The sequence below is a fragment of the Chaetodon auriga genome, chromosome 15, assembly GCF_051107435.1.
Source record: "Chaetodon auriga isolate fChaAug3 chromosome 15, fChaAug3.hap1, whole genome shotgun sequence".
Taxonomy (NCBI): domain Eukaryota; kingdom Metazoa; phylum Chordata; class Actinopteri; order Chaetodontiformes; family Chaetodontidae; genus Chaetodon; species Chaetodon auriga.
Window position 1 is genome coordinate 17,811,178 of NC_135088.1, and position 142,459 is coordinate 17,953,636.

General features: G+C 41.6%; 3 protein-coding genes across 5 annotated transcripts; 2 read left to right on the plus strand and 1 right to left on the minus strand.

The window, feature by feature from the left end:
- Nucleotides 1–4,722: 4,722 nt before the first annotated feature.
- gabra3 (gamma-aminobutyric acid type A receptor subunit alpha3) lies at nucleotides 4,723–94,539 on the plus strand. 3 transcript variants are annotated; one of them, XM_076750451.1, is made up of 11 exons: nucleotides 4,723–5,115; nucleotides 30,039–30,145; nucleotides 50,459–50,580; nucleotides 55,101–55,168; nucleotides 68,960–69,180; nucleotides 73,205–73,287; nucleotides 73,873–74,016; nucleotides 77,150–77,302; nucleotides 79,871–80,076; nucleotides 87,265–87,303; nucleotides 87,441–94,539. In XM_076750451.1, exons 2-11 carry the CDS (start codon nucleotides 30,060–30,062, stop codon nucleotides 87,759–87,761), a joined length of 1,443 nt encoding a protein of 480 aa, XP_076606566.1. In that variant the 5' UTR covers nucleotides 4,723–5,115; nucleotides 30,039–30,059; the 3' UTR covers nucleotides 87,762–94,539. The 3 variants fall into 3 exon arrangements, with proteins under 3 accessions (XP_076606566.1, XP_076606568.1, XP_076606567.1); XM_076750452.1 differs by lacking the exon at nucleotides 4,723–5,115 and adding an exon at nucleotides 24,632–24,744; XM_076750453.1 differs by lacking the exon at nucleotides 87,265–87,303.
- A 10,310-nt stretch (nucleotides 94,540–104,849) lies between these two features.
- On the plus strand, nucleotides 104,850–119,531 carry tmem164 (transmembrane protein 164). The gene is made up of 6 exons (XM_076750958.1): nucleotides 104,850–105,686; nucleotides 112,101–112,150; nucleotides 114,826–114,892; nucleotides 115,829–115,907; nucleotides 116,997–117,097; nucleotides 118,002–119,531. Exons 1-6 carry the CDS (start codon nucleotides 105,249–105,251, stop codon nucleotides 118,206–118,208), a joined length of 942 nt encoding a protein of 313 aa, XP_076607073.1. The 5' UTR covers nucleotides 104,850–105,248; the 3' UTR covers nucleotides 118,209–119,531.
- A 5,196-nt stretch (nucleotides 119,532–124,727) lies between these two features.
- On the minus strand, nucleotides 124,728–137,899 carry ammecr1 (AMMECR nuclear protein 1). The gene is made up of 6 exons (XM_076750356.1): nucleotides 136,256–137,899; nucleotides 132,537–132,647; nucleotides 131,174–131,288; nucleotides 130,867–130,957; nucleotides 130,660–130,756; nucleotides 124,728–129,284 (listed from the first exon to the last, which is right to left on the minus strand). The coding sequence occupies exons 1-6, from the start codon at nucleotides 136,729–136,731 to the stop codon at nucleotides 129,170–129,172; spliced, it is 1,005 nt and encodes a 334-aa protein (XP_076606471.1). The 5' UTR covers nucleotides 136,732–137,899; the 3' UTR covers nucleotides 124,728–129,169.
- Nucleotides 137,900–142,459: the final 4,560 nt, after the last annotated feature.

The window sequence follows — 142,459 nt, forward strand, 5'->3', positions numbered from 1 at the left end:
AGTCCCATCTGGGATTATTTTGTGCTAAATGGTCTGAATTCATATTGCTGCTGAGGTCTTTGAGGGATGGATGATAGTCGTGCTTCCATTGTACATTTAGGTATCATCTGTCCAAAGTTATTCACTACATGGAAATGAAACGAGAGAAAAAAAAAGAACTAAATAAATAAAAATACCCTGAAAAATAAATTTAAATGGCGACCGGACTCTGTTATCAGCTCCCAACAGGCTAGAGGCTGGAACTGTGGATGGATTTATCTTTACCAACAGGCAACTTTGGCTTCCTTTACCCATGATGGTGATCTATACATGACCATAACAAGCCCTTTCTGTCACTTTGTTTACTGCAGGAGTGAAGACTCTGGGTGACAGCAAAACAGTCACAGAAAGAGGACAGATTGATGGATGGAGGGAGGACTTGTTAACAAGCAACAATATTTTTCAAAAGCAATTAGCATCAAGCTTCTGTTTTGGACCATGACAGTGTTTATGAGCTGAATCCCAAAGCATTTGGTGATTAATTATATGGTTGACAGTGATTTGTGTTGCTTGATTTATACGAGACGATCGCACCACCTCCTTCTAAAGGAACATGCTGCATCTAAATGCAAAGTTTGGCTGCATGGTAAATGTGCACATTTCAATCAGAAACATCCTCGAACTCATGTAAAAATGTTTACGCAGCTGTATTTGTAACACAGACTCTGTGTGGTTCTCCCTGTCAGAATCCACACAGCTCGAGATGAAATCGCCCTGCAATCACATATCGCTGAGATGTGGAACGCACGTCATTATGAGGGACAGGCCCGCAGAAACATACCACTGCATGTGCATTTCATCACTAGGGAACCAGAACAGGAAGAGGCTGGGGTGCTACATCCACACAATGAGCAGTGTGGCAGAATCACTGAATGACAGAGGAGCTGATGCCTTAAATGAAGGGCTGACAGCTTCAATGAACTGCCTGGCATTAAGTAATTAGCACTAATTATGTTCAGCTGATGGCTAGCTGATGTGGCGCTGTGTTCCCTGCCTGAACTTGTCTGTAAATATATACATTTTCTCACATTTAACACATCCCATACGTGACATTGTTTTATGCATAGTGATGGGATTGGTTGGTCATTAATTTAAGGCGCTGCTTAGAGCTGCCACCAGGCGGCTCCTCTGTGGGTTGTTAATCATTGATTGATCTTGTGTGATGACACAACGCACCCATCTGCAGGGCTCGAACGCTCTTCTTCGTCTTCATGGGAGAAAAGGCATCGAGCCTTCAATCACGTTGCACTTGTTTATCATCCCTGACAACCGTGGCACCTGTGGCTCAGACCTGGGCACAAACACAAGCACCAGAGCGCGGGTCTCCTCGGTTTAATTTTCAATTTACGATAATGAATGTAGGAAAAACAGAAGCCTCATTTTCAAGACTGCAGAATGTCGAAAAGGTCACACTCATTAGGCGCAGAGAGAAGAAGAAAGCGGGAGAAAACAGGAAGCAAAAGGTTGGTACCTAACGACGAGATTGCTCGCCAACACGACATTCACATACATGTGTTCACACCTTGGAGCCGCCGAGAGCAACCTTTTGGCCAGCATCACCTCTTGAAGCTTACGCCTCTCACTCAAAATGACCCCCAAAAGTAGTTGTTATCAAGCCATAAGAATTCCTCATTCACGTCCAGACTGAACTGGATTGGCCACTGAGAACCTTTCAGTCTTAAGTCTGCTTCTCAAACAATTCAGGGATTACAGTGTTTGTACCTGGAATGTGCTGAAAATGGCAGATTCAGAGACGCAGCAATGGCGAGGTTTATGAGCCAATGCAGCTGAGAATACCTCTACTGCTAAACAGATCCTAAAGCTATGAAACGATCTGAAATGATTAAAAATGTAGATTTATACATATCTAAACCTTTCCCGTATTGTCTGTTATACAGTTTTTTTTTTTACATTACACAAATCGGTTTAAGTCTATTTCTAAATAAACTGGACCCATTTCTCCTGCAAACAGTTTTTTTTTTTTTTTTTTTTTTTTCAAAAGCCAACACATCTTTGTCCACAAGCTGGGACTAATTAACAAAAGCAGCCGAGACATACACATATCTCAGTGTCAGTTTTTCCAGAGTTTATAATTATTAGCCGGAGGACATGATTATGCCAGCTCAAGGATTTATTGAAAGGAAGCTAACTGTAAGGCGCTTGGTAGCTGTGGAAAGTGTGGAAACGGTCCACTGTGCTTGATTCATGCTTAGCCACATACATGAAAGAAGGTAAGACAACATGTGTAAAATGTGAAATGAGTGTAAAATGTCCCATTTTCACGAGTATATTCTTGCCTGCTTGCAGGTTACACATAGAAAGAAATAAAGGACATTCTTTCAAATGAACTGGCTTATTAACTTATTAACTTATTAACGAAATGAACTTGGTACAAGGATTGGCACCAGGCCTATATTACAGATAAACAATATATTTTTACTGTATTTAGTAGCAGCAACAGCATTTTACTTGTAAATGCTTTGGTTACATTTATAACAGCTGGAACCTTTCCCATCATGCAGTCACTCAGATGTTGGAAAGATTCATAAATATAAACTGCTCCTACTGGGGACAAAATGAACGCCATGTTTAAGCTCTTTTAGTGTGAAATACACATTTCTGGGATCAGAATTATTTTCATGTCTGCGTAACTGTTCCTCTTCTTCAGCTAATCGTTGTCTTCCCCTGCATAGCTCAGCGTCTGATCCCACTGCACTTTGCACAGGCTGAACGGCCATCACACAAAGCTCGGCCTTCTCTCCATAACTTACAAAACTGGAGCACCTGTCCCTCTGTACAGCCCTGATGAAAAAAAACTGCCAGTGTGAATCAGTTAATTTAACTGTGGATGGGAAAATGATCAGCAGGCACCCTATTTTGAGCCAGATTTGGCCTGCGTGCCCTACGTTGAGTATCCCTGGATTAAAGAAATAGGCCAGAAGGCATCTTACACAGCAGGTGGTTGATGATATAGGCAGGGAACCATTTAGCTTTGGGGTGTATGGATGATTTTCACCCTAAAATAAGCACGACCTACACCTAAGCTCTGTCTCTACTCGTGGCTCACAGGCTCCTTGGCAGAGCCGGTCGGCACCTCTCCCTCTCCTCGCCCACAGGAGCTCACAGCAAATCAAGTTTATTACAGCCTCTAATTACAATTATAGTCTCAATGGGCTTCACAATGAAAGAATAAATGAAAATGATAAATGCAAATGGCACCCCAACCTTGGACCCTCAGCAACACTGAGGGGAAACCCTTCAACGGAAACTTAATTAGGGATAAATACAAGAAACCTTAGGGTGGACCTCACAGAGAGGAAACCCTCGTCACCCTTTACCTTTCAGAAAAAGTCATGCGATGGGTGGTGAAAGAGCCAAAAGAGCGTGCTTTCAACAGGTTTGTTGACTTTATGTTGCACAACTCTATCATTTTGGGCACAGGTGTATCCAAGAGGAATAAAATGTGGCCAGAAACACAATTTGTCAGCCTCTTTTTATTGATATAAACACAGACATTTACAGTGCCGCACTGACTGAACTGAAAGGGAGCTCCACGGTGTGTTTAAAGGTCTAGACGGCTGCCCTCAATTTTTTCAAATGATAGGAAATGAAATGAAAATAAAACCTGGCGAGAAAAGCAGTGAAATCATCCTTTAATTAATCCACTGACTATCCTGCTAAATTAATTCAGCACTATTGGTTGTAGCGTCTGAGCTGATATGACTTAAACCTCAGAGGACTTTGTGCGTATGAGAACGATTGTGTTTATTCAGTGGACCGCTCGCTAGAGTACAGTCTGACCGCCTCAGCATCCACAGCACCAACATTATCACGACTACCACTGTCACAGAAAACACCTTCTGTGGCACAAATACTGGACATGTCTTTCTAAGTGCTTCCAAAGGCAACTGGACCTTGTTTGTTTCGCCTCTCATCCAAAAGGCTTCTTCAGTTCTAGCAGCAGTAAAGCTTAGATTAAAAGTATTTCATGAAAACATTCAAGAAACCAACATCTTGCATGGAAGTAAACCCATTTAGGAAAACGTGCACGGCAGGGGTCTTTGGTATGGCCAGAATTAAGCTTTACAATAAATCCAAAAGATATTCATGTTGTGAACTTACTGCAGCAATTATCCAATGCAGCGAGCTGTAACATTTCACTGACGGATCGTGTACATTAAACAGCAGTCAACAATCAGGTCGGGGACTGCTTGCACAAACACACCTGGGACTTGGCACCGTTCAAGTGCAGCCTTGTACTATTTGCTGCTGCATGAGCAGAGGTTAGAGGTGACAGTACGTAACTTGCACAAGGGCACCTTGAGCATAGTTGGAGAGGAAGGTGAGATGTCTCATTTGTCTCTCCCCCCCTGCGCCCAGATTGTTCCCAGTTCGTCTCACTGATGAGACCACAGCACCCCAAGGTCACAGAGTGGGACTGATCTGCTCCCATTTCCTACTACTGCAATGACTCAGATGAGGCAGCTATATCACTGTCAGCAGCAGCTCATAGGCTTGGCGTCTCTGTCAGTGGTGGTTGGACCTTGGGCACCTGCGTCAGTGCTCAAACCGTGGAGCCCGCTGAATAAGTGGGCCCACTCACTGCTTTTTCTCGCCTGGGAGGTTGTTGTGCAATAACGCACAAGGAGGGTGGGAGGTGGGGGGAGAGTCCCTTCCAGCTGTTCGAGCGCATCACTGACAAGCTGGTCGGTTAACAGTGAGCCCTTTCGCGTACGTCCACCGCATGTCCAAGTGGGCACTGATCCGCATGACAGATCACCGCCTCTGAAGCAGCCCTCGGGTTCAGGGTTTGCCCCTCCTGGCCAGCACCAATCTGAGATGGGTAGAAGGAGGGGGCGGGAAGGTTAGTTTGAAGAGGGCAGAGCTTTGCGAGAGGACGCCGATTTCCCTATTATTTCACCGCTGGAAGAGAAAAAAAAATAAAGATCCAAACCCAGTGGACAATAAGAGCTGAGGGAGAAATCAGTCGGACCAAACGTCAGAACCTCATTAACTCCGAGGAAAAGCAGCCGGGAGAGAGAAGAAACAGCAAGAAGACAACCTTTACGGCTGCTGGTGAGCTTCTTCTTCTTTTTTTCTTTCTTTAATGCTAGTCATAAGGTTACCTATGGTGTGTTTCATGGACCGTGATTTGTCAGGTGTCGCGCATGCCGCTGTCAGGAGACTGGCTGGACGGGGTTGCAAATGTGCTTAATGGCAATGTTTCATTCACATGCAACAACTGCTGTTTGTGTAGCCACCGCAGTATAATTGATGGTTTAACAGGTCTCCCTCTCATGCTGAATGATGCTGATGTGAGGATGCGGCGCTGCATGCTTCAGTGTCGCCTGCTGCCGTCAACACTCGGCCAGGCTGTCCAAAGTGCGGTTTGACCGGTGTAAGCAACAAATGTGTTTTTCTTTCGTTTGAACTGCAGTTCAGACAATGGCGGGGGCTTAAAAGCCTCTCTCCAGCTTGACTTATCCGGACAGTCAAACGGCAACACAATGCGACACCGCGGCTCGCGCGGTGATTGTTACTTTTCCGTTAATGAGCAATTAATCGATGGCGCGCGTGATGTCTCCGGTAATAAATCCGCACCTGCACCGTAACTCCAGCCTCGTGCTTTGACCCAGCGTGCTGGAAATCCCGTCACAAACACGCCGCCGCAACCAGTGACAACACTGTTGAGCAGAGGCTAACTTAACCTTGAATAAAACCCCCGATTCAGCGAAGGGTCTGGCAGCTTTCAGCCCCCCCCCCACGGGAGCCTTGTTTGTTACATCTCCCAGAACTGATCAATTCACCTGACGCCGAAAAGCATATCCATGCTGCCACATGCGTTTCATTGAAGGGATTTGCTCCCCTACATAATTCAAACTCAGTGTAGTTGTGGGTTTTGCTGTAGCAACCAGGAGCCATACGATTGCCTCATTTAACAAAGACCCCCCCCCCCCCCCCCTTTGAAAAATCTGTTTGTCACTCTCTCCCTCTTCATCCCCTCACCCCTCCTCACCGTGGTGACCATGCATGGTATGTAGTGTGTTGATGGTCACATATGCTGAGCGATGCACAGCTGGAATGACATTTCTATAAATCCGACCCAACAGCTTAAATAATTCAAATCTTCCCCAAACATCTCAGTCGTTGCAGAAGAACATGCCCCCCCCCCCCCCAGGAGAAATAAAAATCACGTTAAATTGGGTCAATGCAGACTCCACAAAGACACACACTCTCAGATTTACTGTTGCATTGTCGCTGTTTGTTGCCCAAGAAGAAACAGGGTCACACAAATAGGCAACAAATGGTTTCAACCTTGGAGAAGTGTTGGAGAGGGTCCCTAACTGAGCACCAACGCTATGAAAGATGATTATTCTTGATGTGCACAATGTGGTGATTGGCACTTTTCCAGGCAGGATGTTTATCAAATGAACCTGTTGGTCCTGCATATTTAAAGTGGAAAGGTAAAAAGGTGTGTGCATGGGTGAGTGAGCCGGCATCACATGCAGACACTTCACATCAGGATATCTCATTAGTCTTCACTTCGTCTTTTCTTGCTTCTCAACCCGCCGATGTCAGAGGCCGTGCTCTGGTCTTAATTACTGGACATCATCCAGATCGAGGTTAGAAGACATCCTTTACGCTGAGGACGATCTTCCACTTTCTGCTCTGCAGTTTGCCTCGCACGTATTAAGGAGTTCCTCCTCTGCACATCACAAATTCATGTTTTTACCACACCTCTCATTTGATGTAATGCACAGTCATCTGGAGCTCCTCACAGCCCTTTTCCCCTGCCATCTCGCAGTCTGCACGCTACACGGCTCATAATGCGATGGCTCCCTGGACTCATCAGTGTGACCACAAGTAAATGACTTTTCTCAGCCAGTTTCTTCATCTGTTGAGACACACAGAGCAGAGAGAGCCCCCCCTTTTTCACAGTAAATGGCTGCGTGGTGGAAGGGAAGCAAACTCAGATTTATTGTCCAGCAGGGAATGTGTCAGCGAGAGCAGATTTTGTTGAGGGAGAAGGTGTTATCTTTTCCGCGACTTACAGATGGATGTGTTGTGCTTCTGTGACTTAGTGAACCTGCTGCATCTGAAGTGGCGTGATTAGAGGATCTGTTTGTGATTGCCATTCTTTGGATTCTTGCATGCAGATGCAGTCAAATAAAACGTGTAGCAAAGATAGAGGCAGATTGTTGCAGGGATTAGCATTTCTATATTGTTCCTCGAGGCACAGTAAGGCATGATGCAGTAAAATGCAAAGTATCTAGAGTGATTACAAAATAAATGAGGGTAATGTCTCCCAGAGTGTTAAGGGAAAGCAGTCTTTTTTTTTCTACGGGAGGCAAATGTTTTGTCCACAAATGAATGTTAGTGTTAACAATATGTTTTGGAAATTATTCAAAATGCCAAATAATGGCGTCGCCTTCCACTGCCGTTCATGTTTGCAGTTCAAAAAGCAGCGAGCACACACACGTTGCCCTACAGAGAAGCTTGTTTTGGAGATGTCAATATGTACTGAGATCCACCACACAGCTCAAGTGGAGATAGGACTAAGGCATAAAGCTACTGTCTGATGATGATAATGATAACAGCTGACAGGAGGTAATCACGAGAGCCCTCTAAGTATATTGAAGCCTCGACCAAGATCATGTCAGTCATGGCCAAGAGGCTTTGAGGGAAATTTACAGCTTGGATCCACAGGGGCAAAGATGATGAGAAGTGGAACAAAGCAGGAGAATGAGAAGAGCATGCAGGGTGAATACAGACAGGGAGAGAAGGAGAAACATGTACTTCACTTATTCAGCACAACCAAACATAATTCACTGGACCAAGTGAGGGAAGTGAACATTTTAAGGGTGTGGAGTGCTTTTGCATTACTGAGAATTTCTCGATATATTCACGGCTTCCAATAATTTCACTGACCTCATTCGTTCGCTGCCTTGGTGAGATCCCATCATTTGCCCATTTATGTGCAGGAGAGGAGTGAGATTAATCACTGAAGCACCATTCAGATAAGAATAATGTTACCTCCAGACGGCCAGTGATTCATGATCATGATTCTGTGATTGTCACTATCTTAATCCTGCAGAAAATTTCAGCCACATCTGTAATTTGTTACGTAAAGACCCCACAAACAGATGAGTTGTATTACAGCGTTTTGGCAGGGACAGAGGGCTCCTGACAAGAACGATCTCATGTGAATACACATCCCAGTAATTTAGGGACTAAAACTGCTTGCCAAAACTGCATAAAATATTTTCCAACAAGTACATTATGTGCAGAGCAAATCATTGACTATTGTTTGAAACACTGGTGGAGGTTGTGCCACAGTTGCAAAGTTGAGCCGTTCAAATTGATCTTGTTAGATAATCATTGAGATTAGATTTGATATTTAAAAGTGTATTTGTATCTGGCTGCAGACTGCTGGTCTTAAGCGCTTTCTGTGGGAGTAGAATAAGCACAAAAATGAAGTAAGAAATCCTAATTTGTGCAACATTTTGCACAATTTAGTACATTTGCCTCTAAATGAATTAATTCATCCTCTAACAATACCTTCACTCTGGATCCATTGTCACCACAGATGTTCTAGTTTTGTCTCTGACACTCCATCTGTAGTACAGAGGAATGGAGGAAATCACTCTCACAGAATCGTGTTCTACAAACAAAAAAAGCAAGAAATCGAAGATCCAGCATGCATTTAATTGAAGATTGTCAGAGTGGAGCCAATCTGCATGTTTGTACTGTGGCGGCAGACTTTGAATAAAACTCTGTTTTCATTCCACAAGTTTGGTTTTTCCCCCAAGATGTTAAATCCATATGTTACTGAAGGTTGTAGAAATGATCATACCACCTTGCTCTTGCTTATTTTCACCTACTCTACTTAATCACATGCGTCTTTCTTGGTTCACTGAGACCTTTGAGGCTGACAGTCAAAATCTCTCCGATGTTAGAATCTTCCAGGAGCCTCAGGCTTCATATCAGGACCGGCTGCATTGGAGATGCAGAATGTCTGCAGGCCCTTTGAAATTCCTAAAATGTCTCAGATTGTATTAAAGACATTCAAGACCTGAAATGGTGTTGAAGAGAGATAAGCGCTGTATTTAAAACCGGAAAACCTTTTAAAACATCGTTTGTCCAGTGAAGAATTGGCCCAGTCATGCACTAATTTGGAAGCAAAGCGTTAAATGTTGGACTTTTTATTGAAGTTGGCAGAGGATTAAGAGGTATTTTAGGCCTTTCAAGTCAAAGACAATGACCGGTCAGATTTTGGTCCTGATCCAGATAAGTTGAGAAACAACGCTTGAAGGTTATTGGACAGCAGGTGCATATTTTGTGAATCAAGCAGCATGGCACAAATTGCAGTCAAGTGTGGCATGTGCAGAGGGAGTGGCGGCGCACTTCTGGTGTTTTCGCGGCTGCAGGCACACTGGAATAAACTATTAAACCCTTACATGGTTGCGTAACCTCCTCTACACGATCCAAAAAAAGTTTTTTTTTCTCTATAACAAATTTCAATCTCTCATTTCTCTACCTCAGTTGCAATAATGATGCTTCAGACACTACTTTCGTCACACAAGAGGATGTGCACAGCTGTTGTTGTCTCAGGATGTTTATAGGGGCTTGAGTAAATTCCATGTGTCACAAGAGTCCTGAGGACAGCCATCCCAGCTCACCTGGCAGAACGTGTGCCATTCCTGTCTGGGCTCTTTGCTGCATGTCATCCACGCTGTCTCTCTCCAGCTGTCACTATCAAATAAAGCAAATATCCCAAAAAAGGGTGTCACCTTCGTCAACACAGATTAAATCTAAGTGCAGCAGCTGGGGAGATGTTGGGGACATCAAGATATAACCCCAGTTTGTTTTGCAATATTTAGGTCCAACCTGATGTTGCCTTACAGACCAAAAGGTTATCCCAATCTCTTCCACAAAGAGAGGCATGCAGCTTATTTTAAACACTGGTGTCAGATTGGTGCATTCCTCATATATAATATATATAATCAAACATGCAAGCAAGAGCAGAATCTCACTCACCCTGCACTCTCATATAGATTGTGTCTCTTGAGTTTGTGCTGTTACCTGATTTGGTTCATATTATAGCTTCATATAATCAAAAAACATGCAGGTGCCAAAGGCCCAAAGCATTTTTATCTAACTTTTGTTTACTTCAAGGGATGGCACCGGCCTCAAGATAACATCAGATACGACGGGAGGAAATAGTGGTGACAGTGGAGCTTAATCACAAACATTCATTCCCAGGTCCCAGCTCTTCACCCGTGAGGATTCACTGCTGTTGTTTATCTTATGGCATAATGAATAGAATATGTTTGTGTTTGGTCAGACAAAACAAGCAGTTTGAAGATGTCACCTTGAGCTTCAGGTAATTGTAATAGGCATTTTGCAGAATTCTTACATCTTTTCGTTCAAATCAAGATCAAGATTAGCAGATTAATCAATGATCAATCTTGCCTGTGCAGTGGCAGGTTTGTAGTTTGAGGCATGTTTAGCAAGTCAAAGTGCATTTCTGCACAGAAATCAACAGCTCTCTTCTTCATATGTAAGCACTGAGACCATAGTATTGTTCTTTTTTAATCACAGGCTGCCAGATGATTGTGGGCATTTTAATGTGTGTGCTGTTTGGCCACTCTCATGCTGTCTCAGCCTACTCTGTATTGCAGCAGGTACAGCATAGAGACGTTTCCTCCACAGAGATTATTTTACATCACTATTGCATTGCCATGCTCAAACATGGTGTAGGTGTGATGATAGCTGCTGAAATCTATCTTTTAAATGCACAAGGGGATTTTACAGTTTAAATTACAGCATAAATTGTTCCTGTCAAGAACAAAAACTATCAGATTTTCTGCATTTGCCACAGGAAATCTGTTAGTCAAGGTTAAAATGACTGACTAACCTAAATGCCTCAATAAACAGAGGGAGTCATGGGGATAACAAATGCAAAATATTCAGATCAGACAAGGCAGCAGGGATGCAAGAAGAATAAACATCAAAGTTGAGCAAAAAAAAAAAAAAGCCTTAATTGCGAAGTCACAATGCTGGAAGCTTGTTCATGAGCTCGGCGCCCTGACAGCAACAGCATGGTCACCTTTAGTCTTTAACCTTGACACAGAAACTGTCAGGAGGCTCCTGTCTGAGGCTTTCAGGCTGCACACAAGGGTCACAAGGAATCTTAAGTTCAGAGACATGTTGGGGTCAAGTCATTCAAAGACAAAAACACATTAGCAGTTCTAAAAATCAATGAGAAAGAGGCACCCACCGACAAGATGCTTAAACAAGCCTCGCTGCAGCATTTCTGAGCATGCTGTAGCAGCTTCATGGCTAAGGCAGATAAAGAAGGCATTGCAGCACTGAAGCAGCCACTGCGAGCTCACAGAAAGCCAGTAGAATATCATTTAAAGATCATTTACTGATTCCTCTCAACTGTGAAATATTCACAACTAGTGGAGAGGTAATAATAAAACATGTTATTCTCACATTTTTCTGACCCCAGAAGCCCTTTTATGAGGAGATAGTGCTACTTTATTACATTTGATAGACCATGAAAGCGCATTGTAGACCCTAAACCTGCAGAAAATATCATTCATATAACTCTGGCTTTACCTGCCAGAGGAGCTTTTATTAGCATTACAGTGCCCCCTGCTTGAATGTGTACTGTCCAGTGTCACTGTTGTCAGTTTGTTCTTCTCTCTGCTCCAGAACGCATGCTAAAGAGGAGCATGGAAGCTGATCTTTATATTAAACAGGATGAGTGACTATCTTTAGTAATTTGATGTGCACGAATGTAAAGAACAAACCACAGACTAAAACTAAGGCTGAAAGGATGACATTTTTCTGCAATCAGCAGGGATGCCATCCTCCTGTGATATCGCTGAGCTGGACAGTCAGAGCTTGGCTTTTCCTTGATACATATCCATGAACATCACGAGTACGCGAGCGGACAACTCTGTCGGACTCTGACACCCACCTTGAATGAGTTTGACTGCATGCCAAGAATGTGAACACAGTTCTCTGTGAGGACAGGGTGACTTGCAGCAGTGACTCTGTCCTGCTGTAAAACCTGTCACAGGTTGCCTTGGAGAACAGGGACGTTTTTAAATCAAAACAGCTGCCGCTTCATTTACTTTCGAGCGACTAATCAATTCAGTAACTCGTTGCAGCTGTAATCTTGGCTACATGCAGCATCACCATATAGTTCAGTGTGAGTAACATTAGACTATGATAAATATTGCTTTCAAAAGTTTGGAATCACTCGTCATATTGACGTTTTTCTTCATTCCATCAGTAATGGCTCTTTCAGCATGGATTAAAAAAAGCATAATGGAGACACCAGATGTATGTTAATAGTTTGGGCCCAATAAGAAATTCAATTAAGTGATTCAAACTTCCATGAAGTTGATGTCTTCATGATATGAGAACACCGTTTCCCCATTTCCACCATTTTTCGCCCCCAAGTACCCTTCGATTTTGAATGCTTTCCAGTGGCACTAGATCATTATTGAACCATAACGGTGCCATTGGATTCCACATATTTTGGGAACTCGTTTGTCTTTGGCCCCTCTGCAGTCTACTGAGTGGTTAGATTGAACAGGTTTAAACTGTATCTGATATTCCCTGATCCAATTGCAATAGTGCCAACCTGAGACTAACCTTCTGCTAAGGTTTAAGAATAGCTTTGCTAAAGCATTGCGCCTGTTATTTCCAGCATTATTATGCACTTGGAACCTGTTCCTTGTTAAATGACCAATTACCAGTCTTTTCCCTCTGACTGGTGATTTCTAATGTTCTGAATGAACTGTTGCACAGAGGTATCTTTGTCTCTTTCTGCCCTTTCGGTTGTCTGGTTGAACCATTGTAAAGCATTTAGTTCTGCATGTACAAAACATCACTTTTCTTGCAAACCCCTCAGACAAAATAACATCTATTTGTCGAGGACTTTCTCTAATCTGAAAGCATGAAGGACCATTCATAAATGTACAGTCCTCCTCTCAGCCATCTGACCGCAGCGAATCAAGCTTTTGTGGCAGGCGATTCCAAACCTTTGAGTGGTAGTGTATACTGATGGTGGAAAAGTGTTATGAGGATGATTTTATCTCTTCAGTGTTGACACTCTCTGGTTGTTTATGATCGTCCACTTTTTTTCTGGTCGCTGGTTGACGAGTTCTATCCATGTGAGGATGTAGCCATCGCTGGTCAGTCACTTTCCAGGTGGTAGCTACATCTTTGCTTCCATTTCAAGTAATTTCAAGGCTTCCTAAACTCATATAGTTCAATTTGCCTTCAAGTTTCGGGCATTTTCAGCCTAATTGTATTAAAATTGGTGTACTATAGTTGTGTGGTTCCCATATTTCAAGGTGCCAGAAGTATTTGAAAGACATTAGTGGTTTGTTTACTCAGATCTCAACTCAAGTATTTCACATTTGGCGTAAGCATGTAAAAGCCTTTTAAAAATTCAGGAGCAAGTGGGATATAAAGCTTTGTTGCCATATAAAAGTGAATTTAAAGGTGGAGTTATTTTCTGTCTTAATATTGCCCGTGTCCGCTGGCTGTCCTTGTGATTTGAAGGCTTGAATGTTGCCTACCGGGCGCACGCAACACTAAACTGAAATGAGCCACTGCTCCGTGTTGAGTGTTGTTGTTTGTTGTGTGTTGTGTGCTGAGTAACGGTCAGGGTTTTCAAGAAGTGAGCTTGCCAGTTTTCAATAATGGATGAGGAAAAAGAAGCAGAACAGCCTGAATACAAACTCTATGGAAGCTATTGTTGGATTTTTACAGGCCTTGAAGTCTCATCAAAGAAAGTGCATGGAAATAAACTGTCCTCAAGCAACACAGCAATTCAGATCCAGTGTCTGTGCTCATAATGTCCAACAATTAAGAAAATGACAGCAATGAATCATTTATCAAAACTCTCACCATCTACTTTCTGCCAATTGGTGAACTGATGAATCATTGTTTCCTGCTGTAGTCGCATCTGACTTGGAGTTTTCTACTGATTGGTGATGATTAGATGAGCCATAATGTGTGTTTAACGTGTCATTTTTGGGGTATTTTTTTGGTGATGAGGTTTTTTTTTTTTTTTGTTAAAGATGAAAGCATTGTTCTTTAACATTACCAGTAGACTGCTGTAAGTTTCAGCTGCAACATGAGACACGCTGGTAGGCCATGAAAGACTTAATAAACTGCAGAGCCTCCTCAAAAAGCACACAAGGAAGACACTGTCACTAAGAATTCAGTACTCCAGTGCATACTGTCAACATGTTTTAGTAAGTGAATGTTATGGAGCGCTGTCAGAAACACTTGTGCTTTTTACTGCTATCACATTCCATACTATTTCAAATATTGTTGTTTTTATTGTGTAGATCCCAGCAGCCCTCCAAGTTTCCTTTTGAACCTGAGAACTTTGAAACATTCCCGTCTTTGAACTGGCAGGAGAGAATGATAAGAACATTATATTCACTGTGAGCTGTGCCTCAGGAATTGAAAGTACTCGCCACTTTGTTGGGAGCATCGGCTGCCGTTTATTTTCAGACCAGACTGTGATCTTACTAGTTTATTGTATATGAGTGGTACCAAAATAAATGAAAGCTACCTTGCCTTTCAGAGGCAGATGAAAAAAAGGGGAAAAAAATCTGTGCACTCACTGATGATTTCTGTAGAGTTATTACTGACACACCGTTTTCCTGATAAATGATTGCTCTGTGTATCTGTTGTGTGTATCGGGTATGAGTATGCTTTCTTTCCACCAAGTCTCCTTAGAGAGTGATGCTATTCAGATGAACCCTATGTGATGCTCACAAGAATAAATCATAAAATAACAAATCAAATAGCTCAAACGTATGATTTTTATCCTTGTGTATCATTTTGGCTCCTTAAGCTTTTTCAAAGCAGCGACGGCAGGCATCAGTTCAACCTGGTCCTAACTCTGAGTCAGTAAGAAAGTTGTCTCAAAGTTGTTAGTTACAGTCAATTCACAGTTCAGTGAGTCTTGACTTTGATGGAGTATTAAGCTCAGTGAAGGCGTCATAGTCATGCATCTCTCATAAAATCCAAGTGAGGTTTCTGCATATTTTAGCCGTCCACCTTAGCTTAAAGGCACGTTGCTTGTACAACCCTGATTTCAAAAAAGTCAGGACGCTGTGTAAAAGATAACTAAAAATAGAATGCAGTTATTTGCAAATGAACCGTTCATACCCAATCATGACACTATCACCTGTTACCAATGAACCTGTTTACCTGAGGAATGTTCCAAACAGGTGTTTTTGGAGCATTCCTTGTTGGTTGTATGTTGGCTTGTCATTCAAGTCAAGTTTGTCATCGTCATGTTTACCTCTGTTTGCACCACAGAAATTGTGTGTGTGGCTGGCCACATTTGTAACCTGAAGCACACTCACCAGTGTGTGTCCAGATTGCAGGAGTACTGGAGCTTATCAGCCTCACACTCCACTGCTGCTAGAAACAGAGTAGCATGAACAATGCTTAACTGAGTCTTTCTCACCCCACCGGCAGTCAGTCACACTTGTTGTAGTTGTGTTCATCACGGCCGCTGCCCAACCAGCAAACTCCACCAGAGTGATAACTTGCTGCACCAGCAGTCATAGCTGCTTTGATCACCAGAATCACTCTCACCACAGTCTGTCAGCCTCTGCAGCAGCAGCCCACACAGAGCATCCAGAATTATGCTCATCGCAGATACTCAGACACACTAGCCACAGGTGGGCTGCTGTAGCCACAGTCCAGCTAGCCAGCTGCAAAGAGCTGCTGCTTGCCGTGATCCGCCATGGTTGCAGCTAGAGTTGCACTCGCCCTTGCTGCATTCAGCATCGTTCTCGCCAGAGACGTGCTTTCCTCAGCCACAATCAGTCATGCTCACTGGAGTGCGACGTAGCTTGAGCAGCTGGCGCTATACGCTACACGAGACCAAGCAGCCATAGTTGGAGTCACACTTGCCAGAGGCGTCCTCACAGCTGCCATCATTCACACTAAGTGGGATCCTACCGGCCACACAAAAAGCCCCAGTAAACATCTCATCTACAGAGACTCACTGCAAGACCCAAAGCTGATCACAGCCCCCTTCAGACTCCCACTCACCTCATTCCACTGGAGGAAGAGCTGATTATTATCTAGACCGCGTAAAGGTAACTTACATGGTGAAGGATACTGCAAAAGCTATGAATTTATCTACGTGTGTTGCCGGATCAAATTTAAATATGTCTTCTAACCGTCTGTGTGGTGTAATAAGAAGGTAATGAAACTTGATGTGTGCGCTGAGATTTGTGGAATTCACATTTACGCTGCGTAAGGTCCTTTTTGATGGACTGTATCTGCTCTTCCGATAAGATTAAATATTTCTTGCAAGCCTAATGTATTTCAGGGAAGAACACCATCAGTAATATCCCTCCGTGTCACACGGGGAAATGGGTGGCCAACTCTTGCCTACGGCATACACGCCCACATATCTGGCTGAGTGACGATAAGTTCAAATATGAATGGCCTATTTAAAATTCAGTCAAATGAAGGAATTTGTTCAATATGTGGACATTTATAATAACAGACACGACACTGAGTCATTCGTTGAAGGTGTCAGATTGTGCTGATTCACTGTAATTCAGCGCAAATTTTGGAATTTTATTTCAAGCTTAAAATAGATTGCATATTTCTGCAAATGCATATGAAAGGTCCAAGGGTGCTTTAAAAACTAAAAACCACTTACTTCTGGCTTATTTCATATTTACTGAATACATCATTTCAGTCAAGCATTTGTCACATTTATTGAAGCTGTGCTGCCCTCCGACGCAGCTTTCACACATACAGAAGGAGAGATTTTTCGTAAAACTTACACTTTCCCTGTAATAAAAGTGACACCATTTTCAGGCAAATCTGAATTTGGGCTTTACTATAGTAACAGATCAGATCAAATTGATTTCCAGAAATGGGAGCTTGCTAGCTTGTTGCCTTTAAAACTGGCTCCATTCATCTTCAAGTTGCACCTTATAGCTCATGTTGTTATATTGTACATCCTTGAACCCTTACAGTATAGCCTTGTTTGGATAGGATAAGAAAACAAGAACGCTCATTCAACACAATTTCCTGCTAAGTGGCAAAGACAAGCCTATAGAGCTTCAAGGTGAACCACAGCATGGATGTTTGATTTATGGTTTAAATTATTCTGTTGGGCCAGTCTAGTGTGTGTGCTGAACTCCGGTGCTCTTTGTATGGCCATTACCTGAGAGTGAAACCTTGCATTCCAATTACAGTTAGGCTATATAGCTGTCATTCACGTTAGTAATGACTATAGCTTCTACTTACACTGAATCCCCACCATACCCATGAATACCTTGCCTGTTAGTGTGATCGATAGCTACTGATCAAGCCACTTCAGAGACACACTCTTACGTTGGAAGATTCAGCGGTGTTGTATAAAGACCAACAAGACTCTTACAAAAAATAGGCAGGATGTTATTTGCAAATTAATAGTGGTATGCATGTTCTAAATTGGTTTTCTAATGTGCATACCAAGGTGGATCACAGTAGTCGACATTTACCAGGATTCAGGACATCGTTAGCTCTTCTGTACTGTAGCTTTACTCGGAGTTTTGCGGTAGCAGGATCAAAATGGCACATTCTAAAATATTTCAAGGAATCATTTGGGCCAGTGTCATTGCTTGATAGATCATGGTTTTGTTGTCTAGGGACCGTGAATCAGTCCATTACATAGATCCTGAGATATTCCAGTGGATAAGTGGAGGCTCTGACCTTCTGGGGCGCCAGAGGAAAAGCACCCAAACTCAGGAACGAACATGACTTGGCTTTATCCTGTGGGAATCAGACATAAAATATCTTGTTAATCCAGATAAAAGTGAATGTGAGTCTGTACCAAAGAGGTGGACTGACTGACTGACTGACTGACTGACTGACTGACATTGACATGCCCGAGACTACGCCACTAGCCTGGCTGAAAAAGATGTACAAGGAGGACCAGTGAGTAAAGGTCCAGAGGGACACCTGACATGTTCATGCACAGACCATCTTTGTTAGCGTAGTGATTCGAAGTGATATGTTGATATGTCTTTGATTGATGGCAGTGACATGGAAGTCCCATCAGAGAATAAACAGCCCGTCTCATGTTCTTGCACTGGTGAATCTTAAATCTTAGTGAGCCACACGACTCAAAGGACAAGATGAAACTAGACAGATGTTCGCCATGTGTCCTCTTCTCATTTCTAACCCTGCTTCTCTGCTGACTTTGGAGGGCTGTCAGCCAGTTTTGTGAATGGACTGTTGCACTTAAGTATGAATGCTGTTACATTTCGTAGACTCACTTTGTGACCTGGAAAGCCATGATTTAAGTCAGGGTAGACCAAGTTAATGGACCAACTACCAAATGATGCCACTGATGTATTTGATCTTTCCTGTGAGGCACAATATAACTCAAGTTTGTTTCACTGGAAATGACCTTGTGAATTCCATTGATAAGTGCTCCTTTCATGTGTTCGGACCAATCAGGCAGTGGATGCTATTCAGTCCTTCGCCACTTAGCAATACCTACCTATTGGCTATAAAAGAAAACATACAGTACATTAAGTTAAAGGTTCATTAGAATAAGAAGTAGATTTCAGAGTATTTTGAAGGAGCAGTTGGAAAAAGTCTTTTTCATAGGGTTTAAAAGCCCCAATGTGGCATTGAGGGTTCATCTCATTAACAAATCTAGAAAGCGTGAAAGTTTAAATTGCAGCGCTGCTCTTGCTTTTGGGTTCATCTTGAAATGTCCTGTTAGCAATGTACTTTATGGGATACTAAATATAAAAAGTGAACAAGAAGGTAACCTATCTGTACAAAGTGATTCTTCCTTCATAATTTATTGCTTCCTGGCTTGAAGCCAGTGTTCCTTTGGGAGACAAATTTGATGGAGCGATGACTCAACGTCTCGCATAGTGGACAATGGTTTGTTCGTAGTTAAGTCATGGATATGTTTTCACTCCATAAATGACTTTACACATAATTAGTGTGAGCACATAATGTCATCATGAGTTTCAAATGATTTATTATGATAAGTCTGATGACTTGTTAACATATTCCTGCATTTAGGGGACTAAAGATGGATTTTAGTGTAAAATGCATCTATTTCATAGTGACATTCCCTCATAAATGATGTGTACACACAAAACCATGCATACGTCCTCTCCCACTCTCACATAAACTGGTGTTTATGGAGGAAGACATGCATACCTCATGCAAACTTCAGACTAGTTTTCAAGGGATAGCTGCAGGTGAAATGATAAGGTGGACATGAAATATAAGAGAGAGATGTTAGAGAGGTAACCTTAGAGTACAGCATTGTCTAGGTTGCTTACCAATAGACCTTTGATCATCCCTCTGATGTGTAAGAATGGTGACTGGGATGTCACCACGATGATGGTTTACAGGCACGTGATGAGTTCATGACATGGGTGCTGTAGTGGCCACAGTTGTGTGTAATAATTGGGAATGGAAATGAAGCTTGTGCACAATGACTGAGATTTATAAAATGGAATCAGACGTATCCGTACAGCTTTATAAATCGAATGAACAAAATGTGCATGCATGTCTGTCTTTGTGCGTACACACAGTTATACATCTTGCTGCAGGGGTGTTGGGTGTGTGTTGGTTGTGTGTCTAACACACACCCAATCCAACAAAATCCAACATTTTTAATTGCAGTCAGACTTGAGGTCAATGAGAGTCCCCGAGCAAACTGTTTTTGGTTCATACTTATTTCAAATAGCTTTTCTCCTGAATTTTACATCAAGAGACTCGTGCTTACGCTGGGGTGAACTCCCACTGTAAATTCCAACAACAAGGGGCTGTATGGAGCCAGCCAACCCTCCAGGCCTAGAGCAGTCCACAAAGCACCTCACAAGCTGAATTCTTCCAACAGACCAGTGACATGGCTAAAAATGGCTCAGAAAATGAATCCAGGGAGTGATCAGCAGGTTAATCATATAATAATTACTGCCATGCAAACAAGTGGAACATGCTGTTCTCCATGAATAATGCAGGCGGCCCCGGGGCCAAATAGTGGGGGTGCATCATTGCTTCAAATGTGATTTGTCAGGTGATAACTTAGACACCAGCGGCCTGATTTTGACAACACCTGAAGGGATAATCTGGGGTCCAGGTGCAGTATGGCCTCACTCACCTTGAGTCCTTTATCATTATTATTAGTAATAGTATTAGTAGTAGTGATAGCAGTAGTAGTAGTAGTAGTATTATCCCCCCTTTTTCAGTGTATCTAGAGCATCATATAGTCCACAGCAAATCCCTATGTTCTTTCTCCACAGTCTTGCACAGTATTGCATGCTGTATCCATTGCATGCTTTCCATGCCACACGCATTTGTATTCCCAAAGCATCCTCGCAGCAGTAGGCTCCTGTTCTGACCCGCAATATCATTCCTTGCACACAACTGAGCTGTGTCAACGTCACTGTGAACTGATTGGCTAAACATGCGTGTCCATGCAGGCAACTAGGAAGAAGTCTCACTATGTTGAGCCTTAGTCTGTGCTGCAGCTTCTTTGTAACTTGAAGTCATCATCATATGAAGTGTAATCTAACTCCAACACATTCTTATGTTCATCAGCAAGATGGCAATCTCATTTTGTTTCGGATTTACTGTCCTTTGCCGCACTGCATGATAATTGATTCTTAATGCACTCTTAATACTTTTGCTCTAAGTATGTTTTAATGGAATCAACTGCAGAAATGTTAACAATCACAGATGTGGCCTGATGAAACTGTTTTGACATTTTAGTGAGTGGATCGGTTAATATTTTGCAAAGAATGTGTGGAAGACATTCACCATATGTGAAGTGGTTGTTCAAATCTCAAATCTCTTTTTGTCATAATTTTTCTTGTTTTGTATCTTAAAACAAAAAAAACATGGGTCACTGCAAAACTAAGATTGAACCACTGATGCATTCCCCCACTACATAATGTCCTCTTCCAATGTTCACAGCTTGTTTATGAATGCCAAGAACACAAATCAGCACTTGCAGACACAGACCACATACAGTATAGTCCAAAACAAATACTTCTATTTGACTCTGACTCCTACCACCAGCACCACCACCTATTCTCCCAGCCCCATATCCCCACTACCCCCCCAGAAGGACCCCAGGTAGATGATTATTACACATAGCATCTGATCCTCACCAACATAGCCCCCCAGAATTCAGCCCCACAGAACCCTCAAGTGACACCATGTCCAATAATGATAATGTGTGCTGTGGTTTCCATCTGCAGCTCGTCATGCTTTCAGCTGCTGTAAGGCCAGCATCGCTTTGGCGATGGGGATATATCAAAATTGGTGCTAACATTTAATATGTGTGCTGGATACAGCCTCACAGGTTCTGATAAAAGCTGTGTGTTGTCACAACAGAGGTCTCCAGCTTAATGGAAATCCACCATTAATGCTGTAATATGTGACAGTTCTGTAAATTGTACCGTACACCTCCCATCTCAATCCCTTCCTTCTGGTGCCCACTTGCTCTTATTGTAAGCCACTTTGGTTACCCCTCCTAATGGGCAAAGACTTTGTTCCAGCTGTAATCATAATCCACTGAGCACATGCAGAACTTGTCACAGTCTGAACTGAGATATTAATTTCCCCTCCATGTGGGGCCCAGCTCTGCTGGCCATGTAATGCTATCAGCTTTGAAGGAATCTTGTCTGGTTAAGCCTTTTTCAAACGTTCTGTTTGACATCTATTTTCTCGCTTAGACTTTGTTTTTGCTGATGGTGCGGGAAGCATTGCAGGGGAGGGGATGTATCTTTTTTAGTCTAGGTGCCTCCTTCACTGTCAGCATGCTCAACTTATGGGCTGCTGCTGGTGTAAGATAATTATCTGCAAATTGGATATTTTAGTCCTGTTCTAACTATACAATGTATATATATATATATATATATATATGATCAGTCTAAAATTCTAATTAAAAACAAAAAAATTCCAATAATAAGCTGACAGCTTTTACGTATAAGGTGGTTATCATGTCACCTGGAAAAATAGTAATGTTCATGTTCATAAATTAACTCACAAACCAGCCAGAACATTATGAACACCTGTTATGTGTATTTCGCCGCTGACACTGAATGGAAGCAGGAGAATGTTTGTATCTAATTCAAGCTGACTTTGAACCCAGAGGATGTAAAAGCTGCTTTTTGAACATGAACCACTGGGCACTTACAGTAGGCAGCATTAATTGTATTGTGATTTGTTTTTTTTTTTCTTCTCATTCTCTTGTCTTGAGCAAACACCAACTTCCTTCTCTTGCTCTTGGTCCTATAGCTTACAGTGTATGTTAGTCCCAGAACCACTGCTAATAATATTGTTCTTTTTTCTGTTATTTAATGATGATGTTGAAACTGCATTAGCAGAGCATTACTTGAGCCTGCTGCCGTTTCTCCTCTAACCATGATTTTTGTCCCATTCCCACATATGGCATTTGCACTTGCATCCCTCAGGTCCTCATAAACAAGGACTTATATGTCTTATATTTTTCGTTCACACTGTATCGTGGCCTATTTAGGTCGCTCTCATTATGTGAAATGCTATTTTCTGAAATGTAAACGAAATACAAACCAATGTCAACTTCGTCACTGGGATGAATGTGAAGAGTCAACAGCATGCTATCTGAGTTGTGCAGGCATTAAGCTGCAAACAGTGTAACAAGGCCTGAGGTAATACATGAGCACAGGTGGTGAGTGCTAGAGAAGGTATTGCTCTTCACCAGGAATCCTTGATGAACCCTGACAGATTTCACCTACAAGGCAGACACCCTGTCCCTGGCCTAACAGCTGCTGTCCAGTTTTTGTTTTTTTGTTGTTTTTTTAATTACTATTGTCTTGACTTGTATGCAGATCTGCAGCAGTTTGATGTTCTGTCTCTAATTGCAAAAGTCACACTGATTTACATGATTATTCTATTTATCTGATCAGATCTCTTCCTCCCAGCAGCGTAATGAATAGCAGGGACAATTGCCTTATTACAGTAGATTTATAATAATAATATGTGATTTCAGCATGGAACCATATCCGAGGTATTTTCTCAGTTCCACTCTTCCGATTGGAATTAAATGAAAGAATAAGTGATTGTGACCTGTAATGGAAAATATACTGTGAATAATGGTATGCATCCTGCAAAATATGGGCTTTTTTAATCAGGAGGGTCATTGTGTCAATGGATTACAGATTTGATAAATGGATATCAGATAGTGTTGATGCAGCAATATCTATGGAGAATTCTGTGCTCTGTAACTAAGTAAGCATTGCAGATCTTACCTATTAGCAGCCTCACTTTTACATGTGAAAATGGGGAAGGAGTAATGGGTTGAAATAGATACTACAGGCCAGGGAGCGGTCATATATAAGACCATACCCTCTGCATGGTTTTATGGAAGCCAAGGTAGCATGTCGGTGGGTTTAAACATTACACCACCTGCAAGTACTTACAGGAATTTGCACTTCTCTGCTGTTCCTGTTATTGTTTTATCACTCGTCTCTGGTCGGCCGTCGCAGCCTTGATGGGAGCTTAAGCCCCTGAAAGCCTTGCCTTGTCAAGCATCACGTCATATTCACTGTCACATGCACTGTATTGTCACCACCCAGACCTCGCTCTTGTGCTTGCAGTTTACATTTTATTTTCGCAAAAGGTTTGAGCTCCTTCTGAACGTCAAATCACAAATGTTTAAGGGCTGTGACAGTGTTTTACTTTTAACCACTTTGGCCTCATTTCGGGGAACCAGATTTCTGTTTTTCCCTCTCGACTGTCATGTAAATTTACTCGCGCAGCATGAAAAGTCCAAGTCTATCTCTGTAAAAATAACTCCATCTGGTATGTATTTTTTATTCATTTCTTTATGCTAATAAAGGACTCCTGTGTATTTTAATGTGTCACTCAGTTTTACACCTCTGTAAATGTGCAAAGGCAAGTAAGCTTTTTTGAAGTAGATCCTGGCGAAACAAGCTAGTAAGAGACCTTATTTCTTCCAGATTCCTGCCAAGTTTAGCACTAATAGATACATTTATCAAGTCACTTCACCTTAAATTCAGACAAGATTAAATATATTTAGCTTTGATCAAACTGGACTATCCGAGCCACTCGAGCTGTTTCATTCTACAGTTTTATATAGTTCCTCTCAGCACCTGTGAACAGTGTACTTCCACTGAACATTAGTCAGCCAAAGCTTGGCACAGCAAAATGAAAATGACAGCCTGGAATTTATCTTTCTTCTGCCCTAAAAACAGCGGCAGAGCCTCATTGTCATGTGATGCTGTGTTCATAATGGATCCACGGTATCTCATTACATGTCTGTGAGGAGCAAACCCAAATCTAGACAAATTATCACTGGTGTAACATGATAGTGATGAGCCCCAGTGGAGAGAGTTTTGCCTGGCAGCTCAATACATTGATCATCTGGCAATGATGAGGCCTAATGATCATATTAACGCTCGTGCCCACAGTCCCAAAACAAAGAAAAATTGTCCTCACTCATTAGGTCCACCTGTGTTCTCTGTGCAGGACATCGTCTACAACAGTGGGTCCCTTTCTTGGCAGATGTGCCCCCACTCTCAGATGAGCTCGAGCACCCCATCATCAACACCACATTCCTTCCTCTAAATGTGGTAACTTGAACTGATTTTACACTGGAAGGTATTCAACAAATTGGATATTGTTACTATTTTCGTACAGTTTATTTGTCAGAGTTTACATGGTTCTGTCCATTTTGTAGCCTGTACTACCTGTCGGACTGTCAGAAGCAAGATGTTTTAATCATTTGTTTATTAGCCTCCTTGAGCTATTTCAACTGAGTAAATCTAATGAGTTACCTTTAGCTCATCAATTCACCTGTTATGCATCACTTTTAGCTATTTCACCTGTTATCCATTGCTTTTAGCTAACTATTCCAGATGTTTATCAATTACTTTTACCTAACTGCGACACCTGTTTATTCATTACTTTAAGATAATGTCATGTCTAATCTAAAGCTAATGTTTCATTACCTCAAAGTAACTCTTTCAACTAGAATTCTTATCTTATTATTTGAAATGTTATCCACGTTTGGCTATGTAGGCTATTTCAACCGTTGACTGTATCACTTAGGTAACAAGTTCAAGTTTTTTATCCTTGGTTTGAAATCACTGATTTACAAGAGACTTTTTTAACTCAACTCAACCTTTGTTAGTGTTATTTGCTCATTGTTCTGTTTCAATTAAGTTTAGCAGAAGCAGCTTTGAAACTGTATCGATCCTCAGCAGCACACCTTTTGTCCTTTTTTTGAATTTCCCCGCTGTGGGATCAATAAAATCTTATCTTATCTCTTATACTGAGTACAATCAAACGGGTGAAATTCTTTATACATATGTGGTTAAATTCTGCACCACAAAGATCACTGGTAGATGCTCAGTGCATGACCGTCACATCAAACCAAATGTGACAGGATTTAGGGCTATTTTTAGTTTAACAGGCACTCGGATTACATGGCTATAGAGCTGTGTCCTAAATTCAACAATTACTGCAGTCGACAGTGTTTATTGGCTGATGAGGTCCACAGCTTTTTGTCAGACGGTAGCTGTTCCTCGACACCCTGTGCAGTAACTGCAGCAGGGGGATTTATTTGCATAGAAAACATGGATTTTATAATATTACAGTTTGAATTTCAATTTCCTTTAGGTCATGAATGATAGCCAAGCTATAAAACTGAATGAAAAACCAAATTGTCCCCGACTGACGTCCTTCCAGGAGGAAACTCGGCCCCGCCACTTCATATCTGACCACTTATTATCTTTATTGTTGAACAACTCAGTCTGCACAGTCATCCAGTCAGATTATTCAGCTAATTTCCACCAAAGGCATTTATAGCCTTTTAATTCTGTCAAATGTGATTACATTACTCATAGCATATGCTTTATTCCCTGAAAAGAAATAAATAAATAAAATAAGCTGACAGTAGAATTGAAAACAAATGTTAGAAGACTGGGAAATAGAGAGTGCTTTAGCTCTACTGTCACCTTAGGCAAGCTATTTTTAATTTGCTAACAAAAGCACCATGTCTGTTTTCCCTCCCTTCATATTCTCCGTTTCAAGCACAATCTGAGCCCCAGGGACCGCTGAGCCCTTCATTTGCATGACAGGTATTGGTAAATCGGGTGGAGAATTGTAGACGGCGGCCGGCAGCCAGTCTTTTAATGCCTGTTTGTCTCTTTCTTATAGAAAGGATTTGCTGACACTTGTAAGAGTGCTGTCTAGTAAGCTTTCTGGATGATTTTTCATTGCAGCTCTAATTGGTGTTGTGTTGAAGAGACCTGGGCTGAACAAATAGAACAGAGATCCAACAGGAAACAGGACACATGACGGAATGACTAATGAGAATACTGATTAATGATAAATACTGACTAATGAGAATATTGACTTTATCGTTATCGTACTGTTTTTGTTTACGGGGAACATTATTGGACTCTCCCAGTGTCTGTGCTGCGTCTCTTTAATGAGAACTTAGCCTTCCTTTCAACCACCGCAAACTATGACTGCAAGTGATGGAGCTACACTGACTGAACCTCGAGGCACAGAGGAATCAACTCATTTTCCAAAGATTTATTCACCCAGGACATTTAGAGCCTTAAAGACGACACATACGCAAAGATGATCCCCGACTGAGTGGAAGTGACTTGAATAGGTGGCAATATATGTCTGGAAATTAGCATTGCAATTTCCAGACAGACATTACAGGACAAGGAAATCATACCTCTGGCTCCAGAGGGCATCCTGTAGTCTTTATGGAGAGCATAAAATCTTTTCTGGATAACGATCCAGGATTAGTTTTAACATAAACTCGGTTTTCAAAATGAGGCTGAAAATACTGACGTCTCATTTGATATGTGCCGAAAAACGAGGATCTCAGCTGTCTGCAGCTTTCTGTTTACCAGCATTTGTTAAGCAACACAAGATGGGTTTAATTTGACACAGTCTGGGAGTCGGTCTGCCCGGGAGCTTGACATTTGTTGAAAAGGAGATGAGGTCTGAAATTATGAAAAGTAACATTTCAACTCATTTGCAGTTTAATTGGCTACATTCACGGTTTTGTTTTTAAAGTGGCTACTCAAGTGCCTCAGTTTTGGATGAATGCACGTAAATTAACCTGGATACTCTCATATGCAGGTTGTAGTTAAAATTACCTGGAAACGTTCAGCTCGCAGCATTTACTGACTGGGAGCGTCATGATTTCTGTCCATGTTACAGAAGTAACCCACTGTGGTATTTGTCAGCCAAAGGAGGACAGTTGATCACACAGGAAATGGATGGATCGAAGCTTTATTTATGGCAACAGGGCACTGGTTAATAAATATCTTTACATCGATAACACCCCATGGCTCTTGTATTTATGAAGCAGGATGTCAGTGTATATTGATTCTTGTCATCCCTCTTAAGTGCATGTGATTGAAATTGTCAACATGTTCCATTGAATATTTTTTTAAAAGCTAATAAAATAAATTACTGTTGAATTATATTTTCCATAAGCTGTGCAAGCAATGGAGAACATTTTATGAGCATTTTTGTGACTGCACACGGCCTCAGTGGCCATCTCCATCCATCAGGAGCAACACAAACAGTTTTTTTACTTCTTGATATCAGATTATTGTAAAAACAGTCGAGGCTTTCTGAGCTTTTCTTCCTCTGCAGCTTCTCTGCAGAGCATGCAGCAATCAGGACGTGTTTTATATGACACTCAACGACAAGTTTTTACCTCTAGCTCACCTCAAAATATCTCATGATGTGGGTTACACACTGCCGAGAAATCAGCAGCTCACACATATAAGACATTTGAAAATAATTGGCTGGTTATTCACGGGCATCACTGCCAGTGCGAAGACTTATCCGATGTGGATCGTGACTTAACTTGGTGCTCAGCTACAATCAATATAAAGAGGGCTTCTTTAAAGTGGTTTCACCCTGGAGCCATCACAAGCATACTATAGAAGGACGGTCACAGTTCTTAACATTGTTAGTGCAGCATCCTCCTGCAACACTAACCTGAAGTGCATCTTTACAACCATTCATTTGTTTTCTCCTCCTGTAATGATCAGTGCTCAATGGCAACACGGAGAACACTGATTCCTCCCCCAGGAAAGCGTTTGATCTTCTCTCTGTATGCCGGCAATAAATGGGGGGGGGCTGAATCTCACAAAAGCACAATGAAAGCCTTTTAAGTACGACACAGCTGCCACGTGTGTGTGTGCTCGAGTGGCCGTGTAACTGCAGCACCTCACTCATTTAGCTTCTTTTCCAGCATCTTCCTGGTTATTTTAGGCTGCGTTCAATAGCAGGCACGCCAATTTCTGAGTGCATGTATTTTTAATGAGAGGTCAGTTAATCTTTCTGTAAACTGCCAGGCTGCAACCTCGTTGTCATAATTACGTATAATTACTGTTCCAGTAAAAGGAGTCTGTGTACTGCTGTATGATGTTTATTCCAGGGTTTTAAGTGATGTATTATCCTGGTAGTGCTTAGTCCAACTGGGTTTACTGTACTATTCAAAGTCCAGGAGCTCGTGAACGACCTCACCTCTCATGATTAGACGACAGACACCAGCACTTACGATGAGTGGATGAATGAATGTAACAGTACTTGCATGTCTTCGGTTCAGTTTGGTTTGGGGATATTTAGGTGGGTTATTCAATATTTCATGTATTCTGTTTGAGGTGGACTTAATTATTTAGGCCTGCATCTGTGATGGTAATAGTTAGGTATAGATACATTAGGGACTGTAAAAAAAATTATTGGTGTTGGGAAGTGGGGGGAGCACTCCACCTTATGCTTTACTTTTTTTAAAAAAAGGTGTTTTTGCTGTGTTTTTTTTTTTTTAAATATATATCCTTCCCTTCAGAACACTTCGAAGAGGCGTAAAACCAACACGGTTTGTTTGCAAATGAATGTGTTCTGTTTATGTTTTTCACAGCGTCCAAACTTTTTGGGATCTGGGGTTGTCACAAAATTCTTCATAAACATTCCAGCCTCTATCTTTGAACCAGGAGGGATTAAATAGCAAACAGATAACATCGCTGTCAACTTGAGCATCTTAATATTTTCACCCAATGCACCCAAATTATAAAACTATATTTGAGATCCGTTGTTCGGCTTTTGATTCTGAATCAACGTCCAGACACGGTGACCAGGTGCATTTTGGATCAGCGGCTAGAGACTCAGAGGGCGAGGTTTCCTCCAGACAGGTGTTCCAAATGGCACGCCGGCAAATGTCATTACCCACGCTAATTATTGGTGGAAGAGTCTGCTGCTCACTGAGATGCAGGAGAGAGGGAACCAGCTGTGTGTGCTCGAACACTGCACCACCTCATTTGACGCACAAGGTGATTTGATTATACGTGAGAAGTGACACCTATAAACAAAGCTTTAAGTGTCGTGATTATTCAGTCAACTATGGAGGGGCTGATGATGATGATGATGATGATGATGATGATGATGACGATGTGTGGTGTGTGTTCAGGACGTCCAAGGACTAAAAACAGCATCATATCAGTGACGCCCCACACTAAACAGACACAGTCACCCTGTGTTGTCTCTTCACTTGCTGTATATTATAAACAACCTGCCCCCTCGCCCCCCCTTTTCTGAGTCTCATAAAGTTTTTGATTTATGTCACGTCATAAAAAAGTCTCGGTATGATGTTGATTGTTTGTTAGGTATAAAAATGTCAGTGTATTCGTTTAAGACCAAACAAAATCATCAATCATATAAATCAAGAACATAAAGCAGTCAGGGGTTGGAGGGTTGAGCAGGGCGGCATGCTGCAGCTGAGGCTGGAATGAATGATTAGAAATCAATTTGTTGATCATTTGATGGCCATCATTTTTGCATTTACCTGTTTACCAAGTCAGTCATGAGCCTCACGGTGACACCGTCTCCTTCCCCCTCCTGTGTTGTTTCTACAGGAGTCTTCTGTTTAAACTGATATGGCTGCTGCACTTTGGAAGCCTAAATCACTGGACCTGGGTTTGTGGACCTTCCTCCTGCTCCTCAACCTCCTTCCTGAAACCAGGTACAATGACACTCTGGATCTCATCTCTCCGTCTTCCTCTGTTTGCTGTTTACCATCTTCTTTCCTCTCAGCCCATTTCATTCCCTCCCGACTCTCCTGTCGACGCCTCGGTGATGTGTTTTGTATAATACCTGTATTAATCAGGCTCAGTAGACACTGTAATCCAACCGACTGCATTAGAAGCAAAAGTTCATCGATATTATAAGCAGAGAAAAAGCAAGAAACGTTTTTTCTTATTATTATTCTTAGGGTCTCAGCTGTGGCTGTCAGTTTGGCAAATGAAATAACTACACCTCCATCATGGCGCTGACATAATAAACTGCAGGACTGCCTTGGGAAACCTTTAACATTGAATGATCAAAGAAAGAGTATTCTGCTTTTTTTATTCTCCTGCACCCTCACTACACACTTTTTTTTGCACTCAAGGACTTTCACTGTGACTTTCACACTTTTGGATGAGGATTAAAATAGACCCCATGCCACCTTGTCCTGAATTAGGCCAAAAAAGAGCAAACAGAAAGTATCCTCTCGTCTCAGTGTAGCTTGTGGTCTCTTTTCCTCCAGTCGAAATCTTTACCGACTGCTGAACTAATTTGCATTGTGCAGCACACCACAACTATGATTGTCCATTCACAGCATTTTCCTGCATCCTGGGCACATTTTTCAGTTTGTATGTTAAGAGTCAGCAAAAAGAGAGAGAGAGAGAGAGAGAGAGAGGAGTTCCAGGATGTCGAGGAGTCATTCTAATCGCACTCCTTGTAATTTCAAACGAAAAGATTGCACAGGTTGCCATGTTAGCGTTGTTGATAAGGTAGGATGTTATGGCAGGGAGACGCGGTGGAGTGTAAATCACTTTAAGATTTTGCACGCTAGGAAAGGCTCAACGAACCTGGAAGAAAGCAGGCTGGGGAAAGAAATCAGAACAGTGTGACAGGGATTAGCCCAGTTTGCTTTGTCATTGTGCCACTTGGCTCTCCTTGCTTATTAGGCGCACACAGCGCTTGTAATTACATATATTCAATGGAAATGCGTGGCCAGGCGAAGGTGGTGGCCAAACCCGGCAAGAGATTCTTAAAAGAATAGGTGCTTTGACTTTACTGTGCCTTTCATGCTCAACCACACTGAGTATGTGGTTCAACGAAACAACTTGAGGACAAACATGCTGTTGACACAGTAAAGGATGCTGCTGTATACCAGTATACTGCTGCATCCTTTACTGTATGTATGAAAACTGATTGTTAACATATGGTTATCAAAATATATAGTACATAATATTTTGGGAAATTATAAACATTAAACCCTTCTGTTTTCATTCCTCTAAAGGTCACAATACCGTGATGTTTTCTGAGATGGTAATTTTCATACTTTAGCCTATACCTCTTAGTCCCAATGAAGGAAATCTTAATACTACGGTATACACTACAGCATTGTTTGCATCCAACTTTGTAGCAACAGTTTGTGGAGGACCCTGTCTTGTTTCATTATGTCATACAGTGTCTTGCTGCACCAAGTCCATAAAGAATTGCTTTCCCTGTTCGGTGCGGAAGAAATTGACAGCCCTGACCTCAACCCGACACCTTTAGGATGAATTGAAACGCTGACTCCGAGTCAGGCCTTATCACCCCTCATCAGTGGCCGACCTCACTCGTGCTCATGGGGCTGAATGGGAGCAAATCCCTGCAGTCACCTCCCAACATTCTGAGGGGGAGACGTTGAGATGCAGTTTGCTTCAAAATTACTCCTCCCTCCTGGACTCCTAACTCAGTCATATCTAAACACACAGATATATATATTCTTAGATTCAGTGTGACGTGTACTTTCTCAGGATATCATTATCTCCACTAAATCTGTTTAGAAATCCGAGAAAAAAAGATGCTCCTTATAACTCCAGAACTTGCCTGAAAATCATCCCATTTTCAAGTTTTCTTCAGTATCAAAGAAACCCAGTGATAGTTGTCTGAACATCCATGTGTGCACTGCAAACAGGAGCTGCTAATAGCTAATTCAGCATACTTTTAATGGTGCCAAATTGCCAAAATATAAACACATATAGGCTAAAAAAAAATCGGTGGTGCTGATGTAGAAGTGTCCATTCAAACATTCTGTCTCTCGTGATAAATTCCTGTCCAATTCCTTCACTTCACCTTGTGAACTAAAACAAAAATTAGTGAATACATAATTAATATACTCATAGCCATAACATTGCAAAAGTAATGGAAGCCTGACCTTGGTTTGATTATGCAGAGCGAGGCCAGAAAAGAAGATTGAAGGCATAATTATTGGCATTACTATTCAGGATGCTAATAAGTAAATCTTGAACATCATGGGGTGTGATGGGTGCGGTAGGTTAATACTACTAAATGTAGTGAAGGGTTGACATAGGAACTGGAAATTGTCATCATTATGCATGGACACAGCACGTGACAAGGATTTTCACAAATGTTAATCTTTCTGCAATTACTTTAGACATGATGTAGCGCGCATACGTAAAGCCTTCGCACAGAAGTCTTTACTTAACTCATTTTGTTCAGTTTAACTTGTACTAAATGGGGATTTACATCAGTCAATATGAGGGAAGATATTTTTCTATGTTGCCTCTCGGGGAATCCAAACCCGAGTAAAAAAGCAGTTTCTCTTGAAATTCGTATCTGAAAGTGAAAATATATATTAATTGTCCATCAAAGTTCAAGTTTGGAAAAAATCCTCAGAACATCAGCGCGCACATGCTCCCAGAATATCTGCGTATCAGCAGAGCTGTTTCTCTGAGAACTGCCACCTCCCTGATGCCCACTGATGCTATCGGCAGGCTCCAAATCGGCTTTACTACAGTTGAGGCAGGAGACTTTCCTAATGGATTAAGGTGTAACAGACAAATCCTCCCTATAAGGGTCTGTCATTCCGCACATCACCAAAATTTCCTCATTTCTCGCACGCTGAAAGACGGGGCTGATTAAGCTATTATTCCCAGGAATCCATGTATTACATATGAATGAGAAGGCTGTGTTTATTTCCATTCGGCGTCGCTCTCTAAATCCATCAGCTTGCCTCACTTCCAACTCCCTCACCGTTCCCTTCCACCGTCAGCGCTTAACAAGTGTGGACACTCAGGCCGTCTTGTTGTCTATTTTGTTTGTAATCTATTGCCAAGCTGCCGGCTAACGTGGCACATAATCAATAGCTATAAGGACGAGAGTGCTATATGTACACTTTGCCTACAGATTGGCTCTGAAGTTGCCCAGCTTCTACTCGCTTTCTCACCCATGAATTATTCACAGGATGGCAGAGAGGGGGCATCACTTTGAGATGCGACCTGGTCAACAGATAACATTCTGTTTCGGTAGTGTTGTCAAGGTTAATGTGTCACAGGTCCGGACAAGGGTAATGTATTCATGGCCGAGCCACTTTGCTGATTGAATGACCAGACAAATAGCTTCTATTTGGAGTCAAAACAAAAATAAAGCCAAAGGTTCACTGGGTGGAAGAAATGTTAAATCAGAAATTCAGTGAATAGCTGCATCCCGCTTCAGTTTACTGGCTTGTTTTTCTCTTTTTACAGCCGGAGTGTATTTTATCAGTTGGCCTCTCACGTATTGTGCAATTTTACTGAGGGTCACAGTGGACTCAAATCGTCTTTTCAATTGAGTCAGTGGGCACAGAGCAGCAACACAAGCCAAGTATCTGTTATATTGATCAATAGCATCGGAGAATCGCATGCACACACAATTAGTGCAAGTACAGCAGGTCAAAGTGGTACCAGAAACTAGCTTTGTAATGGACGCTTAAAATGGATGGTCAGGGTAATGTATTCAACTTTCACCTCAGTTTTCATTTATTAATAAGCGGCTTAGATAAAAGGGTAAAAGTGGATTTGTTTAAGCTGTCTGCTTGCTCGTGTTTCGTGCTAGCAATCCCACCTATTAAACTTGTGAGTAAATTATGGGCAAAACCTTGAAAACAAAACCTGGATTTATTAAAAAGGTAATTAATAAAAGCTGATTTTTTCTTTAAAATCCCTTTTTTTTTGTCTAATTACTTTGACATCCTGGCAGCATCCTATTCATATAGTGACTGATAAGTCAGGTAACTGATCTAGAAAAGCTTGATTTCCTGCAGAAAGTGCAGACCATGCTATACTAAAGCTTGTAGCAACAGCAGTGTGTGAGAGCGCCGTCCTTCCAACAGCCCAAATTCTGTAAAAATGTTATTGATCTGTGCCATAATTACTTTTGAGTTTCAGTCAATTTTCTATCGATACAGTGAGCATCTGGCCAGTGATCTTTAAAGTGACCAATTAGCAGACAACCCCAGGAGGCATGAATCAAACTTAGGCTGGAACGGATTTCCCAGAGGTGTCTGCACAGCTGCACACTGAGCGCAGACCACTCAGTCCTGGAAAGACAAATGTCTGAGGCCTCAAGATATTACCAATCCATAGCATTGTTCCATTAAATTGAGGTTTTGTTGTTCTGCCACAGCTAATGCATCTTTTGCATGTTGTTTTTATATTGTTTATTTCGGGGATGGAGACATGTTTGGTTTTTTTCCTTGAAGAAATGGCTCTCGCTCACTTTCCATGAAGCACTGTCGATGAAACACAATCATTCCAGCACATCCCATATTCCTCGCCATCAGCACCATCCACCCCCGGCTCCCTCTGATGTTGAATCTGTGTCTGAGGTAACGCCATGGATAAACGGCTCCGTTCAATACAGATTAAAATCTTTACACCTAGCTGAGTGCCTTTGAAAATGCTGCACAGATTGACTCAAACTGCAGTGAACGAAGAGTTTGTGATGACTTTACATGTAAAAGCCTACTTTGGTTTTTAAATAGGGTTATTTCAATTATATATATGAACTAATTGCACATCCCACACACCTTTATTACTACTGGAAACTCAGAGCAGATGAACAGCTTCTTCTAATGCAGCCTGCATGAGCATTTTCTGCTGTTGGAGGCTACACAGCTTTTGTGTTTTCTGGTCAAAAACCTGCAAGACGATAGAGGTCAAACAGCTGCCAAAAGTTGAATCATAAACATGGAGAGACACAGAGGCTGTGCAGTAACAAATACTACAGTATCACACAGAGCAGATACTGAATATATTTAACAACTCAGAGAGATGCATCAGACGTCTGTGGCAGTTTATCAAATAGATTTTTGGAGAACAGACTATTTAATCATTCCTGTAGGGTGGATGTTATGATCCTCCAGCCTGTCCCTTTTCAATTCAGATGTCTGGCAGAGTCAAGATAGACTCTCCAGGAAACTAAATCACAGGATCAAGATAACCACAATAGCTGTGCACTAGTTAAGCCGATAATCACTTTATCTGCAAATGTTTATCAGCTACCTTATCCTTTTAATAGTGTGATTGTTTAATAGATCATAGCTGTGGATCTGCTCACAGATTAAGAACTTATAGATTAATTAATGATGTTAAACTCGAGTAGGTGACTAATAATTTCCCTTTGTTCCTTCATCTGTGTCACTGTAAATACTGTACAGGTTGTCCCACTCACAAATGTCTGGGCTCATGATCCAACGTGTGAATGCAGCTGCACTTGCAGCTTGTTCTAACAGAGGACACTCGAGTAAAAGCAGAACAAAGTCTGGAACAAGATGAAAGCGAGGTGAGCAGTAGGCCACAGTGGGCTTCATGAAGTGGCCTCGTGATAATGCCAAATTTTATCTCAGAGTGTGGGCTTTGGAATAAATTGGAAGAATTAGTTCAAGTAGTCAGATGGCATCTGAAACTTCCATTATGCTCACCAATCTGTCTTTGGAGGACTTGGCCTGTGTTTTTGGCAGATGGCTGGACTTAATGTAGAGTACACGTGTGTGCATTTTGTTACAACTGAGATAAAAAAAAAAAAATGATTTTGTCCTCAGTGTGTTTACTTACAATTTGGGAAAGATCAGTGAATTATCTAGAAGAAATTGTTCATTCATAACTTGGCGCGTTATTCACAATGTTGCTTCCTTTCCAGTGCACTTAAATGTAAAAGCAAAGCATTAACTGAAAGGCAAAATATCACATATCTGCCATTACTCCTCTTTTTTTTTTAGCACTAATAGATCCATTCTTCAGCATACCAGGAGAGTTTTAGAGGAAAAAGAGAAATCTCAAGGTGTTTATTTGTTCTCCCTCTCAGCAGAGAGGCCTGCCTGAAAAAATACCGCAGTGTCCTACAAAAGAAGGTGTTTCAAGTGATCACATTAGGCTTATCTTCATCCAAATACCATTTCATTTAAAACTTGAATGAACCTGAATTTCCAAAATTAAACGTTTCACTGCCCAGTTTGATAAACCACTGGTTGTAGCATTCTCCTGTGTCAGGTTAAATTGGCAGAAGACGAGCAGGAAAAGACTCATTACACTGATTTTCGGACAGTGTGGAACTTGGAACGTTAACTCATCGACCAAGGACAAAAAATGACGCAGCAGACATAAAATCTGGGAGCTTGTCTCAGTTTTGTTCTGCTAAGTAGCTTCTTGTCTTTTATGGATTACTTTTAAAATGACTTAACTATTTACATTAGCAAGATAAATAGATTTGTGTGTACGTCATAAGCTCACATGTGTTTATATACACTGAACTCTTGAGTCTGTGCAGTCGGAAGCTGTTGTTTGTCAGGCCTACAACCTGCCACTGACTAATAGGGACCAGTCTCGCTGCTGTTAGATTGCACTGTCATAGCTTCCTTCACAGTTTTTGTTGTACCTGTAGCTCTTCCACCTTCATCAGAGGTGTCACAAGTGGAGGTTTGATATGTGCCACCAGGTTGTCATATAATCTTTCCAAATGTGGAAACGCAGTGATTACAGTGTCGCCTGGAAGCTTTTCACAGCATCCCAGGTGTGAGCTAGTTAATAGACCAGTTTATCCTGGTTTACAGGCCACTTAATCTCCAAAAACAGATTCTGCATAATGAATGCAGAATCTGTAGGTGAGGGACAGGATTTTGTTATCGGCAGTGTTTCACTGTCTGTTTGTAGCTCGCCACATTCCCACCCGGCCCGCAGAATATTAACGTTACTCAGCCGTTAAAAAAAAAAAAAAAAAGTTCAGTCCGTTCTAAGAGTGACAGCTTGCCAACCAGTGGCAACAAGCCAAGCAGTCAGTATTTAACAAATCACCTGCTTTAGGAATAGTCATGGAAACATCATTATCATTATGGATTTTCCATGTTTTTCCGTTCACAATGAAATAAACTCATAAAAATAACATTCATGTTGTAGGAGAGTGAAATTATTAAACAATAATAGTCTAATTAGGCATAAAGAGATGTTTATTCTTCCAGTCCAGCCCTCACAGAAAAGCCTAGACTTTGGAAAAATGCAGTTGAGGACCCCCAACACGCCTTGTGTTATGAACAGACGTTAAATACCAACATTTTCTATTTTCAAATGAATTTTCTATCAATAATTTGATAGTGATGGTGAATGCAGTGTAGCTGGAGATCATTCCCTGCGATCCTGTACCCAGGTGAATGTGGTTTTAATGTGGCTTATTCCCCTTCATTGACATTGTTGTCATGGTGACATTAACCTCTGGAGAGAGCATTGTGTGTTGTTGCTGCTCAGTTCACACATTAACGCCAGAGAATTTTCAATCAGCTCCCAAATTGCACATACAGAATGTGCCTCGTTTTCTCCAGGACGCATTAACAAGTGTAAATGTCGCTGTAAGAACATGTCTGACTAAGAAATAAACACGGACTAACAGTCTGAGCCTTGTCTGCGTCAGTTTCCTGCTGGCCCAATCACAGGAGATGTGACGTTACTGAATTGATTATTTTATTATCGCTAATTGCTCCAGACCTGTGAGTTTGAATAAAAAGCAGATACAAACCTTGATGTGACATGATATGACCTATGAAAAACTGCCTCAAGTGATGTCAGTTCTAGGCTACATTAGCCGCCACTAGCATGACACACCCAAATCCCTGACTGAAAAGTCAGCCGTGGAGTTGCACTGTGGGTAATGTAGGCACCAGGTTTGACAGGATAGACCAAAGCATGGAATAGAAAAGATGATATCTGTGGTTCTGCTGCATCGATTTTGATTGTGTTGTCTTTTAACTGTGCTCCAATGCTTATGAAGAAATGTTACAGGACTGTAGTGCTAAATCAGCGGTGCCCTTTTAAAGAATCAACCTGCTATGATGTCTAATGTTTTCACCTGCTTCTATTAGAACTAAGTGATTACCAAACTATTTTGATAAATCATTTCAGTCTCACTTGCTAATTTACTTTGTTCTTTCTGATAGTGAACTGAATATCCTGTGGTCTTGTGGAAATTAAGATTTGATTTTTTCAGTATTTTCTGCCATTTTCTGGTTTAAAAGATCTAATGGATTATGTTGCAGCCCTGCTGTCCATACTGTACATTCTATCATATGAGTAGGTCACTCCACCATCAAGTATTATCACTTTCTCCCACCAAGTATATAACTATGTTATATCATCACAAATTTCTAGTAAACGATACAAACCACCACTCATTAAACAAAAGATTGCATTATGTCATTATGTTAAACCGATTCCCTGTTTGGTCTGAGTCTTGTAGCGGTGTGGCAGTGTGTATGGAAGGTCATCTGAATGTCCTGAATGTCGCAGTGTGGTCGGCATGCTGAACGGCTGTGACTGACACAGGTTGCCACACGCAGGCTTTTACTGCAGAGGCTGGCAACACTTCGCAATGAGTGAAGGAGAAATCGAATGTAAACTAGTGTTTACTATGAAAGGGTGTTTTTATGCATTTAGAACCCCATTTTACTACACAGACGTAAAGATATATTCCAAAACACCACCTGCAAGTAACATGCACCTAGTTTAACAGAATGAATAACATTTAGATCTCCTAATAGGTTGGAAACACAGTCATTTTCTGCTGATATCAGCAAAAAAATAAAAATCAAAAGAGGGAAAGAGAAAAATCAGTTGAAAGTTGAAAGGAGCATCGCGATCAGAGAGGAGAGAGAACATGTGTTCGTGGGATGGAAAACAATGAAAGGATAACACTGCTGTCAAACATGCGAGTAATGAGAAATAGGAGCTCCAATATTTTCAGCCTCATGTTCCACAGAGGCGAACACTATGACATAGCATGCCCAGCCAGATGGGGATACATATGTTGGCTGTAAAACCTGCGAGACACTGCTGTATGTGTCCTTTACCTGTGGCTTCAGGATCACTAAATCAAGGCAATTTTGGCAATATAAAAAGGAATATACGCGCAGTCCCTCGTTGGGAATTACATGGAGTGCAGTATAGCCTGTGTAGCCTGGATTTATCTGTAGGACTGTTACAATAAACACGGCCCTATTTGATGTATTGGATTCTGTTTGTCCCCCCTCCTCGAGCTGTACTAACCCTGTATCCCCTGGAAATTGTAATGAGATTTTGAATTAAAAAAAGGGGAAATGTCAGACTCAAGATCATCAACTCTTGAGTTGTTTTTAATCTAGCTTTCCTGGGCCTTTATAAGAAATTATTTACTGTATGAAGTCGTCTGCTGGCCCTGCCCTCTTCTGTGAAAAATAACCACATCTTTTAAGGAGTCAGGTTTTATGGCACTGAACTGGAGCTATGGAGCATGCTTACAGTTATAAATGATCTCTTCATTGCTGCTGATGCAGGTGATTTGCGCTTTTCTAATCCCTGTAGATATCAGCGCTGCATGTGACACAGAGAGCCCTGGCTTTCTTCTATAAACCGCCTCGGAAAGTAGGTTGGTGTCACAAACGTTGATATCACACGTTTCAGATCATATCTATGGTTAGATAATTTCCTGCTCCTGTAGGGAAGGTCTTGTCCTATTCGGCATACTTCATTTGTGGTGCTGTAATTCCAAATAAAATATCTGTTTCCTCTTGCTATATGTATGCCCATCACCACCGTTACAAGCATTGGTAAAGACACTTGTTATTTTAAGTGAATTAATGGCAGTAACACTCTGCTGTGGAGCTCCACATTGAGCCTGGACTGCACTGTTTCCAGTGTTAGGATGGGAATACTGAATGTAGCAAACCTAGCTCTCATTATTTTCGAAATAAAGTTGCACCGGTTTTTCTTTTTGCATGTACCTGAAACCTTTCAGGTGAAGGTTCAGCTTTCATTTCGCAGCCTGAGCAGACGCTGGAAATGCATTTCCCTGGCCTCCCTCTGACCTTGGCTGTCATGGCAGTGAATTAAAGCTAGTTAAAGATCAAGCACAACAAGAGAGGCGAAAACTGTTGAAATCCAAGATCAAGTAAGGCAGAGGCTTTTACAGCGATGGACTGGGGAATTGAGACTGTGTGTGGGAGGAGCACAGATGTGTATTGAATGGAAAGAGGAGCACAGTGTTAGAACGGATGGACCAGTGTCGTTTGACTAAAGGCGAGAATATGCACCAAACGATACTGTACATTTAAAAACAGCTTCAGCAGATCTGAGCTTACCAGAGTCATAACAGAATGCTTGTAAAAATGTGTGATTTCTCAGTGGATGACAGAAACGTCATACGCACGCACACTGTAAACACACATTTCTGTAACCTGACCAACAACAAACAAACAAAACATCTATGCAGAGCTGAGACTGCAAAGTGCTACAAGAAAATACTGTGCCAACTTCTACAAACTGACACCACCAGCATCTTTTTTCTCAACGCCATCAAATACAGAACAGCAGAGATGGACAATTTGTTGCTTGTACCAGCTGGAAATTAACATTTTCCAACTGATTTTACTTTCCTCCTCTTGTTCCACTGTCTGAGCACACTGTTCTTGATAAACACAGGCTCCAACTTTTGGCTTCTAACGGTGATCAATGGGCCAAGAAGGCACCAAATTGTCCTCCACGTCTTGCTTAAACTGGAAGTGTTAAACAGATGCTGGGGAGGAAGTGCTGGCCATAGCTGCCATTACTGCTGAACAATTATTGAAAACCTTTTCCCAAGTTGAAATAGTTTGAGCAGTCCTGGGCTCTGAGCAACAAAAGCCAATGCAAATGTCTTGGCACCGTCTGAAATGTGTAACAGTGTGTTCTCTCCAGTCAATACAACGGGTAAAAGTAGTGCTTCGAAGAAATGTTCCCAGTGGTCACAAACCTAACTTGGCATCTACTCCAAACACACATTACCAAGTGTGTTCAGTGGAGCTTGTTTGGGCATTTGTTAAAAATGTCCCTCAGGTGCCTGCCTCAAGAAGTGTGCCAGGCACGGCCAACTGGGAAAAGGCCCGAGGGCCGACCCATAACATGCTGGAGGGACTCCAACCCAGCCGGCAGGGGAGCTCCTGGGGATCCCGCAGGAAGCGCAGGTGGATGTTGCTGGAGAAAGATGGATGAATGGACATTGTACAGCTACAGCTCTGCACTGCATCTATTGTGTAAATAGGTTGGAAATGTAATCTTTAACAAGACTGAGTCTACAGCCATTAATGGCTTTGGCGTTGTGTACAGCAGTGATTTGATCTAAATGCTATTGTCAACACGCTCACAATGACAATGCTAACATGCTGATGCTAAGCAAGTAGAATGTTTACCTTGTTCACCATCTTAGTTTAGCATGCATTGCTAATTAGCAATAAACACAAAGTACAACTGAGGCAAGTGGGAATGTTAGCGATTTTGAAGGTATGTGGTCATAATTATTGGACAGATTAGTTTGTTTGAACTGATGATGGCACTGAATGAAAAGAAATGATCAAAGTGCTTATAATTTATCCTGAGGGGAACATGAACACATGCAACATATGTAAAAAATAAATTCAGTCAAAACCTGAAAAAGGCAACCACGTGGTGGCGCTAGAGGAAAAGTTATTGGCTCACCAGAATCACTATAAATCATCTTCTGGGCACCATGAATGTATGTTCAAAATGTCATGGTAATCCATCTTGTAGCTGTTGAAATATTTCAGCCTGGACCAAAGCTGTGTGTGGACAGACCCACACCGGCAGCATAGCTAAAAATGTAAAACCCACTCTGTAAATGTTAAAATTTAATTTCATTACACAAGTTCCAGTTCCCACAAATTCTAGAACAGATTCTCAGTGCAGCTCTCCTTCAACAAACCAACCAAAGTGGATGAAAGATGTAACACGAGAAATTTTGTCCTTGATGAACAACTATATGTGTATCAGCTGTCCCTGGAGTCAGCCAAAGCCACCGCATGGTAGCAGCTTTTCTACATGCCCCCTTCACTTTCTCTCCCGTGCACACTATCTGCACAAAACAGGCAAGTGGAAGACAGAAGAAAGAAGCAGACAAAGAAAAATCAGTCATATTGTAAAGGCTTTGAATGATACAAGGCACCCGTCGGTAAGAGACAATATGCTGTATAATGTGCCGCTGCATAACATTATCAATACATTGTTAGTAGACATGGAGAGAATGGGAGTGGGAGGGTCTGGTGAGGAAGATTAGTAATGGTGTAAAGGTTAACTCATGCATGAATTCATGCTTGGAATTTACTATTTATTAATCAAGAATGTGCTAATTAGATATCCTTGCCCCCACTCCCCGCATCGTGGGATTTAGATGACAGGAAGATGGAATTAAATATTTGTTGTCATATACATGTATAATAAACATGTATAAATAAACTAGAGCCCCCTTAACCACAGTCAGGAAAAGTCATCAGCTTCCTCTGTATCTCCTCCACGAAGCTCAGAGCAGCCTCGCTAATCCCCTCCACTCGATTTTGCTCATCCCCGGTGCTCAGCAGCAACACAGTTCAGTGAGTGCGTTGTCTGGGCACTTTGGTGGCGGGTGAATATCAAGATTGTTATCAGTTATTCGAGGCTCGCACTTCACTCCGGCGGGGGTGACGCACCTCAGAGACAGGTAGTCGGGTGAGGATGCCAGGACATTTCCTGAAGTGCCCACTTTGAATTCAAGATGCTCAAGTAGCAGCTGCAGCCAAATGTCTGTTGGGATGGGAGTGAATCAGAGAGACTGACTGTTGATAGACAAGTAGCTTGTTTACCTCTCCGAGCTACTTTACTCTGCTGATTTAGCATTGCACTCCTATAAACACTGTCAGACTCACGTTGGACAGTTTAAAAATATCAAAATCAATGCAGAACCAGAGATATCATCTTTTTTATTCCATGCATTCTTCTTCTATGTCAAAAACTGGCACCACGATGCAACACAACCACCATCAGGATAGTGCTAGTAATGGCTAATGTCAGCTTGTTGTTTCTACCTCCTGGTATAAATACAGCCAATAGAGTCATCTCAGATTTTTCAACAGTTTGACCTTTCTATTAAAGAAAACTGCCGAAGCCCATTACCTTAGACTTAAGATTGATCCCTCGCTGCCTAATGTCGCTCCAACATCCTCCCTTTAAATGGAAATTCATCACATTAAGGAAGTCACATAATTCCATGGGACTCTTAAATCTGTTGAAGCGACAATGGCGACAGAGCACATTCACCAGCTTGAACGCAGTTTGTCACTCAGGTCTTAATTGGTCGACTTCTCTGCCGGCCTCTCCTGGTGCGCCCTCCGACATTTTTTTCCTCAGCTCATAATGAAATATGCGCCCTGCCGCATGTACAGAGAGGATTTAATCACATTGTTTCAAACTGCCTCAAATATTCAACATCTCAGGAGGATGTGGGATAAAATAACTGACTCAAACTAGTCAAATCAGTTGCTGAATAGCACGCATGGTTGCACTTGAACTGTAACTTGTACAATTACTCCTCCTCACTCAAGTCCATTTGCCATCACTCTGTCGGCTCATGAAGCACCTTCATCTCACACTGCCACCCAAACAGCTCTCATTACTGTTTACTTCCCTCCAGCTTCCCCACTCACTCCTCCACCTCCTGGCTGGCAGCAGGCACCAGTGTGCCCAGAGAGACCACCACTACATCTCTTCTCTGGCCAAGACTGCAATCCTTCACCTGTCACACTGGTTCATTGTGCGAACCTTGGATCAGATCCAGTCCACTCACTCGGTACAGGCCCGTTCCACTAACTCAGACTGCTGCACCCACACACGTTTGTTCCCACCAGCCTAAAAAGTCTGTCTCGCATTGCCAGTCACCCACTCTGCAGGACACCACACAACCGCCACAGTTGAAACTTGTGCCTTGATGATTTTGCAACATTCATGAACATTAATAAAAACTAGCGTGGTAAAAGTGAGCAACAGTGGCATGAAAGCATGGAAAGCAGAAGCAGTATTCATGGGAGGCTTTGTGTGTGTATATAGTAGGATTTTTTTTTTTTTTTTTTTTTCACCCTGTAAAATTGTGCGTGCTAATTAATTGTGCATATTTGCACACAAGTTGAACATTTTCCAATCTTTAGAATATGTCCTGCCTCTCATCTTTGAAGGAGGAAGAGTGCCCCTCATTTCAGCTGAAGAACGTTCATCCGGTGCAGAAATGGGACTGAGCAATAATTAAAGAGATGACTTCGACAGAAGATGGCCAATTAAGAAACTTCATTTTTGCAGGGTAACATTTCAGCCTAGAATGTCTCTACTTCTGAGGGAATAAATTTCCAGTAAAGTTAAAAGTCTGTTTGCACACACAGTATCAAGTCGTTTAATTGTCCATATGCTCCAGGACGTGTAATATCCTTGACCTTGCTGTTGTGTTTTAACTTAGTTCTGCTTTGTACTGCTACTGCCTTCAAATATTTGATGTCGGACTGTGCAGGTGAAGGATGTTTTACTTTAGACTTTAGGGTTTAGATTTTCAGACCTATGCCAACAGAAATCCATTTTTGTTTGTCTTCCAGTCAGACCTGCCCCAGGTTAACATTGTGCACTACTCACTGCTCCATTAAGTCGGAGGTGTTGTTGGACGTGGCAGTGATTTTCTTGTCACAAATAGTGAAGCATGAGTCGTCAGCTTTGGTACTGTAAAATGTCAGACTTCAGTCTCTGAGACAGTGTGTTCTTGCTGCAAATGCACCGAAAGATAAAACATGTGGAGAAGTCTGTACAACTTTATTTCCTGCCTGTGGCAACCAGCCAATCAGTGGTCACTTGGGTACAGTTGCGTGGCAAAAAAGTAGCATTAACTATTAAACAATTGCACAGAATATCTTGATGTTTTGGTGTCTAATCACATTATTTAGTCAGTGTGAAAGGCTGACTAGTTTCCAGATTAGTCCAGCTGACCCTGTCAGAGGCTGGGGCTGAGCAGCAGATCACCCACACTATCATAAGGATACTGTCTATTAATTCCACAAGTCAAATAAAAACGAAAACTGAGCAGCTAATTATCTTTCCTTTCAGATCAGTGTGTAATCAGGCAAACATGTTCAAATTGCCACTATTAGCCAGCATCCTGCCTCCCTAGAGTCCACTCTTCAGACACACAGTCACTCTATGTCCCCATGTTTTTGGCCTGGTGCTATTTCTCAGGGATGGCTTCATGGTGTACATGTGTAAACCCGCCAGTGGAAAGCACATTATTATTCATTAGCTGCTTAAAGGGCTGCACACCCACGCAAGTGTCTTCACTTACTCTAATTAAACCATTGCTCAGGTTGACATTGGGTAGAACCAACTCCATAAACCCATAGATCTTTTTATGGTAGACACCTTGACTTGTCATAGCAAGAAAAAAAAAAACATTATTGATTGACTTTCCATTTACAGTAAGTGTCTCAATAAGCCATTCAGTAGCCGTGAGCCAACAGGCTCAATAGCCGGTCTCTGGACCTGGCACATCTGATGAACAGTTTTTTATTATTTCTTAAACAAACTACAGAATAATGTGCATCACAAAAATTTGAATCTCAAAACACACACACAGACCCCCCCACCTTAAACCAACTTGTCATTACCACCTAGACAGCTGGCTGTGATTGTCAACATAAATAGGCTCCATCATATGCAATGGACACAGATATTTAAATGATTAACTCAAAAAAAATGTACAACACAAGTACATATTTTTGTCTATGCATACATTAAGACACCGACGCATAAATATCTGATGTGAAAACATTTTTTTTTTTCCAAAAACTGATGTACCCAAACCTTCCCAAACCTATGCTTTTTACAACCATATATGGACTGTTACAGTGAATAATTTCTTCTGCAACAATTTTGCTGCAAACAAAATAAGTCAGATGTGTTTCAGTTTTCCAGCTCGCCTCATACAGCATTAATAAATATCACTCATCGCATGATCAAATACTCAGAATTCACTTTTAACCACTAAACTTCAACTTCACAGCGACCACGCAGAATAATGCAGTCCGACAGCACAGCCGTTATTAAAAATAAATATCATTTCTATGCTAAAGCCATGACCAATATCAATGTTTCATAAATGCAGGATGCGTCAAATCAAACGATAGCGTCACAGTGTTATGAGAGTAGATATACAGTACAGCGGTGGCGGTGGGCTTTGTGAAACACTGTCTTTACATCTTCAGTGTTTACACCTACATACAGGACTTTTACCTTTTTCCACTCCTGATGCAACTTGTTCTCCTTCAGGCAAAATTGAGAAAAACATTCAATTCAATGTCAATTGTGATGCAGAGTTTGTTCTCTTCTCTTTTTTTTTCTTTATGTGTGAACAGTTCAGGAATATAATGACTGTTCTGTCCTTCTTTCTTTTCTTATTAGGTATTTATATGCGTGCGCTGAGACAGTGTGAATAATGAAAGGGACTGAGCAAGTCAAACAAGCGGCTGGCATGATTATAAAACCTGTGTGTTTTAACAAAAATGATGTCAAACTCAGATGGAATGTCCCACTTCTTTGTCCTCATCAGGGAATTTAAACAGCTGGCTAATACTGGAAGACATTAGCATGTGAGTGTGCCTGTGTGTGCGCATATGTGCCGGAGAGAGAGTGTGTGTGTGCGTCAGTAAAGAACACAGATGCTACACACCACACAAGTACTTTGTTTTTCTGTAGTGGATATTTGAGTGTGGAGCAGACGTTGTTGAATGGTTTCTCTGGGACTAAAGGTTTCTCATTAATTTTTGAGTTTCCACTGGTGCTGTCGGAGAGGCCACAGAGGCTTTTTGTTTGATATATGATTCATGTTAAGTGAGATATTACCTATTGCGGTTCAACTCGTCCCAGACATTTCTAAAGCTTTTTGTATTTGGTGCTTTCGGTGCATCTGAGCTGCCTCAAACATGCGTGCCTGTCATTTTTTGATAAGGTGCGTGAATGAGAAGCCAGAAATGTGCATTTCTTTCAAATATTTATGAGTACACTGTGACAATGTCATATTTTAACATATTTTTGGCAGAGCTTAATTATACAGTTAGGTACCCATTTGACAACTAGAATATATCAAACTGTGCCCCGCTCAATGAGGTGCAAATCGTGAGCTTAGTGTTAAAAGGCTCAGTCTCACTGGAGTGCACTTTGGGGATACTAAGCCTCAAATATCTGACATCATCTGGCTAATCATTAGTACTTTCTTCTTAAAGTTGTAATTCTTGAGATTTCAGTCCCGGTTGATTTGGCGACACCCGTGGTTGCCATGGTGACACCGAGTGTGGTTCAATACTATTGCAAACGCTCCTTGAGCAGCTGCTTTTTTTTTTTCTTTTTTTTTTTTTCAGAAGTACAACAGAAGAGCAGCTGTTGTCTCAGTTTACAGTCAGTTCAAAATGATTGCAAATCAGGATCTGATTTCGTGCTGCACATGGTGCGGGTGGCTCTCCACACACAGATCACAGCAAACATGGCTACCTTGCTGAGAAGTCAGAGGTTTGCAGTCGCTCATCTGCAGCTCTTTTTAGCAGGTCAGCTGAGCTAGTTAGTGTGACATCACATCACACAGCTCAAATCACCAATCACCTGTAAGTTTGTTAGCTTTCACTGATTCAGAGTTTTGGGAAGCTAGTTAGCTGCTGCTGCTGCTTGCTTTGTTTGTACTGGCATTGGTGGCACGGTGGCAACACCGTCGCCTCACAGCAAGAAGGTCCCGGGTTCGATTCTCGCACCAGGGGTGTGTCCTCCACCATGCCTTCGGTGCCTGCTGCTCAAGGAGGGCCTTTCTGTGTGGAGTTTGCATGTTCTCCCCGTTTTCACCTGGGGTATCCTCCGTAAAAATATACCCCCACTAAAAACATGCACCACCTGACCAATGGTGATGCCGAAGATGGGTCCCCGGGCGCCGGTCTGGGTCCCCGGGCGCCGGTCTGGCTGCCCACCGCTCCTGGTCTGCCGCGGAGGAGGGACGACCAGGATGGGTTAAAGGCGGAAGTCAAATTTCACCTCGTGTGCAGTGTCCAGCATGTGCATGTGTGTGACAAATAAAGGGGAATGTCTCCCCCGATTCTTCTTCTTCTTCTTCTTGTTATAACATCATCGTCAACTCAATGCTACAACTACTAGCAAGGTAGCTTCCATCTATGGTAACCACGGATACACTCGGCTGAAAGTCACAAGTTAACACAGTCACTCATTTAACTGAAACACCAGCAGTGCAGCAGTGCCCTTTCCTTTCCTGGAAAAATTAGGTCTTGTGGATAAGAGTGAAGATTCAGCAACTGGGTTGCCAAATTGATCCTAAGCCAAAAACAAAATGCCAAAGATGGGTGGTTTGTAGAGTCACTTTTGATGAACAATCATGTGTTTCCCGTGGCTGTTTCACAATAAAAGCCACGCTGTTTTTTGGGCATTTGAATGTTTTTAATATGAGCCAGCAGCCATAACTTAAAACAGCTCTGACATGGTGTGAAGTCAATGAACAGTAAACACCGAAGCTGCGATCGATTTGACAGAATTACGCTGGATAACATGCTGCATCGTTTCCTGTGAATCCCTCATTCTGCAGCATGATGTTCATTTTGTAAATTAAAGTCTCATTTAGAGTAAAACAGACAATAAACAGGGGTATGTCTTAGGGCGTGGCTACCTCCTGATTGACAAGTCTCTACCACGGCGTGTCCTCGGGTTCTCAATCAGATCCAATCATGATAGAGGCACAGCAGTGCAGATCCTCCCCAGCTCCAAAATGTTGTACAAATTTGGTCACTTCTGACTTCAAAAAGCCAAGCTGGCAACAGCAATAATGCCAAACTCAAGGCTTCAAAACCTTTCTCCTCACAATAACGATATACTTTTTTCTTTCTCTCTTATTATGCTGTACACAGCTGGAAAATGACGGCAGCCATGCTTAGTTGATATATATTCATTGCCCACAAATGCCCACGTAATAGCCACTTAGCTAGGAAGTAATTTGCCCAAATGCCTCAAAATGATGATGTGTTTGCTGTTAAGAGCATGCAGGAATGTCATTTTGAACTCCCAAACACCACAAACTGATAGTAATTACAATTGCATACATTTTAAGTAGTGACCTTCACCCGGTTGGTGTTTTAATGGATGGGGCTGCAGCTCAGATGGACTCTTGTGTTGAGTTGTTATTATAAAGCAGATTAAGCTACAGAAAGCCGTTCTAAGAGGCCCAGCATAGACAGATTTGCTGTTGAGAGCGCCGGCCTCCCTTCAAGCAACATTCTGGGAAAATTGTGGTCACTCTTCAAACTCTAGACTGAGCAGCGCAGTGCTGTGTGTGGGGTAGTGCAACAGGACATGGACTGGTTGTTGATGGGGATTACTTGGATATTATAGGTCAGCTCCTCGGGGGATTTAAGTTTAATGAAAGACGGTACTCATTAACTCATCAGTGTTCCACCTACAGTATAGTGGCCTTTTCATCTCACCACAATATTGTCCTGCAGGGGATTGTGGGCCATGTAAATTAATAACCAGTGGCTGATAGCATATGATGAATTCTCTAACAAAACGCTACAGAGTATTTCCTTGTGGGAAAGAATTCATTACCATAAATTTGTTAGTTGGCTTTTTTTGGGTTTGTTTTTTTTCTGTAAATATGGATGTTCCATCCTGTAAAGACAAATATAACAAAACAAACAGAACCAAATATTATTATCCAAATATTGATTGAAGCCCGAGGCTGATTACAGACCTCAGGTATGACTGTGAGGGAAATATTAAACAGGCGTGTGAAATTCGACCTGATGTCTGAGCAGAAGCAGGTCACATTTGTGGTATTGAATTATACTGAATACATGATGTGTCAAATGTGTTTAAATTTGCAAATAAAATCATCTTTTGATCATGCAAAAAAATGAAAAGAATTCTTTTACAGTTCATTTTCATTGAAAGCTATTATGTGTGATGTTTTAATTAATAAATCATCAATATATCATTAAATCCCTGTACATGTATGTTTCCTGCATGAACACAGATGGACTTGTCTCTAGTGCTTCAGTGGAACAATATATCAGTTTTCATGTGTTTTCTGTCTTCTGACTGCACCGTGTGCTCTCTGTTTCTTCCTGCAGGGCAGTAGTTGGACACAGAGAGCCGCTGCCTGATGATAGTAAAGACAATATCACCATTTTCACCCGAATCCTAGACAGGCTGTTGGATGGCTATGACAACAGGCTACGTCCTGGGCTGGGAGGTAAGCAACACTATATGTTAGATAAATTCCAGACTCTTGAAAAACAGAATATGGATGACTGGGCACATGCACATACAAGTCTTCATGCTTACTATGTCTTTTTATAGATGCTGCTGTAAACAGTAACAGTCTGCATTTTAGGAAATGCCTCACACTATTGGTCCAGAATTATGGTCTTAAAACTAGAATTTGTGGCACAACACAGCTGACATGGAAAAATGAAATGAGTGCAGGTCAAACATGCTGCTATGAATAACATAAACATGTAGAATATTCATGTAGTAGTACATGTCTGAGCAGTACAATCTGAACCGTTACTTCGCAGGGCTTTTAGAATGACTGACTTGTATCTGCAACCAATAACAGATGGCAGATATAAAAACAGGGTTATTATATTTTTATTGATATGAACATTTGTTTGCTCATTGCTGTGATAATTATCAGATACTATACTGGTTTTGTTTGTGGTAAATTGTTCATTTCCATTGGTAGTCTTTGGACCTCACAATTAGGAGACATGCTAACTCGTACAGATGGCACACTGACACCAGAATCACACTGAAGGCACTTTGTAGAGAAAATCTGCTTTCCCTTGGGTGGAAGACTTTGTTCAATCATGCCCAAATGGCAAATAAGCACATGTCAGTAGAAGTCCCTCTAATTGATGCCATTTCATCCAAATATTTGTCCCCCCCAAGGACAACAAACAGCATTACAGCAAGCCCACATGCTCAAGCAGGGTTTGCCATTTCTCAGCCAGCCATCTGAAATGGTCATTTCTGCTCTGCTGATTGCTGCTGAGGCCACGAGCGTTGCTACCAGGCTGCAGACCCACCAGGCCGGATGACCTGGACTCCATGGCAGCAACCAGAGAGAGGAAGCAGGCACAAGACGTTAATGTCATATTCTGTCTCTGTGCGGAGGCTCACATCTCCAAGAGCAAGGAGATGGTGAGGCCTGCGCCACTCAGGCCTCACAGATATGAAGGCTTCCTTTTGTAGAGCAGTGAATGAATGTGCAGACCTGTGTGGTGCAGTGAAACACAGCAGGCTTTTCCACCAGGCCCACGAGGTTTATACAGGCAGACAGGCCAGAGGAAAAAACACACAGGCAAGCACATACAAGAACAGCATGGCCTGCACCTTGTGTTTTCTAATATTAAGAAATTCTCACTGAGCCACGAGCACTGCTTCAATTCTAACTAAAATCATTCTGACTGGTTGACAAGACTTTGATTTAAAAGCTGAATATATGGTTAGGCATGCACTTTGTAGTGTGCGTTACTCTGAATTTATTTACTTACAAGCACTATATGATAGATTTCATTACATTTTTATGAATGCTCATATTGTAAAGCTGTTTAATTTTTCAGATCTTTAAAACCGTGTTTGTTCTATTCATTAAGCAGCAAGATGGCCACATTGTAAATGATTTATTTCTTCCTCCTCATGTATTTATTCATCAAAAAAAATACAAATTATCATATTTTGTCTGTATTTATATAGAATAATAGTGTTGCCTTGTATTTTAAAAACACCAGGGTATTGCAGAGCGGTTTTATTTCGACTGCAGATTCTTTCCACATGATCTGCAATGTAGACCAACAGACTGAGAGGCTCTTATGTCTCTTTACAATGCAAGCAATAGTCAAAACACTATGGATCGTTCAAGTGTAAGTCAGTTGACATTACATGTGATATTCCCTGGAACAGCAGGACAGCTTGGATTAGCATTTTGTGTTGCAGGTGGATCTACGTTCATATTTGACGAAATATGTTGTGAAATTAAAGGTGTTGGTTATTAATCTGCAGATTATATTTCTCTAAGAGGATTGAAGGACCCCTGCAAAAAGTTTGATTTTGGAACTCAACAGTCCAACCATCTACCTGCAAACAGACACACCCAATGGGAGCAGTGTTCATTTGGACAAAAAATGTAGTTTTAGTCTTAGTCGCTTACTGAAAATTAGAGTCGGTTTTAAGTCTTTTTAACTTAGATTTTAGTCTTTTGTTTTGTTGGAGTCAACATTTAGTCAGTGGAACTCAATTTTAACTTCAGTGTGATTTTAGTCAATGTTTTAATCATAATTTTCTTTGGCAGTTTCATGATAGTATAATGGATTTTGTAAGAAAAAGTGCAACACCATCTACAGGTCGTATTTATTTTCTGCATATTTTTACGACACAACAATCCTTTATGGCCTCTGCATGTTTGGTGGCGCAAAACAATCTCATCTGATATTATTGATGTTCCAGATGTTATAGTAATCAAATGATCAGCCTGTGAAGGGCCCCTCTGTCGCTGTGTGATGAATCATAGGAAAGGCTTCAGCTGCTTCAGTATAATGTGTAAAACCTGACAGGACAGACTTTTTTCCACATTATATATTTTCTTATATTACTATATAACATATGCTGAATTCTGCATCATGTTTCATTCAGTGGAACTCTGGTTTAATAAATCAAACTTGTAAAAACTGCATCAGTAAGGCAGACAAGCATTCTGAGGGAAACACCACATTTATTCACTTCCATGGAGCTAAAATGAATACTGAATTATGTTAAATGTTCTCCGAATGAGTCATTAGAAATCATAAATTATCTTTTAGAAGGAAAAGAGGTTGACTGCAAACTTGGTTCCATTGAATTTAACAATTTGTTAACAGACTACGGCAAGCTAATCGCCTACACACCCTGGATCCACATAGAACTTTGAGCTACACTAACAGTGAATGCAGCACTGAAAGGGAATTAACTTATACACATACCATCAAATCAATCAACATAGAACTGACACCATGGCAGATACTGTAGGACAGTGTGTCTTCTTTTAACTGCCAAAAATGAATACTGGTTGGCCCTCCTCAGAGAAGTCAAGGGCTTCTACATCTACGTTTGCAAGACTGCTAATCTTCCTCCTGTTGGCCACCCTGATGCCCCGCCTCCCACAATCCTGGTGAGAAACAGTCAAGTGGGACCATCTGAGACAAACAGACTGGATAGAAACCGGAGGACACCATTTAATTTCATTTTCAGCCACATCTATTAGCTCTGCCCCATGCTCTGGTGCATTGTTGTAAACAGAAACGGGGCAGCTCATTCTGTTCCCCTGCCTATGCCCGCCATGCAAACTGCTGACTTGGTGTTGTGATAATCACGTATTTGTGAGAGCTATTTGTGTCACAGGAATGATTAATGTGGAGCGTGGATCTCCTCACTCGAGGGGGCCCTTTGCCAAAGGACTGGAGACTTCACCTGTGGGTGGTCACTTAGATCTGGGACACAGTTAGAGCCGAGGATCCATTCACTTTTGGAGAAGAGCCTCATCACTCTCGAGTTGTTACACCACTGGGAGCAGCTATTTGTCTCACCAATGGCCCAAAAGCCTGCTTTACACATTTTGCCCAGAGGAGCTGATTCATCCCACATTGTAGAGGGCAAATTTTGATCTGTCACGACTTTCACATCGCGCCCTACTTTATACTTTATACTGTACTCAAATCATTTGTGAAGTTTTTGGGAACAATTATTCCACAGCTCATAATTAGTATTGCAATTAAAAGTCCTGACTAACTTACTGTATAATGATCAATCGGATCATCGTTACAGTATCAAGAATAATCCATAAATCATTGTGACAGAACAAAAGCAATAATGGAGCATGTACTGTAACATAATGTGCAATGATACATGTCATTATAACTCAAGAACTACAGTGGCCCAGGGATACACGGAGCAGAAAGGCCTTGTAACGGTTATGCCGCACGGTCATACTACAATAAAGTACATCATGTCTAATGTGATTATAATGTGCACAGAATTGTGTAATGGCAGCACAGTGTGTCCATTATTTGAATAAGAAACACACAGAGCCGCATCCTTAATGCTGAGCTGCTGCCTTTTATTTCTGAGCCAGTAGTCCCTCAGGAGCTGTTAAATGTTTGTGGGGCAGGCTAACTAAAATTATTTTGGGTCAAAAGGGATGTCTTCTCTCCAAAGATACAGACTTGGGCCAGGCCCAAAGCAGATTTTATGCTGTAGTGGACAAAACTAGCTTGAGCCAAACAAATGGTAGTTTTACTGAACTAAAGACTTTCAAAGGCGTCTGTGAAGTTGCTCACAGCAACATTTTTGCCCTTAAACTGAGGCTGGAAAAAAAAACCCTCCTGGGCCAAATATTCTGAGTGGAATAAACATTGCTGTCCAGTAATGCTTGAGAAGACATTTTAGGAAATGTCTAACACTACTGGTGTAGCATGATGGAAAGCATGTATTAAACCATCCACAAGGGCGCAAACTCTTCACGCAGCGCGCATAAAGCTACAGTTTTTCTTCAGTTTGAAGTGTTCCTCTAACCCTTGATTAGAATTTTCGTGTGAAGCGGCTTAGTTGAGTGCCAACAGGCAGACTTCACCGTCATGTACCCAAACAATCGGCTTAACAAAGGCAGAGCTGCTGCAAAGCTTTCTGTGTACAGGCTGAGCTGTAATGTCTTCTGCTCCTTGTTGTCTCTCCCCTCAGAGAGTGTGACGGAAGTGAGGACGAACATCTACGTGACGAGTTTTGGGCCGGTGTCAGACACAGACATGGTGAGTATTTCTCTCTTCTCCTTCCTGCTCATTTCAATCATCGCGTCTCAGCAGGTCGTCAGCCTGTATTCACGCTTTACTTTGATAAAAGTAAGGAGTCTGATGAGTTTCTTGAGATGTTACAGCTTGTCCATTCCAGCAAAATGTCTTTCACAGTATTTTTAATAGATATTTTTGGTATTTTAACATCCTATCACTGTTTCAAGCTTTGCTGAGGAATATTAAATAAAATGTGAAATTATTGTACAGTAATATCATAGTTAGCATTTCAGGCACAGATAATTGGTTCTAGCTGATTATGAAAACAAACAAACCAAATAAAGATCAAGCTTTTTACATCATAAAACACTTTAATTCAGTCAGAAAATGAGTATAGTGTGTGGCAACCGACCGACCGACTGACCAAAGCGAACACTTGGTTGATTCCTCTCATGTTTTCTCCGCCTCTGTGGCCACAGTCTGACAGACTACAGATATTTTAAACCAATATTCCTGTTGGACTGAAAGGAAGCTGCTTTCTGCATGAGCTATTCCACCAGCCTGCTTGATGTTGTTCCTACAAACTTCCTTACAGATGATTTTAACATTGTAGGTCTGAGTAATTTATGGTCTATACATAGTAATCTAGAGGCATTTCCTCCACGCATGCATGCAACACTTCAGCTACTTCTATGTCTGCTTGTTTTAGTGCAGACAATTACTGACTTTAAAATGCTGTTTCAACTGCGCTGGACAATATTTGAAAATGAATCTGAAAATATTTTTTACTTAATAAAAGGGCAGTACTTTAGTTTGACAGTTACTGTTTATTATTACTGATGTGATTTGCAGCTGATTGTCATGCAGGTATTAGCCATTAGCTCATGCATTGTTCATTTCATTCCTCAGCTACAAGAGTCAAATTAAAAAAATAATAATAATAACAACTGCAGTGCAGTGTTTACTGGCAGGAAAAGATGACATTTATATAAAAATATTCTATTACACAACCAAAATCTCTAAAACCATTTTGGACCAATGGGTCAAAGTGTTCTTTTTAAGCACTCAATATTCAGGAGAAACTCCACTGAGAGCCCTGGATGACCTCCTTTAAACAGCAGATGCTGGAGATGGTTCAAGCTTTGTCTTGGGACCTTATGCGGCATTTGACATATTTGATCATGCAGCTCTAATTGACCGCCTTGAGCACAGGGTTGTTTCTGTGGCTCAGCACTGAGCTGGCTCAACAGCCTGTATGACGTAGCACAATTAGTGGGTTTTGGAGAACTTTGGTCTCACTTGAGGGCGGCTTCATTTTTGTAATAAGTCTCCACACCTTCAGTTCTCTGCTGCAGTTTATGTTCAGGCTGTGAGACTCAAAGATTGCATGAGTCGATTAGGACCTTGTTGTCTTATGTTAAGATAATAACAGTGGATGGGAAAAGGTTATACTGCACCATTAGCTGTGTTTCTATCTAACTGTCAAACAAAAAAAAGGTCTTCTGGATGTAAAATACCATATGTGACAGCAAAGGTATTTATTTGCGTTGTGTAAGAAGTTATGTAATTGTCTGACAGTGTGTCATACCTAACGCTGTTTTTGATGTCTTCTGTCCATGTGGCCTGGGCACTCATATATTTCACAATACAACATAATTAGCTGACTATGTTCAAATCAAAAGGCCACAATTACTGCGCCAAACTCCAAGAGCCTTATGTCAAGCAGCACAACTCACCATATTAAGCATTTTGTCAATATAAACTTATTTCTGTACTCTTGTGATCAATGAGCTTATACCGTTTCCCAGCAATCCCCACACTCACAAAGCAGGCAGCTTACATTATTTAGCAATAGGGATCAATAATTTATGACATTTACCTTCGCATATTAACTACACTGAAATTCTTGAGTGATTAAACGTGAAGCCTGCAAACGTTGTTCAATCAGCACAGCTCTGGGTGACGTGGCTGACTGGATGGAAGATATTTGCTCAGACTCAAGGTGCAGGAAGGTGGGCGCTCATACTGCTGTTGATTTACTGAAGCCTATATGTAACTCATCTGTACTGTCCATTACTACCAGGGACAACCAAAGAGCTCAGTGAGAGCTCAGCTAACACTGTTTTGACCTCTTTTCCCATAAACCCATCCCTGCCTTTATGAGTTTGAAGATACAGTATGCCGACCACAGTTTGTTGAACTTGCGTAGTGAGAGAGTGAGTGAGAGGTCGTCTTCCTTATTAGAATAGACAGTGCTTTATCTTTTTCAGCAGAATCACCTCAGGGTCTCCCCGGGCTCAATTCTAGCCTCAGTCTTTTATTCCCTTCACATGCTCGGCTTGGCAACATCATGAATCAGTGGCAAACAGTGCTGTCAGTGGCGCACATGATGGCTGCACAGGACATGGCAACCCACATGTGGTAATGTTTTGATCTGAGCGAGGTAGGGTGGTCAGAGCAGTTTTCTGTCTGCTGTCCAAGGCTAAAGAGCTGTTGTCTATACATACTCATGCCTTCATCTTGTATTCAATGTATGCACAGTGCCTACCAAGGTTTTGTTCTCAGATGTGGAAGTGCTGCATCCATATATATTGATTTTTTTCATGCATTGCTTAGTCAGTTTCTGATGATTTCAGGATTTCGACAATCATTACCCAAGCATGGCTCATTTTGGCCACGGTGCATTTTCTATCTATATTCACAGGAACACTGCACACAGGCTTCAAGTGTTTCCTTTCAAGATTCTCCACAGTCTGGCCTCAAAAGACGATCAGACATTAGCCTTCAGGAAGCATGACACCATGGGACAGACAGCTCAGTATCATCTTGCAAAACACATTGCAAGTCTGTAAACGTATGTTTTGCAACATGTGTAGATTACATACTTGTCTTTTTCTTTTCATCTGTGACATATGTGGTGCCTGCCACACTTTTACAGGTTTTTGGTTTACAGTGAAAACATCAAGCCAAATACTTTCACTCTTTTATTTCTGCAAGTATTTTTACCTTTATTTTTGCCCAAATTTTGTGCATTTTGGCTCCTTTTTTTAAATGCAGCATTGCATAAGTGGGAAAATGTATTTGTGCACTTTCCAGAACAAACCCTCCAATAACTTCCTCCTACAGCAGTTATCATCAACTGGCAGCCTGTGGGACACATCTGACCCTCCAAAGCTTCCCATCCGGCCCACAGAATATTAATGAATTCAGAAAATGTGTGCATCTAACGTTACTCACAAGTGGAAGAGGCCCAGTTCGTCCTGAGAGTGATCATTGATTAGCTTGCCAAGGCCTGGCAATGAGCCAAAAAGTCCATTTCATTCATAATTCATAGTTCACCCGTTGTACACATTCAGATTATTTTCAAACTCCATCCTCTCCACTGCATGGACCCTCCATAAAGGCGCTCAGCTCCCAGGCTGAACATTCACTGCAGGCAACAGCAGCACGCTGACCACACTACGCCAACTAACTTGTCGGAGCTCTTCTATTCCATGCCGGGCAAGTTACTTTCAAGATGTAATTTATTACATTAGACACTTTCATTTGAAAGTAATAAACTACTTTAGAGTATTACTGTCTGTGTGAAGTTACTGATCACACAGTTTTTGCATTACTTTCACCCAAATCACCACAGAAGTGTGATTAACATTATATTTGGTTGTATAACGGTTTGTAATAATAACAGTATCGCCACTCCAGCCTCACCATAACCTAGTCTCTATGGCAATGTCAGCCTCCGTTTTGATTGGTTTTGACAGGAATTTTGCTGACAAGCTTTATCAGATGGATTTTTCTGACTCGCGTGTCTCACCCAACAGATACGCTCTCATTGTAATCTATGCAGCTCCATCTGCACTGCAGGCTCACACCTCAGCTGTGCGACCTGAAGCGTTTATTTACACTTCAAGTCTATTTTCTTGACAATACACGCATAAACATGAGGTTTATGCCAAAGAAAAGAAGCACTGGATAAATATATTTGTGTGCATTTTGCAACTGAGGCAGAGTTCTCTGGACAGAGACAGCCACACACATACACACATACACACACACAAACACACACACACATACCCCTGTTTAGCACCAGGTCTGCTGAAAGCTGGAGCTGTAATGACAGCCCACATTTCCCATCATGCCATGCTGGACTGTAGTAAAATTTGCTGCTTTATATTCCAAAATGTGTGTAATGTGAGTGTTTGTACAATAGTGTGTGTAATGTGCCGGTTCAGAACACGGTGGTTTATGTTGGTTATTGTCATTTTTGTGCCGGTTTATAGTAAGTGCATTACTTGATATAGTAATTGTAATAATATCAGTTAGTAATATGTTACTGTAATGTTCCCCTTAACACTGTGTCTATTCATTGGCCATCTCTTATATTGAGTCTCAAACTGAATATTTTAGTTTTTCCAAAGAGGAGGTTTTTATTGGGATTGATTGACCCATTTATTGGTTGCTGAACGGTGGGGTTTGTATTGAGCACTGACAGCCTCCTCGGCAGAGGTCTGAGATCATTTTTTGTAGTTCAATATCTAGTTATCATTATGGATTTATTCAGGAGTCTATTCACACTGATACAGGCTGATAAAATTAACATGGAAAATATGAAATAATAATAATAAGGACAAAACAGTTAAGGACCTTTTTTGTTCTGAATCTACTAAATTCTACCTTTTTGCATGATGCAGAGCTGTTGTGAGGGATTGCATGATATCCACACCAATGAAAGGTTGCTCACAGATCAGCACTGGAGGAATGAGAGGACAAGGCCACCGTTTATACAGTACAGTGAGCAAATGTGGATAGTCGGCTGCGCTAAATAAACAGGTCTCGACTCTGGACTTAATAATGAGCGGTCTGAATTGCTGAAATCTGTGCCTGTTTCCAAAAGGGAGGGCACCCACTAGGAGTGAGTGGGTGGGTGGGTGAGAGGGTGGCTCGCTTTTTCCTTTTGAGTTTAGAGACTAACAAGGACCGTTGAGTTCAGCAAGGGGAAAGCTGGATCAGGTTTACAGATCAGTTGTTTGTGTAATGTACTTAGGAGCAAGTCATTTCCATGATTTTTATGAAGTATATTTGGGCTTTGACAACACTATTGAGTTCTGCTACTCAGAGCCAATGAAGGCAAACCTACAGTAGGTCAGGGTCACAGGATCGTGTTTTCTGGTTCATGAGTTTCCAGGCTACTGAGTTCAGAATGAGCCGGATGTGTTATTTGAGTGTGGAGCGGGACAGCCTCAGAGTACTGAGCATCGCAGTAAACAGATCTGGGAAACAAAGGGAAGGACCAGTTTTCTAGGTCAGTTAAAGGAGAGGAAATGACTAATCCTGGAGGCATTTCAGAGGTGGAGAGAAGCTTTTTAAAATATTTCCTTGATGTGTTCACCAAAGGAAAGGAAAGTAGCCGAGACAATTCACCAGAGTTTAACAGATTAATTTAGAGCAGCTACTGTATCTAGTCATTAAAGTAAAGGAAGGAGAACGCTGTATGTGAAGCTGTAGGCTGCGAAGGATCTTTCAACTTAGTCTACTTCTTGTTATCGTGTTGTTACAGTGTTGTTTTGTCAAAGCTAGTTTGTTTCCATCCAGATTCCTAAATGAGTCATTTAATAAACCTTGTTAACTCTTTAATAAGCTTTAAACTGAAAGTGCTTCCTCTCAATAAGCTAATATATCTCTCTATAAATGCTACCATTGCTTTTGATACAATGCAGGAAATTGAACCCAGATGCACCCCTGCTGGTTGAATATCTGTGAGAATGCACACTCAAATCAAAAACATCAGCTTTTATGTTTTTTGGTATTAATTGGTTCCCCTGAAGCTGTAAAAAAGACATGAAGAAATGTATTTAAGGCTTGTGTTATAGATGGAATGGGACGGCATTGAAGGATTAGAGGATGGTGATAAGCATGCTGCTCTGTGGGAGGGTGTGGTGGGGGAAGGGGCACACTAAGATAGCGCTGGCTTGTGCTTGGCATTTAATACCAAATCACCCAAGTCACATTTGCTTGAGCAAAGGCTGTCGTTACCTACTCGTCATTGAAAATGTGCCGTTTTCTGAATTGCTTGGAGCACATTCACCACATTAACGGCAGGTGACCCTGAATTCAACATCTATTTAAGTATTTAAATTACCAACAAGACAAAGAGTCTAAATTTCATATGAGGTATAAAGGAAACAAGACTAAGTGTCAGAGGCACTGCAGCAGATCTGAGGCAGAGCTCTACTTTGAGCTAAATGCTAACATCAGCATGCTAGCATGTTCTGAATGACATTGCTGACATGCTGATGTACAGCAGGCATAATGTTTAATATGCTTACCATCCTAGTTTAGCGTGTTAGCATGCTAAAATGTGCAATTAGCATCAAACACAAAGTCCAGCCAAGAATGCTATTAGCTTGAATCTGCTGATCATCTAATTTTTAATCTCGTGCCTTGATCAAATCTGCATTTCAATCAGCCCAACATGACAACAATCATCACTGTTTCATCCTGTGGGGAATGAGAGTGTGTTGCTACATGACAAGTCAGTGGATCACAGAAGATAGGAGGATTGGTCCTCTGGGTTTCATGGTAATTGTCCATAGTTAAAATATTACAGTCTGGCCCTGTGCACCGACTGACCGCCATTGCCAACCCTAGGGCCACACCGCTAGCATGGCTAGAAGTGTGCAGCATAAATGCTCGAGGAAACTGTGAGAACTGAGATGTTCTCAGACAGAGCACACTCTATACCCTAGGCATCTCATACTTAATGTTGTGTACATCCAGTGGTCCAATTACCCACCTCTGTAACATCAAGTGTCCCAGAAATGTCTGCTTCTCGCTCACCCTGAGGGCTCCTCGTTCAGCCTTCACTTGGACCCCAATACGCTACATCTGCCTTCAGTGTCCCACTATCGCCAGGCAAGGGAAGCTAACAGCATAATCGGAGTGAAACTCGAATATTAGGCCAACAACACAGCCCGTTGTTCTGAGTCGCATCTGACCGTGTCACACCAAGGCCCAGAATGTGGGTTTACAATGTTGATGCTGATCTCTGGTAAGTAGGTGGGTGTGTTTCTCTACCTCGAGCCTCGCGTTTCTCATTTCCTCTTGCTGATTCTTCCTCTGTCTTCTTCTTTGCTCATGGAGTCACATCTCATTCACATGTATGCACTGTCACGGCACATTTACCTGTTTCATGGTTGATTTTGACAGGTCTGCTCTGATGAAATGGAAAGCGATTGAGGCTGTCACAGGTACTGTGCTGATGCTCGCTTTTGACAGAGATGTCAGTGATGGCCTGATCTCACCAGGGTTTCGCAATCTCTGGGAGTCAACATTTCGGGAATATCTGAGACTTTTCAGCACACAGCCGTGCGCTTAAAATTCATGAAACTCAAGCTCCAAAATGCCTGAGCAGCTCAAGGTCTTTTGAACAGAACAGATGGAGGTTTGCAGGTTGGTGTTACTAAAATTTGAGGCTTAACTGCATTCTGCATCAATCATGCTGACCTTGTTCAAAGACTCCCAAGCCCGATTAAGACCTTTTTCACGCAAATTTTAAATTTTTCATCGATACTCAGCTACTTTAAGCAAAAAAAAAAATACATTCTTACAATAGGGCTTAATTACTTTTCACTCGCCACACAGGACATTGTGCTCTCTAGCGTCACACTATGATTCATGTGCAGGGCAGATCGACTTGAAATCAGAGCAGGCACAGTCTTTTCACACCCCGACACTTCAGTACTCTGCAATCAAGTGGTGGAAAGTGACTTTTTGGAATTAAGAGCAACCTTTTGTATTGACCCTAGTTTTAACATGTTCATTTTCTGAGCACAGAGAAGATCACCCAGCTGGACTGGAGCAAAATGGTGGTTGTAGGATGGGACTTCCTTCACTGTTGTAACCTAATGAATTGTGTGTTGTTTGGCTGATAGGAAATGTGTAAATCATTTTAAAAAATTATTGTTTTAACTGTGATATGTTCTGACACATAAATACCATACTAATCAGTGTATTTGTATACTGTGTAATACATTCTCTTCTACAGCGGTGCAGTCTCTGTATAAAGGCTACCTTGTAAATAAATGGCGATCAAAGAGTTTTTCTTTTCAAGATTCTTTTCACATTCATAAATGTAATGCTACTTAGATTATGACTTTTATCAACATAAAGAGGAAACAATTTTTATTCATATATCTGCATTTGTTTTGCTGGTTTTCCCGACAATCTTTTCAGTCACAGCGAGAAAGGGTTCATGTTTTTAGTTATTTTTAGACAACTTCATGTAGGCACAGGCAGACACTGTGTGGATTAAACCCAAATTTAACCCTGACTTCATGGCCCCCAGCTAATTTTAGAATCAAGCCAAATTTCCTGAACAATCAATGGTACGTTAACATTATTGGAGTATTCATTTACATGTTGTCGCTAAGCCCTGGTATACTGCAAATAAAACTGGAAACAATAGTCAGACAGATTTCTCTTACCGCCTTTCTTTCTGGAACGTGCTGCTTTTCTCTTTTTTGAGGACACGGCCATCTTGTTTGAATAAAAGAAAACTGAATGGGGGGATTCCGTGTTTATATGTGGACACCCACAGCGTGACCAGTTGATTGATTCACACAGTGAGCACAGAAGTTGTATGTTTTGGTCGTGCAGAGAGACAGATGCAATGCACATGATCAACAAAAATGCACTGTGTTGGCCCAGCTTCAGTGATGAGACATTTTTACAGTTCAGTATTCAACTAAAACCCCAAACCTCTAGTCCTCTCAGCCTAGCATGTAAAAATACACTTCAGGTTGCTTTTGCTCATGTAAAGCAGGGACACGCCATGATGTGACCCATGTAGACAGCTGATCTGATTCAAATAGTGATACATGTGACTGAAAAATGTGGCTGAAAGAACTCCTATGTAGACACACCACAAGTTTAACCACAGGCAGGAATACGACACCCAGACCCTGGTCTCTGGTATCAAAGTCTGGTGTCTTTGTACGCCCATTATCCACTCAGATCACCTACCTACAACTGCTGGGACGTTGCCAGTGAGCATAATCCATGCAGCAGTCACGTTTCCTTTAAAGCAGATGATGCAAAACCATTTAGTAGTATATAAATGTTATAGGTATGCAGAATTTATAGATAGGGTTTCACATGACGGACGTCATTCTTCTATACTTTGACCAAAATCTTGTTTCCTGCTGATTTCCCTGAGAGCAGCTCACAACACCCATCACTTAATAACGTGTCGTAGATTTTAAATGTATTATGTTTATGCTGGCATAAACTGGCAGTGATAAATGTTCACTGCGACATCTCCTTCATGTGTTTACCGCTTTCTGATTCTAGGCCAATTATATTTGTAGAACTAAATGTTCGTGTTGGAAGCTGGTGATTGCTGGAGATAATTGGGAGTGGGTATGGGATTCACAGCTCATTGCAAGTCTTACACAGGTTTCACTCCCAGCAGGGAAAGGTGAACAGCACACAAAAAGCAAAGCAAGAGAGGATAATTGACACCCCGAGAGCAAAATGGACCAGTAATTAAGACATTAATCAAATCTTTGACTAATCATTACAATGCCCAGAGTGTGGAGTTCAGAAGAACCAGGTCGAGTGGATACACTGCCTCCAGGAAATAGTCTGTATCACCACAGCAAGCTTATCAAAAACTTATATCTGGTCTGCTGTGTACTGTCAAAAATAAGACATTGTAACATATATCACACATATATCACACATTGATTGGGGAAACGGCTCTCTCGCACAATATCATATCTAGCCAGGGGCTCTAAATCAAACCTGTCAAGCCAGTGAGCTAATGTAAATAAAATGTGTACATCCCACTGTAGCCAAGTATGAACAGGAATGTGCAGAAATAATGAGAAATTTCCATTTCCGGGACTCAGCGACTTGCTGTGCGCACTGAGATATGTGTTTTTATAATACAGTATGTTTGGAAAATGACAAAAGCAAACCTTTAAATGGCAGATACGTCATTTGATTATGCAGATAATCCATTGCAGCACAAAGAAAAAGCTTGCACATCGGCCGTAAAACCACAAGAGATCAAACGCCTGAAATCAGCCGCAGACTAAAATGTCCAGATCTGTTGAGTAAAACCAAATTAAAACTAAAAATGTGATGACATTATTAAAACGTGATCTAATAACCAAATGTGTAGAATTTAATGAACTCATTAATTTCAGATAAAAGGCTGCATTAATATTCTATCGGATATTAGACACAACCTTCCTGCCATTATCGGAGTCCCAGACACTGTCGTTTCTTAAAGTCTAGACTCATTTAGCCCAGTCTGCCGTACATCCTACCTTAACTGCCACCTTATCAGCCTTTCCTATCATCTCCCTCATTTTCCTTCAGCCCTGCTATTGGCTGCTTCTCTCCACCGCTCCTCTTCCACCGAGACACACGCTCACAAATGAGCAAAGGAGACATTTTGTGTGTGTGTGTGTGTGTGTGTGTGTGTGTGTGTGACATGCCCGTTCCTTTTCCTGTTTTTAATCACTATTTGTATCCGTTTATGCGATCTTGTCCTGCGATGCACTGCTTTGACAACCCTAAAGTATTTACAGAGTTCATTAATTAACTTCATCTTGAAAACATTAGAGACCCATTTAGTTATGGCATATAGGACGACGACAGTAATTCCTACATCATTAAACACAGGCTGTTTTACCTAATTCACTTCAGTTTATTGGGCTCTGCGCTGCATGTGGCAGAAAAGACCATGTATATAAGAATCATATTATTTTCCATTAACTGTTACCTGATTTGACTTCTCCATTAAAATGTCAGTGATACAGAGAAAGAGACAGAAGCGTAATTTCTTATATTATGTGTCTTGTACATCATTACTGTCCAACAAATGCGGCAAAAAAAAAAAAAGAAGAAGCTGGAATTGTTTGTACTTCCTTCATGGGTTGCAGTGAAACAGTTTAGGGTACAGCAAATTTGAAAGGGACCCCAGTTAAGGAGGACGGTTATTGTGAAATATCCGTAGCTGGTAGTTAGTCCATCAACAGAATATTGTTTTGGGGTTTTTTTTTGGCCACCTGGGGGCTGTGCAAAAAGCTGTTAACTTTGGCACATTATTGCTTAATAAATCTTGTAACACACACCGACACAGAGCAACATTAGCATTCAGTAGGAGTCGTGTTTTTATGAATCTAAGTCCAATATTCACTCTTCTTTTAGAAGGTTTTAACTCTCATAGCTAAATGCTCTACTGTGTTCACCAGCTAGTCGCCATTAAAGTCACTGAAAACAGTGTCTTTAATGACACAAAGAGTGTCCCCTTTAATACACATGGTTATTCAATCCATTGTTGATCTACAAATATTGGTTATAGCATCTTTAAGTAATTTATGGTGGAAGAAATTGTCACGTTGCCTTCTTTGATGGGCATTTTGCATATTTTTTTTTTACATTTTCAGAATAAAAAATAGATTATAAATATAATTGCTTTAATAGTCAAATAGTTAAATCTGTATGTATCCCTCCAGAGACCGTTGTGACATTGCCTCTCTCTCTCTCTCCACACATGCTGAGTCTCTACCAGGCTTTCTAATATAAAGGCAGTTTGCCAAAAATACGTACACGGGCATAAAAAAAAAAACGGGATCCGTCTTGTATTTGTGAAGAGTGATTCTGTATTCATGAATCCGTTTGTAACACTGTCATTCAGGTGCCATGAATGTGTTTTAAAGTGTCATTTAAATTACAGTTGTTTGCTATAGTAAATGCTTTCATGATCCTCGCTGCTATAAAAAAAGACGTTTGAAAACTACTGTGCAGTAGAAGCTCCGCTCTGTCTCCTCTGTCAAGGAGAAATCAATCATTCGGTCCCTGGAGGAACACCAGCTGGCATTTGAACTGATTGTGCCATTTGGCCTTATGTGGAGATTGACTATGCTTTTCCTCATTCCAGTGTTTCAATCTTCAAATTATTCGTCGTGTTTACAGGAGATTTCTATCCAATGGAAACAAACAAACGATGGCTTTGCCCAGCTGGGCCAAGCTCACTTTTGTCTCTTTATTCATCACTGGATGTTTTACATTGACTGGGATGCGATTTGGCAGTGTTGTAGGAGCTCATAAAGAAAAGGCCGTAAAGTCCATAACATAGTGTTTAACTGTGGTAATGGAGATTTAAATGATCCAGGAAGTTTCTGTGCCAGGACAGACCAAACTTTCTTGTAGGGTTGCTGCAAAGTTTTGGTCGAAGACACACAGGACGCTGAACAATAAATCACCATATAGTGCGTGTCCTAGTGTCCGCGCGTGTTCATCAGTCTTGTCTTCCTTGTGACCTGGAGAGTCCTTTGTTGTCTGCACTGGGCAACTAATTCATGAGCAAACTTTAAGGGGGTACCATTAGCATAAGAAGGCAGACAAATTTGGCTTTAGCTCTGATTTTTCACCAGATATGTAGAGACTGTAGACTCCTGAGACATTACAGAACAGAGACAGCAATTAAAGGAGGAACATAGCTCAGTAGGTGGACAAAAGAAGACAGTGGTGGAGGGAAACGTGTGTTTGCTTTTATCTGTCTGCAACGCTCTCTGCAGGCTTTATTAACAGCACAGATGCAGTGTCACTTTTTTGTTATGCTACTGTAGGTATGCAAGCCACTAGGAGGTCAATCACATCAATTAACAAAAGTCCATCCTGCGCAGTTTAGAGGAGCCCTGTCGCTGTGTCGAACGGAAGCTGTACACCTGTCCTGCTGAGCATGATGGCCTCCTGTTGTTAAAGCCACTGAGAAATGACTTTATGAGTTTTCCGCTCAGGGAGAAGCCAGTTACAGCTCAGTGGTGAGCGGTGCGGCACGCAAGCCCTTTCACCGCACGAGCAAAAGAACAAAGCGGATTGAAGGGAAACACACGCGGCTTGCTTTTATTGATCACCGATAATGTGTACCGTTGCGTGAGATGCAGACAGCTTACTTCCATTTCACTCTGTTAAGACGGCTGCATCTAGTCTGCGCGGCCGCTGGATGCAGCCGATGAGGGGAGTCTGTTGCTAGGACACCAAGTCCTATTGAATGAATAATGGGAAATAGATTCCCTTTGACTGGCTACTTCCTGCATTCACTTTATTTACTTTTTGCGTGCTGGTGACAACACAGAAAGACTTTGTTGCATATTAATAAAACATGAAACAGATGTATTACATGGTTTCTCGCTGAGGCTCGTTTGTGTCTCGGTCCATGGTTAGGCTTTGAAAATGAACACTGCATCATTAAAGAGCAGTAATTATATGATGCAGGAATACATTGTTTTAAAAATACAACCTAATTGAAAATAACTGGTATGATGTGTATTTGTATCCTGTTGGACAGGGGATACACGTGCTGGCTAGTTTGTGTTGTTTGCTGCTGACAGATGGTAAAGCATGGCACACGCCGCTGTATCTTTATTAAAATCAATGGCTGGCTGAAGCAGTTTCGCATACAGTTGCCACAAAGTCATGATTCCATTTGCTGTTTGGTGTCAATATGACCAAAAAGATGTCAGTCTGTCAATACATATGTTGCGTATTCACATTCAGGTACCTTTCCATACTACACACAATACCAGAATCAAGGATCTGGTTCACGTAAATGGAATGCAGCCATCATTAGTGCTTGTTCTGCTGTGATAAGCCAAAATGTCTGCTGTGAAAAGGGTCTATCCATGGTTAAGGATTACATATTCCAACCCACTGGATTGCCTCGATGTAACCAGTGCCCTGCCCCTCCTCTGTAAACTGTTACCTTGCCAACCAATCTCTTGCTCTCTCTTTCCTCAGGAGTACACCATCGATGTCTTCTTCCGTCAGAGTTGGAGGGACGAGAGGCTGAAGTTTGATGGGCCCATGCAAGTTTTACCCCTCAACAACCTCCTAGCCAGTAAGATCTGGACTCCTGACACCTTCTTCCACAACGGAAAGAAATCTGTGGCCCACAACATGACAACTCCTAACAAACTGCTACGACTAGTCGACAATGGCACACTTCTCTACACGATGAGGTGAGCCACTTTAAAAATCACACTGCCACTTTTTCTTTTGAATATTGTCCTATATATATAGGACAATATAATATATATTGTCCTATAGCCATGCTAGTGGCTCTGTGAGGCTGTACTTACGCACAGCAGGTCTGAGCTCACAATGATAATGCTAACCTTGTGATGTTCAGCAGGGATAATGTTAGCCATCATGTGCACCATCTTTGTTGAGTGTGTTAGCATTTGTGAGGACTAAGCACAAAGTACAGCTGCGGCTGGAAGGCAGCACTGTTCAGTACATGTACAAATGAATCTTTAACACTGGCTCTTCAAACTGATCTGACTGTACTGAATTACAATTGTCACTGGCCAAATCAGTAGCTTAGAGCAGTGGAGCTCCTCACTGGTGACTGAGAGCACTGCTGTCAGCTCAGCTGTGATTCACAGTACGTTTCTGCCTGGTTAAAAGCTCAGTGAAAGCAAACGCCACAGAAACAGTTATGATGTGATAGTGCTGTTGCAAATAGTTGGCTGGGGAGGCATTAACCTTGTAAAACGTGCTTGCATAAGTTTAGCTTTGTACTGAAATGAATATACTACTGAACTGAAGACAGTCAAAAGTAGAGGCAAACGTTACTGTGTTCATCATGAGTGAGACGCTGAAAACCACACGTCAGCCTCACAGTGGTGAGGGATAAAAAGACGGGATTACAAATACAGTTGTGGTTGTTGCAGCAGCTGATCGTTTCTGATCAGAGTGTCTGATGACTGACTTGAACTCCAGTCAGGACCACATATGCTTCACCAAATACAACTCAATAAATAATCATTTCATCAAATGTAGCTGCTGTGTGTACATTGTGCTTAAATACACTGTAAATATCAGTCTTTTCTACAGGTTTGGAGCAAAACTAATGCATTGGTTTTCAATTCATCTCATGATTGAACCTGTCACTCAGTCACTCTTCCCTGCACCTTTGCATTAGAGCCTTGAAAAGAAACATTTTCATGGTGCTCTTCCTCAAGGTCACTATTGATTTTCAAGGGCGAAAATGAAACAGCGAAAGAATTTTATTTTTGCCGTCCCACATGAGTAGATCTGATGCGGTTGCAGTTCTGCCAAGGCCATGAAAGACATCTGTGCTCTGATGCAGTATTACAAGGACTGCTGTGTTTACATAACCAAGTAAATGTGTGGTAGAAGATGATGAAGGTGTATGCTGAAGCAAAGTGTGATACTCCTCTGTCAGACAGTGCAAAAAACCTTTTTGGGAAGCAGCATATTGATCGTCACATGCAGATTGAAGCCATTTCTGCACACTTCTGTTTATTGGATCCTGTGGTTTATTAATGCTCGTCAAAGCTACACATGATTCTCTCTGACCATTTAACTGACACCATGCAAAATGTAAGAAATCCTAGGGTTTATATGCAGTGGTTTTGTAAGAAGCACTTGCAAGGATGTGTTTTATTCATGGGCTACCTTACTTTTGTAATGGAGTGTTGGCTGATTAGTTGAAGGAGGTCTAAATGAAAATTTGGCTGTATTGTTAGAGGCACTGGATAACACTCTGAAAGGAGAGAGTGATAACACCTTTGCCTGAGCACACTTGCCAGGTATTAGGCTATAGAATATAAATCCATCTATTTTCATATGAGAAGTTTAGTCTGAAGTACATCACTGTCGTACCTTGTGTTGATTTACACACTTCTCACCAAACAACTGCCTAAATCCCTTTAATCAGCACGTCTACAGCATCTGAACTCTGCAGGACTGCGTCATTATTTTTGAATTGAGGGAGCTGGTATTGTCTGCCAGCACTGCTGCAGTCTCGGTTTTGTGTAAGAGCATTTATCACTCACTCTCAGTTCACCTCAATTTAACTCAAACTCTTTGTGGTTACTAAAGAAACTCTATTTGATAGAGAATATTAATTTGCAGAAAGTTTCAAAAGCGCTCATCAAAGGCAGTGGTGTGTATTTTGATGAAAACTTTTTGCTAGAATTTATTTATTCTTAAATCCCCAAATTGGACTTCACAGCTTATGAACTACCAGAAACATATACAACTGTGCAGCCATATTTGGGGATATCCAGTTCAGAGTGATGAAAGCATTTTCAATAAAATCAGGATCCACTGGACCAGTGATGCACAACTAAACACTCACTCACTGCTGTGCAACCACAGTTGGTGCAATGCTGGCTTAAAGCACAGACTTATTGAATATTGTTGGATATTGGATATGGATTTTGAACTTGTTCTATTCGGTATGCAGAAAACAAAATATATTGTCTGTGTAATCTACATTGCTCAGTATCAGTCGGTCCACCATTTTGGTCCAGACTGACATATATATGCAACTATTGGATGGATTGCCATGAAATTTAGTCCAGTCATTAGCAGTGGTCCCCAGAGGATAACTCTTACTGACTTTGGTGGTCCCCTCATTTTTTATCCAGCAGCACCATCAAGTTGACATCTTTGGTTTTAAGTGAAATGTTTCCTCAACTGTGTAAAGTTTATGACTGAATACCAGTAAAACTACATTTGCATCAGCCTTGTCTGTACATTGCATTTTGTGCTAATTTGCCAACATGCTAACACACTAAACTAAGATAACGAACAATGTGAACATTATATTATATTGCTAATTATTGCTATTATATATATTGCTAAACATTAGTATGCTAGCATTGCCATTGTGAGCATGTTAGCATACTGTTCTAAGCATTTAACGTAAAGCACTGATTTACCAGTACAGCCTGTTGAGCTGTTAGCATGGCTGTAGACTCTCAGTCTTGCTTTCTTTATACTTGATATGAAGTTTTGCTCTTGCACAGAGACAGCATGCTTTGTTGTCTTTGATCAAAGTATCTCTAATTCTGTTATCAGTAATTTTACTGATAACAGATTTTACTGATTTTACTATTTATTTATGTTTTGATTTTGCTTCCGTCAGATTGTCTGTCTGTGAGATGAATTTTGTCTATTAGTTGGCGGTTTAAGTGCTGTATAATATGCAGCGGTGCGTTGCTCACATTTGATTTATGTTGTATTGCATTAATTTGCGTAGTTACTGAGCCACTTATCAGTAATGAGGCAGCACCGGAGAGCATCCAAGAGGGTGTAATAAAAGGATGACAGGGTTGTTGCAAGTGCAACACAAGGATCTAATTAGAAACAATAAGTTTGTCTCTAGAAGCACCCCATAATAGTAGTTTTAATACTGTGGCTGCAACAAACTTCATAAATGGAGCATTCTCCAACATGAAAGTGTAGTTACAATGGTAAGAACAATTGAATCTACTCATGAAATTACTTTTACTAATTAATTTACTAATTACTTTTACTGTATAGAATATACAACTTTATATGTTCCATGTAAAATCTACACACACTACCGAGGCATGCATTCAATAACTAATTCAAGCTCAAAACTATGGAAGTGCTCAAGCTATGTTCAGTATAGCTGACATTTTACAAATGAGAATTACACATAAACTAACTGTATTTACTTGCTCAGATGCTCTCTTCCTATCCGGGTTGCTCAAATAACCCAATTTTGGATTGATGCATGGACTATAAATGTTGTAAATGATGACTCGGATAACCCAGTTTGTGATCCATTTTATGAGTAACTCAGTCCACCGTTGGATGGTTTTATGGGTTCTGTTGTGTTTGAACTCAGCAAATGTAATCATGTCAATTAAACATGTATGAGTGAGTTAATATGCAACATTCCCCTATTTACTTACAGCGTGCACGTTGAGACTGAGCCATCTGACCAAATGAAATACACTCTGCTGCTCTCTCTCGATTTTTGTCTTTGTTGTCATTCAGCTGAGCTGAGCTCATTACCACTGGTGGCTACAGGAGAAAAGAGCTGTGGCTTTTTGTTCCTGAAGTACTCTGATTACTGACTTTTGTTACTGTTTAATGTAAAAGACATCGAAAATGCACTGTTTTGTAATGGTTGTCTCAACCATACTGCAGCCTGACCTGTGGACTATTTTCTCTCCCCGTCTCCCCCTCTGCCCCCCTCAGGTTGACCATTCATGCTGAGTGCCCCATGCACCTGGAGGATTTCCCGATGGATGCACACGCCTGTCCTCTGAAATTTGGAAGTTGTAAGTCAATCCTGATGGTCACAACAAAACAGAGTTCAGTGTAAAATTGCACTGCAGAAACAGTAGTGATTGTTCTCAGCAGGTGTTAGGTGCCTTTCCTGTCCTGGAAAAACTTCAGAGGACTCAGACTGCACCCACCACTATAAATATGATACGATGGGATAACTGTTTTAAGAAGTGTTTCTTTTCAAAGCCAACCACCGGCTTGAAGTGAGAGTGAGAGAGTCCCATGATAAATTCTCACCCAAGAGTCTGCAACCACGCTAGCGGCTCTGTGAGGCTGTACTTAGCTCCAGTGGTGCTTTGAGCTAAATGCTAACAACATGAAAACACTCTCACAATGACAATGGTGTAATATACAGATAATGTTTGCAGTGCTCAGTATTTTAGTGCGGCATGTAAGCATGCTAACATTTGCTAATTAGTAGCAGTAAACATAGAGCACAGCTGACACTGATGGGAATGTAATTAGTTTTGCAGCTGGTAGCTGTTCATAAACCAAAGCACTGGACATCACCAAAGTCAAATGAGAGAATGAAAAAAGACGTTGATTCTCATCCATTTTTTCTACCGTTTGCTGCCCAGATGCCTACACCAATAACGAGGTGATCTACCTGTGGACCCAAGGAGATGAGAGGTCTGTTGCTGTGGCAGAGGACGGCTCCAGGCTGAACCAGTATGACTTACTTGGACACGTCATTGGCAAAGAAACCATCAGCTCCAGCACAGGTACGCTACATGCCAGCCCAGGCAGTAGTATACATTATACTCTAAATTCAATAACATTTTGAACAGGTGGAGGGGAAGGTCCTAAGCCAAACAACACAACACACCAGCTTGGAGTGTGCGCAGGACGCTCTGCCAAGCATAATTTCACAGCAGTTTGACTGCTTTTGCGGACACATCAAATTCTATTTAGAGGCAGGATGGTGCAGTGAAACAAATTTAACACCTTTGAAACATAAACTTAGTTTTCCTGCATTAAATCTGGAGTAAATTAAATTGCCTTTCTTCTTTTCTGTTCATGTACAGTATACTGACACTCGTTTTGTTGTTTTCATAAAGTAACAGTCTGCACTTTCCTCCAGTTTCTGTCATTTTGGATTCAACTTGCATTATTTGGGTCCATTGAGAAAATGATGAGTTGTCAGCTTTGGGGAAGCTATTCAGCATATTTACAAAGATAATAAGAAGAGGTGGGCCAGAGGTGAAAGGCTTATTTCCATTCTGTTTTGGGCTATAGCCCAGAATAAACTTGAATAAGCAGAACATTAAAAGAAAGTCGAGCAGCCCAAAGTGTTGATTACATATTCATTTGATCTTAAATGTTCATCGTCAAAACTGTTGCAGAAGCCTTTTATCCGTCACACACAATCAACTCACTTTTTCTCTATTTTCCCTCTGGGAGACGCATGGTCACACTTTAACATAAAGGGCTGTGGACTGATGTACACGAGTGACCACGAGACAATTCACAGCAATTATCTGTCATTATCTTGGAGTTCAACCACCTCAGACAAAGTGCTGTTGTAATATTTATATTTATCATCTGTTAGAAAAAAATGGTGCTGGTCCACGTGTCCTGGAAGACTTCAATAGTCCAGGCTAATGGGAGAAATTCCAGTCAAGTATTCCAATGTTTTTGTGTCAATTGACAAATCGGGACAACACTTTGAAATTGGTCCAGCATTAGGGCTGGACAATCATTTTTTACTCAAGATTGCCAATAGGTTATCCGATCAGCAGGGGGATCGCAGGAGGAGGGGGGGGTGGGGGTCACAGCACACCATGAAATATCCGCATGGACAACTTGGTGTCAAGAAATGTAACACATGCCTCACTAATGGTCACAAACTGTTGACATACTGCGAGTTGATTGTTTCGGCTCGCCTGTTTTCCAACACTTGCTCTAGAGGGGGCCTTTCTTGTTTTTCACAGCTACTGTAGAGGAGGGTGAGGCGAGGGGTACTGAGCTGCAACCTCACCACTAGATGCCATTAAATCCTACAGACTGGTCCTCTAATTCACTGAATTAGATGTGGAAATTGTGGCAGAGGAGCGAGAGGGAGGGTGGAAAATCAGACAAGCAGTGTAAGAAAACAGCACGTAGAGCCAGAATATTTTCATAGCTAAGTCAGGAGTTACTTTCACTGGACATTATGACTGGAGACATTTAAGTATGGCTGACTTCAACAGATTTTCCTTGTTAAAAACAGCAATTACCAAATGACACAAACCCTGATTTATTAATAGTTGTCATTCACAAGTGTTAGTAGCCAAGCAATATTGATAGAGATCTATCAGGCAAAAAACATCATATAACAACTTAATCAGGTAACAGTGTAAGAAGACTGGATAAAGTGCTGAAGTACTCATTACTGCAAAGCCACAGTTAAAAGGTTACTTCAGTGGGGCAGTTGGTAGTTACGGAAAGAATAAATAGCTTACAAATGAGCCACACTGGCTCTCCATTTGAGAGATTTAATTTGTGGTGATGCAGTTTGCTCATGCGGTTCTCAGGAGGTGAACAGAGATCTGTCAGAGTTCGCTTGAGTTTGGAGACGAAAACTATCATGAAGCCCCTTTGTTGAATGGCACTCAGCTTGTTTTCCTAGGAAACATAATGTGTTCAAATAATATCACTTGTATAACTCTAGCGAGGACACTTCCTTTGAGCCCGTCGATACTGTTGTGCTTTTCAGTGGTTTAACCTAAAGTCAAGCAAATTGCAGAGGTATTTTGAAGGAGCAGGTCTGTCTAGAAATACTAAAATCCAAGGTGGAGTCAACAGGATTGCTTTCATGAACTGGTTCAGTGTGTGGACTTGAAAAAATCTAATTTCTTTCAACTTTAAACTGAATGGAGTAGAGTGAGCTGAGGGATGGGAGGATTTGAGCCAGTTCAGCTCTGTTTAGAATCTGCTCTAAAAAAAAAAACCCTCAGGGAATGAGAGGCTGTTTTTCTCATATCTTTTCAACACAGATTAAGACATGGCAATGAGAGCTAGTGCTCAGGGGAACTGTGAAGTTGTCCATTTGCTGCCTTCAGTGAAAAAAATCCGAGCTGAAGGAAGATGTTCAATATCGAGGGTTAGAATGACGCAGCAAGATGTTCCTTCACATCTACAGCAAAGAGAGCCAGAGGAGAATTCAAATATGTATTTAAAGGAAAGCTCCACTCCATAATCTAGATTTCAAGAATCAGCGGCTTGGTGTTAGCTTGACAGGCGGCTCTGAAATGCTGTATGCTGCTCCTTTGTGCAGCTGCAGTCAGACCTCCATGAAGGATCAAGCAGCAAACCTTTCAGATTCACCTTTCCAGCCTAGTTTTTGTGAGCATAATAATCAAAGAATTGAAGTAAGGAGGGAAGTTTGCCCTCAACTTAAGGCTTCCTCTGACACATAATTGACCTCCATTTTCTCATAGTAGGTGACAGAGAGTGCAGGTGCTGCTCTGCTACAGCCGTCTAACTCCTTTCACAGAAGACTGTTGTATCATCAAATGTGCGCCAAAACATTGGGGCCAGTAATGTCTCGCGTCATTTCATTTGTCTACTTTCTATGCTTTTTTTGAAACTGAGGTCAGTCATGTGACTTCTGCCACTTTGGAATATTTCTAAGCACATGACGTCTTTTTAACCAGCATTTTCCATGTTCATATGGTTTAATGGCTCATCTAAGGGACTGAGGATAATACTATGAGGTACTTTGATGATGCAACCGTACATGTTAATGTTAACTTTAATAAACCTTACTTTGAATATTTCAGATTGTGTTGCTCCCAACCGGGCATAGCTGGTTTAATAATTATATCCTTGTGTATCTCTCTCCATCTCTTTCTATGTTTCTCTCCTTTCCCACAGGAGAATATGTAGTGATGACAACATATTTCCATTTGAAAAGGAAAATTGGCTATTTTGTGATTCAAACCTACCTCCCGTGCATCATGACTGTCATTCTTTCTCAAGTCTCCTTCTGGCTAAACAGAGAATCGGTTCCTGCTCGCACTGTATTTGGTGAGTGCCATCTTGTGTTTTTAATCCAACTCAAAACAAAAGAAAATGGACTAAATGATTAATTGAACGGGTTAGATCATTTGGTGGAGCTTTGTGAGGTATGAGGTAAGAGCAAAACAATTGTGCAGAGCTGCATTTGTTCACATCATCAGATGATTCAGCAAACTGCGAAACCAGTGGAGGGTTTAAAAAAAAAAGGTTCCCCTTGAAAAGTTCTAATTAACATAACGATGTACAAAACATAGCTTGGTGCATTTAAGTGCACGTGGGCATGAATGAGTAATTTATTTTTCCAAAGCTGTTATCACAGTATTGACTTTGCCCCAACTCTGTGACTGCAAGCTCTAATTAATCAAAGATAAGTCGAAGCAAAGCTGGAAAGTATAAAATTGGAAAAGTGTGGCAGGTGATGGACGAGCCGTTGCAGCTCTTGAAGAGGATGTTCGGCTGATTTGTCAACTATATAAACAGCCGGCCTGCTTCGAAGTGTTATTACTCACTGAGCTTGAGGTAATTTAGAAACAAACAGACACATCAGTTCTGAAAACAGAGATAATCCCACCGAAGCTACCGTGGACTCTTAATAAGGGTCGGATCACACGTTTGCAGCTGTGGAACGAAATAAATCAGAGGATCAAATCCTCAGCGTTTAGTCTCCGAAAACAGTCGCTGTTCATAAAAGAGGCACGTAACCAAACCCAGGCTTTTACAAGAATATCTTATATTATACAAACAACGCTCTTTAAAACGATGCGAGCTGCGTACACTTGGCCGTGTTATCTACGCTTTGTACTGTGAATAATAAGAGATTCAATTTGTCCTTTTAGCACCATCCATGTTAAGAACATTACGTCTGCTTAAATCACCCCATACTCCATCAAAACACAGATGTAATTTTCCCTTCCCCTTATTCTTTCAATTGTTGTTGTGCTGCATAATCTGTGAATGTGCCCCTTAACCTGTGTTTGCTGAATAATAAGCATTTTTGATTTGGAGATGAAGCACACATGAAGTAGCACACATTGTACAATAGATGCTGAAAAGCATGCAAGGAGCTGTTTTCATCATGCAGGCCTGGAAATGAGGACTCTTACAGCTACCTATTCCCTTGCATTTCTCTGAATAATCACAGCTCCTTCAGTTCTCCGCATGCACACAAACACACCGACAAGAGCGTTTTTCCCCGGGGCGGACATCTGAAAATCATTTCAGTCACACATGAAATTACATTTTTTAGAGGACAATTTCCTTCACATGAGCAGAGGAGCTGTAATCAGTGTCATTTTTCCAGACTGAAACGTTTACAGTGAAAGACACCGTTCAGAGCAGTGTTCACGTCTTTGTATTTTTACGCAAACACAGTCACGTTGATCAGCTGAAATAAGGATGCCCTCACTGATATTACAAGCACCTCCGTGTCCTTAAATTCTCCAACAGCAGTTTAGCAGCTCCCTTTTTCTGATCACTGCGCTAATAAAGACTGCTTTCCCTAGTAAGGAGTAATAAACTAATCAGAAAACTAAAACTAAACAGAAACATAGCACACAGTTAAAATGTTGGAGACAAGTTATGCAAAGAAAAAAAAAAAAGCACCAGAAAATAAACCAATCTCCCTCTTTAAAGACAGTGAATAGTTGCCTATCAATCTTTTTGTCAGAAATTTTAATTTCTCACCCATGCCTCACTGAAATGAGTTGACCTCCCCGTTCTGTGACTCAGTACTTATTTTTAGAGCCCACTGTGTATCTATTTTTCATCAGATCAGATAGGTTGGAGCAGATGAAGTGATTGCTTTTATGTGGTTGGATGGGCAACTATTGTCCGGCCCAAGTTTCATTCCCAGCAGCACTGAAAAAGTTTCAAAGGTTTTACAACAAAGGGTTCACCTCCAAATGAATTAATTGTTGTAAATGGAGGTCTGTTTTCACTGTCAAGTCTCACTGTGGCTGACCTTTGCACATAATCGTTTACTTTAGATTGCTTGCTCTAAGTATGCACACGGCGACGACGCGTGTCTGCATTGACATGGCTGTTTAATGCAGATATTTTGGAACTTGCGCAGCTTTACTAGTGCAGCCTAATTATGTGATGGTTCATTGCATTGAGACAGTAGTTCCTTGTAGGTTGAACCTGCAGGTCTGACCCAGTGTACTTACAATGTAGATGCACCATTGAAATTTGTCAGCATTATGTGTCTCTACTTTCTGATTTCACACGGCAACTTGTGAAAAACTGAAGCTCTTCAGCGCAGTGCAGGACCGTCAGTTTTTAAGCTTACGTACTTTCATTTTACTTGTTAAGCCCCAGAAGTCATTTAGATAATTGAGCTAAATTGGACACTTAAAACTTGTCTGAAGCTTTCATTACGTGGCCTTAGTAGAAACTGTTTTAAAGCTGCACACGGCCTCCTGGTTTCCAAAAATCCGTGAACAAATGAAGTAAAATCCCTTCAGAAGTTCCAAAAAATAACCTGTGCACCATTTGACGCAGGTGTTGAAAAACTGACCTTTCCTTTCAGTGTTTGCTCAAAAATGAATCGATTTACTGACATTTTCCTTTTCTCCCCAGGAGTCACCACTGTCCTAACCATGACCACCTTGAGCATCAGTGCTAGAAACTCCCTTCCGAAGGTGGCCTATGCCACTGCCATGGACTGGTTCATGGCTGTGTGCTATGCCTTTGTCTTCTCTGCCTTGATTGAGTTTGCTACAGTCAACTACTTCACCAAGCGCAGCTGGGCATGGGATGGGAAAAAAGAGGGCATGGAAATAAGGGTGAGTGATTCTTATTTATATGCATATTTTTTTATCATTTATGGACATGACACACGTGCACCAACATTGACAATTACAAACACGTCATCCTAAAAAACAGAGTGAAACACGGTCTTTTAGAAAGGAGTCTCCCTTCTGACTTTTTTCCTCTTATTAAACTCCAGATTAATTGTTCCCCATCTTTTTTGATTTGATAACCTTATTAAAAAATGCTCCAAGTTGCTCACTAAGTCCTCATTTTACTCTGGAGGAGCGACGAGGGCAAATTGCACTTTGGAAACACTGATGGAAAGTTCCCTCCTTAAAGCAGCCTGGAGTACTCTATAAAGACTATAAAGAGAGATTTTATTTATTCATTAACAGCCAAATGGAACAGGGACAGCGGGGCGGAACAGTGAGAGCCGAAGCTGAGGTAAACTCCCAGAGACACTGGCCCTGATTTATGATGGCAGCATATGTTCAAGTCTCATCCTAAAGTCAGTGTAGTCAGCTTGTTCTCCCCACAAAAGATGGCACCCTTACATCAAGTCTGCACGTTATGGACACTCTGATTAAAAAGTGAGTGTGCATTATTTAAAATGAATCACCTGAGGCTGACTTTTTTTATTTTAAGCATGGAACCTAATAAATCACATCGTACATGTTTTTAATTTTGTCAATAGTGTGGGCTGTTGTTTATGAGGATACTACAGGACGGGGGTGAATTTGTATCAAGGTGGTAAAGTAGAAATACAGATTACTGAATTACTTTGGCATAAAGTCGTTTTTATGTGCTTGACTCAATTTAAGGACTGTGGTTTTATTCGGAGGTTGAGGGGCCTTAACAAGATGCTTTTCTCTGAAGCTATGATGCAGTCACATAAATAAAACCTGACGAGTTCCTCGTGGTAACCTCAGCGCTTAAATTTACCAGGATTTCTATGATGTTTTATAACTGATCACATCAAATGAAACGGATATCAGAGCAGGCAAAGAGAAGCAATGAGGAAAATTAAAGCACTCGCTCCTCTTGTGCTGAATGTATGAAATGCTCATTTTTCTCTGGTATTAATGTAGCCTGTAGCTTCAAAGAGGCTCATTTGTTCCAGTAATGTAGGAAGCATTATCTTCCACGTGATTGACAGGATCACATGATTGACAGAATCAGGTGTCGATAGCCTGCTGTGGTTTGATTGACGGTGCTGAGGAGTAGACTATGAAACATGTTGTCCTCCTGTCAAAAAACATGCTTATATTTACATCAGTTAATCACTGATGTATGGTTTTCTCACATGTTTTCTGAGATCAGTTAACTCAGCAGATCTTCACGTGGTGTTGAGAAGATGTCAAAGAGCAGCATCAAATCTGATTCCGTGTACAGTTTGTGAACCACATGCAGGGTTTACAAAGTCACACTGATGACTGACAGCGAGAGAGCTGGCAGACTCCACCATATGGTGTGTTTGCATTTCTCATGTTAGAAACTGAGATGCAAGAAAATGTATGCTTTTAGTACTTTTATATTGAATTAATTTCTTTTTTTTTTACCAAGTAAGAGTCCCATTGAAACCTGGTTAAGATGGCGGCACAAGCACAGTGTTGAAACAAACAAAAATAAACAATACAGACAACATAAGCAGGCTGAGGGCAATTACTGCTTGTCCAGCTAAACAAGGAGAATGGATCGATGGCGGAGGCATTTCTATTTCTACATGAATCAGCACATACGCTTACGGGTGTTATGCTTGTGAAAATGTGACACACTTCTCTACAAAACAGTACTAACAGTTGCGATCAGACCTGTCAACCTTCCCGTTTTTCCCAGGATCCTCTCATATTTTACCCCTTTGTCTTGCTGTCCTGCCATTTAGATATTTTCCCATGAATCTCCGGTATTTTTAACCTTTCTAAAAAAAAATGGCTCTAACATTGACAGGAGGCATAACTGCCTATTTGATGTGTTTGTTACCTTCCCCTCTGGTGCTGCACGTCATTCACTCAAACGGCACCCGCCTATAAAACTAAAGGAAGAAGAAGTTGGATGGAGTAAATGCTAAAAGTTTGCGCAAGTACCTCATCAGATGGGAGGAGGCTGACCTGAACTTAATGAAGAGCAACGTCAGTCAAAATCAGGCTTTTTGTAAAATATGCCACACGGATTTTAGTGTGTCACTCAGAGGGAAAAGCAACAAATCTGCCAAGCATGAGCGCCCAAGAGGCACAGAAACGTCCATTTATACGACGCCATCCATTTTCATCATCAGCCTCTCTTTATTTCATTTAATTTAATTACACATTAATAACAGAGGGATGTTCAGCATTTCACTTTCAACCAGGTATCTGATTCTGACCGCCTGACTGTTGTCACTTAATGTTGGAGTTAGCTAACAAATCCTTGATGCTCTGATATTTTAAAGCAAACAGATGCCTGGTGGTGATGTTAGGATTCACTGTATGTGGACAGTGGTAAGGGTGGTGGGACGGTCCAGGGCAGGGCACTGGAAAACGTCCCTTGCTTCCAAATCCCAATGTTGACAGGTGTGGTGGCGATAGGTAAAAGCACGCATGTTGCTGCGAGCACATAAATAGCTGGAATACTTCTGTCAGCTGCAGACACAACATGAAACAGAGCATATTTCTTGTGCTGCAACAGACGGTGCCACAAATCTATTTTCTGCTACTAATGTACAAACTGTTTGACACAATCAGTACAGCCTCTCCAGTTTTTTATAGCTTGACATTTGGTCCTCTGAGTGATTGGCAGGAATGCATAGTGCTGCCACAGAACTTTTTCGGCAGTGGGGATAATTTGCAGCATTAGATTGCAGCTGAGTGGAGGGTTTTTTCTTTTCTTTTTTTTTTTTGTTCTTTTTTTTTTTTTTTTGTTCTTTTGATGCCTCCTCTTAATGGCAACAGCCTGGGCTGCCGTCTCGGGGGCTGTGCTGAGCATGCAGTTGTCATGATAGATAAAAAAGAATGGGGTCACAGAGGGAGACAATGCACTCCTATCATCACACTCCCTGCTAGAATCAGCTACTGGAAAGCAAAGGGATCAGACTACACGTGCTTTTTTTTCCCCCTTTTTAACATATTTACAATAAATTAAAACGGGAACCTATAGAAAGGGAACCTATAAGGGCAGAGTGTCTTTCAGAGAGCTCAGTGAGTCCTTTTGAAAATCCCGTCCCCAGTCATCAGAGGCAGGGTCTCAGCCACCACTCTCACCGGAACCAAACGATGACCTCATCGCCCCCAGGCTCTTTCTTTTTTAGGACTGAAATGGTGAGCTGGAGACGAGTCAATGTGCACTAATTTACCTTGCTGGTTATAGAGCCATTTTCTTCATTTTTTTTGCCTAACATTCTGTTTGACAAGTGATCTACCTAATTAGCTCTCCCCTCACCGGCTGAAGGTGTGCTTATTACAGAAATTAGCCGATGGGGAGTTTGAGGTTGAGATGAAAGCCTGCGTATTCTAGGCTCTCCATGACACATGATTGGACACTACTGTGTTAGATATTACGTGCTGGATTTATCAGCAGAGGCAGCAGTGCTGGCTCATCGTGCAGCGACTTCACTGCTGGAGCACAAGTTAAGACATTTAAGACATTTTGAGAGTCCAGTGTGTGGGATTTAAGGAGTCTATTGACAGGAATGGAATGGAAGTTTTCATAATTATGTTTTCATCAGTGTAAAATCACCTGATATTAAGAATCATCATGTTACTTGGTAAGTGGTCTGACAGAGGCTACTCTCCTGCTGAGGCAACGCTCCTGATGTAGCTTAGTAATTGTTTCCAACAGAAATCTGACAGCCACAAATTCTTCAACAATCTGCTGATGTGGTTGCACTTCTGAGAGTTTGTTGTGAAGTGATGAGCTCTTGTTAGCTCGCTGCCTCTGCGTGTGTCTGAGACACCAAGTTTTTTTCTGTTCATTAGGCTTGGATGCTGTGAAAAAATGTTTATAATGGCAGAGAAAACCCTGTATGAATTGCATCCACATTCGGTAATTTTGCAATATTTCAAGTTTTAGAGTTGATCTTGTTTCTATTATCATATTGGGCAATTCTGTCCATGTTTTTTGCATTGCGGAATGCTACATCAACTACATCAACCCTGGATGCAGAGAATTAATCAGTGTTGCAGTATAACAAATGGGCGTTTTTGATCTCTGGTGAAAAACAGATACATGTTTGCTGCTGTTTTAGGAAGTAAGTCTGAGTAGGACAGAGAGGAAATGAAAAAGATAAACACAGGAACAAGTAAAAGGAAAGAAAAAGTGTTTGGAGGAACCAGCGTTTCCTTTGATTCGGCATCACAAAGAGTCTTTAATTAACACTAATTGCAGATAACCTGCAACACAAACCTGCAGTAATGAGATCAAGCCCAGGCCACCTCTACAAAGACCAGGTTTACAGAAAATTTGGTTGTGCAAGTGCCACTATAACACACACACACACACGCAAACACACACACCCACACAGGGACACAAATGGGGACAATGTGGCTCCCCAAACACAGTCCGCTCATACACCCACATGCTCACATACTTGAGGCTACTAAATATGCCAACACCTCATCTTCAATCTTAGACAGGGACAGACTGTCACAAGGTTCAGTTACACACACACATGCACACACTGAGCTCTACACAGCAGGACTACAGCGAGACACAATTGCCCACAGGATACTTAATCACACTCATAAAGAAATTCTGATGCAACAATTTGCAGAAGTTATCAAGGCAAGGTCAATAGATGCTTTGTGTTCGGGGGGTATTTGTGCCTGCAGCTAGCCAAATGACTTTGAATAGTGCGCAAAAATCTCTGGCCGGAAGCAAATTATGTGCTGTGTCACATTAGGTTTATAAAAACATGCATACAACCCAATGCCACATGCGGTTTCTCAAATAATTAGACCATATAAATGACTGCACTGGCGAGCTAAGCTAGCGACAGAAAATTACTTAGCTTGGCTCACTTGTCAGGTTGCTGGGCAAAGAACATCCGTAAAGCCAAGGACTGAGGAGTTTAGAGGGCTATGATTAAGGTCATATGACACGTTATAGTAGTCATTGGCTTTTCCTGCTGATGTAAGCTATCGCTGTGATAGAGAAGGCGCAAGGTGGTGTTAGACGTTTAGAAATCGATATCCTGGGAAAGGATCTGGTTATCCAGGGGCTATCAGTGCAACGCTTTCTCTCTGTGTACTAATTGACTTGAGATAGAACCCTTCAGGCAGCAGCTCACCATTTCTCTGTTTAATACAATCAACTGTCTGTAAGGTTTGTTAGCTCTCTACAAGCCTTGCTGTCCTTGCAGTGGAGCTTGAATCATTCTCCTCCTGTTGTCCTGCTCACTTGAAAAGGAAACACTGATTACACTGAGCATGTTTCCTCCTCAAGCCACAGTGATGCTGCCTCCATCACCTTGAACGAAGATTCTGAGCATTATCAACCACACAAATGCATATATTATTCTACACATGGTCCGATTTGACATTACAAAAATGGTCTCCCTGTCAGGATTTCCTCTCTCAGGCAAATGGACGAAATTCCAGTCAAATGTTTGTGTTTATGGATCCTATTTTTACCACGTTTTGTGCCCAAGTGACTAATGGGGACAGTTTTTAAAATTGGTCCAGAATTGAGCCTGAGCACTGCAGCTAACAACTACGAAACGTGCTACAATGTAATCCCTCTGTGCATTTGCGCACCATCAATTTAAATATGTTTGGCTCAGATTGTCACCAGACTCCATTTACAGAAACAGTCATTTTATCATCGCAAAATGCACTTCATTCAAACTCGGCAGAAACAAAATAAAACTGGGTGAAATCTTCTTGATTCGTCTTTTGCTGTTCCAACAATCACCACCAACCCTGGATTGGTCAAAATAAACCCTAAATTCACCAAGTTAGATATGAAAATTGGAGAGAGGTGCAAGAGAGTGGGCGGGCATCAGAGAAGCAGCAGGAAAGCAAGCGTGTAGTGCCAGAATATTTTCAAATCTAACTCAGGAATTATTTGCCCGACCGGAGAGATTTTTATATGTCGGAATTGGATTTTCCAGGTTAAAAAAAAAAAAAACAGTAATTACCGGTTAACAGAAAGCCCACTCCCAGTGCACCGTTGTGATCCAGTGATCCAGTGGTCCAGTTCAGACAGTGGACAAACAGCACATTTTGTCATATGTAAAACCATTTTTCTACCTCAATGTGAGAGTGCATAAGAATACTGGGAATAAAGACCGAACAAAACATTTGGTGATGAGCTGTGTGTGGAAAGAGATCCACCATGAAGAATTTTGGAGGGGGGGGGGGGGCATTAGTTATGCTAATTAAAAAGATGGAGTCAAAGGAAAAGGAAGGGAAATTAAATGAAGCTGAAAAAGTAGAGCAGAAATAAAAGCTGGGCTCAAAGCAAGAGTGAAAACTGGGAGCGCTGAAAGTGAAACGCCATTACATGACACATGCAGCTTTAGTTTTGCTGCAGATCTTAAAGTGGTCACAGTGGGGATGAACGGTGTGAAGGAAATGACCCCGGCACAGGCTCACACACAGGAAACTAAAACCCTGCTCGGTGATCAATCTCAGTGCCCTACTTGTTCTCTCGCATGTGCCGTGTGCGCTGCACTGTACTCTTCAGGGCTGACAGGATCCTCTGGTGATGCAAGTTTAGCTATCTGAGTGCACCAATTCAGCAAATAAAATCCTGTCTCCCCACGCGATTTCAATATGAAAGACAGTCTAATGATTTCTCTCTAGTATTAGGAAGAAGGCAGTTTTCTCCAGCCAGCTTTATCACACAGAGCCTTTGTCGTGTTTGTTTTATCGCAAGCTGTTTGCCTGAAGAGGCCTGGCTGCTCTCATTGATACAGTCTGTCAGACATGTTTTCGGGCACCGCTCTTTTTGCTTTGTTTCTAATCCTGCTCTGTGCTGCTACGGCTAACGTGAGCAGTATCAGACGCCAGTCCAGCCTGGTTCTGCAGTGATGCAAAATATGATTGTTCCTATTTGTGTACTCTTAATTTTACCAGCCTGATCATCTCGTCATGACTTTTTATCATGACCTTTTTGCTGCAATGAATTGACAATATTAGTAGTGTAAAATGTTCAAAAGTTAGCTAGATACTGATGAATAGAGTATGTAAGTTGGGTAATTTTAATATAATTGGTAAACTTTTTTTCTTTTCTACTTTTCTTTTCAGGAACCGTTTCAGGCTAACATGGCCAGGATTAAAGATATGGTTAGGCTTTTGTTTTGTTCTTGTGTGTGTCGTGTCTCGTGGTGTTGCTTCTATTTCCTCTTTATGAGTTCAAATGGAAGTATTGTTGAGTCTGGTGCTTCGCCCCTGACGACCTTTACTGCCTTCTTCCTTTTCAGAGAAGAGAATCTGCGACTTTGTCCAAAAAGGCAAACAACACCTTCAACATTGTTGGAACGACCTACGCCATCAACGTAGCTAAAGACCAGGGTTTAACGACCATTTCCAAGAGTGGCACAGGAGCATCGGCCAAACACCCCTATCTCCATAAAATGGATGACCCCTACACGGAGGCCAAGAAGTCCTACAACCGCGTCAGCAAAGTGGACAAGATATCACGCATCATTTTCCCAGTTCTGTTCTTCATCTTCAACCTAGGCTACTGGGCCACATATGTCAACAGAAAGCCCGCTATCATGAAGGCAAACAACCTAAACTGAATTTGACCAAATGTTAGGCTTGATCTGGTTTGTTTTGGAGGGTAGACAGGTTTGCAGGAGGCCAAGTCCATTACATCTTATCGTGCGTGTGTGTGTGTGTATGTGTGTATGTGTGTGTGTGTGCGTTCCGTGTGTTTTTTCTCGAGGGTTTGTGATTTTGCACGTCCGTATAGATGGAAGGCAAATTTGAACATACAGTAGATTCACATATATTAGCAGACCTCGGAGGGAGCGCGTTCTCACGTCAGACTGTGTTTGTGTAGCGTTTCTTTTCTCCCCTCCACACTTAGCTCTGGCCCTGTTCCCTGTTGTGAGTAACCAAGTGTTCCTTTGCTGTATCTTGATTGCTTGCTGTTTTGTAGAGTAGTCAAATTGTGTTTTCATTATGTTTTGACATGTTTGCGCTTTGCTTCTAATAAGTTAGAGCAAGCATGCCTTTGAAGTTTTCATTGTAGCTCATTATCGATGATAAGGTTTTGACACGTCCATCAAGTTAACCACATGCATGCATGCATGCACGCACACAGACACACAGCGATGCATCAGAAAAATGCCAGAGGAGCCATTCGGCGGTTGCTTTACTGTGCTCCGTTCGCCAGGGGCAGCCTGTACAGTTCCATAGGAACATCATTAATAATCGTCAGTGTCTGGCCTTCAGCTCACACTGAATCTCAACAGACCCGATGCAGTATCATCTGGAATTGCTTTCGCGTCCCACGGGGCTGCCTGTGCATTTTCTAGTCCAGTGGCTCTTATTGTTTTAACTGGCTGAGTATGTTCAATGACGGAGAAGCTATGTGCCTTGGTGAATACACACATGATAAACAACAATGGCTTTGACACACTCACACTTTCATCTACCGCACACATATGCACAGAGGTCTTTGTGTATAGTACATGCAAACTGGTGTCCACAGGCTCCGTGCACTGCAGTACAGTATGTGGCTGTGCCCCACCCACCCACCCATCCACCGCTCAGGGGCACGAGCACCCAGTGTAAAATTGCTCATTAGTGTGGAAGGTTAACAGACCTCTGCCTGTGAAAAGATGAAGCAAAGAGATTAAAGGATCCAGCGTAGTCCAGAACAATTATCATGTGCATTTATGTTTTGGCTCATGGCGCGGCAGCGTCTCCATGAGCCGAGCAGTCAAAACAAACTACCACCATTACCTCAGACTGAAGTCAAATATCTGAATCGCAGTTTATTATACGTTTTCCATGGAAGTGCGAGGAACACCAGATGTTTTATACATTCAGTCATACCAGACACTCCGTGTTTCTTTAAATATATTGGATTTCTTTGTTTTCACTGCAGCTATTTTTTTGGCTCAATTATGATTTTTCTGCATTTCTGCCTTGTTTTAAGCCAGATCTTGATTCATGTCGTACTTGTGCCCTTTTATACTCGACTGTGTAAAAGTATATTGGTGTTGATTTGATTGTCTACATATGCTGTACTGTTTTAGTGTTTTGAAATAGACAATATGTCACAGTCATTTAGTATTTCGAAACAAATGTTGGAGACGCTCACTAATCACTGGAGACCGTTGCACTGCAAAATACTGCCAAATCAGTAGAAAGAACATGAGATAATAACTAACCTGAGCAAACTAAAGGTTAAACTGAAGAAGAGAAAAGGTTTCAGATCAGATTCGTCTCTCGCTGTGGTGACTGTCTCCAACTTCTGTTTTCCATTGAAGTGACATCTGTATTTTTGTTATGTGTTGAATTTGGTACATATTTATACAGATGTTATATTATTCTAAAGCAATTTCTGTTGCTTTTTTGCCGGATGCACTGGATATTTTGCATTATCTTAAGTATGATGACCACTGTACTTTAGACCCCAACATGAAGTGGATCTCCTCAAACTGTATCTTCAGTGGTAAGCGTAGGAGAAGGAGTGAAACTGTGTTGTGGCCTCTTTAAAAAGGTGTGTTTATAACACAAAACATGTATAATGTTTCAGTCATACGTTACTGCATGACAATCTGTACACGTGTATGTCTGCAACCTCCAATAATGGTGTTTGTCACACTGAAATAGGGCTTAGTATCAATGTGTCTGTAGTTCATCGCAGTTACTCATCAATTACCTTCTCATAACCTCAGCAACATCTGCATAAATGCACCTAAATTCCAATTATTTGTGCATATTGATGTGATGCTAATAATTTACAGCTGGCACGGAGTTCTGAAAGTGTTTTCACCCTCATTTGGGAGCACACAGATTTTAGGTTTAATTTAGTCTACTAACACACACACACAGACACACACAGACACACACTGAGCTGGCTCTACATCCATCTCAGTGACAAACAGAGAAAGGAAAAGGGAAGTTAGTTTGCACACAAGTACGGAGACGTATGACCACACAAACTACAATTTCAAACTAGTACTTGCAGGTTCAGCGTAGATCTAACAAAAGAGGATAATTATCCCGTTTTGTTTTTTAATTATTCTTCAAAGATCGAATAGACCATCATCGAATAGATCTTTCTTATTCATTTCATGGTGATTAAATGCTGCGGTGGGTTGTACTCTTGAAGCGTTATTACATTTTTTGACATGGTAGTTAATTAAATAGCACACATCCAATCAAAACATGGCAGAAGGCTGCATCCCACATGCAGGACCACAGACACCTTAGAGGACATATTGTCCACTTTAGACTGAATGTTAATCTCCTGGTAAACCATTTTTATACTCAATCAATACACACACTATAAACACAAACAGCGACAACACTGACATGATAAACCGTGACACTATAAATTTGTGAGGAACTCATCAAATTTTTATGGTCACATCAAATTACAAACCAGGTGAATGTGTCCCTGTTTAATGGCCATTTTTAATACTTCCTCATATTTTTCAACACCATAGGAAAATAATCATACTCCTGACAGAGAGTAGCCTTTTGAGTCCCATATATTTCATGAGTTACTGTGAGGACTGCTGTGAGGCACCGTGTCTCTTTTTCAGACATGATTTTTATCATTCTGTCTGAAACAAACTGATTCATGATACACATCAGCTGAGGGTCTATCCAGCCGGCTGGCTGCTGCTAATTCAGGCTCTGATGACACAGAGCGCTAATGTTTATGCATGATTCCTCTGAGTAATATGATCGAGGTACCGTAGGTAAGTCGTCGTGAGAAGCAGCAGCCGCTGAGTATTTGAACTGCCTTTGTGAAATGACTTGCCTCACAGACAGTCATCCTCTGACTGACACAACCTCCTCAGTCATAAATATCACCAATATGCTCACACGCCTTTAGCCAGCTGCCATGAGCCGTATCTTGTATAATGTGGTGACCAAAGATGCATTCACATGGCAATTTCTTTTGAGCTAGGACTGCTCACTAGTGTAAAAGAATCCAATTTACTCCCATCCACACCGAGAAAGCATTTTTGTGGGCAATTAACCAGACGCCCCATAAAAGTTATAAGACCACAATAGTCAGAGAAAAACAAAAAAAAGTGGATACATCTTTCAGAAGACATGCATTTTATCAGTATCTTTAGTTCTTCCATCACTGGGTTATTATCAAAAATGGCTTTCCAGGAGTTTAGAGTTTGGTCTGTTTCATTGGTTAAGTTACTCTTGAATGTAATCTATCATTATACTGTATATTAATACTTAAGTCTTTGTGTCAGACGACCACTTTGACCCATGTCCTGATTGGTCAAAAGAGTTTAAAATTTAGTTTTCTGAGCACAACAATGCAGGCTTATCATTTTTTTTTTACTGACAAACCTCATGTGTCTGTGTGTAACAAAGAAGGGTAAGAACACTTCCAGATCCACAGAACCACAAACTCTGCACTCTGCAGCCTAAGTACAATGCACAGGAGAATCTCTGTCATCCAAACTGCTCAGACTGAGACCACAGCAAACACAACATGCACCAGAGCAAAGATTTGAGCTGACTGATCAGTTTAAGAAGAAGAAATTGTAATAAAACAGTGATTTGAAGATGTAAGCATGAAGCATGTACATTTGGCATATTAGGTCCAGAGTTTGTGGCAATCAGGATTTTCTTGAACATCTTTGTTCCTGAGGGGTTTTGACTAACAGGACTCTACTGTATTGTTGCCATTTAGGTTTTCTTAGGATTGTGTGACTCATGTGGTAAATCTTTTCCTCACAGGGCCAGAGTTAACGTCACAGAAACATGTCATCCTATAAGATACAGTATATTAAGAGTATATTACTATAGGAATATATTTATGCTATTCAGTACAGCATTAAATATTATATGTTTTATACGACATAACCTCTGCAGCGTTGATGCAAATCTCTCGATGGGTAGAAAGTCGTAGGCAAATAGATGAACTTAACAAATGATTATAAACTAAATGGCAACAATTCTAATTGCTCAGAATAGTGTTACCAAGTTGTGAATTTGTAGATATTGTGAAATCAATTCCAATAGTTCTTGTGAATATTGATATGTCACGTCCTTTATTTTTACATTCGATGAGTACATGGAGCTCTGTAACACCACGTGTTATGGTAGTTTAAAGACGTACAGTATAGATAATATTCATCAAGCTACTTACAAGATCAGTACCTTGTGTGCACTTTTCAAATCTAACTGTGAATTAGCAGCTGTCTGCAAGCAGAGTTGTACACACTGTGTTCTCTCTCCAGCTATTTCACTGCATGTCCCTACGCATTGAAAGATCAAAGACTTCCTCCAAAAAGACAGCTCCAGGAACATAGTGGACTTTGTGTTTTTGTTGAGAAGTTGCCCTCTACAGTATATGCTCAGTGACTGGACTCTGTATGTCGTCCTCTCTCGTTCATGGTCTTACTGTATGAGATGTAGCGAATGGAAATGGGGATTAAAAAGGACGTTGTATTTTGTCTTGGAGTTATAAAGCCCTTCTTGGTCGTATTCAAGCCTCAAAGGTGCGCATTTCCAGCACGGTGGACTCATCTGATGTTCCTTTAGAGGCTCATCTGAAAAGTGTTTTTGTCTGATCCTTTGTATCATTGTTGAGGCTGTGCATGCGAGTCGTTCTGTTTCTGGTGTTCACACCTTGATTTGTTAGGGATAAAGTCAAGCAGTGAGGATATCCTACAGGGAGCACAACACTCAAATCAAAACAGAGTCAATTAAAACGTCTCGTGATATTTCTGTGAAGTTTGGCAATACATACAACTCAGAATATGACTATGGTACATCACACATTATCCCAAAGGTATTTTAAGGATCAGGATTTAAGAAAACTGCTGGTATTTGATGCAAGTGCGAATACCTGTGCTCCTACCTGACAGCTGCTGGTACAAACACCTGATCAAGCTGGAATACTGCAGTTAGTCAGAGTTGCATGTAAACATATTTTAAGTCTGCAATGGTTAACTTTGGCCAGAATGTGCTGCAACAATTCACCCATTTAACTTCATAAAAGGATTTATTAAGTAAAGACTGAAAATCCTCAAAAAGCTCATTCTCTATGAGAAAACTGCCAAAAATTCCCAACAGTTTTGGGTTTCATAACATCAATAATATCAACAACATCGCTATCTAATCCTGAGATTTCCAAACTGCGGTGGAACAAATATAAAGAGCTCAAGAAATGAAATCTACTAAAGTCTGTACAGAGCAATGAAGCAGAGGGGTTTCAATGTGAACATTCCTGAGTATTTCTAATAACCAAGGCTGAGCTGTTGTTGACAGACTTTGAAGGTTAGCATTGCCGCCTGGCTGCGGTCCAGTCCTGGCTGCCCTGTAGGTGCCTTCAACTGCACAGCAATGCTATTATTTCTAAAGCTAAAACTCCTCATTTTTCTCAGCACGCCAGGGAAAATGAGCTCGCTAAAGCCCCCCACATGGACATGTAAGGTTGTTTGCTTGCTTATGCTTGCTATGATAAATGAAGCAATCCATTATACATTTACAGGCTGTTGTTCATACTCGCTCTAGGACCATATAGTGCTTTGTTTTTGTGAGCCGCACCACTGCTGTGCTCATCTGCCTGATCTCAAACAGAAAGAGCAGACACATTTGAGAATTTGATCACAGTAAGTACCATCTACTGGGATAGTAGCTCTATCTGCATAACATGCAGGATGGAAAGACAGTACTGACACATATCACCGAATTACAACAGATGGCAATTTAAACATATTCATAACATGAAAGGCGATATCAGACACATAAACATTAGTCAGAGTAAGAAAGATATGAGAGGTAGTGTCACAACAAATAATTTAAGTGTTATCAACATATAGTCACTCACAAAAGACATGAGATATTGTACCTACAAACTACACAAATATGGTTTTTCCCATAAGCAGCAACCTGGACATCATAGGATGCCTGCTTTCATTTCAAGAAAAATACCAAGTAGAGAGCGACATGAGTCATTCATGCATGAGAAACGTGTAATGCAATTGTTTAAGTGTATAATTTGTACAAAATGTACAAACTGATGACCTCAGTTAAGCCAAGGGATGCCAACACTAAACATGCAAATTGGGCTAATGTGCTTCTCTCCATGATGTGGAGTCAGTATTGATGTGCAAACCAGCATGAGAAGGAAGAACGAAGCTGATCTCCACTGACTCATGAGGGTAGCACGGGCCAATCCTGTCAGACATAAAAGAGGCTTCCCCCCTCATTTTTAACCTCTGTTAACTGTCATTTTAAAAGTGTCCGCCTTTCAATCACTGAGGTTTATTTGTGGGGCTATACTGACAAACTGTTTCCATCCTTTTTGTCCAGGAATTGCTGTTCTTTACAGTGAATAAAGATACCGTGCTTTCACGTGTCTGTTAATGTGACTGAGTGTTTGGTAAAATGAATGACGAAGTTAATGAAAAACATGTTAGAGAACACTGCAGCCCAGTGACGTGCCCCGTTATTGACTGGTCCACCTAAAAGCCACTCAAGGGAGTCTTAAATCTCACAGAGGATGACACATCACACTGGAGCCAGCTGGAGGGACACATGTGATGCAGTTCAAAAGGTGCACAAATACATCTCAGCATTCAGTCAGTAAACACAGATGGAGCAGATTATTATGAATGCAAACTGTCCAAGGTTGATACTTTGCCTCGTCATTTCCTGCAAGCAAGCACACACCAAGTTCAGCACTTCGTGTCAATCTGCATAAATAACAGAGTGACAATAATGAACTCCACCACACCACAATCACATTAGAAAACCTGATGCCAGATTATCTGGAATCCACTTGATGACGCCACCAGTTGTCATGTGGCCTTTACCCAACAAAGCATGCAAACACTGCAGAGAATAAGCACATGAACTGAGATGGAAGAATCTTAGCCCAGCAATATCCAGCTGATATTGCAGCAACAGGCAAATGTCATCTGTGCAACAAATACTTATTAAATAAAGCATACTAAACTCGCAAAAACTCTTGGCTTGAAGCAGACAGTCTACTTATGTAATGTTATGCGGTGTTGCTGAGCAGTAGATGACCTTAAGTATGTGGATCGGAGCTTAAGTTGGTAATAAGTGCAGCTGAGTGCTACAGCGGCATAAACTAGAAAACAGACGCTCAGCACTTCAGAGGTAATTATGAAAATATTTCACAAACTTAATGCTGAGCTGAATATGAGGAACATGTGAATGCGACAGCCAACCCTGTGTGCCACAAAAGCCTTGAGTTTCCCATGAAGCCAACATTACCAGGAAATAATTATGTGAATGAACTCTGCATAAGACAACAGTCACATTGACGTCCAAAAAGTCAAAAGACTAAGAATATTCACCTCAACCAAAAGCAAAGTTCCCCAAAACAACAACAAGCAAGGTGGAGAACATGTCCTTCACTGGAGTACCCAGAATTCACCAGTGTTTAGTATATGGATAGCATGAAAGCATCAGCATGCACCTGACACATAGCAACCAAGAGAGAAGGCCACAGCTAGAGCTTCATTCACAATTAAAAGTCAATGTTCGCGGCACTGTAGCAGAAATGAAACGTTTACGGGTGCCAAGAGAGCGACCACAAGCAACTCTGTGGTAGTTACAGCATACAACTAGCAGCCTTGGCGGCCATTTTCCCAAGCTCATAAACAGACTGAGCAGGGCCAAGACAAGACTCACAACATGCTAACAGAAGCAGCAAACACTTAGCTTACCTAACTTGTTGGGGTGAAGCAGCTGGCCTCTGCTGCTTAGCAATAGTGAAATCTTTGTGGAGAAGAGTCACTGCGGGGCCAGGCTCCAGACAGCAGGACAAGAACAGTCCACGTCCAGCTTCATGTTTGTGTTTCAGGCCAACAGGTGACAGGTGTGGCAACCCCAGGTACTCCGCCACAACGACCTCTTTTTCACACCTCTTTTTCTAAGGGTGCGTTTGATATGTGTCACAGCAGATAGCGGGTGTCATGTGTCCTCAACCTGAACCAGCATGAAGGGTTCGCTTGTTCACAGTGGGCATTTGAACTTAGTAAGAGCACAGGTGTTGCCAACAACAACATTGTCTTTGTTCTGTTGAATCCAACTTTACATTACATTCATTATTTACACCTTGTACTTCATTATTTACATTTAAAATTGATATTTCAGAGGTACATATTTTCCCTTTTACTCCACTACATTTATCTGATAGTTGTGGAGACCCAGAGGCTGCAATTGCAATCACTTTTTAACCCTGTTGTCTTAAAATTACAAGTTAATTATCTCGTTATCTCAGGATAACAGAGTAGTTTTCTCATGATAATGAGCCAATTATCTCTGTATCTTGGGAGAACAGTGGATAATACTTGTGTCCAATTTAGGGAATATGAATTTAAGCTGTAATGGGGTATTTTTAAGTTGTGCTATAACTACTTTTACTTGAATAAAGGATCTTAATTTGCCAACCACGACTAGTCGAGTCATATAAAGACAAATCTTAATTTACATTCCCAACTCAAATTCTAATTGGACTAATATGACCATCTCATTCAACAGCACACCATTGCACCAAAACTCCTTGAATATACGTGTAAGTCCAAGCCATTAAAGGAGAATCACAGGATTTAAATAAGCACACAAAAAAAATTTTATGATGTCAAAAAATCTACATACTGTACACTTAAAAAAGGAAACACTTAACATGACTAATTTATGAATTAGAAGTTGTCAGGGTAGTCAGGCAGTGTAGAAATGCATGTGGAGGTGTGAACCTCCAGTATTGCATCACCGTGGACTGGGATTCTATGCGTCAGTCATCTTTCAGCTTTGAAAAGCCTGACCATTATTCCTACTGATGTCTCTGACAGCCACATGTAAGGAACTATTATTATCTTCAATCGCAGCCATGTTGTGAGCAAGTGCACTGCCTCGTCAAGCCTTTGGGGCAGTTCCCCTTGCCCACTTCTTTCCGCTGCTCATTTTCATCTATTCAGGTGAATTCTTTGTTGCATCAGAATATGAACGTGGTCACATTTGTAAATTACCCTTTTCAATGATTTAATCCATTTAGTCCAATGTCCGCTGTGAGCTTGATGCCTGGCACGTCTTGACATTATTCCTCCAGCTACTTGTCATTTAAACAAGTGAAATAACCTTTTAGTTATCCGGAGAACATCTGTACTCCGTTCATCTGTAGATTACAGTGTCCCTCGCAGTGCTTTCTCAGTGATACAGCCTGTATAAAACATACAGTGACTCATGAAGTAATTGTTGGTACTAAAAGTGATTAACCATTATGATATAGAAGTAATAGAGGAAGACTTGCAGCAGAAGACTCTCCTGCATATTCGCTTACGTCATACCAAGTACAATGTATTAACTGCAGGACAGTAATAATACATATAATATTACTGTCATTATCAGCAGGTCGGAGTATTAACAGTGTTAGTCACTGTCAAGTCTTATGTTATTTACTATGTCCTTTTCTCTGGAAGAGCTGTCAACATACCCACTAATGTGTGGAGTAAAACTGAACCATCCAGAATTGTTTCATTTGCCTTCTTTTCCCTCTAGGGCCCCTCCACTTTGATGACACCTTGTAATATTAGCGCTTTACTGAACCTCGGCTCAGCTCGGCAGTTTTCACTGAACAAGACACCCTTGGCCCCCGGTGTATGCTGCTTTTCAGCGATTAGTTCAGGTACTGGAACCCTACAGGCAGACACTTTGCCTCAAGGGTTTGTCGGGGCAGGCTTTTGTAGCTTTGTTGTTAATTAGGTTGCTTGTTTTATACACTGAAAATAATATTTGAATTTTCTCCGCTCATTTCATATATTCAGATACTCTCATAGTACAAAATACAGGAGTGTTAAAGGGTTTGTATGTACTGGGAAAGTAATAAATATTAATCAAATCAATTAAGTTGCCTTACAGTTTCACTCTATACCAGCACATACTATTAACGCGCTGTGCCCTCTAGTGCCTGAAGTGGTGCACAACATGTAATTAAGTACAAGACTCCAAAACCATAAAGAGTTGCATGTCTGTTCCATTTGGAGGTACTGACTGGACAAATACCTTGATTTGGACTTTCCAATGTAAAAATGCAGGTATATTTAGTAAAGACATAGGTTCTGGTCTTACCTCTGCAGACTGTGTTCAGTACAGCAGCTAACATTTAACAACCTTACAGCATGCAAGTCGAATCCCAATCTAAAACTCGCTAGAGAAGAGTTGTGACTGTGCAGGATTTGCTAATGCTATAGTTTCCTGCAGTTTCCACTAGGTCATACTAAAGAGTCAGGTTTTTACTGGTGCGTCTGTAACAGCGAGGGATTTTCCTAGCATGTGGAAAATAATCTTTAGAAAAAGAAACGATTGTTGGTGTTTCAGTTGTGGGCAGCCCCTCTCTCAGATGACTGTGTTTGATGGTTTGTCATTTTATCCGCCTGGGAAGAGATTGCCTCATAAACGCTGATGATTTCTCAAGCATACAAGAGCAGACTGGCTGGTCTAAACATTACGATGAGGCTGTTCATCTGCCTTTCAGTGGTGACGCTGCACTCTGCTGCTGGGACAAGCAAAGACCCCCATGGCTCCAGAGTATGGATGACTAACAAATGGGTTTGGAAATAAATAATGTTGTGACCCAAAGAAAACATGAAGAAAAGTTTACTTGTGGTCTTAACTTGCCTCCAATGAGGAGAAGAAGCTGGATTTGCAGAGCTAGACAAACTGTGACATGAGCATCACTGAAGCATCGCATTATCATTGTCGTAATGTCACAGCTACATGAAACTGCACCTATATGCACTGAGTTCTGCATTGCCGAAATACAGGACAAGACGTGACTTCACTCTACTGCAACCTCTACTATTATTTATCATTTTCTCCACAAATGTATTGGGTTTAAAATCACTGACTTGTCACAGATCCAGTGGTAGCAGTATAGCTGAATATGGAACAGCTTAAAAATCTGTCTCTTCTCAGCCTGACTCCATCTCCAGGAGTTTAATTTCACATTCCACCCATGATTCTCAGCTTAGGTTATGCCATCGATTAGCAAATTAAAATGGACCATGTTGGCATGTTTCTGTAGCTGTTAGCACACTCGACAGTCGTGGTACATTAGATTAGCTGTGGTGTGGAAAGCTTGGATGCCCTGCAGTCAGTAAGGGGTATTCTCATGGAGGAAGCAGCTCGACAGCTGTACTTGTCCTTGGGAAGATAACCCAGCACGAGGTACCAGGAGAGGCAGAGCAGACATTTTATAAAGGTGATGAGACAAAATGAAATGCAGCATATTGTGGGTAATAAGAAAATGGACTGGCCCTGAATTTTAATATTTCCAGCTACTTGTGTGGCTTAGTAGAATAGCTGGAGGATTAGATAGCAATAAGATGAATCACATTAACATATAACTCAGAAATATAGCTTTCTGCTTTCTGTCTTTTCCCACACTGGAGATATGTATTGTTCCTTGCTGGTTTTGAACTGTGGCATTCTCAGCGCTATCTGACGTAGCTGTAACACAGATCAGAACGTGGTTCAGTGAGCTATGCGCAGAGTCCAGTTTTGATGGTGCCAACTACTTCAGTTTGGGTTTTATTGTCCGTGTGCCCTGGAGCCAGCCCACATCGCATCTCCTGATAGATGATACCCTGACATACTTACCCATTCAACTCCCCTCCTCAAAGCCCCTTACCTCCCCCAGGAGATGCATGGATGAGCAAGCTTATTCTCCTTGTGGGGTGTTCCCCATGCATGACTGATGTTTAGATTAATATCCTTGACTGATTCCTGCTCTGCGGTGGAGAGGAGCTGGCCTATCATAGCGCAGACGCCCCCTCAAGAGTCCATTGATTTTCGCACCATTCTGACAAACATAAACCTCCCAGACCCACAAAATACTTTATCTGTTGTTCATTTAGATGGCTTGTCCTCAGGCCCAGATGTCCACATGGGCTTTTTTTAAAATAGCTCTGTTTGTCCTCCATCTATGTTAGCTACCTGGTATTCATTGTTAATCCCACCTACTTAGGAATTAGTTCTTTAAATGAATGCAATATGTGAATGATAAAGCTATACAAATAAAAAGAAATTTGTGTATATTGCATCAAACATTTGTTTTAATTTGTACAGTATGTTTGTTTTTATTGGGAGCCCCAGTAGCTTCTCCTGTAGCAGCTCTAATCTTCCTGCAGTCCACACAGTAAGAAGATGAAATCAATATTTCATAAACAAGCATTAAAGAAAACAATCAGAGCAACAGTATGAAGCATCACGAAATAAGTGGAAGCAAAATCAAAACAAACAAAATCAGCATAAACCTTTGTGTGGAGCTGTAATGACTCGCATTGATTAATGTACAGTGTGAGATCCAAATGTGATCAGGCAGCTGCACAGCGTTGACTCGGCTTCTAACTCTTATGTATTTGCAATGTGAAAATGATACTATGACAATAAAATACTGTTTGCAATCCTTAATATTAGTGCACATTAAGCAGTTAACATGCTAGAAACATAAAGGCAACTGGTCTGCAATTGGACTGTATTTAAGGAGGCTCTGATCTGCAATGAAGTGGTGGTTTTACAAGAAAAAAAAAAGCTCTTAAAAAGCCTCATGTGGAAAGAATGCTGGAATCCACAAATGGTGGGAAAATGGTAACATCGCCCCCTGGTGACAGTAACTACACTGAGAAAAGGCTTGTCCTTTCTACAGAGAGCTGTGTTGCAGCATGATTCAAATTCAACATGAAAATTCATTTTGCTAAGATAGTGATATTGAATGTTTGGTTTTAGGTTTCATTCCAAGTCCGGGCTTAAGCTTCCAGCGTGCAGAACAGCAAAGCACAGACATTACAGACAGCACTGACAAGTGTGATACAGGATTTTGTGCATCCCTCTCCCTGTGTGTTTGTGTCAGACATAATCCATTTTATGTTTGAACAGGGGGTTGATTCAGTTGTGACAACACTTGGCTCATAATTTTTGCAGTATGAAGAGCTGGAGAGTCACCAGCTTTGAATCCTAATGCTTTCGGTTTGACTCTGAGCTTAAAAACTGACATGCAGTTCTGTATGAGCTCAAAACCTGACACTTTCCTTAAGGACAATTTGTCTTTATTATGGATCATAATATAGTTATCTACAGTCTATGAGCCAACCCAAATATTATTATGACATTGAAGGAACGTGGAGAGAAATGAAACACAGACACTGAAATCTAGAGGAATGTGGGGAAGATGCAAAATAAACTGAACAAACCCCATATGTACAAAACTAAAGTAAATATTAACATAAGCCTGTGTGGTGTGGTAAGAAGATCATTTGCATAGAGAAGCACAATCAAACAAATTCCATCATGTGTTTCTGACATATGGGTACAGTTACACTTGTTTTTTACATGAGAAATATCAAAGTTCTTTGAAAACTGAGGCACATGTTGAAAATGAGCTTTTAGGTGGGAAGAGCTGCCTTCATTTTCCTCCAAGGGCAGCGATCCTCTGCTTTCTGTTTCCTGATAAACAGTGCAGCCTTGAACCTATATAAACAAACTTACCGTACATCAAGAAGCTTGAAAAAACATTTCTGTGTAACTGAAGCTGTGCTGCTTTTTTCCCTCCCTGCCCAGCTGTTCTTTCTCCTCAATCTTCAGCTAATTGGCCTTTTTTTCCCCCACCAGACCTAAAGGGCCTTGATTTCACAAAGCTGCTCCTATCTAACAGTTTTTTACTTGAGGAGTTCAGCATCTGGAGCCAGGAGACCGGCTCTCTCTTCATCCCCCAGGATCATGTGCTGGGAGGCCAGTTGATCTTTAGCCCTCTCTCTGCTCCTCCCTCCATGTCCTGAAGTGAGGCCTGGACTTTATAACCCACACTGACTTGTAAACTGAGTCAGAGTAGTTTTCCTTCTGGGACTGAGAACGTACTGTATTACTCTTGTAAGTATGTTGAAAGTGGGTTCATTTTAAGTTCCTGGGCAGCAAGTGGTCCCAAAAAGTCTGCTGACAAGACAGTTTCCTTATCAAGTGGCAGTGGGCGTTCTAGGTCATGAATGGAGCTCTGAATCACCTCATCAACCTGTTTGGAGACTTGCAGGTTAACTATGGTCATGCCTTGCAGCTTTAATATCACAATCAGTCAAATGCAATTAAGGAGGGTCACTTTTGATGAGATCAAGTTACGGCACCTACATCTCTGGTGACACTTATCCATCTGTGTCTTAAACAGAAGCCAGTGGTAATATGAATGACATGAGCCTTGAGAAGATAAGATTCCAACAATTAGACATAGATAAAATCATGTTCATGCTGTAAATAAAGCCAAAAGATATTTTCCCTTCCAGGAAGGAAGTCTGCTGGATGGTTTCCTGATTCTCTGATTGCATTCCTGCTCCTCACCTGTTTTCCTCCTCATGAGTCCTCTTTGTGCACTTGTGCATAGTGAATGCAGGTTTTGCCACAATTACAACATTTCAACTCAGTCATTTGTGCTCAGAATACTGGACCTGCTTCCAAACAGGCTGTGCACCACACTGAGTGCTACACACACACACACCCCCAACACTAATGGAATCATGTCAGCGTGTGGTTATTTCAAAAACCGAGCAATGGCCAACCAAAGCAGGCGCTGTGGGGGAAACACTAGATGCCTCTTTCACTTCTCCTCTTTCCTCTTCACTCACGAGCCCATGTCAGTCCACACTCATTCAGTCCACTCCATCTCCTAATGTGCGTTTGTGAAAAGCATTTGTCAAACTGAAGTGAATCCCAATGAGTGTGGAGCGTGCATACGTCACTCCCCCCTGCTACAAAGGAACCACAATGAGCCAAATGAACATGAAGGGAAACAGCTTACAAATGAGTCCTCTGTGGTCTTTGATACTGGCAAGTATGTGTTTTGTAATTCACTTCAGTCAGACTTTGATGCCTTCTCCACTCACATGAAGTGATTTCAAAGGAAATATTTAGGTCTCATCACAATCTAGATCATACAAACTTCCTATTACTGTGGTCCTGGATCGTGTTTGTACATATTTATGAGGAAACTGGGGTGGGACTGTGATAACTTACAGTTATTCTTTGGTGTCATGCATTTGTAAGGACAGTTGAAAAGACTAAATGACAGAACCATGTGTCAATCAATACATGATATTGGAAGCTTTCTTCCAACTGTTATGAATTGGTAAGGACCACTCTTCTTTTGGAGTGACATCTTTCCCAAATCATTGTAGCTGATCATTAACTTTACAATTACAATAAAATGGCCTAAGTTTTCTCCAATGGCAGCACTATTAAAAAGACCAAGACGAATTTATTTGTTTAATTTGGAACAGTGGATTTGAGTGTTTATGGCTCATGTTTCACTGTACACATGGCTTTAAAGGTTTAGGATTTGGCCTGATGGCAATGCTTAAAGAAAGGCCAAAATGAAAAAGTTTCCTGTTCATGGGAGAAAAAATGTGCAGAGAAAATGCCATGCCAATCCTGTCATTGGTTTTCAAGATAAACTGGCCACAGTCAAACTGAAGACAATCACATTTAATGGTGGCGCTAATTAAAGCTGTTTTTAAAAGTTAGAGTAACTTCATTCTGTAATTTAGTTTACTTACCAACTTATCACTCACACCGTTACCGTAAGGTAAATGTACCTTAATTAAAGGGAATAGCTCAAGAAGAAGAGTCTGAACTCCATGAATCTTTGAAACATTGTGCAGATAATTGAAGTCATAATGCTTTTGGGTAGAGATAGGAGGGACTGTGAGAACATATACTGCTATCTTTCTCTGAGATTTATGGATTTTTTTTTATCCATTTGGTTTTAGTTGCCAGACTAAAATCTAGTGGAATAGTCAGGGAGCTTACTGTCACTGTAATATATGTGTCTTGTGTGAAGATGCATGGAGGTTTAACTGTGCTCTTACTGTGTAGCAGCAACATCAGGTGATAAATATTGCTCTTACTTATGTTTAACTGGCTACATCCATAAACTTTCTAGATCAAGGGTGGCTAAATACAGGAAGAAAATCATTCTAGGTCTCAAGAAGAGAAAATGGAACGGAAAATAATTATCGTATCGTTTTTTTTTTTTTTATTACTTCATCATGCAGTGAAATGAAAGTTAATACCCACGTGGCCGTGGATCCCCTATGCTAAGAAAGCAATTGGGATTTAACATGGAGACATTACTTCGGCTGCATTCAACAACACTCCGAGCAGTTTCCGGATTTTTCATGAACGCACCATCCCTAAGAATCACGTGTATTGGGTGTCATCCTTGTTGTACGGGTTATTTTCACCCTGCTGTTCGCCGCTCAGGCACGGTACATCGTGTATTTGACTAGGGTGATGCGAGAAGTTTAAAAAATCTGCTGCCATTAAGTTGTATTTCCACATAAAAATCGTGAATATCATCTGTGAATATCACTAGTGGCATTATACTCACATTTAATGTATTTGCGTTGATGTAAAGTAAACACAACGTAAATAATACATGAGCTGAGCAAATCAGCAAGCCGGAAAACTAGTGTCCTTTATTTACTCTTTGTCATTATTCGTTCAGTTCTTGACAAACGCCATCATTTCTCATTATCAACGAATGCAGTGCCTTTGCTGTGTGCCCATGAGATTTGTGCTCTGCCTGAAAGGCTAAACTCGGGGTTAAACCTCTCCAAAGACACGCCGCTTCAATTCACTGATGTAGACTTGATATCTAAGCTAGCTGCCTATCCGGTGTCTGCGCTAGCTAGAACAAGCTAACCCAACGTCCTGCAAACTGCTCTCCAGGTCGGTGTGACTAAGAGCACGTAGCCGGCACAGTCGCTCGCTTCATATGTTGCTGATGCCATTATGACTGTCCATGTTAGCTAGCTTAGTTAACTGTGTGAGGGACGTGGAAGAAGAGAGACGCTTGCCACTCCACATTACTACCAGCAGCTCCCACTGGTAGTCTTGACTACAGCTCCCTCCTGCTGCTAGCTGAAGTTCCTCATCAGTCTGTGGATGAGGTAGCTTGGCGATTAAGCTAGCTGGAACACCCCGAAGCGGTGGATACATGTCTACCTCCCTCCCACGACACCAACTACGAAAGGGAAATCTTGCAGTTCATGTTTCGCCAAGAAGTCAGTGTGACGTCTTTTATTCCATCTTGTTCGTATCTTTTCCAACCCGAGAAGAGGAATATGTCCAGATATAATATATACAGCCTGTTGGACTGGATCTACGGCGGGGTGGACCCAAAGTTTGAGGGCAATGGGGGCCCCGAGTGTGCCGCCTTCATCGCGCCCCAGCAGCGCATCAGTGAAAGTCTAGTCATCGTCCTCATCTCCCTTGTGGAGATTGGCGTGGCGATGAAGAAAATAAACTTGTCCAAAGAGCTCAAAGTGGTTGGGAAAGACTGCACAAGGGCAAAGGAAGATAGTCTGGGCAAGAACCTGTTGCTGGTCGCCCTTTGCATGACTTTTGGAGTGGAGGTCGGTTTCAAATTCGCGACCAAGACTGTGATCTATCTGCTGAATCCCTGCCATGTCATGACCATGATTCAGGTAAGGATGACCCGGCCTGTGAGTAAGGTGTGTTTCTGAAGGCTACGTGTAATTGTCTGCACTCCCTGGATGGGCTGCTAATGTGAGAGAAACGCCCGTCAGATGTCTTTGAAGACGTACTTATCTACAGACTGAGTGACAGAAGTGATTGACATGCGTTCCTTGACTTTGCTCTTCTGTCACCCTCACCTGTCTACAGAGCAGTAAAACAGTGTCACCTAAGTACTTCTTACTTCCTCGAGCTACAAATGCTTTTCATTTTAGCTCCACAGGACTTGAACCTAGTACAAAAATGTGGTGAACACACTGGTTATGTGTGCTCACTCTGGCTTTTTGTCTTTTTTTCCCTTCTTGGCCTCCTCAGCCAGCGATTAGGCCCAATTAAAACCTGCCTATTAGAGCACTGTGAGATATCACAGCACAGCATTTTATTTGATTCACTCCAAACGTGAGAGAATAACACATTAAATACAATCAAAAAAAAGGGAAAGTACGTTAAAGAAGAGTTTGGCCTTTAGTGTTGGAGACTTGATGGGACACTCATCTGTGTTGCGGATGTGAGTCAGAAAGTGCCGCCATGAAATAAGACCTGTTGTCTCAAGTTCAGCCTCGAGGTGTACAGCAGGGCGTCATCTGATTTGAACCCATATGATTGTTTATGAGTGGAAGAGGCGATGTTATGAGCTGCTTTAAAGCTCCTGAGCTGGGTTTATGACTGCACATGTAGAGTTTGATTGCTGTAACATGGAAGTTAAAGTGGGCGATGTGTTGTATTTCATTAAGTTTATAAGCAGAGGTTACAGTTCTCTCTGCCGTGAGAAAATACAGTACCTGCATAAATTTCTTTCACGCTTCCTGGTTGGCTGACCTTCATGGTACATGATTACACACTGTGGGTCATAGCAGTGGGTCACTGCCAACTGTGTCTTAATGGATTTTGTCATACACATGAGCTATGGAGAACAAGTAATATTGATGTATTGTGATTAATTCAGGTTACACAGCGTTAGTGGGATAGCAGGTGGACGTTGACGAATGACTTGCTGTGACGAAGTGTTGACTGATGGTAGCCAAATGTCCTTCATGTCACGTGTGGTGACCGAGGTGGAGAGAGTCAGGTACTCATCACGCCTGCTGACACTTGAGTGTCATGTGGTCAGAAGAGGAATCTAAAGAAAACAAACAATACAGTGTAAAATAAGGAGCATGTGCACTGAAAGGAGGTGGAAGTTGCCAGTTTGTCGGAACAACTGTATTCTACTGTTGAAAGAGAATAACAGGAAGGAGATGCGTCTATCAACGGGACTTCAGGCATTGCCTCCGGGACTTTATTTGTTGCAGGGAATCAGGCCAGAGGCTGGACTGCATGATATGAGAAAAACAGGTGGAACAGGAAGTTTGTTATGCAGTCAGACTTTGGTGAAGGTGATGCTTGTGAGCACTGTTGGCGCAGTCGTCCTGCAGAGGGTTTCTCGACGGGAGGGCTGGAGGGAGATTTAATATTTGTCAAATATTTGACATCATAGTAGTGCTGATTGTTCAGAGCGTGTTTGTTTGACTGTATAAGTGCACTTAAACTGACTCAAGTCATGAGTTGGTGGATTTTTGTATGGGCGTGGCACCCTTTTCATCACTTCCATATATCTCACAAAGATTGCAAATATCCTCAACTGGCCCCTCTGGATCCATGTTATAGGCTGAAAAATGTCGTCTCCTTTTGAAGTTCCTTATTGAGATGAGCAGAGTGCAGTGTTGCCGTAGCTGACGTTACCGCGGTCCTTGAGTAATCAGCACAGCCATCCACTTCACCTGAGTGCTATTAAAAAGAATATAACCACTTGACTGTGTTGCTATGCTGCAGCATAGTTACCTGCCCTGCAGAGTCATTACACGGCAGCCTGTTTGCTAAATTCTACATATTTCTACAGTGAGTTGAAGAACAGCGGCAATATTGCTACTACACACTTGTTTACTACAAAAATATGAACGTCGAACAGGAAGACATTTCACACCTTTTAAGCAAAACTGCACTTGCTCGGTCTCGTATTGAGCGGCCGTGTCAGCTGCAGAGTTCACACACATATCAAAAACAGCAGGCGAGCGAGCGTCAGTCGGCACAAGGTGAGAGAGTCCCACTGGGGGTGAAGAGTTCAGTGTCTGATGACTGATGAGTTGATGCTCCACATCTGACAAGGCGGATGTCTGTTACATCTCACTCCACATGGAACGTCCAAATCACTGATCAGTTTACTGTCATGCATTTTCATCTGAGTGCAGTCGGCGTGGCTGGAGCCCTGCAAACCAATGCAGCGTCAATGTGATGGACCAAGTTTCTTTTTTCTTCTTTATGTTCATGGGTGCTCATGTGAAATACCAAGATATATTTTTAATCACTCAGATGTCGCCCAACATGTTGAAATTTCTGAATGCATAAGGGTGACAGACAATTTTGTTGGAATGCTAGATTGAGCCTACGGGATGCTAAGAGCCCTTTATTAAGGTAGAATACAGCCAAAAACTGGTGTAGCAGCAGCAAGTCATCTTTTACTGTTTTTTCCCAAACGAAAAATACCATTTATATATTCCTGAGGTCTTCTGCTGAATTCTGTGTCATGTTCCACTCAGTAGAATTGTTGAGGCAGATGAGCATTTTGCAGGAAACACATCACATTTCTTCACTTTACATGGAGCTGAAATTAATAGCAGATTTATGTTAAATGTTTGCCAACAGTAAGTGTCTCTTTATGAGTCGTAACAAATCATAAATGATCCTTTAGAAGGAGTAGATGTTTACCATAAACTCGGCTCCATTAAATCTAACAATTTGTTAATGGAGCAAAAGCCCTGAAACCACAACTTTGAAATGGAGTCCTGAGAGGGAATTAACATAAATACACGTTATCCAATCAATCAACATGCATAATTGATACTTCGACAGATACTGCGCCCATGCACCGAGCAGGAAGAAAAACCCATCATCCAATGAGAAAGATGCATAGAGGCAGTTAGAGTTCGTACTTGTACTTGCAGTTAAATGATTGGTTGAAAAGGAAAACGCAGCCCAACAGAGCCAGCTTTGTCTTGTCAGGGCATCATGAATATTTTGCAGTACTTCTTGTCAGTATTTTTTCATTCACGCTGCTGTTTCAATTTAGTCAAGAAATAAAAGGACATTGATAAAATTAACGCTGTAACCATGATTAAGTCCACTGTATCACTGTAACAATGCTGTCCAGCGTTGTGGATGTGGAAGTTCCAGGATGACAGAATAGGTTAAAGAAGGTAAATTCATCAGTCATGTCCATGTTGTCTGGATGACTCATCAGCTCCTGCACAATTCTCCAGTGAGCTGGGAGTGTCCTTTTCCCGCACGGTGATAGGTAGGCTTCTGTCGAGACACTCAACCCCCCTATCAAGTGAACCTTCGTCCCTTGTAGATCTCGCCAAGAGTCCAGTGTGACCGATCCTGTAGATCATATAAAAACAATGGTACATCCAGGTAGGCTGATGGCAGATATTGCCCCAGGAAACAATAACTCACCCGTCTTTAAAACAGGCCTCTAGCATTTGCACAGCAGCTTTGAATGGGTTTCAGAGGAGTTTAGAATACTGCTTGGTTGCACACTACAGCAATGAACATAAAGACTTGTGCTTTGTCTTTGCTCCGTCGGCTGCGCCATTAACAAGTGTGCAACAAACATCCACTATCAATATGACAAACGACAGTATCAGCATTATCTTTAAATATAGCCACATTTATCAGCTGTAGCTGTAACACCCAGCGTACCAGATTGTTCACTCCATCATTCAGTTTGCACTCAAGGCGCTATACTGTATTACCTAATGACTCCACTTGTAAAAAGGAAGTATAGCTTATCAGTAATGGGTTCTTGTCAATCTGTATGTCTTTTTTTCAAGGAGTTTCTTCTCCAAGATCTTTTACTTTGAAATGCTCTGCTGCAATGCAGAAAATGTTTTTGTTGAATTAAAATGGGGTGATATTTGCACCATACAACTACATATTTTGAAGGAAGTTAAAATTTGTCTTTTCCCAGTCATCTGCAGGTAGATCAGCATCAGGGAAGGTGATGGTATTATACCTCATTCTGCTGTGTCTCCAGACGTTTATATTTCAGTTGTAAAATTAATAGGGAGAGACGAGGATTAGAGGTAATCGTGCCTTTTATGCTGCAACAACAGCGTCAGGACTGGGTTGACTCCCATAACAGTGTGGATGTAGTCTGGGCCGGACTGTTTGATGGAGCTGCAGAAGCTTGTGTACAGTGATGACAGGTTTGGTTGACCATTGAAATGGTGACTCCTCAAGTGGAGTACTTGTTCAAGTTCAAGCCTACAAAGTTTTTGGCCGAATACTGACTGAGTGTCAGTACATCCAAGGAATAGACTGGCTCATGCTTCACACACATTGAATTGATTCAGCAGCTCCAAGAATAAGAGAACAGGCTCCCATATTAAATGTGAACAAGTCATCTGTTGCTGACCTTCACATGCACCACACTGAAGATCTTAAATCCAGTTTTTGTTGCTGATTAAATTGAAGGCCTAATTTGTTCAAAATTTAGTATTTCGTCAGATTCAACAGTGACGATAGTAAAAGCACAGAGCAGGACCTGTATGTACAACACTGGATTATTGTTACAGGTGGGGGGGGCACTCTGGAGAAAGGCTGTCGATCGTTGCTGAATTTGAAATTCAGTGTGTGTGTGCTGAAAGAGTACATGGATTTTGTGTACAGGGCTGGCCTGTAAGTGGAAAATGAACACAGTGTCTTGGACCAAGCCACATAACACTATTCCAGCCAATCAGCAGCAGGTGGAGATTTTGTGCTCATGCACAGGACAAAGAGAAGGGAGGGGGAGCGAGAGGGACCATAAATCTGCCATGCTGATGTGCAGAATTAGAGACGCCACTATCAGCCATCTCTCTCCAGAGTGCCTCCCCCGACCTGGAAGTAGTGCTTCTCACCTGTGAATCAGATCATGACTTGATGGGCCAGAATCCCAGACAGGGATTATTCAAGGTTCTAGACTGTCCATTTTAGGGAATATATAGAGATGACTTCTCTGCTGGAGCCCAGACATGCATTGCTGCCAGAAACATGCATCTCTAAGAAATGCATTCAAATGCAGCTGTTTCCATCAGCAGATTATGTTCTACACATTGCCTAAATTCCCTTTTAAGAGCATGTCAGTGCCTCAACAGCCAGGTTGAGACACCACAAGAGTAATGAAGTAACATTTTGTAATACTGATATTGCCTCATCCAAGGTGATCACACACACATTCTATTTATGAAATGCAAACACTAAAGAAACATCTAGAAATCTACTAATTTGTACAAGGTAGAATGAAAAAGCCTGGAAAAGACTGAAGATGAAAAGAGGAAACAAACGCAAGATTTTCAGTGAAGTTCTCACACGCATTTAAAAGTATTATACATTTAATTAATCCTTGTGCTGAAAGCTTTTCTCTCTTACAGAAAGTACTTGTGGAAGTAAAGCTCAGCTGTGTTCACGGTGTGGTTTGAAATGAGTTGATGGGTGTCGAGCACATCAATCCTGAAGACACATCGCCTGGTCAGTGGCTAGTTGTACAACAGAGCTCAAGTAAATTGCTTTCTTGTAATGCAGTTTCCAAACTTTGCCTTCCAGGCAAACCAGCTCTTTCTTGTGTGAGATGGTGTTTTGAACCAATCCGTGTTTGCAGTATCCTCCAGGCCCCGAAAGCACAGTCACTGAGCACCGATGACACGTGTAACCGATATCCTCGTCGGTGATAAAGCCGACGTCGACGGAGGAAAGTGAGGGATTAGAAACCAGTTTCATACTGGCTTCTCCTTATGTTAAACAAAATCATTTGGGATTTTGCTGTGATTTAAACTTGACTCATAACCCCAGGGTTTGTATAGTAACACAGTCATTATCATTAAGCTCAGAAAGCCTGACAAAAGAGCGTGAGCGTGGTCACCGCTGAGCTGCCGGGGCTCCGTGGCTCTGCGGCTCTGGAACAGGAATCCATTAGTTTCCTTCTCCCTGTTGCACGAGCAGCGACTTGTAGATTGTTTGAATCGACAGCCCTGTTTGAAACCAGGCGATAAAATACATTACTGCCAATGCCTGGCAGCCATTTTAGTGCTTTCAAATTCTAATTGTTTGACCATCCTCCTGGCTCCCATCTTAACTCCGCAGTTTGTTTTCTTATTTGAAACAAGAAGTGCTTCAGAGTTGCCTGTGGGATGCTCTGTTCAAGGCTCCTGCCCTTTTTATATTAATAAAAACTTGTTACAGCAATTTGTTCATTTTCTTTACTTTCAGCTCGCAGTGCTGGAAGCTCTCAAAGTATTCAAGCTGTGAGTTTAATGCGATTTCTCATCTCTCTATGCTTTCCCCAACAGATCTTCCTGCTGGCCTGCCCGCCATGTAAAACAGCAATGGTGGTATTTAGGTGAGTATGTTTACTCCTTCCTCATGTCTGTTTGTGGGGTTTTATCCTGGCTTGATTCTGTAAAAATGAACAGTACATTTTGGTGATATCGATCTCTGGTTGAGCTAACGCCTTCTGTGCTGCGACTCGCAGTTTCTTGCATTATTCAGCCATCCGCCCTCCACCTCAGCCTGCTGCCAATGTAATATAGAATGACTGAGCAAACAGACCCAATGTAAACATGGATTTTATTTTCATATAAAACCAATCGGCATGTTAATTGTAATTACTCGTTGGTGTCTTCAGAGTAAATTGGGTTTTCACCCTGTTTTATTGGAGTGAATTTGTTGGGATTTATAGTCTTCTCTCCTTAATAACCACTCTGGCAGTTAATTATTTAGGAGAAAACAACTGCGTTTTTGCCAGTGGGAACACAGATTTGGATTTACTCAGAAATAAATACAAGCAAGGTCACTTTCTGTTGCCCATGGGAGCCGCACAGCAAACAGCTGCAGCGGCTGGTAGCAGTTTTATCAAGGCACTGCAGCCGTGTCTTACCTGAAATGACCGTCAAGTAGCCAACTGAAAATAACACTGAGTTTTAGATGACTCTCCCAGTCTCTCATCCCTGAAAAATAAAATACTCAAGTTGGTCCAGAAAGTGATTTTTATCAGGCCAAGATGTTCTTTCTTTCTGGTTTATATAATACTGTATCAGCTCACTGGACACTTCACGGGTGTTTCCCATGGGGAAACCTGATTTCTGTCCTGGTTCAGGAGGGTGAAGGTTGTCTGTGTACACATGCCATTTTATATCCAAAGTCAAGTGGAACTGCACAGTGTTTGTACTATAAATGCCAGCGATACCTAAGATGATAAGAGGAAACAAACCGGCCGATTAAGATAAAGAAGGTGGTAATTGTTGTAAGATATCAGTCCTGGCTGATTTGGTGACTGTCGTTTGCAAACTGCAGCTGCCCAATCAGAAATACAGCAGAAAATCAGCCGGTGAGTCTGTTTAGAGCACATGTTTTAATAAAGAAGTCAGTCAGTCATCTGCCTTATTGCCCATGCTGAGAGCAGCCATGTTTTCCACACAGCCAGGGCTCAGGAAAAGGCAGCCGGTCACACTCAGTCCTCCAGGTAGTGGCTGCTCCCTCTTATCTTGAGCAGTTTAACTCCAAAAAGACATTTTTCCTTCCATGATTTTGGTGGGGATATATGTGCTACGTTTTTTTATGAAAGCTCAGCGAAAATGTCTGAAAATATGACAAACTGTAAAGATTTTCCAGACCAGATGAAATGTTTTGCTTTGCCTTTTCAGTTCATCATCTCTGCCTCCACTTCATGCATAAATGCAGCTCCAGCTTTTCGATCAGCGTGACTGTATCGTGGAAACAGACGCTCAGTCCCAGCATCTGTATTCCAGAGTGGGAGACCACCTTTGTCTTACGACACATAGCCTCCCTTCTGCTGGCTTTCAGCTGTTTGTTTTTTTTCCAGGCAGACAAAGCATAGCGTGAGGAGCTAACATATACGGTGCCATTATCTTGTGTTAGCAGAGAAACTTTGGAAACTTCATGCTTTCAAGTTCAGAAGCACATCTGGCTCGAAGCTCAGAACTGGCTCTAAACTTAAAATGAATATTGATGACACTAAATGGAAATGTGGATACACTTACAGATATGAAAAAGTGATATGAAGGCAAATACCGACCCCCCTTGTCTAACTTTTGAATATATTCTCAAACATCTTCAGTCGAAGGGGAGCACATACTGGGCCAAGGTTGCTAATGATCAATAGATGTAGTGAATTTGAATTTGAATGAAGCAGACTGTTTTTTCAAAACAGGTCCGGAGGCCCCCAGAGTGACAGCTGGGCTCATTTGAACTGACATTCCTACAGCACTGCTGTTTTCCCAGTGACCTTGGCTGTCACAACAGTTACTTTGGCTCATTTGACAAAGTGAGCAGTCAGAGGATAAGGATGTAGGTCCACACGGTGACACATAAGCTCCTGGGCTTTTCTGTACGGTGGCTCTTAGAATAATTGTTGGTTAAAAGAAACATTTCTCCTCATGCTGGATGTGCAGACGTTGACTGAACAAGCATCACACTCCCTCTGTCTGCAGGAGCAGACAGGCTGTGTGTGTCCTGCATGGTGAGTGAGATGAAGAATGAGCACTAACCAACGACTGGATCATCTCTAAATGTACACTAATTCTGAATGAATAGCTGGAGTTACTGATTTGTCAGAATAATGACAGCAGCTGTGGGTGATTCCTTAATGGATCGTAGAAATATCAGGTCTCTGCAATACACACACAGAGTGAAAGGTCGTAATTGCCTGAACCATCTGTGACCTGACTCCTCACAATCAGCATCCCACTAAGATCTGACCCTGCCAGCGAATGAGAGACAGCTGCTGCTAACAGCATCAGGGAGGACTCTGATTGGTTTTCAGCAGCATAGAACCTAATATACGCTGTCCTCCACCTGTTCCTCTGTGCTTAGATCAGCACTAACCGATTCAGACTAATATGTCAATGCAATGACGCGTTCAATGTTGAAATGTTGTCAAAGCTTTCCTGGCAGTCTCGTGCAGGTGTGATGGAAGGCCTGCACTTTATGAGACTGTTTGAAGTTTCAGTGTCTTTATTATTATTGGCTTATGTTTTTCTTCCTGTGTGTTTTCAGGCTGCAGGTGCACATGTTGAACGGTGCGTTGCTGGCTTTAATGTTCCCTGTAGTCAACACTAGACTGGTAAGTCACCTGTACTGGGAAATCCTCGTCAAAGCCTCATGATCTCATTCAGGAAGGCTTCTCCTCTTACAAGCTCTCGTTCTGTCTCTGCGGTGAACACAGATGGGCGTCTTGTTCAGAGTCCATATATTTCATTTCTTTATGACAGCTCAACAGGAGAGCAAGTTTTATCCCTCAGCTTCGATATGTTCGGGACGTTTTATCTCCCTCTTGTCAAAAATGTGGCGTTTATATGCATGCGATGTTTAAATAAATGTAGTTCCTCTACCAGAGCTTGAATCTGAAGAATTAAACTCCAACATGTAGAAGACAAAATGTCAGACCCGAGTGGCAGAAAGTAGGAGCTTGATTTATGATGAAAATCTGCTGTTTTAAGTGAAGGAACTCTGAGGGAGTCAGTTCAGATCCGGAACGCCGCCTGCTTGAAAGGCTTCCACTAACAGCTGCAGAGGAGGACCAGATATAGGAGATAATGCACTAGCTTTAAATTCGATTTGCTTCATAACATCAAGTTTCAACAGTCTGAACATGATCCCTGTGAAGATCAAACACTTCTATTACAGAACAAGTCTAACCAAAGAGAAGAATCTGCCATAACTCCATCTGCTATCAGATGAAGAACTTGTTTTCTCCAACAAGGGAAGTACGTCTTCACAGAACTGTTGGCGCCTTTAAAAAGGCCGAGGAATCACTAAAGCAGTCCATTGCCTTGTTATTTTTGTTTTCTTATCCATATCGTGCCCCTTCCAATCATTCTCCTCTCAAATGGGCTGAGGTGTCTCCTGCTCTTAGGTTAGCTTTGGCACCATATCACACCCAAACAGCACTGCAGGGGTCTCAAATAATAACATGTCTGCTCACGCCTGCAGAGGAACGGGCTCTAAGCGCATCATTAATGTGTGCTGGAAGAGCTGAATCAGTCTCTTCTCTCCACAGCTACCATTTGAGAAGGAGATCTACTACATCCAACACTCCATGCTGTACCTGGTGCCACTTTACCTTTTCAGGAAAGGAGGTAAGTGCTAGTCCACCCATATTCTCTCCACATGTATTTTACTCTTGGATGGATTCCCTTTTTGTTGATGACGTTTGAATTGCCGTTGCTGCCTTTTCTTTGTCTGTTCGACCCTGGTGGCTCCGACTGCTCGCGTCAGCTCTTCAGTCATCTGTTTATGCTAAACACACGTCTGTTGCCACTTGCTGTGTATTGCCATTAAGATTTACACGCAGCTGAAGAGCAAATATGAACATTCTCCAAGTGGGAAGAGAGCCATAGATTCAGTGTGTCTTCCAAAGGTCTTCCAAAGTTCATGAGATTACTTTGTATGTCAGCGAGGGATCACACTCATCCTGTGGGTTTCACTGCAGGAGGCAGTACAAAGATCTTCTCAAGCTATAAATGCAGCTTACTTAACCTTTAGCTGAAACCAACTAAAGGATTCAGACTGCTGGGCCGTGAAACAATAGGCATGTCTGCAAACATGCTGCAGCTTGGAGATGGGCTGACAGTATTTCCTCCTGAAGCCACCGTCAAGTTTCCCTTTGAGTCACCCAGTGGTAAATGTTAGAAGACAGAAGTTGTACTGGGCAGCTCTCAGGAGCCACTGTGTGGCAAAGAGGTGCAGAAGAAACCACTTGACTTTTCTTGAGTGATTAAAGTGTATATATAATATAATTGGTTCCATCTACAAAAATGTAATGTAATAGGAGTCAGACAGATGAATCTAGGTGTCAGCACAGTGACCAAACATGTGTGTGCAGTGCCTCATTGTTCATTAGTAATGTAATGCTGGAGCCACATGAGAGGAAATCTTCTTTGCTCTCATTAAACCCATACAATGGGTGCACATTAATGCCTTCCCCCAGTGTTAGCCTGGCAAATAGCATCAGTGAGGAAACAGGAAAAGCCAGTTTGACACCACATCCTGTTACTGGTTTTACTATATTTGCAGGGTGTTCCATCTGTCGGCTCAGCTCATGTGTTATGAAGTGGGGAGGTGACTAGAAACGGCATTTGGCACAGACGGCAGATTCTACGAGCTCGCTCTCTCTCTTTTTAACCCGCAAACTGGTTCAGATGTTTTAGGAGTCTTTCTCTCTGCAGGCGTGTACAAGCCTGAACCTCTGGGGGACATGTGGTGGGCGCTGCTCTCCAACGGCATCCTGTTCCTCTATCACTTCCTCTTCTTGCAGGTCCTTGGCCTGGTAAGATAGAGCCCTCTGCTGGACGTTACTGATATCACACAACATGCATGTAGTGAGCACTTCGACGCTCGAGTCGCTGGTGGGATTTCAAGGGAGAATGACGAGCCATTCATTCAAACAGAGACATGTGGTCAACAGGAATACTTTGAAATCTAAGGCCATACACTCACATTATGTGCTTATGTACTGTACTGTATGTGCTGATTGAAGTCTGAGGTATAAAATGTGAGGCCGCTGTTGTGAAGTGCCTTTCAGTGACTGTTGTGTAAGGGCCTACTTGTGACCACTGCTCAGCCAGTTTTCCTGTAGTTTGCACATATATTCTGCTTATATATGCTGATATATTCCTGTTCTGCAGCTGGTTGCCTCAAAATTAGTAACCTGTGTTGTGACACTATTATTTTGAGGCGCAAGTCATATTGAGATGAATAGTCTAAAAGCGAGTTCAAGTGCAAGTCTGAGGTTTAGACAGTCGCCACTGCAAACATCAGCGATAAAGTAAGGTGAGTCATTCAACAGCCGCAACTGTATATGCAGTCAAACAGTAAGCTGTGATAAAGCAAACGTTCATAGCGACGCCGCTTTTTGATCCTTCTGTGTCGGCTCTTCTTATCACTGTGAGGCAGAATTCACCAAGAGCTGGACTGTTCACCACTAATGGGGAACGTGAGAGGGGTTTAGACCGTAGGGAGACGCGTTGATGTGTTGTTACAATAGAAACTCAACCTTTGGGCCGTTCACTGAAAGTCTTTTGGAGACGAAATGATCAATTTGAAAGACATGCACAGTGAAGTCAAGCCAAATCTCTCATTATCACACAGCAGTGCTTCATTTATTGTGGTTAGTATTTGCATCATATTCAGAGATGCTGACCCAGCCTGTCCGTCTCCATTCCCCCCTGCAGGCGACTGAGGTCAACCTGAACAACATGCTGTGCCCGGCCGTGTCCGACCCCTTTTACGGGCCTTGGTACCGTGTGTGGGCGACGGGCCACCAGACCCTGCTGACCCTCCTTCACGGGAAGGTCCTCACACTCCTCTCTCAGCACACCGGCTCGGTCTGCAGAGGCCTGCTGGACACACTCCGACTGCGCAGCAAGAAAGTCGACTGAATGTCCGCGACGGTGCATCGACACAGACCTAGCCTTTCATTCTAAATGCCTGCTCTCATCGTGGAGTTTTTTTTTTTATTTTAGATCCTCATTTTAATGCATCTTTTAAGACTTACCATCTGTTTTGCTGAAACAAGTGAGCATTTCAGGGCCAGTGAATCAATGTGTCATTCTTTTTAGTGCTGTAGTTGGCTTGCATACATACTTGCATGAAAAAACATACAAAAGGCATTTTAAGGCTGGTAGTTAGCATCGTGGACATGGACAGATTGTTTTTGGTTTTTTTGTTGTTGTTTTTTTTGGTTAAACACTCACAAGGAGATTTCTCAAGCTGCCTTTTTGTAAAGTTGTAAGGACAGACCATAGGAGTCCTCCAAATGTCTCTTCTGATCTCCACTGTCAGTTCTTTATGTGGTAGTTATGCTGGCAGATGTTATGTTATCAAAAGTTAGTGGACAAAGCCGCCATGTTATCGCTCTCAAGTGCGTTTCGAAAAAGATTGTGAACGTGAGCTGTCGTAAAAGTTACTGCCTGTTCGTCGTGCGAGGATTTGTTTCTTTGACATGTATGATCGCCTCTTAGTGTTGTCATGACTGAGAATAGAAACTTATTTATGGCGTCTCTCTGTTCCCACTTTACTACACACACCTACAGGTTATGGAAACATTACTGTATGCGGCATCTTTTGCATTTCTGCCTCCAGCCCGCTCAGATCATTCCAGTTGTGATAATCAGGGGACATGAGGTGTATTACATGCTGGGATTCGAAGTGACGAGGGAGGATTCGTTGATCTACACTGGGATGTTATTATTACTTCCGCCAAGGAGGTTATGTTTCTGTCTGTTATTTTATTGTGAGGTATTAACGTCAGTGCATCGTTGGGATGAATGCGATGTTTGCCGAGATAGAGCAGATCTTGAGGTCATATGTATCTGGGCTGGGATAATGCATCGTGACACTTGAATGGAATTTGTTGCTCGATCCTCGAGTCAATCTTCCAAGGCATCCTGAATTCACTCCACCACTCTAACTGCAGCGAGTCACAGTCTGGGTTTTGTATAAAAAATGCATCAGATGATCTGCATGAAGTCACTTTAGGTCATTCGTTGACTGCCCAATCGGAAAAAAAGTATTAACTAGCACTGATAATTGGAATATGTCAGTCATGGTATACATCATTTCAAGTGTGAGGGATGTGTGTATTACTGTAGCATATACTGTACTTCACTGTAAAGAAGGGATAAGACAACCTTTTGTATTTCTATGGATTTGAGTGTATGTGCTGTATTGACAATAAAAGTGATTTCAGTTGAACAAAGTTGACATTGTGTGTATTTAGCATTTTTTTCTTTGAGCACTGTTAGTGTTCAGGATACATTTTGGAGCACTTGGGATTTAGGATTTTGTGCGAAGCAAATACTTTAATCTCTATTAATATTTACTTGAAACTGTTCAGGAATATTACTCCTGTGTCTCGACTGGACAGTATGCTTAAAGTGACAATTTAAATAGAAGTTACTGAATAGTTTGTCATTTTAGGAAATGTGTGTATTCACTTTTTTGCAGAGAGTTAGATAAAAGGAATGAGAGCACTCTGGTGTGTGTCTGATCAATTTGAAACTGGAGCCAGCAGCTGCCTGTGCGATGAGCATCAGTCAGCTGAGTTTAGCACAGAGGATGGAAACTGCGCGACTGGCTCCATCTGAAGGTAGGACAATCAGCCTACCAGCAAAAGTCACTGATGAACAGTTAACATGTCATTGGTTCAGTCTGTGTAAAAGTCAGTGAAAAAGTGTGGGTTTATGTGTGGGACTATTAGCTGGGTGCAGTGACTTTGCTGTTTATGCTTTTTAAATACTACATGTTAATTACCTCTGGACAGAGCCAAGATACGAGCCCAACACGCTGCGTCACACACTTTTTGACATTTACTCAATTAAAAACAGCACAAAGACAATATATTTAATGTTTCGCCTCGTGAATTTCATTGATTTTTGTAAGTATCTGCTTTTTCTGTATTTGATGCAGCAACACGTTTCAAACAAATTGGGACAGGAGCAACTAAATTCTGGGAAAGATGATGAATGCTCCAAAAACACCTGTTTGGAACATTCCACAGGTAAACAGGTTCATTGGTAAGAGGTGATGATTGGGTATGAAAGGGGCATCCTGGAAAGGCTCAGATGTTCACGAGTGAGGATGGAGCGAGTTCACCACTTTGTGAACACATGATTGTATAAAGGACATTACTACATGGGCTCAGGAACATTTTGTTTAACTACAGTCAGTAAACACAGTCTTTCTTTTATTTACAGAGTGTCCCAGCGTTTTTGGAATTGGGGTTGTAGCTGTTAACCTTTCTGCTAAGGTAAGATAACCAGCTGCTGGCTTCACATTTAACGGATAAATATGAGATTGATCACCTCATGTGACTGTCAGCCAGAAACCAAATGAGGGTATTTTCCAGAATGTCGACCTATAAATAACAGCGCCTCTCAGCACACCACGAAACACTGAAGCCAGATTGCTGCCTGACTCAAAAAGTCCAGCTTTTGCACCGTATGTTTGGGTTCACTGTTCTCTGAAAGGCCAGACGGGGTGAAAAGCTTTAAGTGCAGAGTATCGACTCAAGTGAGCTGCAGAGGGCTTTCACAGGCCTGTAGCACTTCATCATTACAGTCAAGAGAGGAGGTCGATCTAATACCACCACAGCGGCGGCAAAGAGATGTGATAAAATATGAAATATGATAAAATGTGCTGCTCTTCTCCCGAGTGCTTGTTGTAGATGCAGAAACATGCAGCTCAGCCTTTCATAAAATGAACTTGACTGGCTTCCTTTGTTGCTTCAGAGTGGAGCAAAGGCAACAGAAATACATCTTTTCGCTTTCTCCCTTGGTCAACACAGATCTAATCACTGCTCGAGGAAGTGGACTTAGTGACAGAGGGTGATGGAACTGATGAGGTTGGCACATTTTGTAACGCAAATGGCACCGAAGACAATATAAATCCCTGGTGAAATAAAGTGAATTGAATGGAAAGGCTTTCGCAACACCAGTTTTAAATCCATTCACTCATCAGTATGATTTATTCAGACAGATGGAAGCCTAGAGGCAGTCTCAGGGGAGAAAGTAAAGAGCTGCTTGGATTTGATCTCAGGCCAGCTCGGGGTTCATTTGTGGTTACACACAGGCAGCAGACTGAACCATTCAACGATCTCCGAGCACTTGGCCATGAATATCATGTAACATGCAGCAAAGTATTTTCAGATACGCCTGCCCAGACTTCTCCTGACTTGGTGCCGAGCCTTTTTCGGCGGAGGTACTGGCAGAGAGGCAGGCCAAGCGTGTGAGGATCCGGCCATATTTGCAGGGTTTGCTACCAGGACTAAAAGGTATGGAAAGGAAAAACAGTGATGGCCCAAAAAGCAATAATACATCCAAAAGCAGAAGGAATTTACTGGCTGGCACCAGATTTCATTAAAAGTTATTAGCCTACTATAAATCTCCACAGTGGTCGAGTCACTTCTGACAATGATTATCAAAATTAACATTTCCACAAGACACTGCAAATAACTAAAAGTCTATGGTGCTTTGAGCTAAAGGCTAACATGCTCGTGCTGCCATGCTGATGTTTAGCAGGTATAATGATTTCCATTTAAGTTTAGCTTGTTAGCAATACAATTCTATAGAAAGTGAAGCACAGCACAGACTGGTACGATGTTTGGACTACCAGCAGAAGACCACAGTAACATGTTACATGTCAGTCAAACGTGAGGTGGACACTAAAAACTGTCGTGTTTTATGTCATGAAAACTCTGTCGTCCTGAGCTGGATGGCTGGCAGGGTCCCATCACTCTTGGTCAGAAGTGTGTTCTGTTCCGCCTGTGACCCCCAGCAGTGACGTAGCAGTGTATCACACTGCAGTGTGACATCACTAGACAGACAGTTTCCACTGAACGTCACTGGGAATAGCATTTAGTAGCTGTTCTAGAGCTTTCAATCATATCACCTGATCTTCATTTGCCCAGTTGTCATGAAAAGGTAAAATAATATTGCATTGCTGCTGTCACATGAAGAACTTGCATGAACTAGTTTGGGGTGTCCTCTTCATCACTTACTGAAGCTACAGAATCCTTATTTGGCCTCCAGCCATAGTATGTGCCCTGCATGCTACACTGCTGGTTCAAATATCAAGCAAGTGTTCAACGGCTGAGGTGACTTTGCGTCACTGTAGAAAAGGCAGCGCTCATCAATGCACTCCATCTGCCGGTGGCAGCAGGACTTAAGATTTAAAGGGTCAGTTCACAGATTTTCTCAGTCACTCCTGATCTCAATTAGATCTTCTGCACCTTTATTACTCAGAGCGAACTGATCATTGTGGATCAAGATCAACAAGGCTACAAAATACTGACAAAGAATGAGCATTAATCAAGGAAGCATGTACTGTAACTGACCAAATTACATCATCCACAGAGCTCTTGTGAAGTTGTATCTATCACTAGTCTGTCACCCTGAAGTGCACATGGAAAGTTTTCAGACCCTGTCGAGTTTTCCACATTTTGCTATGTTTGAGGCTCTTTTATTCCTCATCAATCTACATATAAGACTCCAAAATGACAAAGCAAACGCTTTATAAATGGATTAAAAATAAAAGACTGAAATATCCCATTTACATGCGTATTCAGACTCTAAAGCTCTGCTGTATCCTACTTCTATCAATGGTCCTTGAGATGCTTCTACAGCTTGACAGGAGTCCATCTGTGTCTAGGTGAATTCACTGGACATAATAAGGAAAGGCACACACTTGTGTACATAAGTTGATGGTGTTTGCCAGACTGAAATGAGATGGAGAGAATTGTCAGTAGACCTGAGAGACAGGGTTGTGTCGAGGCACAGATGTGGGGAAGGATACAGGAAAATTTCTGCACCACTGTCCAACAGCATGGTGGCCTCCATCATTCTTAAATGGAAGAAGTTTGGAACCATCAGTGCAGCATCCTCACTAGAAGGCAACTGAACAACCCTCAGACCATGAGAAGACAAGTCACCTGGTCTGATGAAACCACGATCGAACTGTGTGGCTGCTGTCCTCAACAGCAAGCGAGGAGGAAACCAGGCAGTGAGCATCACCTCAGTAACACCATCCCTACAGTCCAGCACGCTGGTGGCAGCATCGTGCTGTGGGGATGTTTTTCTGCAAGATACTGGGAGACCGGTCAGGATAGAGGGAAAGACGGACAGAAACATTCAGAGCAATCCTGAGTGAAAACCTTTTCCACAGTGCTCAGGTTCTCAGGCTGGAGCGAAGGTTTGTAATTCAACAACGACCCAAAGCGCATTGCCAAGAAAACACAGGAAAACTCTGAAAGTCCTGCAGTGGCCCAGCAAGAGTCTGGACCTGAACCCAACGGAGCATCTGTGGACAGATCTGAAAATGGCTGTGCACCGATGCTCTCCATCCAGCCCGGTCGAGCTTGAACGATTCTGCCAAGAACGGGAGAAAGTTTCAAAAGGAAGGAGTGCCAAGCTTGTTGGATCATTTCCAAGAAGACTTAAGGCTGTCATAGCTGCCAAAGGTGCTGTAACCAAGCACTGAGGAATACTTATAGAAATGGAGTATGTCAGTCTCCTAGTTTTAAGAAATATAAAAAACAAAAACCTGTTTTTGCTTTGTCATTGTGGAGCGTTTGAAACTTAAAAGGGTGTGAGAAGATTCCACATTCACACTGTTGCTTGAAATGTTGAAATGACAAATTTAACTTTTTCTCTCATATATCTTGAATGTAAAAAAACAGTTCTGTGTGGGGATGTATGTGCTGAAAGAAAGTAGAATGACACATTCTCTTCAGTTGATTTTATATTTTTTTTATTGAATAAATGATTTTAAAAGGTAATAACAATGTTTAAAACTACATTATCTTCACAGCCATTGCTTACATACTCAGATAACCCATCTATATATATTCTGTCAACCCTCCCCACACTGTTCTTTTGCAATTTTTTTTCTAATTTCTTTTTGTTTGTTTTTTTCTTTTTGTGTTTTTTTTCTTTTGGAGTCATACTATCATAATAAATGCCCATTTCAAGTCGCGTCACACTAACAGCAATTCAATAGGAAAGGAGGAAGGGTCTAGGCTCTACAGGGGATGGATTTGAAGTTCCCAGTTCATATTATTCCATCAACATTTTTCAAGTTACTAAAGCAGACGAAAAAAAAAAAAAAAAAAAAAAGATCCAAAAATCAAAAGGAAAAGAAATAAAAGTTGGTATGAGGAGTTACACCAGGCAACCCTCCCAGCCCATCAGGCCACTGCAACAGAAAAAAGTCATTTTGTACAGTGACACGTCTTCGAAGTCAGTGTCTCAAAAATTCAGAACATAGAAAACCACTAAAATAATTTTGAAACTAGATCCAAAATATTCTTTTGAAAAGAATTTATTTTGATGTACAAAAACAGTCATTTTCTTTTTTTATTTTCTTTTTTAAATCTTTTTTTTAATAAAAGTTTCAAACACAAGTTTATTGTAGTTCTTATTTCATTTGTCATTATCATTATTATTATTGATTCATTTATTCTTTTTTTTTTTTTTAATTCATCTATCAGTGCGATTGTATACCAGTGCAGCTACTGGGTCCAGAGTAAAGAAAACAGGCTTTATCATCTTTAATGGCATAAAAAATAAGGAAAAATCCATCTTTTATACAAAGTATAACTGCTGGTCTTTAGGGAAAAAAACATTTATAAACCCATAAAGCTAGGAGGCACACCATGGGATTTTCATTTTTGTAAATTATAGCAATAATAATAATAATAATAATAAACAAGTAACAACAATTTGCAACCATTTTTAACCATCCTTGATGCCACATACGGCTTCAGAGATACTCAATGAAAATTCATTGAAAAATTGGGTTGCTTCATAAGTCAAGACAGTTGAGAAATCGCACAAAAAAAAGAAAAAAAAAAAAAAAAAAGACAAACAACATTTTTGTCAATTGCAGGTGTGTCTTTTGGAAGGACAGGAAGCCAGGCCTGAAGAGCAGCATTTGGGCATGGCCGCTGGCATCTTTGGTTCAGTCAAACATACGAAGGTAACACGAGCTTGAGCATTCCACGAAATATGAGAATGACCACACAAGGAATGCTGAGGCTGAACTCTAACCCTGGTATGGAACCAAAACACAATCTGCTACAACAAACTACAAATGTCGTTCCATAATATCCAATGAGGTATCAATGCTTTAAACAGTTAATCAGTACAGAAGCAGGACTATTTTCTGCGTGCTCTACGTAAAACATTAACTCTGCGTCCCACTGTAGGAGATGCTTACCTTCAACGTGCCTAGTCTGAGAGGCCGCGAGAGCCTCGACGACAGGACCTTTTCACGAGTCAACACCTCAAACTTTGCCCTTTCAGAGGTCAAATGATTCAGCAGCTAAAGGAAAACGGAGGACGCGCTCGGAAAAAGCGGCGTCCGATCTTCCAGGAGAGGCAACGACCACTAGTACTGCCACCATCTACCGAACGACACACATCACACCTTGACAAACTAGGCCATGAGGTCGGGCCACAGTGTGGGGAGTAATCGAGGGAAGGGAGGCTACGTGTGACTTCTTGTCCTTTCAAACCTGCAGGGGTGTTGACTTGCACTGGTAGGAAAAAAGAAAAAAAAAAACAAAAACAAAAAAAAAACACCTGTTGAACAGATCTGCATATATCAAGGATAGTAAAGGTAACACATGTAGGATTTCCTCTTCGTATATTGCTGTTAAATTGTAATAACGGCCATTAACAGTACATTCCATAGCCCCATATGACGGGTTTGCTGCAGGGACTTTTCCTTCCTCACTGTATGTGTAGAGTAACGGTCCGTTTTTCCCATAGGGAATTGATCCCAAAATCACCCACGTAGGACTTCATGAAAGCAGATTCATGGGGCTACTGTTTGTATCGGTGACAGTCACATCCTTCAGTATTGACATGTGCCGCCATCACTGATCTCACAGCAGTATACTAAAAGAGCAAATCTTACATGCAGCATCTTTAAGTATGATATGATCAATGAGTCCGCATGACCAGTCACGAGCTGTGACCACCCCAATATGAGGTCCGATAGCACCATATTTGTCTTTTAAATCTCTTAATGGTTAATAAGAGTGTCTAAGCCATAGATCAAGCATATCATGGATAAAACCATAGGTCTCATACTCATACATACATGCAACAAAATACATTGCATGTGTATACAAAGACATATATGTAAAAGAGCATGGTCAATTTGGTTTTGCAGCAGAAAAATTCAGGTTGTGCTGTATTGAATGGACCAGGAAATGAATGCCTGACTGTTCCTCTTTGAAACTTCTGATGTAGTGTATCGATCAAAAATGCATACATTTCACTGGAGGCATGAAAGTGTCTTCCCATGGTTTCGACATTTGGGGGAACACCACCACAGTGCCCGACATTATCTTAAAAGAATGAGTGCATGTGGGTCTTTCAAAAATAAAAGAATTGAGGACCAGCAGCTGGGTAAGACGTGAGCAAACGGGGGACTGCAGGCATACAGGGGCCCCCGTGTCTAAGAAAGCATTAACAATAGCATTCAAGTGAGGAAAACATCATCTGAGGCCCTCTCCTACACTGTGGTGTGACGATGGGGCTGAGACAGAGCAAACCATGGGACGGAGGAGCACTCAGAGCCTCATCTACTGGTCCATCGTTTATTAAATCATTCATTTAAGGCAACACAACTTAAATCTGGGTCATTTCGGGTTACTGTGGATGGAGTGCCAAAAGCCCTTGACATTTTGCATAAAGAAAAATAACCTGCCAGTTAGTAAAGGCTGTTACGAAGAAAGATGTTGGTCAAGTAACAAGAACCTCTCAAAAATTCCAGTTAGCAGAACTAAAACCGAACCCGAAGCGAGCGGATCAGCGTGACGATCCTCAACTGTTCAAACATTCTGGAAAGTAAGTCCGACTAGCCTAGAGTGTGTGGATGTGACTCACAACAAGTGATATTTGGATGGGAAATGGCTTCTTAAGTCCTTACAAAGCCCTGGCTTTTTATTTGTAGACCTTAACTGCAAGCTGCTTGGCCCCACGCAGAGACTCTGCTCGAACTAATTCAACTGTGTTTGCTCTAACCTACTGCCAAACAGCTGACAAAACAGACCACAGAATCTGACCATTTCCTGTGCCGTGGACACACAGATCAACGGAATCTCACTGAACAGCAGAGTATCAGAGGAGAGGAGTAGTAGTAGTGCGGTTTCAACAACTAAATCGACTCGCTGCTTTCCTGCAGCTGCTCGAGGCTCTAAAGAGCACAGTGACATGCACTTCTAAATGACACAAATGTGTTGAGTGGATCACTTCCTTTGTGCGTCAAGTGGTGTGTCTTCATTCAAAAATGACAATTTGAATACATCATACTTTGTGGACGAGTGACAATGGTTAGCTATAATCTGAAGAGGCAAGACAATGTTTCCACAACGACACGATACACAAGACATCCGACAAATGACTGAAACCGCCGGGTTTGACTGGTATTCAGTGGTGCAGCCTTGCCTGAGGATGGCTGGTGGAAGTTTGCATTCAGAGGTTTAAGACCCAATATATTAGTGACCAGTTAAGTGGCACCGAATGCAAACGCTTCAAGCCAAACGACAGGCGACTCTTACAAAGTGTGGAATAAAAAGAGAATATGGCTTTAAGTAGTTATAGCATGTCCCTGTCAAGTGACTCCCTGCCTGTAAACTCAGAAACCAACAGACACAGTAGATTTCAATGAAAGCATCGTTCATGCACGTACTTGTCTTTTTTTTTTTTTTTTTCTGTAAGGGACCCAGAGATCCGCCTGCTCCCCCTCTCCAATGCGGGGAGATCAGACCCACTTGTGGCCCGTTTTTACACACAGAATTAACAAATCACCTGCGCAGACGTGATTATCCTCAGACAAAAATGGCTTCCTCCACAATTACCTTAAAGTTAAACAAAAAAAACAAAAAAGTGAAACGGAAACAAGGGAACGTAGCCGTGAGCTCTAGCCAAACAGTTCAAGGTTTACAGGTTCCACCACAAAACACTACAAATACTCGGGAGGACGTTTCCCAAAAAAATCTCTGTAGGGGATCTTTGGGTCAAAAAATCCAATTTCTAATTCACTCTACTGGTGTTCATTTTGTGGCAGACCAATATCTATATCCACACACAGGAATACACACACGATTGTGAGCTCAAACAAACACTACCAGCAAAGGCCGGTTAAAGGGCATCACAATCCTACTATCTATACTTTGGAGTATACAGATCCCGATATATAGTCCCAACTACAACACTACAAGAGTTAACAAGGCTAAAACAACCTCAACAGTCAATCGTTTTTTTTTTTTTTTGTTTGTCTTTTTTTTTGAGAGGAATCAGAATAGAGACGACACAGCCTTTGAGAACTGCGGTTGCCTTGCTACATGATATACATGTCTGGATAGTAAGATCAAGAAAAGAAGGAAAAGAAAAAAGAAGAGTTTTCTTAGTCAATGTAAAATCGTAGCAGAGCCTAAACAATATAAGCGCGGAACTAATCCACCGTAAGAGACTTCCTTCCATCCACAGAATCAAACACCTGATTAGGTTTGCTGAAAATACGTAAGATTAATAAAATCTAGTATTTGTTTAATTTTCAAAAATATGAATGACGGGGGTTATAGATAGAAGTTTACATATGCTGCAAAAACTTAACCACAGGCAAAGAAAAACAAACGTGGATTTCTTGCCATAATCAAATGATGCTTCGTTGCCACCCGTTGCCATGTCAACGTCTGGGAGACGGCCAGCATGGCAACGGAAACTATCATCATAAAATGGTACAGTAGTAGAAATAGCTAGACCAGGAGGGGGCGGGCTCTCCTGGGAAAAGGTCCGCGGAGAGGTCCAATGATTGGTCATGCGGCTCGCTGTCAGGAATAATGGTTGTAGGGTGGTAGAGGGTGCCCAATGCCATTCTGGTAGTGATGGTGCTGGCGGTGGGCGATGTACTCTGCATAACCCATTGTCATCTTCTCGCTACGGTACCTAGGGATGAGAAGAGAGGTGTTGGTAAAGGCTCTCTGACCCTTGTGTCACGCGAGAAAAGCTGTGATCTGACACAGTCCGCACCAAAGTACTGCAGCTACTGTAAGCCTGAACAATCTGTTTAACACAGAAGAGTCAATGCTAGACCTTGGAAAAAGTCAGAAACACAGATATTTTTGAGCATTTGTTTTTCTTCCGCTGACATTGCTGAACTCACACTGGACAGCTTAAAAAAAAAAAAAAAAAAGTATTAAAATGGACGTAGCAGAAACAGAGATATCATGTTTTTTATTCCTTCCTCCTGATCAAAATTTGGCTCCTACTCAGGTTGAGCACCAAATTCAGTACTTTGGAGGGTAATGACCCAATTACCTTGGTACTTGTGTAAGTCAATCAGTGCCAAATTGTGGTACCTGAGAGAGCAAATGGGTGTGCGAGTATCTTAGAGTGTAGACTGGAAAAGAGAGAACAAGGCAGCGTCACCCCTACAGCACAGTGAGTCAGGGCAATGGCGAGCAGACAGCAGTGTGGTTGTGTTGCAACACCTGCTGAAATATTTGTAATGTGAAATGCAAAGCTGGCCAGGGAACACGTCTAACCTGAGTAAACAGCTGCTCAAAATATAGCTAAAAGCTGAAAAGTGTACCGTGTTTCACAGCCTGAAAGTCAGGCCCCCCCTCCGACAGCAGCTAACGTTAGACACTTCTCGCCAGAGCCAAATACGCTGAACCTTGCTGTGGTTGAAATCTCAGTCTGAACCCAGTTGTACGTGAATTTCAGGCTATTTACAGGGAAATATGACAGTATGCAAGCACTGCGGTCAGGACGACAACAACAGAGTGCTCACACTGTGCCCTGCTGAAACACTGACAGGGGTGGAGGTTGTAGGGACGGGTTTGAAGGGGAAAGGGGGCTTAGGGAGGGGTTTTATTTTGTGTGGTGTATAAAAAATATTTCAATAAATAATGTTGAAATTAAGAAGTTTGTTTTTTTTTTGTTACAACTGGAATTAGAATTTGCTATTAATAAGAAAGTAAAGCAATGAATGACTAATAGTTATGCTACTCTCACCCTCACACTTCAGGTGATTTATCAGATTTCCTGCAGCTCGCTTTGAAGCCACAAAAGGTTTTATCCAACTTCTCTCACACAGGCAGTGCTGCTCCTAAAGACGTGTGAACAGACTGGGACATAGATCCCATATGTGATCATACATTTGTCCTTTTAAAAGCCATGTTAGCTTTATATGGCTTAGTCCTATCAATTTGGGGACATGGACGTAAAAGAAGGTAGGAGGAAAACAAAGAGTACATCAGTGACAGGTCAGTATATCAGCATGTCTGTGGGTAAATGAATACAATCAGCATGTTCTTACCTGGTTAACTTAATGGTCTTCCTGAAGTCATTTGTGATGGGAGCTTTGTAACCTCCCTTTCGTAGTAAGGAATCTATGGTTTGAATGTGGTCCCAACCTTAATAAAACAAGAGTTGAATCTCTTTACACATCTCTGAAAATCCACATTACGTCATCTTCATGAAAAACAGGTGAGGCAGCATTGTTAGAGGCACAAAAAGATCTCACCTTGCTCCTTTGCAACCTCTGGTAGGTAGGTGGCGGTGCGCTTTGATCCTTTTTCATTGAAAAACTCTATCCTAATACCGTGAACACCCACCTAGAAGTCAAGACAGGCGTGACCAAAGAAACCATATATTTTAAAGCCATGAACCACTCCATCCAAACAAGTCAAGTGCAGAGTGCTCGCGTTTGTTTGTGTGGAGGAGCTGCTGCGTATTCACAGCACAAAGAAAGACACACCTTTGAATGAGCATTTAAGCTGTGACACGCCGCAATTCTCAATGCCAGTGTTTCGGCAAACCGTGTCTCTTACCTCCCAGTCAAGGTAATCACCGACGTCTTCAAAGTTGGTGAGAAGAGACACTGAGCAGAAGAGGCGAGGCAGCTCATCCCTTGTCATAGGGGGGAAGCGGCTGTCTTTAAGGGCACTGCAGACATAAGCAAAGAAAACACCACTGCAAGAGGCGATTCAGGGAATAGTGATCAAGACACCCAAAAGTCTGATTAGCGTGTGCATGATCTGAATGCAATGCACTAAAATAACCTTTTTTCATGTGTTTATTTTTAAGTTGAGGGCAAGTTTCCAGTCCAACATGAGATAAACAAGGCCTCTTCTCTAATGCATGGCCTACAGACGTACAGAGGCCAGCGTGGACTCTGATCGTGGCGTCTCGCTGTGCTGTTTGTAATGCGTGCGTCTGTACACAGCTGTGTGTGTTTACATGTATTTGACACGTCAGCTGTGTCTGCCCTCAGGTCAAGAAGCACTAATGAGGAAATTCCACAGCAGGTATTTAGAGAGGGCAGGGTTACCACTCACTCTGTGGGAGGCTTTTAAAACAATGTCACTGTGAAGTGATAAAGTTAAATTTAAGTTTCTGTCCTTACACATACCTGCTCCATGTTATGAGTCACAAGATCTTTAAATGTCAACAACATAATGAAGCTTTCTGAGTAAAACACTTGTCCAGCCAAGCCTGACCAGCTTTTAACCAACCAGCCGGACGATCGATCCGTTCGGATCAACCACCACGGTGGGTTCAACCTGTGCCATTGTGTTCATCTGGAGGGGTAAAAGACTGACCAGTGCAACTACACATTGACTTTTTATTATCACAACTTTACAGTTTGGAATTTAAACATCTTTACAGCAGTTCATACATTACAGTCAAGTTTTAACGATACATTTCATTTGTGGCATTGTCCTCTTGGTGTGAGCACCAGGTCATCAAGACAAAAGACTTTGGCATCTTTCTACATCATCCCCACTAGTAACAACTCATTGTATTGGTAGCACAATGTAACTGCTGTTTGTCTGACAGTCAAAGACATACAGTGTATAAAACCTTGTCTTGTTGTTTTTTTGTTTTTTTGTTTTTTTTTTTAGAATATACTTTCAATCAACCTTCATGGAAAACCTGACTTGAGACACACTGCATTACAGCAAGCTACAGAAATGACACAGAACAATATCAAGTAATAACAGAAACAGAAATGATGTTTTTTGCAGTCGTGTTCAGGCCAACTATCAGCTGTGGTGGTAATTTACTTCCACTGATCACAGAACATCAGCCGTGTTAGAGGTCTTGATTCTATTATGCTTGTCGGTCACTTTAATTTACTCCACTCTAACGCTCTGTCACAGCATTTGGTCTACAGCTGGAAAAAGAACTTACCTGGTAAGGGTGTACTCCCTGAGTCCTGAGTGCAGATTCATGGCAGAAAATGTACCTATACAACCCCTCAACCGCTTGTCTCTGCCTATTTTCCATGTGACAAACAGCGGGCTGAAAAACAACAACAAGAAACCGTGTTAAAGACGTTAGAGACTTTAATAACTCGCACGCCACATCTACATTTCTGTAGTGTGTAAAAGTTGTTTAACAGCTCACATCGCCAGTTCATTCTGTTTCAGTACACCACAGTTGTTATTCACATTCAGCAGAATTGGGACTATTGTCTTTTACACCACGATGGATCAGTTTTCATCCAAGACTGCAGGCTTTTGTTCACAGCCATCTGTCTACCCTTGACTGGATAACTTCTTACATACATGTCATAAAGGCGTGGAGGGTGAGAGTGGATGAACCCGGTTAAAGGGTAACGCCTATAAGCGCTAAGAAGCAAAGTGAACACGCCCGCAACGAGACAGGGATCATCTCATAGGTCAACACCTGGCATTCAACCAGCTGGGGAATTTTGACCGGGTTATTGCGCAAAGAGAGCAGAGAGGAGATCTGAGTGCAGACGTTTCATGAGTGAGGAGAAGGGCTGGAGCCGGAGCGCAGGAACTCTGTGCAAGCGACAATATATCTGAGCGCAAGCATGCAGTTTAAGCAAACTCTGAGCAAATCTAGGCACAAGCAGGGGCTATTTGAGGACAAGCGCAGGGTTTTGAGGAGGAGCATTACGAAATCTGAACGTGAAATCAGTAAGTCATGCTCTCAAATTCAAAGACCACGCTCTTGAATCAAGACAGGGGAAAAAAAAAAGCCCCATAAGCGGAGCACTGTGACTATGTCAGACTTTGCATTTGTGTTGAGCATTTCAATAATTCAATCTGACAATGCCCCTAAGTGAAGGACATGCCGAGGACACCACAGACCCTAAGTATGAGTTTCTCAGACCTGTGGGAGTTTTCACATTGGTGGGCATCAGCCTACTACATTCCTGGTCATGGGTGACTGATTGGGTTTAGATCTTGGTTTGACATGATGGTTAGGCGCAATCTCTGTGTTCACCCTTTCAGATTGACAGACTTTCGATCCATTTGAATGGGGTTTACTTCTCTAAGAGAGGTTTGGATTCTGAGAATGTTGCAGGCTCAACTCAGTCATGGTGTCAGAAGGGCCATGTCAATAGGTTGGCATCTACTGTAAGTTTAAAAAAAACAAAAAAAACAAAAACATTTGAGCCCCCTTTGAGTAAAACTCACTAACATTCTGAGCCCTTTATGAACACTTTATCTATGTTTTACTGAGGGAAATTACCCACAATTTACTGTGCTCTAACTGACAGGGAAAAAACAAATGAAAATGTCTAGCTCTTCATTCATGAAGGCAAGATTATGTTTTTGTTTTCATCTTTTATGATCACACATTACAAAAGCTATAAGTATATTATTCAGAGAATCAACAGCAAATAACTGTATTATAACTGCACATGAAATTTGAGCCTCTCACTCTATTAGTCACATATTTCACTTTGAATCTTTTTTTAAAAGATAACAAAACAGCATTGCCCACGTCACATGGCGTTTAATATATTTGAACACACTAAGGCCTCACATCCTCTCACAATGAGACACTGATTCTAATTACACAGGTGACATCAGGTAACATTTGATTTAATGCTTCATGTGGCTATTGGACTGGGCCTTGGAGACAGTGTTTCAAAGGGTATTTTCACATTAAAATACTAACACCAGGTGATTTTTTTTGTGTGTGTTTTTGTGTGTTATCAGCAGCAATACTAATCTGGTTTGCCGAACTAGGCTGGGGCAACCCTGCACAAATGACTTTTGCGTGAATTAATAGCAGTAACCATGTATGCAACCTTGGACGTGTCAGTTCTGTGTGCGTTTCGAATGCATCTCAGATTTGAATATGTAAAGCCTTTTGCGTGGAGATGGTTAGGGGAGTTTCAGGTTGACTCTGTGCAGAGATGTTAGTGTGATAAGATATTGAGAATGCACTTGCATAATGAAAAGGGTCCAACATATCGGATTTTCTCTCGAAGGTCAATGTGCCAGTAGCAGCATTTCAACAGATTTATAATTCAAAACAGCATCAGCAACGAATGCAAAGACAAAAAAAATATGATACTGATAAAACAAAGAAATAAATTCTCTTGATGTAAATGGGTTAAGTACGAAGAGAATGGGAGTTTCTTTACTGTGTACATATAGAGTATGTGTGAGGGATTGTTTCCAATAATAGATAATAATTTCCAGCACACACCTTGGGGATGTTGAAACTATTTACATTCCATTTACAGCCCATCATATGAAATGTACACAATATGGTATTTAGTGGCTTTATGGTGAAGTGCAAGCTTAACTTTAATTTGTCACATGACAGTAGACAGGCATGTTTAAAAAACAAATCACAATAAAGCAATTCCTTTGACTATTTTGACACATTTAAAGTTTGCTCTTGTCAATAAATCACTCCAAAGTTAACTGGTCCATACACTGGATTCGTCATCCATGGTTGAGATCGTTAACAATCCCCTCACGACCTCAGAATGTCAGTAAAACGCCCGCAAAGTCACATGCTGTCACTTTTCAACGCTGCTATGAGGTGGGGTCAACGGACAGAAAAAATACATTTATTATTGTCATGGTTCAATTGGTCATAACACATAAAAATCTAATATTCAGTGGATGCTGCCAGTGTTTGAGAGGGTTATTAAACATTGTCATCGTTTTTTTTTTAAGTTAAATGTGGCCATAAGGAATGCTTAGGACTGCTTAGTACTTAGCAAGAACCACCTTTTCTTTGTTGGCTTGATGCTAAATCGGCTGTTACTGTTATTTTCCCTCGACTGGACAGACCACTTAGCAAACCAAACCTGCTGTAAAACGACCGGGTAATATGACTGGATATCTGACAAAGATATCAGAGACACTTTATAACACATTTACCATTAAATTAATTACTACAAGCTCATTAGTACCTCGTTGCTAAGCTAATGTAGCTCATAGCTAACAAAGCTAAGCCTAGTATGTGGCAACCCAGAGTTCATTGAGGGCAACTTAAAAGATTAAGGATACTCGTGTTAACTTTTGATGTTTTGTAAAGCTGTGTTGTATTTCGGAGTTTTAATGGATCATCCAAAATATCAAAACTGCTGCTGTCAAACCGAAAAAACAAGCGATGTTATCTTACTCGTTCCACCCTGTTTCTTTTAGCTGAAGTGTTAGTGGCTAGCTAATATTAGCAAGTAGCAAACGGCTTAGCTAACGTTAGCCAGTGTTATTCGAGTTGTACAAACAGTGTCGCGAAATTGTTTTTTCGTTTTGTTTTTCGCCGAGAAGCGACGGAAAATCTGAAAGTGACGGCGGACATCATTCCATGATATGTAGCGTAGCTTGATAACACATCAAATCATTCATTGTAACGTTAATGTGGGGTTAGTGCAGCTGCAGGCCAGTGCAGTCAATCTCTTTGACAAGGCCCAAATTCCAACTTGGCCAAATGAAGCTGTGATCGCGAGCTTTTCACGTTAAATTCATCTTTGGTAAAATGTTGTTTCGGTGTGACAGTTTGTGCCCTCAACACTGAAGCAGATTCCGGAGGTAAACCCATCAAGAGTGCCGCAAAAGACATTTGTGGAAAGAATACATCAGTGAGCTTTGACATGCAGCAAAACAACAAAAGACAAAAATACTCACTAGGGATCATTTGTAAACCTGGGTGTTCTCGGAGGTTGGTATCCGTACAGATGGCAATAAAGCACGTCAAAACAGAAGCAGCACATCTCCGCTGAGACGACCATTTTTCTGCCTCCACTTCCCGAGCCGGGTCCCGAGCTGAGATTCGGGGAGAGGCCGGATGAAGTGTAACCGGCCGGGGCTGGGGACAGAGCGTTTGTGCCGCTGCTACCACTACTACTACTGCTGCCGCTAACGTTACCCCCGGGTCCCCCCAGGCCGTTGGCTCTGCTAACGTTCGCCGTTGCTGCAACGGTCGCGGAGGAGCCAATCCCCAACTCCGAGCCACAATGTCCGGTTCCTGCCACCCCGCTTCCCGCCCCCACCCCGCCGGGACCCCCCGACCCGGGCGATCCCGACAGTTTCTGCTTCTTCACCCCGCAGCACCCGGCCGCCATCTTGGAACAATCTGCACCGACACACCGCTTCCGACCCATAACCGTCACCGCGGGAAGGGTGGGGGGGAACGCCGACCAGACGTAGAAATCCCACTGCGTTGATACGTACGACGGACAATACTCCACTTTCACTCTTTTATTTTTTTGTCGGACGACGAAATAACCGATGTGGTGAGAAGACTGCAATGTCACCCTAGCGTTGCCTTTAAAAATGCGTGACTTCGCTACGCAAAATCCATAGCTGGATAAGCGTTTTTTCCATGAGTAGTCAGCCAGTCCAGCTTTGGACCACGGTGTTCCAGTGGATCACCGATAATGTCAAGTCCCAGGAAAATATTCACCCCTTCTCCCTAATACGACACCATCCGAGGCGAGCTCAGTCAGTTCCCCTTAAACGTACAAGTTCAGGGAGTGCACAGTCCGAACAGGCCGCAGATGACAGTAGCCAGGCGGTCCAGATGTGAAGCCGACAGCCAGTGCGCCGTAGCCCCGCAGCACACCTCTCCAAGTGGAAGCCGGGAGCTTGAGTACGCAGGACCCATAAGCTTCAGCACAAATTGCGCACAATGTCTTGGGTAGCGTAGCTTCTCATTGCACCAGCTTGTTTGCCACTGCCTCACGAACTTCTAATTACACAACAGGCCCAGTATGTTGGAATTCCAGACGCTGGGATAACGCAGGGTAAAATGGCATCTGACAATGCGGGGTTGGCATGGCACAATGAAACGCGTCAGCGCCGAGCAAGTCATTTCAGTACCGTTAGCCCACAGTTTGCACCTGCGTGATGTCTGTTCTTGGACCTGGTTTCAAAAAAAATCTCAATAACACCCCCGCGTCAAATGGAGAGCTGAAAGTTTTCAGTACAGGATTGTTTGGAGGTTGTCATCCGTTTATGGGGATACATATAGAAGAGCATTCTAGTCCGTGAACCGTGAGAAATCCTCCGGGTTTGGCAACCCTCGCTCCGCACCCGTCTCTCAGCTGCTACCATTCAGTGCTGTTCGGGTAAAAGCCCTGTGATCAGTCTGTGGGCATCGGTGTCGTCGGCACTCCGGAAGCGGATTCAGAAAATGTGTTGCGCCCGGTTGCTACACATTATGCGTAGCTTTCGGGGGGTATCAAATTTGCAATTCAGGAGAAATGTGCGGTGCGATGGAAGCATGCGCGCTCACGACGTCCATACGCGTGTATGCGTGCGTGCGTGCTTGAAAAAAGTAGCGGTGTCCGTCAGCTGTAAAAGGCGTAGAGCTGAAAAGCGCAGTCTCTCCTCTCTGGGCCTGTTAGTTAGATTTCGCTCTTCAGTGTGAATACCGTAAAGAGGACTCGATGTGTTTGACTCAGGTGATTTATTCTGCAACCAGGCGTCTCTTTAGGTTAAAACACAGACCGAAGCTGTGACTTACTTTCTTTTTAAACAGTTCCTGTTAAAGCGACTTGTCTTTTGTTGTTGTTGTTGTTGTTTTTCCAAATGACTAACATGGAATCTTGCACATATCATACAGTTTGCTAAATACATCTGAATGCTGTAATCCTGTCACAAATGCCTCCTGTCCATTTCTGGGCCCCCCTGAATCATTGTCCAAATCCAGCACGATCTGGCACCCTTTCGTATTTACTCAGAAATAAATGTATCAGTAAAGAGTGGTCTAAATGTCAGTGATTAATGTACATGGTAGGATCAGCTGATGGTGACCATAGCCTGACTCATGATGCTGGCCCCAGTGTGCTGGAACATGAAAACACTGTGCCTGGTGGGTGGCATGGGGGCAGGAGATCTTGATCTTTGGATGCTAAATAAAACATACAGACAATGAACTTATAAAATTCATGTGAGGGCTTGTTTTCCTTCCCTCCCATACATTCAACATACCATCTAAACTCAGGAACATACTGTACCTACACCACTTAGGTTTAAATGATTTGAAGCCGTGCTGTATGTGTAAGGATGGGGTCAGTCTGGAAACAGTTTGCTCCTGTAATGCAGATTCAAGGCACAAATGACATTGACAGTTGTTTTTCCATACTTATTTTTTCAGCTGAATTTATGGGAAATGCGTCAGAAGAGACATTTTTGATTACTAGTCACGCTCCTTCAAGGTTTATGGTGCAAAATAGTTTTTAAAACTTTGGCAAAGCTGCATACTTTGGAAAACACTGATCAGGTTGAGACCATTAATGGACAAATTAAAGCCTGTGACAGAGAGCAGTGTGAGCATGATAATGTTGACAGTAGCCCGTAGTATCCTCAGTCTTATTTGTTTTATGTGTGGTGCCGATTCTTGTAACAGGACAGTGCTAATGAAACTGATGAAAACATCTGCAATATAGCAGTGCCAAAAAGCGTTTGTGCTTATATTAAAGCTCTCTTAAGGTCAATGTGCATTCAGTGTCCATTTGCTTTGTCTTTACCCCCATTTGCTGTCAAGTCTAGACATATATGAGTTTATCATCTGAGCCAGAGCACTCGGCAGTAGCCCTCAGACACCCCTCCCATAAAGTGCCTCATGACTGAGTCAGCATAAGGCTTCAAGTCTGTTTTAGAATGTACAGCTAATTATTGTTGGCGCTTGACTGACTGATATTGACCGAGCGTTTTCCTGGTAACAGGCCTCCCTGGGCAGACCCAAGTACACATGAGGCTAAATCACTTTAGTTTGAGCAAGAGTTTGAGTGCAACCATCATTCTCCTGCATGAATAACTTCCCTCTATCATTTACATTTACCTTTCTTGGAATGTGAACCAAGAAATCACGTAGGCCTTATAGAAACAGAGGTGGTAACCTATTGCCCAATGTGGGTTTGCTTGTTGTTGGCTAATTTTGGTATTGATTAAACTGGTACTGTATATGAAGGAAGTGCTCATCATAACATTTCCAAAGTAATTACAGACAAATGACAGCAAAGCCCTTGAAAATCATTGCACCACCTCTTTCCCATTTTTACTGGCCAGTAATTCATGTAAATGCTGTTGCAGTGGGAACAACGCTCATATGACTTTCCTTTTCTATGCAGGTTGTTTTGGGTTTATTTAAGCCGTAAAATTATATATGTTGTTTTATTGTGCAGACTAAAATAATCACCATAAAATACCCCTTTTATGCTTCAAAACAGCCGAGGATTGCATTTCATTCTACATTAGAATATGAGTCAAAAGAATAATGTGAAAAACGGCCTCAGCCATTCTGACATGATGTGATACGATGTGAAAGAACGTCATGAATTCTATAAATTAATCAGCTCTGATGGAATGTCAGAGCTGGGTGATAATATTTCAGTGATAAAGTTCTGCTGCAAAATGCTCAAATTCACTCTGATTAATTAATGCTTAGCAGACTCAATTATTATTTTAGCTACTTTACTTATGCTTTTGATCATATATTAAATTTTCCTCAGTTAATGGGAAACCCCATTATAGAACATTAAGCTTAGTAGAGCATGAAGCTGGTATGTGCATATGGCTTAGAGCAGCAGAGCAGAGTGTATCCTCTTCAAAACCCCATTCATGCAACCACTGGATTTTAGGCAGGGGTGATGTCATTGCAATACAATCCACCCCATGTAGATTATCTTTTGAAAATACAACAGGAAAGGGGGAAGCAGGCTCAATTTCCTCCCACCCTCCCATTCCAGCTACAGTATAAGAGTGGGCACTGCTGTTCAAGGTCAAGGTGGCTTTAAGTAAGTCCAATTGGCTGAGCTGAGAGCATTGTTACTGGCATTGTAATCTTCCTATTAAAGAAGAAAAAGCAGATGCCAAATCCTCATTTAGTGAATATAAATGAGGGTAGTAGATTGGGGTTTGTTCCATCCATTCACTGTCTGTTCTATTCTTGGGAGTGGAGACAATCTGGCGTGTTGTTATTAGACCTTGTGGTGGAATTTCCCGCAGCAGCAGGACTCACTCGCCTCTGAGACAGCGTGTACAGTAGTTGACTGAAGACAGAGAGTGAGCCATGCTTATGATAATAAACAGCAAGTTCAGCAAAGCTTCACAGTTGTTTCAAACAGCCAGAAAATAGAGAACAACACAGAATGTACTACATGTTGAACAGAAATATATCCGAATGGGACAAAAGGGAAAATAACTCATATACCTACTTCCCTGTGGTATATAATGGCTATTGTATATCAGCAGGGGTTTGATCAATAGTGACCCCAATGATTACTTCTCCAGACTCCTGCTGAGATTTCTGGATATTAAAACAATCACTTACTGTCGGCTAATCTCATGTATTGGTGCAAAACATCACCACCCACTGGAATTTCACGGCACTCTGAATCCCCACGTACCTTCTGTATCATTATCACTCAGCTGCTCAGTAATGGATGATAAATAATCAATACAGTGATTGTGAAAGCCAGAGGTCAGTATCAAAAGACATTTTATCACAGCAGTTTGCAACATGATGTAGGATATACCCATTGAATAGCTCTCGTGGATATGCACTGCCATAGCTAATTCATTTGTATGGTGAAAGTGTGACATCTGTGTTGGACAGGGTAAGCTCTATCAATGTTGTTGTAGTTGCCAGTGGTCACAAGGTTGATAAAGGTCATAGACTGCATAGGACCCAATTACGACAGTGCTGTCAGTGCTCATTTCTCCTGTCAGTTTAATAAATCCTCTGATGTATTGCTGGGACCAAGTTTGGATGCAGGAGAAATATTTTGGTTCGGCCTGTGTGCAAACATCATCTTGAGGAGGAATTTCTGGAAATATTAATGCAGCTTATCAGAAGCACACGAATGCGGCACGAGTCCGTGTTCTCACTTCTGGCACTGTATTGCCTGCTTAGCTCTCTCTTCCCTGCAGAAACGTCGTCATCACTTTATCTGGACTCAGCTGTTTCCCCCTCTGGCTCCCAGTGTAATGACCTTTCTCTTCCAGCCAGAACAGAAAAGTCAGTCCCCATTTTCCATTGTAGGCTGAAAACTCATCTCATCAAGAGGGATGTCATGTCACCCACTCAGCGTCCCTTCTGCTGTATGTTCCTCTTCTATTTGCACTTATCTTGAAGTGAGAAGCTTTTTGTTTCTTAACTATATCAACACAATTACTGAGTCACATGCTGTTGCCTGGGCATCATCACTCACTTCACTCTGCCTCACACCCTTGTTTTGGTTGCTATGCATTGTTGGTCATCTAGGAAAAGAGATGTATTTTCTAATTGGCCTCACTGATGTCCTGCTCTCTCTCTGGCATAAAATTGTGACAATATTTAATAAGTGAATTCAGCTTTTAAGCCACCATAGATAATTCAGTGACATAGGTTAACCCTGCAGACTTCGGTCATATGCAAACTAAAAAAAAAACAAAAACAACAACAACACAGAAATCCAGTTAGTCATTCATTTGTTTCATTTGATTACCACGGTAGCCTTTTATCACTCTCACAGCCATACAAAGTATTGCCATGCTGTTAATGAAATAACCATTAATACATTATGTATGCTCAGTTCATCGGGACAAGCATTAGAATACGGACTCATTTAGAGACTGGATGATTTGTTTCAACAGTCAGAATTAACAGAACCCTTTAGTTTCTGAACACCAAAGTCTTGATGATTTGCTTTGTCAAATAGCCTATTCAAGTTTTATGGATGCACCAGAAAAACATGATATGGAAGAAAATCGAGAATTATCACTGTGAAGAAGACACAGGTTTAGTAACAGCGAAAAAGTAGAGAAAATTATCAACCAATAACTTTGATCGTGAGCTGCAAGTGTGTTTGGAATATGTAGAGTAAAAATGGTCTTGTGTGTCCT

What these genes read in the sequence shown, in the direction of transcription:
- gabra3 (XM_076750451.1), top strand. Translation starts at nt 30,060, where the DNA reads ATGGCTGCTGCACTTTGGAAGCCTAAATCACTGGACCTGGGTTTGTGG. An exon ending in AACCTCCTTCCTGAAACCAG is followed by an intron (nt 30,146 to 50,458) that starts GTACAATGACAC and finishes TTCTTCCTGCAG; the next exon opens with GGCAGTAGTTGGACACAGAG. An exon ending in AAGAGGGCATGGAAATAAGG is followed by an intron (nt 80,077 to 87,264) that starts GTGAGTGATTCT and finishes TTTTCTTTTCAG; the next exon opens with GAACCGTTTCAGGCTAACAT.
- tmem164 (XM_076750958.1), top strand. Translation starts at nt 105,249, where the DNA reads ATGTTTCGCCAAGAAGTCAGTGTGACGTCTTTTATTCCATCTTGTTCG. An exon ending in ATGTCATGACCATGATTCAG is followed by an intron (nt 105,687 to 112,100) that starts GTAAGGATGACC and finishes TTTCCCCAACAG; the next exon opens with ATCTTCCTGCTGGCCTGCCC. An exon ending in ACAGCAATGGTGGTATTTAG is followed by an intron (nt 112,151 to 114,825) that starts GTGAGTATGTTT and finishes GTGTGTTTTCAG; the next exon opens with GCTGCAGGTGCACATGTTGA.
- ammecr1 (XM_076750356.1), bottom strand. Translation starts at nt 136,731, where the DNA reads ATGGGTCGGAAGCGGTGTGTCGGTGCAGATTGTTCCAAGATGGCGGCC. An exon ending in GTGATTACCTTGACTGGGAG is followed by an intron (nt 130,958 to 131,173) that starts GTAAGAGACACG and finishes CTTGACTTCTAG; the next exon opens with GTGGGTGTTCACGGTATTAG. An exon ending in AGAGGTTGCAAAGGAGCAAG is followed by an intron (nt 130,757 to 130,866) that starts GTGAGATCTTTT and finishes TGTTTTATTAAG; the next exon opens with GTTGGGACCACATTCAAACC.